The sequence below is a fragment of the Amblyomma maculatum genome, chromosome 1, assembly GCF_055883805.1.
Source record: "Amblyomma maculatum isolate TAMU_Amacu chromosome 1, ASM5588380v1, whole genome shotgun sequence".
In the NCBI taxonomy this organism is placed as follows: Eukaryota; Metazoa; Arthropoda; class Arachnida; order Ixodida; family Ixodidae; genus Amblyomma; species Amblyomma maculatum.
This window is the reverse complement of record NC_139344.1, coordinates 80,233,200-80,377,378: the sequence shown is the minus strand read 5'-3', so window position 1 is coordinate 80,377,378 and position 144,179 is coordinate 80,233,200. Positions and strand designations below refer to the sequence as shown.

The window sequence follows — 144,179 nt, the reverse complement described above, 5'->3', positions numbered from 1 at the left end:
TTCTTAAGTATGGCAAGCATATGACAGGTACTGCTGTTTTAACAGCGTTAAGGGCCCCATGTCGCAGAAAAGTCGGTGTCGGCGGCGGCAGCCGCCGCCGTCCCGCATCGTCCGGCGTTGGCCGTGAGCGAAAAATCCCAGAAGCATTAATAAATAAAAACGAGTAGGAAAAATCACCGACCTGAGGAATCGAACGTGGGCCTCTGGGGTGCAAAACGAGCACGCTAACCACTCCACCACGCCAGCTAGATGGTTTGAAATGGACATAGGCGCGTTTATTGATTGCGGTGTTGTCTCAGAAATGTCCCTTAGAGAAGTTTGCTGTGGCGTATAATAATAATTATGAGCATGTAAATTACAGAATTACAGAACACGCAGTTAAGCGAGCGGCAAATTACTTTTCCGCTGTGTTTCCTCTTCACTTGGCGTGCATATAGCGCCATCGTGCGTGTTGCGCACGGAATAAGATAGACAAGGCATAGCCTCCGAGATCTTCATCACGCCGGCTCGTTGCCGACGAACTGCGATTGCAACTTGAGGCCCGCGCGTTTCGGCAAGGTGGCCGGCAGCGCTTCTATGTTCAGGAAGGATTAATAAATAAAAATGAGTATAGCAAGTTGCTGTATGTGGGAATTCGAAACAGAGCCTCCCTTCTCAGTGCACGCCTCAGCCGCATTGTAAGCGAAGGAATGCTTAGAATCACCTTTCAGAACAAGCAATTACCAAACAGTCATGCTTTGGACAAGTTAACGAGTATTGTATCATGTGAACTACGTCTTTGTGTCACTCAAAAGCGCGACAAGCAAATGAGTAGACAGTGCGAACGGAGTGCGATAACGCTATCGCGTTCCATTCTTAAAGACGAAGCTTAAGCGTCCTCCAAATTATTAAATGTAGAAGATGGTGTGTTTACCCATTGTTTGCAAATGACTATACTGGACTGACAAGTACTATAAGTAAGCTTATTAATGCAATGTTGCCATGTGGCGTGTCTGCCAGTTTTAATGTCCCAAAGTAGTTCAGGCTATGAGAGGCGTCGTATTGGCGGTCCTGGAAATTTTGATCACCTGGTTTTTTTTAATTAATGTGCACACTGCACTGCATAGTATATGGCCGGGGTCTTGAGAGTACCGCTTTCATTGAGACATAGCCGCTGCAGCTGAGATTAATTCCGGGATAAATGAACACTCAGACTTTTCAAGCTCGCGCTCCTAGATACATATTGCCCTGTAAAAACATTTAAGACAGCTACTGTCACAAAATTTTGGTTTTCATTACATTGAGGAAAATCACAGTTTTATATTCTATAATATGCATGCTGGCAGTTGCTGTCAAAGTTGGCCTAATTTTAGCGAACACCAAAATTTTGCATTATTTTGCAAGTTGCATAGCGCAGCTCAAAAATAGCTCTTTTGAATAACATCAAGAAATAGCTATTAATAATTCAAGGAATAAAGTTCCCCTGAGATTGGCACACTTCTCTTATTTAGAACTAGAAATGGAAAATAAGGCGGCCTCTCCCGTGGTGAACCTTAGGTTTTATGTTCGATAATATCCGTTATGCCCATTTGGAGATGCTATTGAAACATCAAATGCTCTCCAGCATGGTTATGTTCTTCGCGTAAAGACTCTCGCCACAGGCAAACTGCTTTCGAAACACTGTATAATTATAGTGACAGTTGTGACGACGCCAGAAGCATCCCCAACCCTGACCCTCCTGCCACATATTGTACTTAGGTGAAATAATAGACACAGCTTTAAAGGAAAGTTCACTTTTTTTAAAGGAGAATGATTTTCTCCTTCCTTAAGTGTCCTTTAAAAAGGAGTGCGTTTTGAAGTTCTCGCTTCTACGGAGTAAATATTTGTGCCCGATGTCTTGATCAAAAGTTGTTGCATCAATCGCGAGTCTACATGCTCTTTCAGCCGAGTGATGTGCTCTGAAAGTAATGCATATGCAACTTAAAAACTGGCTAAATTTGCGGCTGTCCAATGCACTGCCAGCATATCCAATGGCTCATGTGACAACCATGCAGTCACACTTAGGGGGAGCGCCTGCACGCGGAATTTATTTCTATTTTATACTTCATAGATCGCAAATATTAGATGCTGATTATGAGGCCTTTTTGTGAACTATAAGGATTGAACTGTGATGACTTGCTGGTTGCAATTTATGAGAGTGGAGGAGGGAGCAAGCACGTGCTTTCCATACACATGAACGGTGGTAGCAGGCGTGGAGTGGTGAGGAGGTGGTGCCCCCACCGAGGTGTAGCAGAAGGTGGAAACAGACCCCATTGCAAAGGCCGAAGAAGCACTCTCCCCCTTGGGACTGGCTGTGGTTAGACCAAAAATTGTGATCACTAATTATAAGGGCAATTGATGTTTGGTGGCACTGTGGCACTGTGTTTTTTTTTTTTGGGGGGGGGGGGGGGTGAATTTAATTTGCCTCATATGTAGACGCACAGTTCGTACAATGAAATTGAACATGTTTATTTTATTTTATTAACATCACTTATTTCAACAGTTGAATACTGAAGGCTTTTCTGGACTCGTCTTTTACATACAAATTAAAAAATATTTTTATTGTGCAGGTTGGTAATTTTCCTACCTGGGACACAGTTTCCCCTTTAATCACAACATCCTTTAAAGGGACACTGCAGCACTTTTTGCAAAAATTGGGCTTTCAGCAGAAACCCACAGTTTTTCATGCTGCGAACTCGAACATCAGATTGAAATTAGGCAGAAGAAAGCAGAAATAGCCTTTTTTCAGCAGAAATACGCAGCCCGCGCAACAGGGCTCACCGTGGGTCGCGCCGTCGCCTGTGATTGGCCAAGACGTCGCATGACGACATTTTGAGGACCGGGAAGCTGCGCTGTGTGCTGATCGCAGCTCTCTGCGGCTTTGTGAGTGCCTTTATGGCATGTCATTTCCACACGAATGACTATCGGGATTTTCACCGCATGTATCCGTACCAGATGCGCCCAAAAACAATTCAGCACTTACGTTGTGGGGAGCGTAGGTTTGGCATGAAAACTTGCTTTGGTTAGAGTAAGGCATTTTGAAAGTAGTGTGTGTCATTATTAGCAGAAACTACATGGCCCTCAGCAAAACCTCGGCGCGCATATTCCTGGGAAGGAAGGGCAGCGAACAATGCCCTAGCCGACTACCTCCGTCTCGGGCCTCCCACCCCGCCCAAAAGGTCATTGTTGTGAAAAATGGACCCAAGGTTTGGTGCACCAAATCCTGCTTTGAGTGCCAGTCGTCGTACTCTAGGGGAAGGAAGAATTTTATAGAAAGGGTGAAGCAGTACACTGCTGCCACCAGACAAATGAACAATAAGCGAAGCGCGATTGCTGAGCTCTGCAATGCATGCGAGGCATTGATGGAGCCATTGTGCTGGAGACCAAGTCAAATGTGCCAGAATGCTGCTTGAGTCATAAGACATTTAGCCGACGTAGAGTACCCTTTCCCTTTTATCCTCCTTTCGCAATACACATTTGGTGAATTGACGGCTGACGTATGTTGAAAGCCAAGCTGCAGCTCCTCCGCACCCATACCTTCATGAGAAAACTATGTTCCGAAATGTGTTTTCTTACAAGAGCCTCATCGTTTTCATTTCCAACTTAATTTGCATCCCCAAACAAGACAGGATTATGTAAAATGATGAGGCAGCAACGGGTGCAAAATCGCAAGGCCACATATGAACAACTTCGGTGATCGCTTGCTTGGACGCATCGAAGCATACCTCGCTCTGTGCTCTCCTTACGTGAAAGTGCCTATACTCAGCTGAGCGGTACACTCCTTATCTTTTAATAATGCTCCCGTAAGGGTTCCACGAACATATCAGGCATGTGCCGTGCTGGAAAGGATCTCGCAAAGCCTTCACAACCTAGCTGTGACACAGCAGTGGGCTCTTTTTAATCATCTGCTAGTTTGCAAAAATCATCAGCGCATGCTGTTTGAGTTGTCCATGTTTTTCACAGAAGCTGTTGCGCGGAGCTTTTTGCGGAAAAAAGAGAGACACACGAATACAACCATGCGCCGATGCTGTCTGCCCGTCCCATCGCGAGATTGCTCTCAGTGAACGGATCGCAATCAATGCTTGACGCAACGGTTCACATAAAAATGAGACCTGAATAGTCAGAAAGTAATGGAACTACGAAGTACAAGCCTTACCTCCCTTTTCTTTCTTTAATAGCCGTGGTTCTAGGAAATGGTGACTGTCTCGACTCATTTGTGCAAGGAAATAAAAGGAACCGCATCATGGTTCAGCCATGCCTTTTTGTCAAAGCCCTATAGACATTGCATGAGGAAGAAACAGCATGTAGTTACAGTCACGAAAATGCTTCGAGTAGAATGTTTCCTTTGGTCGGCTTGAATTTATCTCTCTTCTCAGCAACGCCGCATTGAGCCGCGAGCTTCTAACACGATGGAAGATTACATTGTCGCGTCCACAGCTGTTCATGCATCCAAACACATGCAAAGTTGTGTTGTATCAGGTGCACAACACTAAGCTGATGTGTTTTGTATGTCCGCAACGCACATAAGACGAGGAACAGAGCACGCCGAAAGCCCCCTCCGTTGGCTCTGAATGCCTCTTGGCTCCTCCCAGTGACGTCACGACGGACAGAGAAGTGAGGTTTTTCTCTCTGCTTTCCTCCTCTGTAGCAGTCGCGCTGGGCACAGGAAATTTTAATTGCGTGCTTTCAGTCGGCGATTACTCAGGTGTTGTATGCATAATAAAAAAAAAAATAACTTCACAGATATGATAAAAAATAATCTACTTCAAAAATCTATAGTTTTGGCACATTTGAAAACCGCTGCAGTGCCCCTTTAAGGCAGTGTGAGACTACCTAAACTTTGCAGAATTATGTGCAGGCTAATGTGCTATAACCCTGTAAATTTTCTTCAGGGAAGCAGTTAAATTTTCCACCTTTTACCTCTGGGTCCCCTGTTAAAGGTCATAGTGGTTTTGTCTTGCTTCTTTTAATAAGTGGCTTTGTTAAGGCAAAAGCCTTTAATGCCTCATCGTTGTCGACAGAGGGTTGTCAGCAGAGGTGTCACGCTTTCAAGAGCGAGAGTTAAAAATAAATTAATAAACCTTGTCTCCATCAGGAATCGAACCTCCATCCCTTGGATCCCCAGCGCAGCAACTGCACCAAGCCCCGGATCGTGAAACACACTTCATAATTCTCCTTCTCTAGGATGATAGAATGATTGCACGAGTGACAGATACTGTGATACAGTGCCTTGCCTTTACTGTAAATGAAGTATAAACTCTGGTGAACTTTGAAGCGTTCAATGAAATTACTGCTAGCCGGTGGCCTTAATTTGCCTGACTTGCAATGGCAAGACGGAGCTTGTGAGTATGCAGCTGGTGGAAGCTTAAACTTGGAAATGAAAAGTATTGTAGATTCATTCGGATTAACGCAGTATGTGACTGAACCTACTCGTGGAACTAATATATTGGACCTATTTTTATGTAACTCGCCAAATATGGTAAAGCTTGTGAATGCCATTCCGGGAATAAGTGACCACCATGCTGTAGTCGCAAGTATTAAAACCAAAAGTAGCAAACAAACAAAACACGTGACCAGGAAAGTGTACCTATATGATAAAGGGGATTATTCCAGCATGTCAAGGAAGCTTCTTGATTATTGCCGGTCTTTGAATGCCTCGCTGATTATTGTGTCGTTCATAAATTATGGATTAATTTTAAAGAAAAACTGAAGGAACTTAGTGATGCCTACATTTCCAGTGTCGAACATACCGGACTTAAACCGCATATGAAACCATGGATGACTACGCGTGTCTTAAAAGTAGTTAGGAAATGAAGGCGCATATTTAAATTATCAGAAAACTAAAAGCATTCGTCACTTTGAAAATTTGCGTGCTGCAACCTCTGAGTGCAAACGAAATATAAAGGATGCAAAGGGATGCTACTTTGAAAAACTTGGCAGCGAAATGAAATAGAATGCTAAGGCTTCCTGAAAGTACATGAAAGTATACGGAGCAGATCCAACGGGAATCAGCGAAATAGTTTTTAATAATGAGGCGTTATTAAATGATACTGAAAAGTCTACTTGCTTGAATAACTACTTCCGGTCGGTATACTTACCAAAACACAGCTGCAGTTCTTTACATCAAATAAGTGCTGTTCAGGCTATGAAATCAGTAGCGTAGCGCTATCTGTGAATGGAATCAGAGCACTAACAAAATTAACGATAATAAGGCAAGTGGACCTGATGGCATTTCTCCTCGAATTATAAAACATTGCGCTGAACATATTTCTCTTTATCTCTATGTAACCTACAACAAGTCGCTATCTTGCGGTGCCCTTCCAGACGACTGGAAAATTGCTCACATTGTTCCCATTCATAAAGAGGGGGATAAAAAAAGAAGTCGCTAACTATAGGACTATTTCACTTACATCCATACTGTGCAAACTAATAGAACACATTTTATATAAAGAGATAACACACTTATCGGCAAACAACTTACTGGCTTCAGAACAGCATGGGTTCCGTAAGGGCTTATCTTGCACGACACAACTTATTGAATTTTATCATGACCTTGTATTTAATCTTGCCAAGGGTGGCCAAATAGATTGCATTTTCCTGGATTTTCACAAGGCGTTTGATACTGTTTCGCACCCATTGCTTTTAAGAAAACTTGCTGCACTAAATATTAATCCTACAATACTTGCCTGAATTGAAAGTTATGTATCTTCCCGCCTACAGTGCGTGGTATTAAATGAAATGAAATCTAGTTTTGTAGATATAACATCAGGTGTCCCACAGGGCTCAGTTTTAGGACCACTCTTGTTCTTAATATATATAAATGACATTTGTTCCGGAATTAATTCTAGTATACGGTTGTTTGCCGATGATTGTGTTTTATATAGACAAATTGGAAATCAAGACGACGTTGCCCGGTTACAAAGTGACTTATGTGTTCTTGAATGGTGTTCCAATTGAAAATGAAGTTAAACACTAAAAAATGTGTTCATGTTACGTTTGCATTTAAAAAATAAAGTTACCCTCAGAGTATAGCATCAACGGTATTGTAGTGGCACAAAAAGTGGCGCGTAAATATTTAGGTGTGACACTTACAGCCGACTGTTCATGGAATACACATGTGGATACCGTAGTTACAAAAGCCGCCAGCACCTTAAGCTTTATACAGCGAAATCTGAAACACGTGCCGTCTTGTTTGAAATCAATAGCCTACTAAACGTACATTCGACCACTGCTCGAATACGCTTGTGCCGTATGGGACCCTTGGCAAACAACACTGAGCAATAAAATTGAAAACATCCAAAATAGAGCAGCAAGGTTTGTCCTGTGTCGGGACTCGAGAACTGATAGCTGCACCGTCATGAAAAATGAATTAGGAGGGGAAACCCTCTCCTCTCGAAGAAGGAAATTACGTCTGAAACTTTTGTACCAAATATACCACAACAAAACAGGCATTCGAAAATAAATATACTTACATAAGTTACATTATGTCTCTGCTCGCACAGATCATTGTTTTAAAATTTTGGAATACCGTACCACAACTAACATGTATGCCAGTTCTTTTTTTGTTCGATCCATCGGGGAATGGAATCTGCTTTCAGGTCATCAAGTATGCTCCATAAATGAAGGTGTGTTTTTTTCCACTCTGTAACCCCCCTGCTGTAGCACCCTCGGGCTAAGCGGGGTAATCATTGAATAAAGAATAAAGAAAGGGGCATGCAATGTATCATTACGACAGGTCATGACGTCACCAGGCGATTCATGCATATACGAAGCTGACCCCGCCGGTCATCCGATCCAGGCTTCTGTGCGGTGCCTTTCATTTGCAGCTTCCTCGAATGCCACAAAGCAATCAGAAGCAGACCCGGATGTCTAGGAGGCATTAGTACAGCAGGCATTAGTGGTGTTTGAAATTGGTTTACAGGATAGAAAAGGCGCAGTATCTTTCAGTTCTCTGCGGACACATGTGCCACATCATAAAGGGAGGAAGGTAGGAGTGAAAGAAGAGAGGGAGATATAGAGGTGATGTAGTGGGGGACTATGACCCACCACACTATGATGGCTTTTGCCTCATCGCACTTTAGTGGTCCAAAGTGCCCTCTAGAATTTTTTGTTGGCGTCAGTGATTATTGGATCTGTTAGTAAAGTGGGTGACATATTTTTGAGCACCACTCGCTTATGTACTGCTGTAGCAGGAAAAAAACCACAATCAGACCTGAGACACGCCTCTTCGGTGCTAGTAAGGCCTGTGAAAGAGGTTGGATGGGAAGCACTAGTGCAGCACCTTTTCTAAACACTTCCTTCCGGCACTGTGTTAAAATACACGTTTTATATATTTCCCATTTCGTGGCTTCAATTAGGATGATTTGCATGTATGATGTCACATGGCCATCTATATTCGCTCTACTTTTACTGAACGAGAAAATTTTGAGCTTGCTGTTGGTCATTTCAGACAAGTAATGGACTAAATTATCATAGTAACCAGTTTAGCCAAACAGTGCTCTCATGATAGGATTTGTGTTATTGTTCATGATGTAATAGGTTAGCCTGTTGCTCCATCACCACTTGGTCGCAACTTCATTTCGGTTTCGATTTCTTGTTTTTTTTTTTTCTCTTTTTAGACACTTTTATTCAGTATATTGAAAAATCGTTTATTTGACGGGGGAGAGTGGACTCTATGAAACGTGATGAAAGTGTTTGAAAAACCCCCAGAATTGCTCTAAAGGTCGGGAATTTAGAATTTTTTTTATACTTTATTTTTATTTTTTTTTTTTTAGTAGACAGCCACAGTTGAGGCTTGTTTGCCAGAAAAATTAAGTGTCATATTAAAAAATGTGGTCAGCTGGCATGTGTTTCATATGTTTTCATTACCTTGTGTTTCAGCGAGGGAAGCAATGAGTGAGGAGGACAATACTCTCGCCGGCCTAGTGAGGCGAAGCATTCATGCGAACGGTGAAAAGACTTCCACTGATGACTCTATTACAAGCAGAGTGTGTGATGAATCGGAAGACGAGACTGACAGAGCTCAGCATATATCGTCTGACACAGTTAGTGTGGAGCCATCTCGCCATGAAAAACCTGTAAGTTTCTTCTACCCGGTGGGTTATACCTACTAGTGGAGTGCATGAGTGGAAGTGCTGCTTCATTTGCTTCGTTCTGCTTCGTTCTGCTCCAAACTGCTTGTCCTGCTCCATCCTGCTTCAAAACACAATATGATCCAAAACTGCTCCAAACCAGCTGCCTCGATGTTCTAGTCAAATTTAGCAGAACAAAGATCTTTGCCACGTAGTGGGCCATGAGTGATTTTGCCTATTTTACCAAAAATGTGGTCCAGTGCAATTCAATTGAGTGGCTGCGAGAAGCACAGCAGGGCGATGGCATACTGTGACTTGCATGTACACACTGTATGGGCTGCCATAGTCCAAACAATGACAGCACAATGGTGACAGAGTTATTCAGGGCTGGAACTGCTGCGCCAATTGGGCCAAAATGCGGCAAATCAGAAATCCTGCTACACGGTGCTACAAAATTGATTTTTTTGCCTACTTTTGCGCCACGCCTGTGCCAAAAGTTACTGAACAACTGCCGACAGCGAAACCGAACTGTCGTGAAACCAAAACTGACATCTGCTGCCAACACTGTGCAAGGCGGAAGAATATTTTTGCAGATCCTGGGCGGACAATCACATGACACAAAATTGACGTTTGTCTAGACTATGTCACTTCTGCGTCGATCTACTGGGAGGGAGTGAGAGGGGGCTGCAAGATATCTCTCAAGTCCAATGCGCGGGAAGGGTGAGAGGAGGAGCTGGCAGGCTGGTCGTTCGTTGAAGGGTCGAAGCACGTTTAAATGCGTGATGGCTTCGAGCTGCCCTGGGCACTCGCTTAGTTTGTGCGTGTGCGTGCGTGCATGCGCATGTGTGTGTATGCAAAGGATGTGCGAGCAGGCTGGCCAACGCAGACGGCACGGTTTCAAACGAGTGACGGTTTAACTGCCTTCGGCAAAGTATAGCTGGAGCAGTATGCACACTTGCTTCCTTTTTTTTTTTGTACTAGTGAGATATGGGCTGCGATGGCATGAGTAGCAGCGGAGGGAGTGCTAAGGATTTGACTGCTTCTGTGCGCGCGCACTGGACTCCATTGGCCGCTTTCGTACCTTAAGTTCAACGCCTTATGGGGAACATCTTGTATAATTTCACAGCTTAACTCATGCGCAGGTACTCAATATATTTGCTGCCCCGCATACGGTCAGTAAGTGCCCTTGAACGTTTTCATTAGCATACGCACAATCCCTGCAGTGAGCTGCGAAGAAGCAGACTCAAGACTCCGAGCCCCTACATCGCTTTGATTAACCAGCCACCCTGCCAAACCACCGGAAGAAAAAGAATGTAAGCAAAGATTGCGAATAACGCACGGAATCGGTGCTCACTCTACACCCCACGCATCCCGCCTTTTGACTGAGCAGTACCAACAGCGCACCTCTCTCGAGGAGAAAAAAAAAAAAATCTTCAACCAGGACCTGCAAAAATATTCTTCCCTCTTTCCCTCCAATTAACACGGGTCTTGAAGAAAAAAGGCGCTTCGACGTTACCCTGATGTACAGGATAAGGATACCCAGAAAAGTGGTCAGAATCAGGAAAAGGTAGAGGAAGAGATCAGGTTGGCCAGGAATATGAGCACCAATGCTGAGCTGCTTTTCTCAAAAGGCGTGAAGTCTAAAAGTTTTGCAGACGTCAAAAGTGGACGAGCCCTTCTGAAGAATGGACAGGAAAGGCTCGTAGCGGCACTGTCCAAGCTGGATTCATCAAGGCAAGAGAAGAAATAGTGCCTTAACGTTGCAGTTTTAAGAAGCATCAGTTCTGAATTTCTACAGAGTTTTTATATTAAGACAGCTAGCTACCTTCTTTCCAAGGCCCCAGTGGTTATAGTGTAGTTGCATATCTCCTTATGCCTTCCCTCTGAATGAAACCGGCTTTGTTTTTAGCAAAACCTCCTGTTTGCTTGATTTGGGGCTTTTTAAAGAAAGAACAGCACTTCAGACTGCATTTGATTTTGAAGCTTTCTTTTGGATGGCTATTGGTCGTTATAAACATCTGAGCAATTGTGTCCCAGAATTAGCCTCCTTTATTTAAACATCTTGAGATTTGAAATTTTGCTACAAAACATTCTTTTTTTTTTTTTTTTTTCTGTTACAAAAGCTCAAATATTTGCTACAAAATGCCATTTTTCCTGCTACAAAACTTGAAATTTCTGCCACATACTGCGATTTCTTCTGCTACAAAAGCTGCTATAAGAAGCCACTTGCCAGTTCCACCACTGAGTTATTATGCATCTTACTAATACACGTAAAATTTTTGTAAAGTAGAAAAGCGTTGAGCGTAATAAATGTTTGTTCACAGGTCGATTTGAAACAATCCGCAAGCAGTTGGAGGAAATTAGCTGTGAAAAATATGTTGCGAGTCCTGGACATACCACCTTCCCCCAACCGTTTGAATTACCGGTTATCAGAGAGGTGAGATCAGGGAGCTAAGCAGTCACCTTGGGTTACCTTGAGCCATTAAAAAGCTTTGTCTGGCAACAAAGAACTGACCAAGTAGTTCTATTGGTTATGCTGTGAAAACAAGGTTGCACTTCACCATTGAGCCTCCTTATTAGTAACGTGGCAAGCCTGTCTCAAAACCAATTACTAAGAATGTTATCAAGAGTGCTGGAAAGCCTACCCTGTCATTAACATGTTCAAATTAAGGAACCCCCTGCATTACTGAAGCGAAAACATGAGGCAGAAGGCCATAATGAACTTTCAGGAGGAAAAGGTACCCTTGAGTGTCTGCTATCCATCCTAAATGCACTACTGACCAGTTTCCAGTAATTTAGCAGCACAGGCATAAGACTAAAGAGAATATGCGCAAGATAGGGAAGGCAAATGTGCTGCTCATTGATGTGAACTACAAACTAATGGTGGTGCTTGAGTGCATCAAAGTTCCAAGTTTGAATCTGCCAAGTAGAATAATCAATAGCTTTTGGTTAAACTTAATGTTCAAGTACAAAGTATAGAAGCAAGCATTCTGCTTGCTGCTAGTATGCTCCAAACTGTTGTTCAGATCAACTGGGCTATTTTAAGCACCGATACATGTTATTGCTAGTTGTCTTGTCAAAGTTTAGTGTGTACTCAGCAAAGCATTGAATGTTAAATAAAAAGGAATGAAATTGGATTTGTTGGATATCAGGAAAAGAAAATTGCAGTTATTAAAAGGGTTAACCCTAGAAATATGCTCCAAAAAGTAATTTGAATGCTCCAGAGCTGCTCCGAATTGGCTTTATTACTGCTCCCTGAGCTGCTCCAAAAGGCTTGAGCACTTTACACAAAAAGAGTGGTGAAGTGATCAAAGTTAGCACATTAGCAGATAGCATGGCTGACTGCAGAGGTATCCTGCAAAGCTGTCCTCATTACTGTCCAACCTCACCCCCTCAGTGCTATACATCAGCCCTGCCTGCTTATATGTGATGGCTTACTGTTATGGAACAAAATTTTTTGTCACATGGTGTTTGATGTCACGCTTGTTACACCTGCTTGCTCTATCTTAAAACAGGTTGAAGTAGGCTGTAACATGGGATGATAGGAAGCCAAAAAAGCAGAATTTCATTGCACAAAGAGTAATGTCACCATGAGTCTTTAGTCATGTATAGCACCTGCCACATAGGCATTCATTGCTTCGTAATTGTTTTCTGTCAAGATTTCTGTGTTCTTAGGGTGGTGGTGGTCAAAACTTTATTATGAACGCTCTGTCACTGCTGTTTGTACTACGAATTGTTATTGCTTATTTTTACACAATAGCCACATATTGTATGTAAACATTGTAATGAACAAAACTAACTGCCAGATGCTACCTGTGTGGGCAATGCCAGGAGGGTTGTATCTGTGTGCCTCTGCTTCATGGGTAATGGCAGGCCCAAAGCATGATGACTAGTCCTTGTGACATCTGCACCTTTTGCAGAAAGTTTGGCATTGCTTAGTACGCCAGCACAGATACATGGTGTAAGCATGTCCCAGCAGCATATAAGCAGCTGGTAGTGATGAACACCCACAATTAAAAAGTAATGTAATTAAGGGCTGGAGCTGAATAAGTATTGCATCAACTTTGACATGATTTCTGAGTCTATGCTTAAGCTCACTGTCCTTGCCACTTTGTTCTGCTGTTAGATGCTCATTTCTTGGCTGGTCAGTACTCACATCGCATTTTGCTTGAACATTCCCAGTGTTTTAATGTGGCGGCGCCCAAAGACATCATTCTTAATGTGTAGCGCAGTCGGGCAGAGTCACATAATGGTTTGTTTTCATGCTGTGTGGTCTGTTCAAGCACTGTGTAGGGACTGCAGCAAAAAATGCACAAGAAACACAAGGAAAAATGACAATCTTACTCTTGCAATCACAGCAGAATTGAGGCTATGATTGGCAGAAATGGATTGTGGGATATGTTGAGAGCAATATGTAACCTTTGCAGTCTTTGGTTTTACTGCAGTCCGTGGTTATTATTCCTTTTCAGCTTATGAGTTTCAGAGCATGGGCGAGGTGCCAACAGTTCAAAAACAGAAAAATAAAAGACAAAAACTTTAATCACTTCCTACATTAAAGGACTAAGTGTGACCATACAGGAGGAAGGGTCTTTTCATTCTCAAGGAAAAAAAAGCCAAAAAGCACATTTAGAGCAGCTATAGCCTTCATGCTCAATAGCCAGAACTTGGTTTGATGTCTTCTCTACTAAATTTTTTAGGAACAGAAATGTGTACTTAATGCTCTTACTTAATTCATGGCAGAGTACATAACATTTGAATGGCAGTGACAGCAAAAGAGAATGACAGTTTCAAAAGGTGTGACTTCCAAAAAACTGTGGTAAGACAGAACTCTCTTGTCATTGCCCTGTATGACAGGCTTTCTGTGCCAGGGAATTATAAATGATAGTTCTCCTAAACTGACGCTCATGGTGATATGCATAATTTTTTTGACTGTCGAAGTACAGTGCTGGAACGTTTGATCAAAAACGGCAGAGCAGCTAAAAAGTTGACTAGCCAATCAGCACCCTCTAAAAGAATGTTCCAGATATAATCATTTTTGTTCATATTCTTGGGCCTGAGAGAGAGAGAGAGAGTACTCTCTGACACGCCATGGGCTAGCAGAGCAGCTAATTTTGAAAAATATTTGAGATGTGGGTGGTTTCAAGAACTTTGAAGAATGTATGAAGTCCAGTGGGAAAAAATGCCCCAACTCACTGAATTTAGGAGGATGTAAAAATGTTTAAAAAGTATTTTGAGGTTCACTGAATGTTCACCTATTTTTCATAATTTAGAATAATGCATAGTTTGTGAAAAATGGGTACTGTGTACAGCACATTGTAAGACAAACAAAATTCTAATAATGAATTAGCACATTTACCTCTGTATGTGTATGCGCTAAAAGACACATTTGGAGATTATTTAATCATGGCAGTGTAATTAATTAAAATTATGAAAAATTTAGTTTCATTCGTTAATCTGAAAGGGTTTTGTTCCCACTTGCCTCTTGGTAGTCTTGACAACATTAGCCGTCTCACAAGTTTACAATTGCACCAAATCTTCAGTGTGGAATGAGGTTATAGACCTCTTTCTTAATTTGTTAGGTTGGCTTTCCTCCATTGCCTGCTACCTTAATCATAGCATCATTAGCCACCAATAAAATGAGAATAAAGTGCTAAAATTGTACGTTACTGCATCACAAGTGTGTGTAGTGCTGTGAAGAGAGCCGTTGAACACACTGTACTGCATGAGGCGCACAAACTGCAGATATCGATTAAACTTGCTTATAACTAAATTATTTTTTACATCCATTTTCATTGTATGCATTTCCTTCTTAAAGGCTTGAAAGAACCATGCAGAATGAAAACTAAAATCAAGAATGTGGGTAGGAGAAATCGCCATGAAAATATTTACAGTAAATTGTCACTACTCGAAGTCATAAATGCAGAGAATCATTTCGTGATCGTTGAGGCAGCGACTGCCACCACCTGCACTGCGGCTCTCAAAGAGTGGGTATGTGGGAGCCAGGGTAAGTCAGATGCATTGGCCTAGAGAAGAACGTGCATCGTCATGCTGCCACCATTGCTAAATCTTTGCTGTCTGTGGAGCTGCCCCAGTTTTAGACCTTCATGCATGTTCCCGCACTTGGTCTGCCCGTCAACATTGCCTCGCTTCGCCGGAATCTCGCAAACAACTGCGTGGTGGTGATGGTCACTCACTGCTCGCCCTATGTGTGTTCTTTTAAGTTCTGTTATTATTTTCCGCTCTGTTTGAGCACATACAATGTTTAGGGCCACGTGGTGCGACATCCCAGAAGAGAAAGTACCAGAGGCTGCCGCGTTTCCTATGTAGATGTGCGGACAGCTGCATGGTGCATTCTGTTAACTGGAGTCACTCGCTGCATTCGTAGACGTTCCTCTCGTGTCACTGAGTTCATGTTTTATTGTGAAATTTATGCATCATCCTCGCAGATCAGCATAAGTTTGTTGTATCAAGGCTATTACAATGCCTTCAGTAAATAGAGTTTTCAAATACATACTTTAATGAGGGCTGCGTTGGGGAATGGACGACCTTAATAATATTGAGGAATTCGCTACATTGAAGTTTGTTAGATCCAGGTTTAACTGTACAGTGTTTGTTCTGCTGTAAGTAGGGCTTGCAGCATTGTGAAGTAAGGGGGAGGGATAAGTGGATCGGAGGCAAACTTTTCTCAATTTTGACTTAAAGCGATGCAAATTAGTACGCAGACTTGAAATAGCATCAAACAGTCAGGTGTAAAGTTTCACTGTGATATCCTTAGTAGTTTTTGTTTTATTATAGTTTACACATTCACATATGGCTTGCTCATGGAAAGCCTAGCACGACTACAAAATTGATTATGGGCCTACAGATTGTTAAAATATTTAATAAGAATCATTGTCCAAATCAAGGCATTCTTAATTTCCTTTTGAATTTCCCTGCTCTGTTTTTTAAAGGAAGCAGTATGGACCTTCTAACATTTAGGATGCATCATGTCCTAATTACTCGTTAATAAAAAAAATGTGCGCCTAGGTGGTAAATCTTAGTCTTGATACAAAGCATATGTCAGCAATGACAACAAAACAAACAGCATTCAAATCCATGAATCTATTGTGGTGCTATGCTTTCCACGAGCAAGGTGATATGCTTAAAACAACCTTTTGAGAAAACAAGCCTTAAAGTTCTAAACTAGTATACATTGCCTGTGTACATTGCGTCGTCTGTATATTTATTCGTTTCCCTGAGAATTTGCTTTTGGATGAAAAATATTTCAGTACAAGAGATCATGAGTGTTGTAGATGCCGAAAAGTTGAGCTGTTGTTTTTGCAATCCGATCCCCACGTGCCCGCTGAACGTTTATAAAAGGGGTTCTTTGAGGTGATGAAAAGAATCTATTTGCAGTAAGTTTTGCAAGAAATGCCAAACTCATTTGAGAAAGCAGATTGCATGCATAATAAAGGACAATGTTATGGGATCAAGTGCTGTGCTTAAATGAGATAAAAGCAGCTGTTTGTTCTTCATTGATGGTGTACCTTAAGAAAATTGTTGTTTCAAAACAGTTCCTTTTAAATGAACTCAAGTAGACATCAAACTCAAGGTGCAATTTTAGCTTTAGCATTTTCCCCTTGCTCCAGTTTCCCCTGTGTTTACATTGACTTGCACCTGTGAGAGTGACACCCTGTGCAAGGCTGCAGCATGCTGCCATTACCCATGTTTGCACCGCTGCCTTGAGGTGTGGAATTGGCACAAACCACATGAGACAATAAGAGCTTCATTCTTCATACAGAAGTGCTTTTTGTTTTTTAAGACCATGTTCAGAAAATGGTGGTTGCCTGAAAGTTTCCTGCAATGGCCTTGAAGGTGGCTATAAAATGTGTGCATTGTGTAGAGCAGTGGTTCTTAGCCATGGATATGTTGGGGACCCCTTATGGACCAGTGGAAGCAGTGGGGGGACCCCTTGAGATAAGTGGGGGGGGGGGGGGGTATTTCGTGCAGACTGCTGCCGCAGTTCCGAAAGCAGGTTACAGAAGCAGGATTGAATCAAGGTTATGCTGACCTCTAAAAGTATGCACTTGATAAGCCAGCGTGCTACAGCGTGCACAGGATGCAAGCAAAAGGCGACGTGTCAGCGCCAGTATGCATACTGCTAGAAAGCATTAGACTCCTCCCAACGTGCACCACTTGCTCTTCGGACACCAGAGGCACTTTGTATTGCAACCTTGTCCAACAGTGCTGCTAGAGCTGAAGTTTTACCAATGCTGGCATCAACAAATGCTGTAGAAGCTCTTTATCTCCTCTCTCTTGTGCACACTCACCATTTCCGCACTCCTGTGGCGTTTTTTTTCACTTGGGCAAACTAAAGCGAAAGATGGAAGTGTGTGATTTAAGTGTGCACCCTTTGTCCTGTTATCGTAGTAGTCGATGGACACGTGAAAGACTCATTTCATTGCCGCTCTTTCATTCCTTTTTCCCCCTATGTTCCCCTCCCCAAGTGTAGCATAGCCTACTGGGCATTGCTTAGTTGACCTCCCTTTCTTCCACTCTTCTATTTTTCTCTCTCTCTTGACAAACTAAAATCGGCTTTGAACCTCCATGCTTTTAACCCTGCAATACTGTGTCTAGCCAGATCAGAACTGTCACGCAACGTTTCTCTTTTTGTGTGCATGGATTTTATGGACCTCATTTGAGAAGTATTCATGTAGATAGATGCTATGCTCTTGTTGCTTTTAAGTCCTCAAAAGCAAGCCGGTAATTTACAATATCCCCTCCGGGCGTCGTGTCCCTGTATGAGGACGTGAACCTTGTGTGGCCTGCTGTGCCAAAGTGCAATAAAAACGCCGTTTTGAATGTTTCAAAACATGCGCCCTGAGCTACTTTCTTGGACAATTGGTACCATCCTACATGAAGTAAAAGAAATCCTGCCTGAAAAGAGCGGTAAAAATGGATGCAGCTACATTCTACGGAGCTAACAGTAATTGCTTCTTGATTTTTTTTTTTTTTTTTTTCACTTTGTACTGTTAAGAGTCTGCGCTGACCAGAATATTAACATTTATTTATCGGAAGGAGGGCCCGTGACTGTGAAATAATGCCTGTTATCCTCGTTACGAACATATTGAGCCTTGCATACTCTTTCGAATATTAGTGTCCCTGTTCGGGGACAGGGCGCCTCAAAGCCGCCTCTGCCGGCACCTTCTTTTTCTGAGTGTTAGGCATCTCTTTCTTTGTGTGGCCTACTGTGCAAAAAGGCAATAAAAGCGCTGTTTTGAAAGTTTCAAAACAGGGCAAACTCGACAAGTACACAAACTTGACTTCCTTGTGTCACTGTACCCTCTTAGTGAAGAACCAGAAAGCGGCTGGTGAGGGTAATTTCTCACTTTCTATCTTTTGCACTGTGCAACAACTGGAGAGTACCTGTGAGACACAAGTGCTGAGAAGTTTGCACAGAAAAGTATGTTGGACATGACGGCCTTCCAAACTAACGTTGCGAACAGCCTAATTGTGTGCAGCAGAACATCTCGGAAATAGTGCGGTCGGCCAAGTAAAGAGTACCCAAAGCCTGTTGTGGTGATGAAGGCTAGACCGCATTTGCTACTGACAACTACCCTTAGTATTAGGTAAGACAGCTACAACCAGTGGCCAGAGCATGTCAAAACACTGAACTCACAGCACTGCCACCTTGAAGGATGCACAGCAAAGTGCTGGATTCGCTGCCAAAAGTGCCACACCTTTTTTGTGCATGCCTGCTCAGAAATTGCTTTTACCTTTTTCACAATAAATATACACTGAAGTGATTGATTTAATTAAGCAATCAAGCAATAATCCATTAACCACATTTTGTGCCCGATATCTTGCTAAAAACACTATCGCACATTCTGGTAGTAGCATGCATTACTTTCTCTGTATTGGGGCACCCTATCCCCTAATAGGGGCATTGCAAAAGACAGTGAAAAAATAAAATTTTTATTTCAATTGCTACATGACATATTATTTGAATCTTGGAAAACCGAAAATGGCCTTCAATGTAATTTTTGTTGTTGTTGTTGTTGCAAAGATTTTTTTCACACCTGAAGGGAATATCTTTTAATTCCCATTCCCATGCCTCACAATTATGTCCAGTGTTGGTCTTGTTAGTCATGAAGCTCGTGTGCAACATCATTTTCAAGGGGCTCTCATTGGCCCCACCAATAACTGCAGTGGAGCTGGTAGACAATGGATGCAGGGTGCATGGCAGGGTGGAGACAGCGGTATGTCGCTGCCTTCTATTCTCCACTCTATTGAAAACAAAATGTGAACAACCAAGCCTGGAGCAGCATTCCTGAGCAAAGTGTAGTCCTGGCCTGTTTATATCTGTTTCTTTCTCTTTTTTCTTTTTTTTCAACTCACTCCGGTGTATGAGTTCTTAAGGAAAATGCAGAGGTTTGTTTTGAGGCGAAAGTCTTACTAGCCCCTTGTGAGAAAAGCTGGCATCGTGTACTCGCAGAGGTGCCTTCTAAACATCACAATCTTACCTCTGGCAGGTGTTAGCTAGCAGGGCGCCGATTTGTGAGCAGTTTGTGTGATAACAGGAGACCAAATGTCGTCACGCTACTCCTAGGTCACGCTGACACGTTCGTGCAGATTGGTTAAAGCAGGTCACTATGTCCCTCCTGCTAACTTGAGCAGCATACATCACAGTCAGCAGCGCGAATAGACACAAACACACAACAGGACAGGCACTGACTACCAACAGATTTACTGGAAGCGGGGAGCAGCTTATAAAAGCGAACCATAATCCTGTTGCTGTGTGTTTGTCTGTGTCTATTCGCGCTGCCGATTATGGGTATGTATTCCCACCAACAAGCCCAACTCAAGACACTAATACATCACAGTTCTCCCAGGAGTATGCCATGGGAGTGACATGGCTAGGCACTGATAGGTTGGCCGTAGCATGGCTCGGCACTTTACCAAGTAAAATGATGTAAGGTTTAGAGTTTATATAAATATTATGCATAGTCGTGACTCATGACCTGTAGCCATTACGCAACATAGCATGACTCGGCACTTTACATAGTAACATACTGCAAAGTAACACTCTCGCACATAAGCAGTCTGAAGTGTCTGTGCCCAATTTTTTAGTTACCGATATCTCTTGTGCTACATAAGCTAGATCGACGATTTTATTAGGATGATGATGGGGGATCCAGCATCTGTCAATCTCGCTTTTATTACCCTCATTGCAGACAGATTTAGGCGCCCTGTAATAGGTATGTGTCAAGATAAAACTGCTATTCTCAGTAGCTTAAATTTGCTGATTGCAATATCCCATGCCTCTTATTTTGGCACGATCTAAACATGTTGGAAGATGGATGTCATAGTAATTGAGATGTTCTTGAACAGTACATGAGGCAGTGAGAAAATTACATGGCTGCTTTAAAAAATTGCTTAGGTGCCTCTTTTACAATGATGGCCTTAACATTACCTTTTTTTTAATGCGAATTTGAGTGTACCAGGTATTTTAAGTTCTTTGTTACAGATTTCTTTAAATGCCATGAAAGGTACTTCAGTGTTGTCTGCGCATGTGAATTTGTGCAGCAGTGCAGATATTACATATGTGATAAAGAGCAAATAAAGGCATTCAGTAAGCTAAAATGAACTAATAGCAGCCTTCTGGGTTTTTTTTTATTTTATGGCAGAACATTATGTAGTGCAATTTTGATGGTCGTCAAAATTAAAGGCTAGCTCAGTTTTTAATCAGCATTGTGGATCAAGGTATCCAATGCAAAAAAAAAAGGAAAAAAAAAAAAGCTTCACAAAACTTGTTTGTCTGCCTTTCCCATTTTGCATATTGGTCAAATGGTGTCACTCTAATGCAGGAAATACACATGCAGCTTGTATGACTTGGGATTGAACTTTGAAAAGGTCAGTATTTCTGGCATGCATGTCACATCTAGCTGTTTTTTCAGTACCAGGTAAAGTAAGTAGCGAAAGAAAATTAAATTCTATCAGACAACAGTATCCTTGTAGGCTTAGGACTGTCACTTGGTTAAATAGGTTTTGCCGCTGCTATTCAAAGTGCTGACAACATTTAGAGCTGCAATGAACAATTGTCAACATGAAACCATGCATAAATGGCATGACAGTGTCGTGTTTTGGCTTGCAGAAGTTCTATCGATGCCATCGGCACACGCACTATATGAAGTGTGGACCTTTTGTTCAGCACAGAGTGCAACAAGAACATGAGAAAGTTTTTCATCCTGATTTTTCACTTACATTTCTGTCTCACAGTCAGTGATCTAACTTCGGCCTTTTTACTTTTTATTATGAGTATAGACTTCTTTCTGCAGTATAGCTCTTAATGTGCCCATTTGTGTATAATTACTTCTGCATGAACTGCTCGTTCAAAAATCGAGAAAAGGTAGGGTTTAGCTCACTTTTTACTGCATAAGGTCATTATATGTTTTGCCTTTAAAAAAAAACGTTCAGCAGCTGCTTACCGGTAAACTCCACCGTGGTTCAGTGGTAAGGGTGGTCGGGTACTGTGCTTGGGTACTAGGGTTCAAACCTCGCCACGGCAGCTTCATTTCTATAGAAGTGAAACACGAGGTGTCCATGTAGGTGGTAAAAATTATCCATAGCAGTCCACTACGGCATCTCCATAGCCTTAGTCACTTTGGGACATTGAACTCCGTCAACCAAAACTAATACCTGCCCCTGTTTATGACATAGGAAAGGTTGATGCTGTGTACGTGTCACCAGCATGAGAAGCGAAGCCATTTGATGAACCTGCAGTGGGGTAAAGCCAGCTTCAGGAGCATTCAAAGACATAGTTTTTAATGTTTGGTGCCTCAAATCACATTGCTGATTTGGGAATTTTCAAAAATGAGTTCACTTTCTTGGTTGGTACCTTTCAGCATCCCAAAATAATCTTATGGCCTAAAGAGTTAAAAAATTGAGTACATAATTTTTTTCATTATTTGTCTTTTATTTGCACTTACCATATAATCTACCTGCACAGGCTACACAAGCATATCTTTCGTATCTCTTAAAAGAAGTTCTATATGAAATAATTCCAAACATCAATTCAGTTCAGTTCAGTCGTTTCCGACTCTTCGTGACCCTATGGACCATATCACGCCACGCTTTCCGGTCTCTCACTATCTTCCTGCATTGCATTTATGAAAAATCATATGCTCCAACAGAAAATGCTATATCTTCTTCACTAACTGCAGTCATCTGCTGGACATTTTTACTAATTATCAACTTAAGGTTGTCATTATTATTCCTTAAAGGGGCCACGAAATTGTATTTACTATGGGTAAGGATTAAGGGTACACAAATGAACATTATTCCATCACTTATCACCGCCCCACAAATATTTTATAGCTAGCTTGGCTAGCACCAAAGATATTGGCGATAAAAAAATGATGATCTCCTCATCCTTCTTGTCACACTTGAATGCGAAAAAAGAAAAAAAAAAAAGAAAGGGGTCATAGCTGTGCCCCACCGTGCCCATGTCATTACCATGCAACCACTGAAAAGGCTTGCCTAGATGAAAATGTGCAGTAAGTTGCCCTAATCTATTGCGTGAAGCAACCTTTAAAAGTTATTTATAAATTATTAGGTCCATGCAGAGCATTTAAATTTGACTCGAATATTCACAAGGAGTGCATCTATGGATTAGTTGCATTATGTAGTGACCATCTAGGTCATTTCAGTGCCCTTTGAAAAAAGAGTGTGCTAAATGCTCTGAAATATGCTGGTTGTGTTGTTTTTGTCAAAGGGTAAACTGGATATTTTTACGTCTGTGACTTGCTACCTGTATGGTCGGTCTGTTCGAAGGGCTGGCTACAAAATTTTTTTTAGCTAGCATTCTTAAAGGATGATCTGGTTGTGGTTTTGTAGTTGGAGTACTGCGAGCATGCCAACTGTAAATTACTCCTGAAGAAGCGAGTGTGTTGGCCGTAGAACCCTTTGAGTTGTGGCATATTGAGTTGTGGCATATTTAGGACACACGGATGACGGTGAACAGTGGCGCGGGAACTGTCCCTCTGCATACATGGACAGGAGCAGCAAAAGGAAAGCGGAGGCTGCCTCTTGCTGCTCACCCATTTCTCAGTCACCCCTGAAAAAGGGACCAAGGCTGTCTCGAAATAGGCAAAAATACAAGTTTGGTTGGTGTTGCTAATCTAGACTTTCAATTTGTACTCAACCAGATAGACGTCCATCGAAAATGTTCTAGTTATGCTATGCTGCTAACAGGGGGTGCGTTGTGAAAATATTTAGTGGGGTGGGGCTGCTGTCAGATTGTGAGCTATTTGTTATTTGTTAAATGTTTTTGGCAAAGAATTGTTAAGGAGTTCAGCCAGTTACTATAGACCTTCCTAACAGTGGCTCTCTCTGCATTGCCACATCTCGCCTGGCTGTTCTGTGCACTTGGCGCTAGCATGGTTTGAAGCGGTAGTGGAACTGGTTTGCGACAGCCCGGAGAGTTGCTCAAATTGCCTCTTTGCCCAATAATAATGTCTTGAGATTGCAAAGAAGTAGACTTCATAAAGAAGTAAATTACATATATAAAGGAAACTTGGAAGCCGCAGAGTTTTTAATCAGCTTTATTGATGTAGAATAGTTGCCCCCCTTCATTTGTTGTCTTCCTGCTCACCTTTCATTCGTTTGTTATGCGTTTTCTTTTAGGCATGCAAGCCAACTCATATAGAAACAGCTAACCCTGAGCGAAGTCCTAACAGGAAGAGATCTGTAACAAGAAGTTCGTCGCCACACCACCGTGAGAAAGAAGTCCCACCCCAAAGCCAGCAAGCATACTATTTGTTTTCTGCTGCAGCCTTTTTGTGTGGACTCATACTGCTTCTGCAATACCTGTTTAACGAAACCTCAGCGCCAGTACCATTGCCTGACGGGCGGCTTCTCACATTGCGGGAGCACCTTCGTAAACTCAAGGAGACTTATACAGCGCAACCGGAGTATAGCTGGCAAATTATACGCAGCTCAGTTGTGGATATGCTCAATGACACTGGCTTTTATACTGGCCCAGCTGTGATCACATTTCTCGCATCAGAAAAAAATGAACGTTTTGCAACATGTCTTTCCAAAAAAGTAGCAATGGCCTTGTCCTATACATTTGATGACGGAGGAGATTATGGTACTATAGATGCTGATGAATTGCTAGTGTCTGAAGATGTAGCACGTCATATTATTGACAATCGATGTAAAGAAGTGGTAGAGAAGAGGCAGCGACATGTGATAGTAGCATCGCACCTAGAACAGTGGAACCCTGATGCAGCGATGATGTTGCATCCCTTATGTGACCATGAAAATGCTCGGTACAAAAATGTGACATATATTTTGACTGTGTTCACTAAACATGAGAATGTGTCTGGAAAAAGAGAACGGATGGAATTTGATCGTCTTGCCGAGACTGCCCTTAACAGTGCCTGGGAGTCTATGGACTCCAACCAAAGGTTTGCCATCATTAGCAGGGTAACAGGCAATGTTGTACTGGTGCAGGAAGACTCTGAATCTTGCCTTGCCTGATAAGGGTTCTTTGAGTGAGTATTTTGATTCTAAGACCATGATTTTATATTTCTTGGAGCTTTGATTCTTACATCAAGGGATGGAGAAGTACACTTGTTTAACTAGGGATGACTGAAGTGCTTTTAGAAATTATAAAATAGGCCACTGCGCATCTTTAGTGCCGTGCTCACATGAAGAATGTTTACATATTAATGCCTCTGTCTTTCTTTTCGTACCTGTTTAAATATTTCATAGTGACGTTTCCATTTTCATTAATTATTGGCTCAGTTTTTCTGCTCGGGATTGCTTTGTACATCAATTGAGGCAGAAATTGACATTGGTTTTCATTGAAACAGATGTGCTCTATTATGTTTTCAATTTCATGGTTGACCTTTTGTTTTTTTGTTCGCTTTTGTTTTACTTTCAGTATTTTGTAGACTAAGCTTCTTTTATTCAGAACAAGGTTACTGGCCATCTTAGTCATATATAGTCACAAAAAAGCATAGTGTTGTGTCATTACAAAGTGTAGTGACAGTAATCATAGTTCTCAAATTATTTGGGATGTTTTGTTGCTAGAGATGTATGGGAGCACTAGGCTTCGCAGTTCATTATTGTGAAGGGTGCTCATGCTGCGAATTTAATTTTTTGGCATTGTTCTAGTTTTTGCTATTAGTGTTAACCTGGCCAATGAGTTGCTGGCATGAATGTGCCATTTACTTGTACAACGTTTTTTGCCCAAATCATTATTGCTGAGTAAAAGATTATGTTGGTTCGAAAATCACTTTTACTTTCTTCTGTAGTGTGGTTGCACCAGCAGATACAGGTGCCACAAAAGGACTTGGAACACTGAAATCACAAAAAAAAATTTCATCGCCCCCTAGGTGCACTAACAGGCATTGAGGGATGGACTGTGCAGGTCGCAAAGAAAAGTGCAGACCACACCACTCGGGTCACAGCTTCACACTTAGATTACCCAAAATTTAATTTTATCATAATTTTTGTGCGTCAAAAGTTTTTGTGTGCACCTGTACATGAAGTTATAACCACTTTGTCCCACTGTTTCTTGTAGCTTATGTTATAATTGAACTCAGGGAAATTGTACATTTGTACAGTGTTGACATCAGTTAGCACAAACATGGGAGCGCGTGATTTCAGTGAAGAGACGTTAGGCATTGTTTCAGGCTCACTGAAAAACGGCCTCGCCATTTTTACCCAATTAAGTGCTGGTTATGACTTTGTTCCAGTTTCAATGTACTATTGTGTGCAAAAGTGAAGAGGCCACAGCTTCGGCGGCAGGAGCGGCTGCTGGGATGCACCGCGGCACTGCTATCTCGCTTGGCTCGCTCGCTGCGAGAGTGCCCGGCGGGACACACGACTTTCCCTCGCTTATTGTGACTGACAAACTTCTATCGCGGTGTTCAGCCACTCTGCTGCTGACGGTTGCGTCAAAGAAGAGGGCATATCGCAAGGTGTCCATAGAGTAACTCTTAAGTGTTCAGGAATAGCACTTTCCCACATTAGTGAAGGATGCGGACGGTAGCGATGCATCCACTCACTTTACTCTGCAGCGGCAAAAGGCATTTTACTTTTAGTTGCACCGAGATTTCGTATTTTTCTCCTCACAAAAGGAATAGCAATTTATTTTAATATGATAGCGTTAGTAAACCCAGGACGATAGTTTGAACACTCAATGCCTTAAAAAATTTAATGATCCCAAACTCTCTCTCTCTCTCCCCCCCTCCACCCCCCCCCTTTGAAGCATGGCAGCCTCGTAAAATCACGAGTGTGCCTCTGAAGAAAGACTGCATGGAAGTCCGCGCTTCTTTTACCATAAGACTATAATGATCCCATTGAGCTTGAAACCTTCACCTGAATGAAACGTCAACAGTGACAGGATATGTCATGTGGTCTACGTCACCCAAAAAACATTTCCACAATACACTAAACGATTCAGAAGCAAGCATTAATCTCGCTGTCATTTCATTACATGGACGGTTACATAATTATGTAGCATGCTGTAGAAAAATAATTCTATCGGATATGTAGTATGCTTGTCATTGATAACCTGAGAATTTTTCGTTGAAAACTCGCCTGTACGAGTTTCCCCTTTTGAAAGAGCTAATATCTTATTCCAATCGAACCGTAGCAAGATTTTTTTGCTTCACAAACCGGAGAGCATGCTACAAAGGATGATTTGGATTAAGATCCGGAGTATCTCACTGGCTACCGTGACGCCGTGATGTATTTTGTGCTGTATGGTTCGGTCACGGAGTTCATGCAGATCCCAGGTGCAAAAAAAGTGGAGTGAAGACACGAAGTGTGATTGACTTTTGTCGGCGCGACATGATAGTGCGTGCCTGAATGCACATTGTGCTCTTCGTAATGACACTGACTTCATCCACGTGTCTGCATAAGACACGCAATTTCGGATACAGAAACAGCTAGAGGTAACCCTTTGCTTTCGCTTTCCGATAGGTTGACCAGCTTCGCTGCGATAGCAGCTCATGCTAGATTTATTTAAAAAACAGATCACACGCTTTAAGTCGCAGCTCTACTAGCGTCTGACAGCAAAAACAAAAAGCGGTTTTTTGCATCTTTCGTATACACAACTCGGTGTCTCACTGAAACGCATCACTGAACAGTCTAGCAATTTTAGGAGGAGTGCTCTGTGCATTCAGGCACATGCCGTTTTATGGCGCTGACAAACAGTTCATCACACCTCTTGTGGTCTCGACACTTTCCCGGGCCTCCGCTGTGGTGGAACTTATGACAGTGGCTGGAAGATGCAGCACAAGGCGTCACCAATTCAGGAATGATCCTAATACAAATCATCATCTGAAATTCGCTTTCTGGTTCATGGAGCAAGAATGCTTGTTCCGGATCACCGATCGGACAAAGGTATTAGATCAATTAAAAGTGAAAAATATTGCATAGTCTAGTCAGCTAATCAAGATAAAAGCACACCACAATTCCTTCTGTGGGGAGAAAATACAAAACGTCGGTGCAATTAAAATAAAATGGCCCTTGCTGCTACGGAGTCAAGTGAGTCGACGCAGTGTTACCGTCCACTTCATTCACTAATGCGGGACTGTGTTATTTCTGAACGCCTTGCGATGCCTCTCCCTTTGACGTGACCGTCAAAAGCAGCGTAGTCATACGCCACACTGGAAGTTTGTTGGTCATGATAAGCGGCAGCCCGAGAGTGAGGGAGAAGTTGTGCGTCATGCTGGGCACTCTCGCAGCAAGCAGGCAGAGCAAGATAGCAGCGCCGTGGTGCATCCCCGCAGCCGCTTCGGCCGTCGAAGCCGCGGTCTCTTCACTTTTGCGCACGATAGTACACATAGCAAAATTTTGATGGGAAGCAAATTCAGACAAAAACTTCGTGCAGATAGAGTACTTTTCTAATAATTTTCGAATACTTTCAAGTTATACTATAAATGAAATCTGCCACTGTGGCCAGAAAAAAAAAATTTAATAAACGTATGCAGATAACGTTTTTTGAGCAGGAAATGAATATGAATAAATAAATTTGTTGCAAATGGAGCATTTTAAATTATTTGAAACATCGAGGCATATAGCTAAAATGAAGCATTTTAAGGCAAAAGCTCTTATAGGCTCATGAGTGTGGACAGGATTTTGTGTCTTTGGAGGCTGTCACACCGTCAGTGTCGAAAAACGAATTGATGAGTAGAAGAATGTGGAGTACGAAAAAAGAAATGTGTATCTGCGCAAAATTTCGTTTATGTGGAGTAAATTAATTGGAACCAAACAAGTGAATTAGACATTAAAATAGCCGAGGACGTTGATATAGTGTGCAGGTGTAGAAACAGCCACAGACGTCGAAATCATGCAAAATACATCAAACTTGTGCACAAAGCTTTAATGTCGGGCTTCGTCATTGCATTACAACATCGAAAACGGTCAAGGGTAAAAGAGGAAAAATAAAACAGTAAAAAAAAAGGAAAAACAGTAAAGAAAGAAGCAGAAACAGTAAAAAGAAAACGGATCAAAACAAAAAAGCAAATCAGTGCAAAGAGATCTAAGTGCTTTCGGTGGAGGCGAAAAGCAAGGCGCCCGTGTGCTGTGCGTTGTCAGTGCACGTTAAAAAACCCCAGGTGGTCGAAATTTCCGGAGTCCTCCACTAAGGCGTCTCTCATAGCCTGAGTCGCTTTGGGACGTTAAACCCCACAAACCAACCAGCCGGATCTAAGTTCCTCCAACGAATTTTTTCGACAAAGCAGGACTGTTTAAGGAAATGGAGATATTGCAGAATATTTCTTCATGTTACACTACATACCTGTATGCCTTTTAGGCATTGAATAAGAAAGCAGAAGTCACATTATTCTTTGTTTACAACTATTTGTAATTGCTGTCAATGAATCTGGTATCACAGTTGGACTTATTGCTCGCATGGACAAAGGAGTTTACTGAATGCATGTTGTCATGAAGCATATTGTAAGGTATACCTCCTTACTGGTAGAGTGTTGTCAGCGGCCGATTAATGGTGACGCAGGGCGCTGGCAAAATACAGCATTGTGGCTGGTGAAAGGGACAGAAGAGCAGCGTTGCTAGCAGGAACATTCCTTCCACTCTTCGTGGCAACGCCTGAAGAGAAAGTGTAGGTTCTGTAATGCCCCCTGAAAAGCAGTGTCCACGGCGACGTGTAGCTCGCTTAGCCCTCGCCTATTGGCTTTGCCGCCGGACTGCAAAGCCCGTGGTGGGCCTCAACCACCCAAACGCAGTCGCGAACCGGCAAGGCGCGAAAACGAGACTACACCATTATATTGCCTCAGCGCGTACTGTGATGTATGCGCAGTGAGGTTCTGCAGGCTGGCTGCTAGCCCGACGCTTCTGTCATACGCTTCTTTTTTTAAAAGGCGAAAGTTCGTATCAGATGGAAATGGAGGTAAAACGTGGATGCAAAACATGTCTGCAGGCCTTGTGTCTCATTCTATAAAGAGTTGTTTAGTTTGAACCAATGAGCCCTCATGACCTATATGAACAGCATGTCGGTCTCGCAGCATGGAAGTCCTGGGTTCGACTATGACCCTCACTCTAAGGTGACCCTGTTTTCATTTCCGCTCAATTATTTTCTTTTCGTTACTAGACTTCCTTAAAAAATTTAGCGTCAATCCGAGCATTTCAAAACCCGTTCCTGGATGTTAATGTTCTACTGGGATGTTTCGTTCACGGACGACGACGCCAGATTTTCTGGGACACGGGGCTTTTAACGACATCACATTAAAATCTTGTGCATTCGGCCGATGAAGCGATATATCTATAAGAGAGCGATGCTGGCACACACACAATGGCGCACAACGTTTCATACATTGGGTCGAGGCACGTTGCCATGAGCACATATGAAATGAGCTTGCAAAGCAAAGGCAGGTTAAACGAAAACAGTGGATATTCTGTTAAAGTAATAGATCACCCGATGCAGCATACCCATGGACAATAAAGCGGGGCTGAACATTGCTGCTGGTCATTTAGCGTCTGTCTGCAGGGGGCACCTGACGTGTGTACGCATTAGTTCGTGCCAGATGGCTGCAGCATCATCATATTTTGGCTTCTACACAAGGGGATACTTTTATTTTATGCTTCAGGCCACCGCATAGACGAAATTGGCAGGAGCTGAAAAAAAAAAAGAAATCGACGCCGCGATCGCCGGCAGTTCTCGCAGCGACGCATGAGCTGCTGCAACTCTTATCCCAGAAGGACTTTTGAAAACGACCGCTAGGCAGCTTTCAGTGGCGGGCGTGCATACTAAAACCCCTGGAAAAACTAAAGTACCGACAAGGCATCCTCCCTCTTTCTCCTCCTCCCCTGTGCACTGGGCGAACTTTTTTTTTCTTTGTGATTTCATGCGACTGCGGTGGCGACCTCTGACCCGTTCCGAAGGAACTAATGCCCCTTTTCAATCAGTTGCTCGAGGTTCCCGTGCTTGTCAAGTTCTTCGCGATGTCTCCACATTAACCGCTCGTCCCGCTGCATAAATACATCGGTGACTTGGGAGAGACGTTCACTGGATCGTCTGAAAGCAGAAATGAGCACGCGTAGATCCATTGTTTTGTCATAGCCGCCCGCGCACCGTGTCTGGATGCGCCGGGCTTATGCGGCATGTCAAGATTGATATTGAAAAGTGGAGCGCGCATTGAAGGTGGCCTTTATTCACGAGGCCGTAGAATGAAGTTGCGGTAACCTGTTTAGGTGAAGATGAGCATGGAAACAGAACGACAGTCCCCGCCGGAACGCTGGACGTGCTACAACGGACGCCACGACGCCTGCAAGTGAAGGCATTCTAGATGCCCGTAGTTAATTTCCTTGCCCATTTGATCTTCTAGTGACTTTGGTTTTGGTCTTCTGCAGTGTATCGTGGACCAGGTAAGGCGCTTGAAGCAGTGCTCTGAATACGGTATGAAGGCCATGCTACGTGTGTACTTATCTGTGCTTCCCCTAATGTTCTCTCGCGTGCATAAACTGCAACGATAGAGTCCTGCATTAAAATTTTCGTTGCAATAGTTACTTAGTAAGGAGGAAACCTACCTCGCAAATATCCTTCACCTGCCAGCAATGTGATAATAAATTTCTACGCATATATTTCATCTGCATCAGCAAAACCTACCTTGCTTTAACACACCTGTCCGAGTAATCTTCCATATTCATATAGCCTCTATTAGAGCACCGGGCCCGGCCCGAGCCCGGCAACCTTTTTCGTTAGCCACCCCTGCCTGGCCTGATAATTTCAATATAGGCCCGGACCCTGCCCAAGCCCCAAGAAACGTTTGCCTACTCGGCTCGGCCCGCGATGTAGACAGTCCTGGCTCAGATTCACAAACAGCCCGAGTACTAAATGCGCTTTTGTAAAGCCAAAGTTTTTTTTATACATCGAATCTCATTTAAAGAGAAGCTACAAAACTTTTTACAATGGAGGCCTCGTGCACTGGGGGCAACGTTTAGTTAACAAAAAAAAAAGGTTTAGCATTAATGAAAAAAGTTATCACACATTTGCTCGCATTCGCAACCTCCTCCTGACTAAAAAAGGTAGTACCATTCTATCTTTGCAATAACATTAGTACTGGAAAAGGTCAATTCTTTTTTCTTTTTTTTTTCTATAACGCGTAGTTACGCTTCGCTCTTACGTTTAGCTGGAGGCTTCCTGGGCACAGGCTGCTTTCGGTGAGCAAAGATGCTCGGTACAGCATCGCGCTTCAACTTCTTGACTCCAGATTTTAAAAGGACCAGGGGCTCAAATTGGTCGCTAGTGAAATGATTCTTAAGAAAATGAAAAGCAAGCATGCGACCATGAAAAAATTGATTGGGAGTTGTGTTGCGCATAAGTTGCTTGAACACGTCTCTGACACACACGATGACTTACGCGGGACCTATCTAGTAGTAGTAATAAGCCACGTATGGGCAGCTAGAGAAAGTGGTTTTTGCAGTTGCGGCATTCGGGGGCTTTAGTGCTAACAGTGCCAGCAATCAACAAGGCAGCGCAGCGCCGATCGACTACAGTTAGGCGTCAAGGGAAAGCGAGGATGTAGAAGTGACGTTGCGAAATATGGTGGCAGGAAACACGCTACCCATTTACCATGGGCACCATCACGCATGCCCACAGCTACTGGTCAAATTTTGAGAGTAAACGCAAACCAGCGCGCGCTAGCTGGTGTTTCCACCACCAGCAGTGCCTTGACGATGCATATCGGCATTAATTCTCTTCTTTTCTGTTAAAAAAATGTCTGTGTATATACATGACTACTACAGAATGTAACGCGTGCGCTTCACCATATTAGAGCGCATTTTGATCTGTGCTTTGTGGGTATACATTTACAGTATTGAATACTTTGCATGCTTAACACGCTTTGTAAGCATATAGTATGCGTGTATGTCTAACTGCGGCATGCGCTGAAATTTAAGGAACCACTGCGCAGCGTAGTTTGAAAAAAGGAATATCCAGCGGCTATTGAAAGCACTTCACTTACCTCGTGCATGCCGCAGTTGGACATACATGCATACTATATGTCTACAAAGCACGTTAAGCATGCAAAGCATAAAATACTTTATACCTACAAAGCGCAGATCAAAGTGCACTCTAGCTAACATGGTGAAGCGCACGCCTTACATTTTGCAGTAGTCGTGTATATATATATAGACATTTTTGGTCGAAGACGTTGCATGAAAATTAGCCCGACCAATTTTGTGCAACCAAATCCAGCCCGCGTCGTTTTTCGATGACGGGATCGCGAAGGACCACTTTCCATCGTCGTGACAGTTCTTGCACCCGAAGGCGCAGCAGCCCGTCATAGTGGGGCCCACCGTAGACAATTTCATCCTTTTTGTGGGTTTACTCTAGGATGTATAATAAGGAACAAAAAGATGATATTCTGAAACTTTTTAATATAAATTCAATGTAATCTAGCAATAAAATACGATTCTGCCATTCCTGAATATATATACATTGGTGCAATAATACCCTCTTGGTCCAGGATTTCTTTGGGGTGTAATTCTCATTTTAGTTTGTCTTTTTGTGTCCTTTCATGGGCGCTTCCAATGGCATTCATTTTTCGTGTGTTCTAAACTATTGTTAATATGCTGACACTTTCAAATGATACATTTTGCGGATTTATATGAATGCATGTTTTTATAAGCAAAGGGCTGGACTTATTCACCACGACTGCTCAAATGGTAATTATCTGTGGCCACAATTTTTGCATGACACACCATCAGCTTTCAGTGATTTTCAGAGTAACGCAGTCGAAGGATTTCCCAACTTTGGCGGTATAAAGGTGTAGAGGGGATTTATTTTTTTTATGTTCACCGGGACAGGACGGTCGACAAATTATATTGTCGAAAATGATATTGTTCGTGCGATCCAAGAAAACTCGCGACTCTCTGTTATCGACATCTGCGAAGATTTTTTCCTGGTATTAACTTTTAAAGTGGTCTTGTGAACTGAAACATTGTGCCATGTGCTGAGCCAAACGGTACCGGGGCGGCATAGGCAAATGAACAGACTGTGTGAATAGGCAGTATATGAAAAATAGCGATTTTGGAAGAATATTCGAAGTTATGCTGTGTCTGAAAACAAAAGGATTCATTGTATACTTTGCCTCACACGCACTTTATTTGAACTTCATTGATTTCCTGCATTTAACTAAGAAGGCGGGAATGTTATGGCTCGGACCTCATTCTCCTTCAATGCAGTTGGACTCCTTCACTGAATTCGATGTGTAATGAGCAAAGAAGGTTATCAGAAATTTTTTTAGGAAACCATGCTTTCATAGGGATGCAAGAATTTGGGCTTTGAATAGGAGTTAAGACAGAACGGTGACTGGAAGCGCGCTTATTTGTTTGTGAGAAATTGGTAGAACATGAAGGTTGCCATTATGAAGCCGCTAACATAATCTGCTAAATTGACCGAATTAAAGATCTTTTGCAGTGTCTTCCTCCGTCATACGAGGGACAATAAAATGAGCAAAGCCGATAATTTTGACCAGTTGCTATAAAAATAGGGAAACATAGACTCATTGAAAGCATCCTGGGGTTCGTGTCTCGGCTTTGTAAAGCAGTGACTGGCAGAAAAAAGAAAACTTGCTTTGTCTACCCACAAAGCGAAAGGGCGCTGCATGGATACCTGCGAACCTCAAGGACACTACAGGCGGCTCTAGATGACACCAAGATGTCAAGGGCATTTAAAAAAAGGGGGGGGGGGGGGGCGGGGAGGCTGTGCGTAGTTATTAACGGTTCAGTGGCGCCGTTCAAGTTTAGCCGTGTTAAACCTTTTCTTAATTTTTCTCCTGGGGCTATAATTTATCACTGTAATCAGTTACAATCCAGTTATTGTACTCGGTTATTTTCTGTAACGTGTACAGTCGGCCGCTTTCTTAAATGTATAGGGAACCAAAGCTGGAGTTTGCTCCGCGACGTCAGCGCTCGGTTTCCAGCGGAGCGGAGAGGAACTACAAAACACGCGCATCCGCGCCCGCGCTGCGCGCGGCTGTCTGCGGAGTCTGCGCAGCCCGTTCGCTCGGGAGCGCGTGCTACAGGCAGCCGCACGTGTACGCGGAGCGGGAGAAGGAGAGTGAGGACGAGGGGGGATGATCGTGCGTCTGTGCGCGCAAAGCCGGCGCTCTTTGCCTGTGGTGTTTCTTATTTTTGCTTTATTCTGTGCCCCGGCTGACATAGAAGCTGGCTGGAGGCACGCTTTTTATCGGTGCTTTCGAAAGTGAGAAATTAAGATTAATTGATCGCCGCGGACATTGTTTTCAAAGAGCGCTTGTTGGCAGGCTCAGACAAAAAAAAAAAAACGAACGCGAATTCGGTACTCGAGGGCAGAGGCAAGCGACAGGTATTTTGAAGGACTTGAGGCGGCACATCTTGATGTCTCTTCCATGTTGTTCAGAGAATGAAGGGTACAGCCTTCTCGTTGAGAATTGGTACGCGTGTACACAGCGACGAGTGCTCCGGGCGCTGGTTGGGGAGCTTCCTTTCCATTTGTGACTGCTCACTTGAAAGGGACCTATTCAACTCTTTGGGGACAGACGTTTTAGGCGATGCTGCCGGCGCCGTGGTGCCTGCTTTCGGCGCGTTTAGGACGCGTTCCCTACAAGGGCACAAAACATGCCGCCTTACCCTTTGGTTCCTGCTGACAGCGGTCAGGGGGAGTTCGCTGCTGTGGCGCTGCCATCCGAAATCAATGACTTATCTACCTTTAACGATGAGAGGTTTCTTAACGACCTGGATCACTGACGGCATGCCATTTTTTCAGCAGTTTCCTCTCTCCGCGAGACGAAGAGCGAGGAAATGCCTGACGACTTTTCATGCAGGCGGGGACATCTCTCCAAGTAAACCTTTGTCTTCTTAATTCCATAGCTACGCTGTGCAATCCCTAGTTCAGTTATCTCCTCTAGCGAATGCGCAGTTTTGAGCTCCCGAAGCAGGATCGCGTACGTGGATAGAACGATTAACGTATGTGTTTCCCTTTATAAGCGTCGAGTGATGGCATTAATGACATATATCTGTTTCTTGAGGCCGACTTGGTTCCGCGATAGCTGCTGTGGCACCGCCAGTTACAAACAGAGGTGCGAGATACGAGCGGTACGAGATACCTAAAAAAAAAAAAAAAAACCCGACAGCCATCGTTTCAACACGAAAGAGAGAAGAGAGAAAAACACTTTCACGAGTTTTGCGAAAAAGCGCGCCGCTTTTTCATTCCAGTTTTTTTTTTTTTTTTTTTCTTGCCCCCTTTGTTGGAGCGCGACGGCGGCCAGAATGCGGCCGGAGGAGGAGAGAAACAACCGAGCGGCGGCGGGGAGCAGACGACGCGGCCGCACTGCGCGGAGGTTTTGACGAAGTCTCCATAGAGGGCGCTGACGCACAGAGCGGCGCAGCGCCCCCTGGCCCAGGTTTTCTCCCCTATCGCGCGAGCGTCGACTACACGGCGCTGCTGCGCCGGAAGGTGAAGAGGAGAAAGTATGTGAGGGTTAGGGTCGGAGTGAACTCCGTCTGCTGCGCAGTTCTGATTAATGCGAGTAAACAACTGAATCCCAGGAAGCTGTTTCCAACTAGTTTTTATCGCTGCATGTATTGCAGGCGGTATAACTTCTGGGGCACGGTAAACATATAAAAAAAAAACTTCGCTGAAGACGCTCGATATCGGTGCATTAATTAAGGCGTAGCGTCGAGCTGGAAACTTTACGCGTTTGCACCAATGAAACAATTCCGAAGCATATTGAACATGAAACAAACGTTCTCACGATTTGGCCATCGGACTTTTTACGCGGGGTTGGCTAGCACGAAGCAGGACAGCCAGACAGACGACGCTGGCTTCAGCAGCGCTAATGATGAGCATGCTCATTCCCTCTTCCGATTTCCGCTCTACTTCGCCTCGGTGCCGCTGCACCTGGAAATCGACGCTCGCGCGATACCTTTAATAAAGTGGCCGAGTGTACAACCATCCGACCACAGCGCCGCCTGCTCGGACAGCATGGGTATAACATCCAGGACCACTACCTTCCAGTCCTTGTTCACAAACAGTTTCGCGTCTGCGAAAGATGGCACGGGGCCGCTTACGAGGCTAGAGACCAGTTGACCGCGGGTACTAAGCTGGACCTATACGGCGAGTTTGGAAGACGGCTCGGCGGACTAATAATCTATATAGAAGACCCGGGCTGAGGCAGGGCTAGTGCTGAAGTTTTTGGTAAACGAGATTAAAAAATATGTCCTCTGAAATGTCAAATATCCAGTGCAAATATCTCATGGACGTCCATGTAATGTTTTGTGGTTTGCTGGGATGTTTTTGATGGTAGCCTGGAAGCTTGCTAACGCAGTCAATATGCCACCGCACATGCATTGAGGAACTACGGAGCCAATTGCTCTGGAGGTATGTCGAAATGCGCTTGCTATCGTGAATCACTATCAAAAACGCACCGAACACTCTGGTCACAGGCCGTGATGCAAGCAGCTCATAGACGAGCAGTTAGATGCGTCACGGTGGATGCTACAGTGCAGATGCAACCAGACACGCGAGGAAGGCACACATGATAAGTACTACCAACAAAGGCTTTTATTTCAACGGTCGGTGTAAAAATTAGAGGGACACTGAAGCTTCGCTTAAATAGCAGACGTGATAACGGTTTTACCACCGCCTTTTCATTCCGCGATTTATTTAAAAGTTAATGTTCATTGTTGGGGATCGAAAGGAAGGCACAGTATCTGCGTCGCTTCGGGGGGGGGGGGGGGGAGGGGGGGGGGCGGGTTAACATTTACAAATAACGGCATACAGGAGGTACATATATATGTTTCGGTTCGAAACCTTTTAGTAATTAGTGCCCTCCAGCTTGACTAGCAAATTGATGCTAAATGGCAATCGAAATCGTATGACACTCTCCTAAACGCTGTACAATGAGCGGTTGCGTCACAAGGTTGATGCGCAATCGCGTGTGGCTGTAACCACCCTTGTTGCTAGTAAGCATTTATCCTATGCGCTTTCTTCGTGTGTGTCCTATTTTTGCTTCAGTATGCGTCACGAACCAACAGCACCAAAGTGCGCAACATTTCGCCCTGTTCAGTTATATTATCGCCAAGCAGAAGTCAAGTATTGTTGCCAGAGTAAAATTCTCCGGTAGTAAGATGGACAATATTGGGCTCGTTGGTATCGAGCAGCGCGAGCGGACGAAAGACAGAACAAACGTACGAGCGCTCCCTCGCAACTGAAATTTTATTCCGAAAAATCTCGAGTTATGCGCCTTATGATTGTAGCTGCGGCTTTTCGGATTATATAAGTTTAGTTACTCCCCCCCCCCCCCCCCCCCCCTTCCTCCAATCTGAGTAGGCGCTCGTCTATGCATTGCTTTCCCGGTTCCGTCTTTCGTCTGCTCGCGCAGTTCTATCCAAAAATGACGCCCTTCCTATTTCAGGTAATTCTAAAGTTCCTTCAAATTATGTTCTAAACTCGGAAGTCTTGACAGACTATTCGCGGTCCTTGAGTATCGCTTTATCGAAATGTACGAATGTCTTAATTCGTGCCTATAGTACTGGAATATTAGTGCACAATACACTAATTGTGCCCCATCACAGTTGCTTGTATGAATGCCTTGTCGTAGCCCTCCGTTTAAGCAGTTGACGTCCTGCTTTGTGAAGCCCTTGTCCAGGTTGGTGACAATCTCGGCGTTGTTGGTCCTGAATCCACACCCTGGCCAGCTGACGGGCTTCTTCGTCGAGGTGCAGGAAGGTGTGAACATCAGCGTGTTAGTTGTCGTCCCGGTGTAACGTCAAGCATCACTGTTGTTTTCTGGAGCGCCGTACTGTATGCGAATGTGGCGTACGTTAGCACTTCATCCCATTGTTTTGTGCTCCACGTCGACGTATGTACATACATACATTGAGAGCATGTCAGCGAGTGTTTTGTTCAACCGTTCGGTCAAGCCGTTCGTTTGAGAATGGTAAGGTGTCGTCTTCCAATGTTCGGTATGTCTGTGAAGCAAAATCTGCTGCAGCAGTTCAGCTGTGAATGAGGTACCCCTGTCGGTGATCAGAATATCCGGTGCACCATAACGCAGATGTGAAGGATGAAAAACTTTCCAACCTCTAAGGTTGTACCGTTGTGTAGAGCGGAAGTCCGCGTATCATGTAAGAAAATTCGTAGCAACGATGACCCACCTTTTACTGGAATGCGAAAGTGGGAATGGTCCCAGCATGCCCGTGCCAATTGCTGGAAGGGCCTCGATGTTGGGTCTGTTGGCTTCAAGAACCCAGTGGGTTTCGTGGATGTGGGAATGATACGATGCTTTCCTCGTCTCGAGGAAGCACGCGCTCGCGATCAGCGCAGAGCGAAGACGAGGAATGCACCGTGTCAATATTCATTATTTGTAAATGATAGGAAGGGCGAATTGGTGCACTTCAGCCGAAGAAATTGTTTGAATCGGACATCCAACCATTAAGAATTGGTTGGATGTAGATCTGCTCAAAGAAGATGACTCAAGGAAGTCCGCAGAAGACTAATTCACTGAACACCCATTGACCAGACCCTTCGCATTTCGTTTTTCTTTTCATTCATCCGTGCGCGTGGCACAAAGCGCCTCTTGCGCCCCCATCTTACTGCATCCCATTGCTTTCGCGTGCTACGGACAAAAAATAAAAGATGAGGAACGCCATGGCTCTCAACAGAATGTTAGCTTTGCGGCTCTTCGTGATCGTTCTGGCCGCTGGCGCCATTACGGCCAGGCCACAGGAGCAGGCCGCCGAAGGTAAGATTAACGAAAAGCTCTCTTGATCAGCTGCTGAAATATATCGCCTTGCAGACGATCAGCAGGTCCAGCCCGCGGCACAGCCCGTCATCGTGGCCGAACCGGCCGCCGTGCCGCTGCTGGACAGTCCCGCGTTGGCGCCGTCCAGTCAGCAGGAGTACGTCGCTGCGCAGCCCGCGGCCACCTACGATGCAGTGCCGCGCAGCAGGCTCCGCCGAACCGCTCTCAGGCATCGACGGCGGCGGCGCCTGGACAACCCGCGCTACTACTACCCAAACGGGGATTACTCGGCGGACACTGAGATCAGCTGGGACAACTACCACCGGCAAGCCGCGCGTGAGTCGGCCGAGGTGGCCAGGAGCCCTGACTCTTACCAGGCTTCTTACATGGCTCCACTAGAGTCGGAAGCGGAGCGCTTCAAGGCTGACGAAGGCCGCAGAGGGGTGGACTACGCTGCCCCTGGTTACGACTACCGGTCCGGCTACGAACGCCAGGGCTACCAGAAGCAGCGGCGCGCCGCCATGCCTCCGCTCCGGCAAGCGCCCAAGCAGTGGGGCCCGTGGCAACAGGATTACGGCGGCCAGGTGCAGCAGTCGTGGAACATGCGCTACCCACAGTACGAATATGGCAGCGACGCGGCCGCTGTCTACCCCAAGAAGGATCCGTCCAGGTTCTACGCCCACGAGGAGGCCGCCAGCATGGCCGGGGTAGGCAGCAACGTCGTGCCTTCCAGCTACGCCGCTGAAGTGGCTGGCCAGGACGGAGTCGTGGAACGGGCCGGAGACGTGCCGGTCGCCGCTGATGCTGCCGCCGCCAAGTAGTGCAGCAATAAACCAGAGCGAGCCGCTTGTTTCATGCGTTCGTAAATTTTTATTAGCAAGTTTCAGAGAAAATTCTTAGTCGTTAAAGATCCTCCTTTACTGTTCGCTTTTAAAGAGATCAGCCGAATGGAGCGAGACAACTCTGCCGCTTTTCGTTCCACATGGGAACACAAATGACATGGGAACCACATGTCATTCGTGTATACTGCAATTATAAATGCTTTTCACGGCGCTGTACTTGCGTGTTCACTAAACTGGGAATTGAGTGGGTGGCTAGGCATCTTCCCATTTCCCCCCATGTGCTTTCTGATGTTATAATTCCAGGGTTCAGTGCTTAACTCCGACACTGTGGCGAGGTAGCTATCTGTGATTCTCCAGCAGTATACCAGCAGCCAGCCTACAATGCGGCAAAAGGAAATGAAAGGTTTCTGGGTAAAAATATAACAGACGGAAAACAGTTTGGTGTACTGCGTTTTTGTGTAATACCAGTCGGCCAGTGTAAATAGGATTCGCCGTGACCACAAAATGTAGCGGGGAAACAACACATATAGGGTTCCTTTTTCAGATTATACTTCAAGGAACTTCTTTTAATCTGATCGATGACGGTGACATCGGAAGCATATTTTCAGTGGGATGGTTGGAGCAAAAGTTACAAAAGTACCCGCTCGCACAATGCCCTCTTTCGCATTCCTGCACCGAACGAAACCGTGCACCGAGCAAGTTGCGCTTGTGGACTGGTACTTACGCCGGTCTATTTCTGTTGTTAAAATTTCTGCTGTATGAAAATCAAAATGACGTCATGTCTAATCGATGCCTGTATCCGTGCTTTGGGTGAGTGTCATGAACGTAGAATTGTCTATTGCTAGTTCGTGATCCAATTTTATGAGAACGGGAAGGCCCACACTAAGGTCGTAGTAAAAAAACGAAAGTCAAAAGGATATATGGAGGGAGAAGGAAGCTGGAGGAACTCTTCCCTCTCCCCACTTACGGCGCTCCTTTCGGTGGTCCTTCGTGCAGAGCGGCAACCTGTATCTACGTGGAAAAGAGAGAGATGAGCGCTAAGCGAAAAAGGAGACTGGAAAGCTTCGGACACTTGCGGTTGTCTCCTTGAGAGTGTTACTTTGATCAAGTTTCCATTTCCATTTAGCGCTCGTATCGGCTATTCTTCCTCCCCTTTACAAACTGAAAGCAGAGCTTTTTTTTTTTTTTTTTTTTCATAAGACAATTTTCTGTTTCTGTACACTGGTGTTCAATTAATTCGCTTACCGGTTAGCCCTGTTTCTTTTTTTTTTTTTTCATTCTTTGTGAAATCTTGGCACGAATCTTCCGGGGATACGACCTTCTCCTCTATCCGAAAACAAAAGTGTGGGTTTGTGTGTGTGGGGAAGGGGGCGGAGAGGAGGGGGGTTATGTGCTTTTGCCTTCTATTTTTATCCTAACTGCCGGTATACATTTAACGTCCACGATTCAGCTTCTGTCATGTCAGTGGTTCTTCATCAGAACACAAAAACGTTCTCTGCCCAAGTTGGCCCATAATTCATTATTACGATTCAATAGCGATGCAGATTTAACCCTGAATAATGTCTTACCGGTATCGCTCAAGAGGAAAGTATACAACAGTTGCATCTTACCTGTGCTCACCTATGGGGCTGAAACGTGGAGGCTAACCAAGAGGGTTCTACTTAAGTTGAGGACAACCCAGAGGGCTATGGAACGAAAAATGGTAGGGCATTAAGAGATAGGAAGCGTGCAGAGTGGATCAGGGAAATTACTCAAGCCACTGACATTCTAGTGGAAATCAAGAAGAAATGGGCATGGGCAGAACATGTAGCGCGAAGAGAGGATAACCGATGGTGGCTTAAGGTAACAAATTGGATTCCAAGGGAAGGAAAGCATAGCAGGGGGCGGCAGAAAGTTAGGTGGGCGGATTAGGTTAAGAAGTTCGCAGGGGTCAAGTAGATGCAGCTAGCACAGGACCGGGTTAATTGGAGGAATATGGGAGAAGCTTTCGCCCTGCAGTGGGTATAGTCAGGCTGCTGCTGCTGATGATGATGAATGTCTTTGCAATCGGGAGTATAAATATCCATGTTATTCAGCTGTGCTGTAAAAATGAGCAGAATTAAGAAGAGAGAAAGAGTAGACTTTAATTGGTTAACGAAATAAAGAAGAAACGATCCTATACGTCCAGTTAGTGCTCGGCCATGTCAGCTACCAGCTACCGCCTGTCAGCAGCATGCTCGTGAGTTTTCGCGTACGGCCGCCGAATCCGGATTTTCGGTGAACGGAACCTTTAGAGGGCTGAAGAAAGGCATCTCTGTTGCATATGAAGGTCTCCGGCTCTGTTCCCTTAGTTGCGCTTAGCACTGCAAGAGGGTATCGAATAAGGGGAGGCTATGGAAAAGAGTAAAACCGCAGTAACCTGGCGCAAAGCGTATGCAGATGTAAATGTTTCATGAGGATAAGAGATGCAGTAATTATATAACTTTCGACGGACACCCGAGCCGCACCGGGAGAGGAGGGATGAAGGAAGAAGTAAAAGAAGGAAGAGAGAAAGAGGCTTCGGGAGTGTAGGTCTCTTGATTAATTGTTGCTTCCCATAGTGCTTTCATATCGCATGTTTGCTTTTCGCCTCTGCCGACATGTGACTTTGGAGCGCATTTCTGTCGTGCAGTCCAGCCCCCGATCTTCCGGTGTACTTCCTGCTCGGTGACGCACAGCGTTAAACCAAGGAAGAGGCTTCATGAAGCGGGAAAAGGAGCGCGCATTCCTTCAGTGGTCGCGCCCGGCATTCTCGGACAGAAGTTCGTTCTTTTTTTTTTTTTTTTAAATATTATTTCAAGTTTCAGTGAAAGAAGCCCGTAATGTTCATCTAAATATTTATTTCCTCAAGTTTCGCTGAGCAGGCTGTCTTCGGTGCTCGTAAAAACCTGCGCTCTTGTGGGCACACTGTTGTGCTACAGTGCAGCGCTGTCGTCGAATATAGTGAGTCTCCGCAATCTTGGTTGCCCTTCGGTGCTTCGCGTTGCCACCCACGCAGCGCAAAAAAATGCTCGCTCATATGCCACTTGTACTTGTCCAGGTGTGGACTTATTTGAATTAATTTCGCTCGAAATATGCGTTGTGTTCGAGCCCAAATTATCAAAAAGAAATCACCAGGAATGCTGTCACATATACAACTCTCTGAGTTAGCCAAGAAATGTGCCAGCCTATCCCGCAACAACTAATCAATCAATAAGAGTTTAATAATTAACTGTTGTCCACTTGAGATATGAAAAGTTTAGATTCCACAAAGTCAAATAAACACCAAATAATGAAATTTTTGCTCTGAATATTTATTTCACGTTTTGAACAAAACATGCAAGTGCACCTGAAGCGCCTGAGATTCCGTGCCGATATACGGGAGTGTCTGCTTCGGCGGGCCATGGGATAGGGCGCCAGCGAAGAACCTCTAATATAGAGGGCACAGAATATTTGCTGCGGGCGCTCCTATCGTACTTATTTCATTCTGTCAAGGATACTTGGCCGCCTGAGCTGTAGACCAAATGATCGAATACCTTTTGTGAATTAGGATACAACTTTATCTCGAAACCAAAGCGATGAACGATGCATGTTCCTCGCAGCGTATACGGGATCTTCCGATATCAAGGACGGCGCATTCCTGCTGTGACCACAAGTATTTCATTGCACATTGCTGTGCAGACAGGGAGTCAGTGAGGACAACAAAACATTTTTGGTAAGCTAGTTTATTGATCGTCGGTTCACTGAGTTCGATATCGGCTATCGGCGAGCTTTTTGCGAAAAATTAAACCCGAGGGGGCCCCGTCTCGCACACAGGATCCTGCGCTGGTGCACATATTACCACTGAAAGCCGTCTGCGATCGAGCTCTATAATACCCTTGTTACACGGACAAAGTTAACCGCGGTTACCGGACTGAACTGTGGTTATCTCAAATCGCCGTTCGTCGTTGTTACACAGCACTCCAGAGCTAACGCCGCCTTGGGTGGAAAAGACGAACTGACGCTACAATTTGGCGGAACGAAATTCCGTACGCAAATATGTGCGTTATTTAGAATATATTTGTTATGAAACATGATATCGATGAGAAGTATGTTTTGTGTCGCAAAATTATTGCTTGGTAAAGTTTGTAACACGGGCGCGGACGCTACCGACGCGCTGGGCGCCGCCATCTTCTCGGTTAATGACGCAAACCGAGGTCGCCAAGCTCGGCTCGCGATAACCGCGGTTAGTGGCGTAACCAGGGTTTGGTCCGCCGTGTAACATGGCCTAACCTCGGTTTCGCGTAACTGTGCCTGTGTAACAAGGGTCTATCGCGCTTCGGTACCAAGCTAGGTGATCTGCCGTTGTGTAACTCTTCCCCTCCACCTCTGCAACCTCTGCGTACAGCTTCGCAGCCGCGCTGGTTACCACGCTTCGTGTGGGTTTAACTGTCGACTGCCAGTGTGATATATGGGGATTCAAATGCTTTACTTCTCGGCAGTGTAGCTTTTCATATTCTCCTCGGGAATCCTGCAATGCGGACACCGCTTTTGGGGCAGCCATATTACTGGCTGCGATCATGCTTTGCGCAGCATTACGACTTTCTGCTCTCACTTGGCACCGAACTTGCGGCTCGACTTTTCGCTCTCGTGATTGGCGCCGATGGGGGTAGGTCTTCTGGTACGGGCATTGTACGCGAGGCCCCCGTGCCGCCGATTACATCAGGTACGTCTGGCACATCTGGGATATCGGGAACGTCGGGGATGTCAGGTACGTCGGGAATATCGCCGGTCAGGTCGACAAAGCTTGGCATAGCAGGCACGGCAGGGACGGACGGAAAACTTGGAAGGTTGGGCAGACTTGGGAAGCTGCCGAACCCGGGAAGAGTGAAGTTGAATTGAGGCATTTGGGGCATTTGGGGCATCTGAGGCATCCATGGCGTCCACGGCATCCATGGGCCCTGAGGCATCTGATATTGGAGAAAATGCAGCAATAATGGCGTCACCAAAAACATTTTTGCTGTTTCAGCGTGCACCTACTCTGTCTTTTCTTCCTTTCGCTCAGCACTTTGATTTCCCCCTTCCTGTTCCTCGCTATCCCTTTCTTTCCGGCGACCCCGTTCAGTGCTTCGGGAGGTTTGATAGATACCGGGACGGGCAAACGTCTTTTCACTTCTTTTTGATTATTTTGCAATAAATAACCTCATACTACTATTAATACTACTACTTTCATCTTGAAAGTAATCGCGAGTTGACTACAAGGCCATGATTTACGATCGACAAACCGAGACCTCGCGTAACATGCGTTCTTTTGGCGTGTACAGGTTATGGTGATGTCGTGAGCATTTTTATTTTCACCAGGAAGGCGGGGTGCGACAGCTAAAGGCGACTCCCCCCCTCTCCTCTCTTGGCTTGTAAATTCTAGCCCTAGACGTTCGCGTGGCTTGCGACCAATAATATCAGCGAACCTAAAAACATTATGTCGCGGGCCTGCATGCGGCGGATGGTATCCTTGCAGCTTTCATGGAATGCCTGCTCGTCTTATCAGCTAGCATGGACTGACATATCCGCCACTAATACTTGCAGAAAAGATACGATATAAGCCAGATACTTTAACAATGCCTGATGCGCCTTCTAGTGACGCCAGGTAACAAGGCAAGTTAATTAGGCTGGATTTATTGGCGCATGAGCATCAGTGGTTGCCATACGCCAAACACGCGCTTAAAAATGAAGTTAGTGCAGTATTGTCATAGCTTTAGCGCCGTCTAGGTTTTGTGGAAATCGCTCTGGAGCGAAAACGCACTAGTGAACCTGTTCATTCCTCAATTTGTATTTTTCGTTTCTCTGGTTGCTTTCAAAGTTTTTCCTGTGCTCGCATAGAGTAGACTGCCATAGAAAACCAAATGGAGCTTCTTTTTTTTTTTTAGGAATAATTTCTTATAATTCTCAATGAAGGCAACTGAGCAATATTGTAATATACTTTTTTGAACATATTGATGGAAACGGTCTAAGTTCCCGATGCGTAACAAAAGAGTTCGCTTCTGAAGCTCTGAAGACACTGCTTTATAGCCAACATGACCCCTGAAGACTATGGACACTTGGTGTGGAACAACCGTATGTGAAAGAACTGGGACCTATACTAACACGTATAATGTGTAAAATGCAGAGAGAAAATTAGGTACTATAATTATGTGGCACGGAAACGTTAAAAACAGTATTTTAAGGTGAACGCCTTTCTAAGCTCATGATGAAAATCTCGCGTCGGCGAGATTTGTCCGCGAGATGTGTCGGCGATATTCCGCGAGTGACAATATACTGCGCGCCCGCACTTATGGAAACGGAACTACCACCGAGGTTATTCGAAGCTAGTAAGAAGTGCAGCTACGAGAAAATTTTCGCGCGGTATGACAGGATTTGCTTTCTGATAGAATATCGCAGCACGCCCGTTTCCGAGACGTCATTATGCAACGACACTAAGAACCCACCTGAAATCCTGGAAACGTCCAGTTGACGACCGCGACCTGGAAGTTCGGCACCTGGAAGGCTGGTACCACCACAGTGATTCCAGGAAAGTTGAACCATCCCGGTGGCGGCTGCGGCGCTGGCGATGGCTGGGGCGTCGGTTCGGCCTGCCGCTCGAGCAGTGGGTTGCCTCCGAGCTGTTGAGGGGCCGCCGAAGCCAGCGCCGCGCAGGCAGAGGCGCATAGCAGACACCAGCCGAGCCGCATCATGCCCGCTGCGGTCTCGGAGCTCGGCCGACGCGGTTGCACGCAAGAGAACTACAGAAAACGCACGCGCATGTCAGCCGCGCACATTTCATTTTGTGGCAGACGCGTATTATTTGGGCTTTTTGTTCTATTCGATAGCCGAATCGGCTAGCTATAGTTCTCAAAGTTTGGAATAGTTTATGTAAGAACTACATAAAACTCGAATGATATATGCGTGCGCCGGCGCAAATGCTCGATTATACATGCGAGCTCGTCTTATTCATCGTGCTTGAAAACGCGTTTTACGCGGCAGAAACAAGGGGTCTGAACCTGTTGCGATAACTCTATATATTTATCTCTTCATTCAGTCCTTGTGGCGTTAATAGCTTTTTGCGGATATGCTCCGACTTGCACGTCATAAAGCTTTACTTAATACAACCGCCACGAATACCGTACAATGCCGAGTTTCTCGATGTCGAACATCAAAAATACACATTTGAAACCAGATCTGGCTGGCTTTTCAGCATTGTATATGTATAAAATATTGTTTTCGCCCCTTGATGTGCATCAAATATAGGCGTCATTTGTATATTTGACGATTTATGATAATTTAGTTTGCCTTTGGAGATGATGGTAGGTACGTAAGCGACTGCATTTTAGAAATGTGCGATGCGCGAAAACCAACTCAACGAGCTTTCATGTGCGTATTTTTGACATTCGACATTTCGAACCACATTCCTGATTAAGAGAATTTATTAACTCGACTGATAATCAATGTTTACGGCCTTCAGTTTTCGTTATGTACTTTAAAACAAAAATTGAAATGTATACTAGTCTTTGTTAACCAATTGAGATCGACAATGTTGAGATCTAACACATACATAATGTCTGCCTCGCCAAACAATCCACCTAAACGGACTGCATCGACGTTTCTCTCGCATATCTTCAAATGAAAATTTGTAAACGTGAAACACAAACAAAAATAACAAGCTGGTACGAAGCCGTGGCGTAGTGACAAAGAAAGGCTAGTGCTTTCACTAGGTCACTACAAGAACGTCTTGCCATCTCCATGGCCTGAATTCCGAAAGAAAGGCGCGCGAACAGCCGACACGGGACATGCCATATGAGCAAGCACATAGGCCACGCTAAACGCGATTCCGAAAGCAAACTCTACAGGAAGCACTGCCAATCACGTCCTAACTCAAGTCAGCGAGAGCGCCTGAAGCGATTTCGTAATGCGTCGTCACCGACAGCTGCGGTCTCGAGAAGCTCTTTCTTGCCCATTGTTCGGGGTTTTATCACACGAAATAGTCCACTCAGAGAAGTTCGTCAGTTACGGTCAGCGTAAACACGCAGGCAGAATGCTTAATTGTGTGAGCTACGTTGACCCTCTAGCAGAGTTTAGTGGTGTTTTTAAAGCTGCGCTAGAAGATTCAACGTGCGCGTGTACGCACAAACACGCACTATATCCATCAACGCCACCACGTGCTCACAACATAAGACACACTTGCGCACATTGTCTAATAATGTGAATAACATGACCATCTGTTCTCACCTACGCAGAATATATTACTTGTACGTATGCAGCACACAGTTTCGTTCAGCGAGCTTGTTCCTGTCAGTACCACGTCGGATTACTTTTAGTGCCAGGATAGGAGGATATGTAGAGTCCTCCCACCCTGATGCACCAAAACCGAACAGTTTGGAAGTCTTGTCGATGGCGGTGAAAAATCTACACCTACCTTTTACGGCCGCGTGTACTTGCGGAAGAAGTGCCTGCGACGTAACCGCAAGCTCGAGTGACTCAGCCACCCAGTGCCATTTCAGCTTTTATCGCTCGCTGCGCGGGAGCCTTCGAACGCGGCACGCAACGCTGGCCACCGCGGCACAGAGGCGCGTTTAGGTAATTCGACATTGAGCAGCGCGGCCCCGTCCCATGTGCAGCTGGAGGAAGAAACGCGCGAGCCCTCATCGTGCGCGCGGGGCTACTCGATGGTCCGCAAGGCTTGCTGTTTTCTGTACACTCCACTGCTCACGGCTCATCGCTATGCGTCGTTACGGGGGCAATCGTTCATTTTACCGGAATGTGCACGCCCCCAATATTGTGAAGGAGGAGCCCTTCCTTTCTTTGCCGTCTTGGGGGACGCGTGTAGCGGTGCATACCGCCTGCTTCTAATTGCTTTTATTTGGTTTTCTTCTGGGCCGAAATTACCGCTTCAAAACCGCCGCCGTGCGGTTGGAAGGAGTTAATGGCACGAGCTGTTGGAACGTCGTCGTCAGACATAGCAGTAATTGAATTGCACTAATGAAATTACTGTAATTTAATTACTTTTCTCGGTAATTTGTAATGTAATGAATTACTTTTTGATAGTTATTTCGCAGCAAAAGTAATTAATTCCTTTCGAAATTACTTTTACCAAAGTGCGCCACTACTTCAGTAGACGACAAAGAAGTGCCGCGAAAGCACGAACGACGTGCGGCCAGCCGAAGCCAGCGTAACGGGTCGGCAAAAGGAGACAGAATTGAGCAGAACAGTTAGGGTAGATACTTGGGCTTGTTGGTACATGATCGAAGGGAACAAAATGTAGCGCACCAAGACAAGGACAGAGAAAGAATACACACACAGCGCTGTGTGTGTATTCTTTCTCTGTCCTTGTCTTGGTGCGCTACATTTTGTTCCCTCAGAACAGTTAGCCTGAGACCTCGTCTGAACCATTCTCCAAGCAACAGGATACACGTTACCTTTGTTTTTATCTTAATTAAATAAAGTTTATTCACTCAAGTCGTCAAGGGAATGCTGAAGGGAGAGACGGTGCAAGAAGGCCGGAGTTGAAAACTAGTTGGGAGCGCGGCGCAGTGGCACTCCCTGTTGCGTCGGCTAGGGCACAGTGGTGCTAGGTTACACTCGTCACCATGGGGCGAGGGAGGGTTGGGGTAGGTGGAGATAGGTGCAAAGGTCCATGGCGTGAGCCACCGTGGCTTGATCATTACTGAGCAGTGAGCACAAGGGGCCGACGTTGATTCTTGGGAATGCGGAAACAATAGATAACCTATAGCTTCTTCGCGCCCTTCAAATGGCGGAGACAGCTCCAGGCCAGTAAGACGCTGGGTTCGCCGGTCATTTCACGATCGTTCGACCATGGTTCTGCTTTTGTGGTTGTTGCTTTTTTTTCTGTTGTCTTGATTTTGTAATGGAAAGAGGGAAGAAATAGCTCTCTGGGACGAAATTTGGCGGGAAGACGAAAGAATATGTGTGCTTCGCATCTGGAGTTGTAACAAGTTATTTTGTTTACTAGCTTTACTTAGTTTTTGCATGAATAAAAACTAAAAAGTAATTTAAAAGTAATTGAATTACCAAGTAAAAGTAATTTAATGTAATTTCATTACTTTTTGGGAGCAGTAACGAGTAATGTAATTTAATTACTTTTGCGATATTCAGCAAATTAATTAGTAATGCAATTTAATTCCTTTTCAAAAGTAATTTTGCCATGTATGATCGTCGTACCACGTGACAATGAGCTGTCCATCGGAGCTAGGCGGGCTTATAAGCGCAGCGAGGAAAGACTCCGTTTAGCAGCAAACATCAACGCCCTGAAACTTGCTGTTAATACTGAAGCTTTACCGGTTTTTCCGTCCACTCGACAAACAAAACACACAAAAAATGGCGACTTTGGCGGAAGGCATGGCAACGCGTAATTGCTTGGAATGGTATAGCATTTATTCCTTAGCTGCATAGGCAATAAAATCGTAGCCTGGTTCTGTACTTCACAGCAAGCGATTACGAGTCAGCAAAAATACAAATTTATTGCTTATTTTGTAATAACGATTTTTCCTGTTTGTAAAGATTGCTTCACTTATCGTTAACGAAAAACTGGGGAGTCGTTCTGTCAATAACATGAATGTGAAAAGCTTTTCGGGAAATAAACCGCTGGGAGCGCCGCGTTGCTAAAAATTGGTTTATTGGAAAGGAAATGAGCAGTGCACTCCTCGGCGGGCACCTGACACGCGCTGTAAGGGGAGCAAGCTGAAAGCGAAAAGAAAGAAAAGTGCCGTAGTGAAGGGCTACTGAATAATTTCGACCACATGGAAGTAGTGCACTGACATCGCGCAGCACACGGACACCTTGCGTTTCGCCTCCATCGAAACGCGGCTGCAGAGGTCGGGTTTGAACGCAGGAACTCCGGGGCAGCAGATTTACAGAGGAAGTGAATATTCGAATCCGATACATTTTTGTAATTCAGACCAGCCGCTGCGAAAATTGCGGGGCAGATCTAAAGATGAAAAATTGTCGTCGTTGGTGCCGTTGCCGGTGTAACCGAGCGAAAGAGAGTCACTAACCGAAGACAATTTCTCACACAAAGAGAAAGAAGGGCCATATGAGCTCTACGCCGCTCCCCTGTGACTCCTTTTCTCTCTTCTGAGATTTGGCTCGTGAGAAAACAAGCACTTTGTAACTGCACATACATACATACATACATACATACATACATACATACATACATACATACATACATACATACATACATACATACATACATACATACATACATACATACATACATACATACATACATACATACATACATACATACATACATACATACATACATACATACATACATACATACATACATACATACATACATACATACATACATACATACATACATACATACATACATACATACATACATACATACATACATACATACATACATACATACATACATACATACATACATACATACATACATACATACATACATACAAGCATCTCATATTCTTTGCCTCAATATGTAAAAAAAAAAGCTTAAATAGCTCCGTTCAAATTCCGCATTAATGAATGCCATAATCGTCCTTGGGATATTTTTTTAGGAAATAATAGCCTCAATGTGTGTCTAAATTATCGGTAAACACCTGAACTTCGCCGTAAGGGAAGGGAGGTAGGTGTGAATGAAGGAGCAGAGAAAGAGAGGTCGTAGATGAGAGCTGCGGAATAATATCGACCACCTGAGGATCTTTAACGTGCAAATGACATCGCACAGCACACGGACGCCATTTAGTTTCGCCTCCATCGAAACGAAGTCGCCGCGGTCGGGTTCGAACACAGGAACACCAATTCACTAGCCGAGCGTCATAACCTCTGAGACGCGGTAAATTCATATTTGCAAAGAAAATGATATTCGAATCCAATCACTTTCGAAATGCAGACCGCCCCTGCGAAGACTGCAGAAGAGCACGAAAATAAAAAGTTCTGTTTTTTAGGAAAAGGAAACTGCTGTAATAATTGGTCCACAGGAAAGGAAAGGCGCAGTACCTGTCACACTTGCTCTATGGACACCTGAACCGCGCCGTGAGGGAAGGGAGGAATGTGGGAGTGAAAGTAGGAACCGAGAAAGGGGAGCCGTAGTGGAGGGTTACGGAGTAATTTCGACCACCTGGGGATCTTTAACGTGCTCTGACATCGCACAGCACACGGCCGTCACTTCGTTTCGCCTCCATCGAAACGAAGCCGCCGGGGTCGGGATCGAACCCGGGAACTCCGGCACAGTAGTCGGGCGTCTTACCACTGCGCCACCACGACGGGGCGGAAACCGCGCTGTATCAGTTTCACTTTTCGTTCAAACTTGAACCGTGTCGTAGGGGAAGAAAGGAAGGAAGGCGGGAGTGAAAGGAAGTGGTACTGTAGTAGAGGCCTATGAAATAATTTCGGCCACCTGGGGAGCACACTGACATCGCACAGCGGACGGACATGTTTGCGTTGCGCCTCCATCGAGACGCGGCCGCCGTGGTCGGGTTCGAACCCAGACACTCCGGATCAGCAGCCGAGCGTATTGACCACTGAGCCGCGATTAATTCAGATTTACAGAGGAAATTAATATTTGAATCAAATACATATTCAAATGAGGCCGGCTGCTACGAAGACTGCAGAGCAGGTCGAAAAAAAAAAGAATAATAATTGGTTTACAGGAAAGGAAATGCGCCGTGTTTGTCACATTTTTTCTCTGGACACTTAAACCGCGCCATAAGGAAAGGGAGGAAGGTGGGAATTAAAGCGGAAAGAAATAAAGAAGTGTCGTAGTGGAGATCTACGCAGTAATATCAATCACCTGGGGATCTTTAACGTGCACTTACATCGCACAGCACATGGATGCCTCTTCGTTTTGCGTCCATCGAAACGCCAGCCGTCGGCGGTCGGGAATTTTAAAATTGTTTTTTTTTTTTTTCGGAAACAAAAAAAAACGCACTATCTGTCTCACTTCTCCGTGGAAATCTGAACCAACGTTTATGATCTATAAACGACGATCTGAACAGCGTCTTAAGGGGAGGAATGAAGGTGGGAGTGAACCAAAAACAGAGAAGGTGGGACCGTAGTGGATGGCTCAGGAATAATATCGACTACCTGGGGATCTTCAAATGCACTGATATGGTACCACATATGGACGCCTTTTGCATTCTGCCTCCATCAAAACGTCGCCGCCGCGAAGGGGTTCGAATTTGGACAGATCATATTCTGGCCTTTTGTGATCGCAGCTTCCCTTTCTCACACGCCTGTTATTCGCTCGTACACTAGTCGGGGAGCGTCGTTCAGTTTTCGTTGAACTTTAGTGATAGCGGTCTTGTCGCGGGGTTGCGCTGTCGCTGTGCTATTCTATCGCCATTCAGGATTCAGGAATCTTCAGGGCTTTTTTTTTTTTATTTCGTGCTAAGTTTCATTGGCTAGGGTCAGAAATATTTGGTATCAGCATGTTGGCTCCCCTGCCCAACACAGCATCAAAGCTTGAAAATGGCTGGATCAAGTTTTCACGCGGATAGGACGGCATGGGCCCATTGCTTGGCCGGCACGATCACCTCCGTTAGATTCTTTTTCTTTGGTGTTACGCTGGACACCAGCCACAACGTCAGAGAACCCAACGAAAAAGAAAAAAAGAAAGGAGGCTGCAACTCCATCCCTGCCACATGATCAAGAACTCCACGGAAAATGTGCCAATATGATGCCAAAGTTGCAGTGCAGCAGCAGACAGTGACCTTTTCGAACACGTATTATAATTAAGGGGCGCTCTTTTTACAGTAAAGATCCTAGAAAATCTCGTCGCTGCTGATGTGTCACCTCCGCCGAATCCCGTTCCCACGCCTGGCACGCATGGACGTTTGCCTGCCCCGCCTTAGGATGGGCTACTTTTAAACGGAGGAGCGCGCGTTCTTCCACAGGCTGGCCTTGCTACCTGAACTCTTTGCGACGGACCCACCGAGACCTTAGAGCGTCTTATCCTGGAGTGCCCGCAACTGTCTGCCTATTATTCTGCATTGGCTTATAGCGAATCCGATTCCTGCAAATGCACATTCAGATTGGTTAATAAAGGTATTATTATTATTATTATTATTATTATTATTATTATTATTATTATTATTATTATTATTATTATTATTATTATTATTATTATTATTATTATTATTATTATTATTATTATTATTATTATTATTAGATCGGGCGGTGAATTCGCCCCGTTTCGCGTATGCACGTGGTGACTATGTCGGTCTCCAATTTCTTCTCTTCTGTCGACTGATTATTTTTAAATGACATTAGTGATGCCGACGGACAAGCCTCAGTCGCTTCACTGAAATAGTTCTTGATGGTATGCATCAGTACATACCTCTGCATACTCCTACTCGTAGGAAGTACCCTTCCTAGTTTTCAAAGGAACTAATAACGGCGTTAAAACTCAAGGAACGGGCCCATCGTAAAGCGAAACGCCCCGGACTTCACAATTGGGCAGATGAGTTTCGCCGCTCTTTGCAAACGCTTATACAAGCGGGACCACGACTCTTATCTTGAGTCTTTAGAGAGGAGTGCCACTAATTGTCTTAGTCAGTTCTGGCGGTACGTTCGCAAGCGTTCCATTAAATCGGATTCCAGTATCAACTTAGTTACTCTCAGGGGTCGGAAATTCGGGATGTTGCCAACAGTTTTCCCAACATTTTTCCTCCGTATACAAACCTCCACACAGTGATTCCGTATGCTTCCCATCTGGTGCACCATATAATTCCTTTTTCTTTGACGAGATGTTAATAACTGCGAGTCTTAAGCGTCTGAGACCATCCTGGACCTGATGGCATTCCAGCCGCCATAATAAAAACCTTCAGTTGTATCTTTGTACCAGTACTGACTGCTATATTTAATAACTGTTGAAAAATGCTGCCTTTCCTCGCGTGTGGAAAATAGCACGCGTGTTTCCTGTCTTCAAGTCAGGAAACAAATCTCATGTTTCTAATTATCGTCCTATTTCTCTTCTATGTGCAACCTCTAAGCTTTTCGAATTAGCTTTGCATAATGTACTTTCCCTCCATCTCAAACATATCATAGTACCGAATCAACATGGCTTCATGTCGGGTCGGTCTACTTCAACCAACCTAGTCACGTTTACGACATATGTCTCTGCAGCAGTCCTTCAGAGAGGTCAGGTTGACATTGTGTGATGTGATTTGAGCAAAGCTTTCGATGTTGTTACTCACTCACTACTTCTTGAAAACCTTCTACTCTCTGGCGTCGAAGTCTCACTCGTAGCCCTCCTACGCAACTATCTCCTTGATCGCTCCTGCTTTGTCTGTGTCAATGGACAGACCTCCTTCGTTTATCCTGCAACCAGTGAAGTTCCTCAAGGTTCTGTATTAGGCCCGCTTCTCTTTTCCGTTTTTATTACTGATGTTTCCTCGGCGATCAAGAACTGCACGTTTCTTCTTTATGCTGATGATATAAAAACATTCAAGGTAATACATTCTTTTCAAGATTGCTTGTTGTTGCAATCGGACATATCTGCTATTTCTGATTGGTGCGCGAAGAATCGACTTACCCTCAATTCTTCCAAAACTAGGGTTGTCTCATTTACTCGTAAAACACACAGCTTTCTCTACCATTATTCTGTGAATTCTGTGCTGTTGGACAGGGTTGATGAAATTAATGACCTCGGTGTACTTTTTGACCGCACCCTCAGCTTCTCCTCTGATACTAAACGCATTTCTCAGCGGGCTATGCGCACATTCGGATTCGTCTGCTGACATTCGAGAGAGTTCCGTACTCCGCTTCAGTTCTTAAAGCTGTACCTGTCCATATGGTACAGCTTTAAGAACGCTCTCGATCCACCCCCACTGAATTTTCCTTCTCTTAACTGCCGGCGCGACAGAGTAGATATAATTTTGCTGTACAAACTCCTTCATGGCTACATTATGTGCCCTCAGCTCTTAGAGTACATCTTACTGCGCGTTCCGCGAAAGAGCATGAAAGAATTCAGACCGTTTCAAGTTTCTCCGTTTCTTCATTCCCATTCCCCTCTGGACAGAATGCAAAGGTTGTTTAACTGTTTTTGTCTTCACCTTGACATTTTCCGAAGTTCACTCGCTTCGTATATATTGAATGTTCGTATCGTTGTATTTTTAACAGTACTTTTTGCTTTTTCTCCAGTTCAATGCTGCCGGTATCTTGAATTGCATTTTATCCGTTTCTTATTTATATTTTAACTTTTAAACTTTATATTCGAATCTTACTGTCCGGCGTTCAATTGTGATTCTTTATTGTATTTCCCTGTAATTATCCTGTGTTTTAAGTACCACACACTTGTTGCGCCTGGAATGGTTGTTTATTTTATGTGCATTTCTATATTACTATTGTCAATGATAGTTATTTGTTCTTTTTCTCTATCGTTTTTTTTTTTTGTGATGTGCTCTACAATTCTCACCGTGTATATAAGACATGCTACTCGGTGACATTCTTTCTCTCCGTGACTCTTTTCGTCTCAACTTCATTTCATATGTTATTTGTTTCTTTTTTGTGTGTGTTCTGTGTGTGTAAAGCTTGTGTGTGCATTTTTTTTTAATTTGTGCTGCAGCAATTTAGACCATGTGGTTGTTCCTGCGCACATTAAATAAAGATTTATTGACTGATTATTATTATTTTACTTTTTGCTTTTTCTAAATTCCCGGTATAGTTAGTCCCGGTCCATTCGCGTCACGTGAAGACCGGCGCGTTAGTCGAACCTTTACCATGCCACCTGCCGTCGTTTTCTTCCCTTCCGCCGGAGGAATTTTTGAAGGGGTTTGTTACGGGGCCTTGACCTCTGCTTCGATTCCTGCCGACCTTTCTCGTCCTGCCCAAGTTCTCACTCACAAGGTGCGAGCTGGTGGAGCATACTCACCGCACGTGCTGAGCCGATGGCGCCGAACTAGGATCGGCTGCCCTAACTGCACTGCTTACTCCGTTGACCTGCAGCACTTGATCTGTACCTGCCCTGGCACGGCGAGCCTTCGCACCCGCTACACATCTGCTCACCACATCCAGACATACGAAGACTGGAACCGATGCCAAGCGCAAGTTTAGTGCCCTGCTAGACTTCATGTTAGAGTCTGGCGCCCTCAACCTGACCTAACCCACCCGCTTCCCCTCTAGAGGTCAGGTCATCCTTATGAATAAAGATTTATGAATGAACGGATGGCTTTTCTGAGAGAAAATGAAGCCTCAGCCAGGCTCAGTAAAAGAATGGCTAGTTATGCTACTGGACCAAGCAAAGCTCAAATTTTGGGACTGCCCTGCAAGGTAATGATGCCAACACATGGTATACGGCACACGAGGCATGCCCGAAGTATGGTTAGGACCAGACGTGGGCAACCTCATGAGGTTTCGATCTCATGAGGTCAACCTCAACCTCAAAATGACCTCAACCTCTCGGAGTGAGGTGAGGCTGAAGTGAGGTCGGCAATACCTTAAATATTTTTGAGTGAGGTCAGCAAATGAGACCTTAACCTCATGCGTGAGTTTGAGGTTGAGTGAGGTCGTAACTTAGTGAGGTCGGCTTGTGAGGTCGAAATTATTGTTTCCCACAGCGATAAAATAGCCGGCAAAACACCTTTCATAATGCCTGTCGTGTACACTCTTTTGGCTACCAACGCGCACGTAACTAACAGTTTGCGCCTGTGCGTTTGCGTTCGACACGAAAAAAAAGGGAGGGGGGGGGGGGGGCGTAAAGTGCAGCGCGGCAAACGAGTGGGGTCGGACGACGGCTGCAGACTCGAAAGAAGGTGAAACAAGATCTCGCCACTATTTCGAGCGAGTTTGGGAAGTAAAGAAAGTCTGCGCAAACTCGAAGGGTTTCCAGACTTACGTGGGTGTGTCGGCTTCTCGGAAAAAAAAAAAGAGAAAAAGCTAGAATAGTAGAAAAGAGGGAAGCGCAAGATCCAGCAACCAAGGAATTGCTTGGTAAGGATGGCACGAGAGAGGAGGTTTCAGAGAGGCATATGGAAAGAACAAGGATGCAGAAGAGACGAGAGATAAATGGCTTGACGAGAAGTCACCCACGAAGACTATTTTAGTAAATAAAATCTGCTTTTGCTATTGTATATGGTACGAGTTAAAACAAAAGAAAGCAATAGGACGGTAGATCGTAGTTGTATCAGTGCAATCCACTCTTTTATGATTATTATTAGTCACTAGACATTAAATTAACCCTTACATAAAAAGAAAGATAAATTTAATGCGCCCTTCTCGAAGAATCATTGAAGAACAGACAGGTGACTGACGACTGCTTGCAGTCATTCCTTTCTCATACCCTACATGAGCTCGCGCCTTTTTCATTTACATGTTTGTTTATCGAGGGCCTCCCCTCCGTTTTACAGCTTGCAGCCAAAGTGGCGGGCGCGCCTTATGTTTGTAAGATGGCTTCTGCTCTTTCGGCTCCGCAGCCGGTGTCCGATCTCAACTAGCGGGCAAAGCGCGGACCCAGGAACCCCTCGGCATTTCTTGGAAAGTAAGCCACTGCACATACGCGCGCCTCTGGGAGTTTGTGAGTTTTAGGTATTTTTAAGTGCGTTTCTGTCAACGGGGCCGAGAGTTACAAGAGCCCTGTATACATGGACTCGATAGAGTCGGGTCGAGTAAGCCTGTCGAGTAAAAACCAGTTGTCGGGTTCATGTATACGCAGTCGGGTCGAGTAAAATAGCCGCGGAGCGGGTCGCGTTAACTCGCTTGCATAAGGTAGGTTAACTCGCTTGACCCGCTTGTCTAAAAGCATGTAGACGCTGTCGAGTCAGGGAGTCGAGTTATGGCGAACTCTGGGATTAAAAAGCAACCGGAACGGCGAGGAGCGTCAGCGAAGTTGAAGGCTTTTTAGCCCTCATCAACGATAATAACTAATAATCGAAGCTCTCGATACTAAAAGGCAACGGAATCAATTACTAGTAAGAAACTTGCACAATAACTTCAAATCTTGACGCTACGCGCCGCTACGATACTTACTCGCTAGAAAGCGAGTTCATGTAGACACCAATCGGGTCGAGTAATGGTGACCTCGCTTACTCGACGCTTACCCGACCCAGTGCTGTCGAGTCCATGTATACAGGGCTAAGGACAGTGGCAGTGTGGTTGAGAGAGCGAGATGTGTGTGCGGTGCTCGAGCGTGTGAATGCGCGAGTGAAGATCTGCGTCTCCTCTTCTCTTTAGTTTTTCAGTACACTTGCACCACCCCTATTTTTCCTCACTTCTTATTTTCGTTTTGTGTGGTCACTTACCAGTGCCCCCTCTCGCGTTTGTGCACCCGCGTTTACTCACAACCGGCCGCTTTTCTGCGGTACGGCCAATCGTCACCCTTCCCCCTTCACCCCCCCTCCCTTCCGCCTAAGAAAAAGAAAAGAAAAAAAAATCAGAAGAGACAATTCTCAGATTTTTCCTCTCGCAACATTCTTTATTATTTTTTTTTTTTGCTTCTTTAGCCTTTGGCTGTGCGCTATACCTCCGACTGGCGTATTCCTGTTGGTCTAAAGAAATATAAAAGACAGGCCCTTCTCGCTTCTCGGAACACCGCGGCGGCTGCGCGGACTTCTGTCGCTTGTCGACCATGCAGCCATCTCATCGTTTCGCAGGAGGGACACGCTAGTCAGTGTTCAAACTCTGTTCTTCCTCCGTGTAGACGCGTTGCCACCCTACTCAACATCCGCTAGTCTTCCTCTCTTGACGGATGTTGAGCAGTCGAAGAAAAACGAAACAACTCCCGTAGCATGGGTTAAGTGTTCGCGCTTCATTCTCCCAGTGGGCGTGGTTTTCTCGTCGTGACTAGAAGCTGGTGTCTCAGCCCCACGTTCTCGTCGACACCAATCGTTCCTGGAACATCTGCTTGGAAGTCGCCCCCAAACGGCGTCGGTGAGCCGCCCGAAATCGTCAAAAAAAAAAAAAAGGCAGCATCTAAACAACGTGCTGTGTTCTTCGCCATTTACCGTGGCCGTCTTTTTCAAGCGAAGACACGCAGCCATGCCGTGGTCGGCGACTTGCTGTAATTTATGACGGAAGTTTCCGCCCTTTCCAGCTGAGGTCTGCCCTTCTTCTTCAAGGTCTATGGCATTGTTGCGTTCGGCGTCGAGGGTGCAGACATGGTTGCGGTTATGGCAGGCGTGGTTATGGCAGATATAGCGAAAACATCTAAATATACCGACGATGATGTGCGCGCGCGCAGTTGTCGAATTTAAAAAGACATCTAAGGCCATTTCCGTTACAATAGCCGCGCAAAAGAAACGAAAAGCACTGTAAACTTGGAATGCATTCACTGCGACAAGAAACTGTGTGGACAAGGAAACCAGCTTTTGAGCTTCTCTCGGCATCTCAAGGTAATGTGCGAATTATCCCTAATCCAACGTATTATTTCTTTAACTTACATCAATGATAAAAGGAATGTTTTGGGGCTGCAAATTCACCGTTAGTTATAAGTAGAAGGGAGGGTAATCTTTCCAATTTGTCACGGCGTTTGTTCTATACAGCACAACCCACTCGTCAGGATTATCGAAAGTAGCGCAATGTCAAAAGGCAAGCACGCTTTACCTTTTCGTAACTAAGCGTCTCTGCATAGGGCAACATTTTGTTCTATCCGCCTCTTGTGATAAGTCCCACGTCAGAAGTCTATTTGATAAAAGAATGTTATGGTACTACAACTTCCATACGTAAGTGGTCGATCTACTTTTTTTTTTTTTTTTGTAACAGAGACGTAACACTGAAGAAACATTAGATTGCTTGTGATTTTGTCATCCGATTCGATTTCAAATCGCAGGACAATGTTTTCACCAAGAAATTATGACTTGCTTGTCATGAGGAAACACTATTTGACGGTCACAGATATGTGCGACGTTTTACTGCAGACCTTCGGGGGTTCTCATCCAGCAGCGCCAAGGACACACAAGCATTACAGCGGGAATTAGGTCAAAAGTCACCATATCAAAACAAATAAAAATAAATTTTGAAGAGTTCAAACTGACCAATTATACTGCCGTTATTAGGTCAGCCTGCTATGAATCAGTAGCCCCGCTGGCAAATGTTCATTTTAATTTTTTTACTTTACAAGTAAGCCTTATCATATTCAATGTTGTTTAAAATTTATGTCGTCATTCTGGCGTGTCACCGCACAGGACTTGTGCCATGACGTTTTATAGTTAGTGTTCTCAAGTGAAAAACCTTTTTTTTTTTCTTTTTTTGAGGTCGAGCGACCGACCTCAAACTCACAGTTTGAGTTTGAGGTGAGGTTGAGTGAGGTCGGTGGTGGCATCAGAAAAATTGAGGTGAGGTCACCTGGTCAAACCTCAACCTCAAAGCGTGAGGTTGAGGTTGAGTGAGGTTGCACTTTTTGATGTCAAATGCCCACCTCTGGTTAGGACCACTCGAATTTTGACCTCAGAATGATCCTGGCCGATTTTTTGAGCGGAGATACGTCTAGTGGGGCTCGGGTGAGAATTGGCTTGGTCCATGAACAAAATTGGGTTGGGGTGCCTTCTCGACACTGTACTGGCCCACTCCATAAATGGAGCGAGCCAATACAACCCCCCCCCCCCTCTAAAAAAAGGCCTAGTCTGCCCTAGAATTGAGTTGACCCGCGTTCAAAACCTCCATGGCCCATCCACGAAATAGACATGGCCCACCCCCAAAATTGGGTTCACCCACGTACAAAACCGACGTGCTGGCCTGCCTTCCAAACTAGACGGCCCATCCCCCAAATTTGATTGCCCCCCCCCCATCCCCCCAGTTAGATTGGAATGCCCTTACAAGTCCTAGTAAGTTTTACAAGCCCTTACAAAGACAGTCGAGACTTAAACGCTTTCGCATGGTGCTACGTTAGTCGACGGAATAATTTGTTTTCCTTCTTCCATCCGGCTGTTTAAATGTCCAGAAATGGATATGCGGACGCAGCACCATGCGCCAGCGATCGTGGTAACACTTTTTTTCCCCCCTTCAGTTTTGTCTACTGAAACAATACTAACGTCACTAATACGCACCACTCAACATTTGTAGCACTATAGGTAAAGGGCAATCTCCACTAAACTTGGGACATAAATTTGGAGCAATCGCATTCTCAACTGCAGTGCGGCGCACATAACCTCTGGATTTCGCAACTGTCACACTGTTCTGGCGCCGTTCTGAGATGCATGTGCCTGTAAAAGAAAGATGACGCTATGATCTTGCAATTCCTTGCGAAATTTCAATAGACTCTATCCGCTCTGTCTATTGGCCGGCTGTCCAGGAACTGTGTCAAGAAATGTTCGTACATGAAGTTTTGGGTGTATGCGCTCCGCGCTCCGTTCTTTACGCAGCAGCATACCGTAGATGGTGTTATTGCAACGACGAGACAGTTCTTTGGGGATCACTTTATTGTCTTCAGTGACCCGAAGTATGACATAATGGACAGGCGAGGAACGTTGTATATGATGCGGACGGCGTTCCGGTTGCGAGCGGCAATACAGACTCTTATCGGCGTCCCGCGTGCGCGTACGTCTGACGTTCAGCACCCGTAGCATGGTATTTGAGGTGCTTCCCGAGAATGCGGACAACACATGCTTTGCGCACTACACGTACACTCGACGCACACAGAGTTATCACTATTCTTTGGAATGAGGTGCAAAAATGTGAGCTATTTCCGTACACCTGCGCGTGAAAGAGGCACAAACTGCACGGCTTCTATTTGCGCAGTTACACAGCAATAAATAATAAATAAAGCATGCGTGACCGATACGTGGCGTATTGCACATCCCATATATAATGTATAGCACGGTGCTCTGTTCTTGTTGGCACACCCGTCCACGGAAACGAATAAACGAAAACAAGCAAAGCAGAAAAATAAATGAGTAGAGCTGTAGTTAGCTAGAAACTTCCTACAGTGGCAGTGCAACGCTAAAGAAAAGGATCAACTGTGCAGACACCTTTGGCAGTAGGAGGCGGTCTTACTGAGCTGCCAGAGAGAAACTTTGCCGTATATTGGCCGTGTCCGCAAAGTTTCCCACCAGAAAATTTCGGAAAAAAGCATCTAAACCTGGCCCCTGATACGGTGAGAGGAGGTCTGCGACATTATTTATTCCTCCATGTTATTTTTCTTCTCTCGACTTCTCTCGAGGGAGGATATCGTCTTCCAGAACGGCTACACTCATTCACGGATCCTGCTCATCCTTGTACCAAGAAAGCGGGGGCATTTGATCTAACTGCGTTGGGCGCATGGATTCTTAGTTTTATATTTCAGAAATTTTTGAAAAGGTTAATCAATTTCCTTTCTGTCTTTTTATTTTGCAAATAATGGAGCAAAACGTGAAGTATTAAATTTTGAGCACCCATTCTGTTTTCGTGGGCGCTCGAGCAATCTTTGAATACTGAAATGAACGTTTAAAATAACCTTATATATAAAAGAGAACACAAGTATTGGGGGAGAGGGGCGGTTGGAGGCGAAAAAGACCATTTCGCTTTGTCACCGCTAAAAATATTCCCCCCACCTAGCTCGCCCGCTGCATCGTCGATGGGCGCACTGTCTTATCAAGCCCCTGAAATGTCCTGGAGAAATTTAGCTGTTAAGGGACGGGGAAAATGCCCGTGAAAGTTGCATTATCTTCAGCACCGTGTCGCGCACGGTGGCTGCAAAGAGCAGCTTAGTGTTCCATATCGTGCCTCGGCGCAGGTGTGATGTAAGCCGCTGTCAAGCCGCGCCTAAGTGACCTTCGGCTTCCACAGTCTTCCCCTAAATATTGCCTTGTTAGGATGCCAATGGGCGATTTGATACGACAAGTCTAGAAGAGAACAGGGAACAGGGTTCTTGCGATACCCGTCAGCTGAGAAGACGTGCAATCGGAGACAAAAGTCTGCAGGACGCGCGAAAAGCGAGTTCGTCGGTGCGATGCCTGCCACTCGGCAACCTCACGTCGCTTCCGCACGTTGGCGCACGTAAATCCAATTTCCCTCTCCCCATTCGCGGTCTCTATCCACTGGCGAATAACAGAGCTGTGTTCTTCGGTTTTCGCTCACGCGTCCTGGACTCTCTTCTTTCCATAGCACAAGGAAGCGCAGGCGTCATTTCACTGCACTTTGTATACTCGCTCGTGAGTACTCCTCCACATGGCCAACATTCTGGCGCGAAAAGTAAAGAGGAAACAAATAACAGGCCACTCCGCGAGGCTTGGGTGTGGAATGTGGGTTGCCGAGCTGGCGGCACCGCGGAAGAAGAGGCAGGAACCGGGTGATGGGGGCCGCGAGCAGCACTCTGGCTGCGCCGCGGTGGAGATCGTAGCAGTATAGTGTCGGCGGCCGGCGACTATCACTTCATGGATAGCCATATCTCGTTGCGGCGTTCCAGAACCCAGAATATGAGGTCGTACCGGGCCACGTAGAAGTGGTCCAGGTTTACACGCCGGTCCTTGCGCATGGCCTGGATGAACTCCTCCGCCTTGCTCAGCCACTGCTGCTCGTTGGGCTGCCCGCCGAACACCCTGGAGAAAGGAAAAGCCGACCCACGTTGTTAGCAGCAGATGAGAAAGAAGAGCGTTACGACGGAAAAGAAAGGCGCCGAGTTTGGCGTTCGATGAAAATGAGAGGAGGACAAGAGAAGCGAGGACAGAATTGGGCATCATTCTTAAAATAGATAAAAAAAAAGTGCAATTACGAAAGTGCCCCACTACCTGCTGCCGCTTTCAGCGTGGAGTTTGGTTTACGATACCTCTTGCCATTGAAGACCAACAAAATTTAATCCAAAGTACGTCAATAAGCTGGAATTCTGGAGCTCATTCGTTGAGTGGCAACCAAGCGAGTATGCAGCGCGTGCTTATCAAGCCATCCGCGTGGGCGCCTTACTTGACGGCGTATCTGCGAGCCGGCTCGACGGTGATGACGATGTCCTTGTCATTGGCCTGAGGCGGGTTCATGTAGAGGTTGGCCGGCAGCGGGAAGGCCATGGTGTAGTTAGCCAGGCGCCGCCCACTTGCCCCGCGACTCACCAGGGTCCGATGCGGAGTGGTCAGGTCTACGGTCACGTCTGCGGACCACCCAGACGCCATTGCTCGCACCAAAGTTCCCACACTTTCCATTTACCCTGTCTTTCTCGGTATCCGCGATCTACGGCATCATTTACACCTCCAAGCGATTTTCTTTTTTTTTAATACCTTTCGCGTGGGTTGGTTCCCGTCGCCTAAGGCTCGTTTCATACCAGCTGCCTACTTTACTGTTTTCTAGCATCATTTAATATTATTTCTTCTTGATGCTGGAATATTCAGGGAGCTTAATGACAAATAGCCGCCTCTGTCATAGCTTTACAGATCATAAACACGGCGCAGCGTCTTGCATCGCTAATACATCCTGCCTACCGCTAAGAGGCGGTCGAATGAACGAGCTTGGTACTGACCTAGCAAGCCTTAACCAATGATCAAACGTTTAGCGACCACTTCATATTGCAGAGAAAGAAAAGAACGGGTCGGCTCATGAAACCGCTTCCAATATTTATTTTTTTTTAGTGCACCAGCACTAGAGCGACCATTCACTGATTTCTTTTCTTCTTTTGCAAGCGCCACGTTTAGTGACTCATATAAAAGTTCAGGTTAAATACATTAGCAAAACCCGACAGTGCCATCAAATCGCTACAAAACTGCAAGTTCTCTTAGTAATAAATGATGCCAAATATCCAGCCCGAGCCATCGGCAGATTTATGGACTCACTCTTGTCGTTGAAACCCTGGATGTAGTAAATGAGCTTGCGAAAACTCCTCCGCTTAGCTTCGAAGAGTGCCCTTGCTTGCGTAGTCACGCTGATCCACATTGTTTCCGGGTACTGACGCTCTTCGTACTCCTGTGCATGCATGTGAATATAATTAACCGAGAATAGTCAAATGAAACAAAATAAATGCAAGCGTTTTCTTGGCAGGAGCAACAATGAAGTTTCATGGCCGCGTATATTAAGCAGCACTTACAGCTTCGTTCGATATCACTTCGTAGTCTATGCATTCCACACCTCTCCAAGTACAGGAGTACGCAGCAGAGACCTGAGAAGGCCGGAAATGAAAATCAGAAAGATAATTAGTGTTGTTAGGAAAGCAACTATAAAATTTCTGAAACAAGGCAGCTTCTTGTAAGGAATGTATTTGAACGCTTGGAATCGGTCCATATTTAAATATTCTTTCGAGATAGGTGCCAGCGACCAGCTTCCATTTACAAAATAGAAAAAGATGTAACCGAAAACAAGACTCTCTCTCAATGCCCTTAAACTGCTAACAGAGTTTAAAAATGACTTTTATGCCGGCGTTGCCTGAATTGCTGAAGATGTGCAATAGGAACATTGGCTGGGTAATATTACTTCACTTTAATTCGGTCCTATTCTGATTCTTTTCCTGTTTTGTCAAAGGCTCAAGCGCCGCAGAACCTTTTCCAAAGTCGGAATTGATCATCAAACGCTATAGTGTTAAGAGCGAAGCAGCGCTGGAGAAAAGGAATCGTTGAGTCGCGCTGGCCCTGCTTTACAAATCGCCATATCAAGTTTCGTATCTTTCTCTTTTTGTTTTTAACGAAGCCGTTGGAGGAGATGCGTGACTCTACCTGGATGATGACAGCTGCGATTGCTACATTTAAGGTTCGCATCTTGGTGCGCGTTTTTCCAGGCGTCCTGCGCAAGAAAAAGAAAAAAGAAAAATTTCATCATGTGGAGCGCTTCACGAATCAAAAACTGATTGAGAACTGGATAAATAAATTCTAAGGATTTGCTCTTCTACATCCATCTTCGGCTGTATCTTCTTTTTTCGTGTTATCAGAAGGGAGAAGTAGTCACTGCAAAATGGGTTCAATCAAAAGCATGTGAGGTGATTCAAAGGATGATCTCTAAAGAACAAGAGCAACACATAATTGTATTGTATTATTGACATGACATATGTACCTTGTACCGGTACAAAAGGAGACAAATATGCTGTTGAAAAAAAAAAAAAAAAAAAAGGGAAGAGAGCGCATAGCATCTCTCGAAGTGTACGTTTGAGCCAGTGACCCTGACCAAGTTAGCTCCGGAAACGAGAGCACAACTTGTTTCTTCGAAACTTCCGCTCTTGGGCGTATGGGGAGAATTTGACAAATACAAACTTTGCTTTTCTAAAACTTTGACCTTGCATTATAATTGCTCCTCCACCCCACTTATTCCTTATGCAAGTTGTCTGGCTTCTTTATCCTGATGAAGATAATCCAGCTCAGTACGTGTGCTTTGATTTTCGCGCATACTTATTTTACCGCTAAGGAAGTGCTTAGACTAACAGGTAAAGTACACCAACCTCTTGCATTTTCTTGCACCTGAGGTATCTCTCTGCAAAATAATCGCTCGCACTAAGCATCAAAGCAGAGGCGAAGTATACAAACGAAAAATTTTGGAGCGCAACCTCATTCGAGGCGGTCTACGGCTTTCATAAAGGGCACAAATATATTCTCCAAAGAAACCGTCATATATATATATATATATATATATATATACATATATATATATATATATATATATATATATATATATATATATATATATATATATATATATATATATATATATATATATATATAAAATAAAGGTTGTTTACTCTCTTTTTCTATTGTAATTGCTGAGGACTAGCATGCTTGATTTGATGAGTCACATTTTTTTACATTGAATCCTTAAATCGACATTCGCCCCGCAGTTCCTGTCCCGAAAGAAACCCACCGCTGCCAGCGAATATCAGTACACTCTACACTAGTACACCGTTTGAATTATGTGCATCTTCGAGCGCACAAAAGAAAAGGAGCAATAAGGTATCGCGTCAAGCGGAAGCAATCCCTCCGACTAGAGTGCGGCGGCTCCGGGACCCGCGGCCAGGGGACAGCCTCACTGCTGTTCCCTGGCGTTGCGTCACCGGGACTTGCACCGATGCTCACCGTGGCCGGAAGAACAGGGGCGGTGGGGCGTGCGTGGCCGTCGCTGGGCGGGCAGTCGCTCTTTATAGGCACCCGCGCCCTTCCCCACGCGCGTCGGATGCGGAAGGGGGTCCCCGTGACCGGCCACCCCGTGATCCCGCGCAGAAACCGGCTGACCCCCAACTGGTCCTGCGCCTCCCGGAGAAGGCCGTTTTCTCTCTCGGCGCTGGGGTCGATGCACCGCACGCTGACGGAGGCACTGGAGCAGCGTTCGCCTTGAACTTGTCGCCGGGCGGCAAGGGTTCGGATTGGGCGAGGGGGCCTCGCGGTTGGACCCCCCGCGGAACGGTCCCGCGTGACCGCTGCTCGGCCGCAGGGCACTCCTCCCCCTTGCCGCCACAGATAGGCTGCTCGAAGGGGCAAAGTGTAGCGGAGAGAAAACCGCGCTTGTGAGACGCCAGTTTTGTCCTCGGCGTTGTCTCTCCGTCGCTGTCAGTTGGTCGGGGCGGATCGCCCTCCACAGGGCTGTCGCAAGGACGGGAGAGGGGAAAACGATGCTGCAGTATGGTTGCTTATCGAGCCTCCGCTTCCCTCCCCGGAAGAAGGGCGGAAGCATACACCGATGTTCGTCAAGCCAGTCGAGGTTCCCCTCTTGCCCCGTTTTTATTTTTTTTTCTCTGTTCTGTTCTCGAGGTCACCATGACCGTTGCGCAGTTTAGCTTGTCTCTGGTGGTCCCGTTATGTAAGTGCATTTACATATTTTTTCGGCTTGCCGCGATCATAGTGTCAGGACATCCGTCTCGCGTGGAGGTTTGTGGTTCGAATCCCGGTACCGCGAAATTCTCGACCAGGTTAAAAAAAATTGTGTCGGTGAAATTGAATATCCAACCTTGTGGTGAGGCCTTACCCCTGTTCTGTCGTGGCCGAATGAAGACACGAACGTAAGCAGCCAGAACGGAAGTGGAACTTTATTAACGGACTCCTCGGCTTATATATAGCCCTTGCCTTGTCTTGTCTTGTCAGATATCACATTCTTCCCGTCTTGGTGAAAACAAATGCCATTTAATTTTTACACTGCTTCTTCCTGTAATCTTCTGTAGTATATCTGTCGGGGGGTTTTCGCACACTAGTGCTTCGTCGGAGTAATAGTGCTGGTGACTGGTTGCCTGTAGAATTACGCTCCTGTACTTCGAGGTTGGACCCGGTCGTGTTGAGCTCCGGATTGCCTCCTCCAGCAACTGTTGGTAGGTCGGGTGGCGATCTCGGTGACGGCTCATCGTCAGACTGGCTCGGCTCTGGTGCGGTTTCCCGAGTTTGATCCCTTGGAGAAGGCTGGGTTTGCACCTCGCTTCCACACCTTGGTAATCTGGAAAATACCTCTTGCGAAGAGAATTCTTGACAAAGACCTTTTTGAACTTCTGAGCCCCCAAACCGATATCTTCATTCCCTGGACATGGTAACTGCGTCGCATTATTGGTGACTTCATTCCACACTGTAGGTTGTCTTGGCCATAGGTGGTCAACGTGAGTGAACTGTAGTCGACCTTAAACTCTTAATGCATGTGACTGGACTGACAATTTGTTCGACCGTACCTTCGTGCCATGACACAGGCTCACCTAGTGTGGTCTTCACGTATACTTCATCACATACGGAGAAGGCTTTTGCAGGTACTCTTCGGTCGTTGCGTTGCTCACTATCTCTTCTGAGACGCTCAGCCATGTCGCCTTCAAAACTTGGTTTTAGAAGGGATAATGTAATTCTGGGCAAACGCTTCAGGAAAACTTCAGCAGGTGTACGCGAAGTCATTGAGCGCGGAGTGTTTCTATAGAAAAACGGGAACTTATTCAAACGTTCTTGTACTGTACTCTTCACTCCAGCATTTGCATCGCTCAGAACCTGTTTTAAGAAAGCTTCCTTAGTTGTTCTCACCAGTCGCTCTGCGGCACCATTCGAAGCGGCATGGTATACGGAGGGGTCCTTGTGTGTTTGATACCTCGTTTGCTCATGAAGTCTCCAAAGTGTTCCGAAGTGAATTATGGGCCATTGTCGGTAACAATTTCTTCGGGGAAGCCGTAGGCTGCGAACAATGTGTCCAGCTTTTCCACTGTCTTGGTCGTTGTCGTTGATCTCATGGCGAACACTTCAATCAACTCACAGTACGCGTCTACCAAGACTAGTAGATTTGCGCCGTCTTTTACAGCATAGTCAACGTGAATCCTATCCCAAACTTTTGTTGGATACCTCCAGGGTTGCAGAGGCCCTGCCGACTTTGCTGGACGGGTACCTTGACAAAGTTGGCAATTTCGAACAGTTTCTTCTATGTTTTTGTCGAGGGGAGGCCACCAGTCGTATGCCCTCGCCAGCATCTTCATGCGAGTCATCCCTGGATGGAGCTTCAAGTAGCAACCAGAGCCCATGCGCCTGCAAGGTTTCTGGCACGATCACCCGATTGCTCCAAGTCAAGCATCCCTGCTCTGCAGACAGTTCATCTCTGCGCAAGAAAAACGGTCGCAGTTCTTCAGAGAAATTCTCTGGCCATCCCGAAAGAACGTAGCTTAAGACGCGTGTTAGTAGGTAGTCTCGCTTCGTTTCCCGAGCTACTTATTTAGTTGTTAGCTGGGTTGCATCAAAAACAGCCACTTTCTCCGGCTTGTCGTTGCTTAAAGCGGTCGACAACGGTAGTCGTGATAGTGCGTCAGCGACTTCCATGTCCCTGCCGTTCCAAAACTTGAGATCATACTATACGCTGTTAACGACAGCGCCCACCTCTGCATCCGTGCAGCTGCTAAAGATGGCAGCGGCTTGTCACGCCCAAGAAGTCCGATAAGAGGCTGATGGTCTGTATAAAGAGTTAACTTGCGCCCATACAAATAACGATGAAACCGCCGCAACCCAAATATGAGCGCGAGCGCTTCTTTTTCACCTTGAGCATAGTTTCGTTCCCTACTTGTTAAAGTGCGTGAAGCGAATGCGATAGGCCGCTCAGTTTCGCTTGCGTTTCATGGAAAATGACAGCTCCCAGGCCGTAAGCGGACGAATTGCAGCTAAGTCCGATTGGCTTTACGACGTCGTAGAAGGCTAGTACTTTGCTGTTCATAATCATTTCCTTAGTTGCTTCGAATGCCTTCTTGCACTGTTCCGTCCATTTCCACTTACGGTCTTTTTGAAGAAGCTCATAAAGAGGTGCGACCACAGTTGCCAAATTCCGCAAAAAACTTGTCATAGAAGTTTAGAAGACCCAAGTAGGCCCTCAGTTCTGAGATGTATAGGTTCTGGGGCATCCCGTATTGCTTTTATATTTTCAGCGGTAGGATAAATCGCTAAAGAACTTGCCCTTTTCCTCTTTTAGCGTGATGTTGGGATTGCTTAACTGCTTCAGGACTTTAATGGTAGTGTTGTAGCCTGTGATAATGACTTCGTCTATGTATAGCATCCGATGTTAGGAATTCCTTTGCCCATCATGGCCTGAAACAAGGCTGGTGCACCGGTAATTCCGAATGGTAGCCTTTGGAATTCGTACAACCCTTTATGCGTATCTATCGTGAGCAGTGGCTTAGATTCTTCAGCGAGAGGAACTTGCTGGTACGCAGAGGACAAATCCAGCACACAAAATACTTCACCACCAGCTAGCATCGAGTACAGATCCTCAGGGAGCGGTAGCGGGTAATAATCCGTCTTGAGTACTTGACTGACTGTTACTTTGTAGTCTCCGTAAATTCTTATTCCACCACAGCGCTTCGGGACCGGTACAATGGGAGTAGCCCACTTGGTCGTTGCTACTTTCTTTAGAATGCCTTGACTTTCCAGCTTTCGAAGTTCCTCGGCGACTGCGTCTTTCGTAGCGAAAGGCATAGATCTAGCTTTGCAGAAAATAGGCGTGCAGTTGGGATCTATGGCTATTTCGGCTTCAAACTCGCGGACCATTCCTGGTGTAGCACGAAAAACTTCCGGAAATTTCTCCTGTAGGGACTTGACATCAGCGTTTTCTGCGACGCTGCTGTTTTCCTGTCAATCTGCAACCTGTCAAGCCAATCCTGGCCTAGAAGGGCAGGCATCTCTCTGCCTTGATCCTCTACTATATGTAGTGGAAGCTCAGTTGTGTATCCGTTATGCTCCACGTTTACCATTGCCTTTCCTCTCAGCTTTACAGGCTGTCCTGTATAAGTTTTCAAAGCTGTTTTTGTTGGTTTGCATTTAATCTGCGAAAAGCATTGCTTAAAAAGACTTTCCGGCATCGATGTGACAGCTGCCCCCGTATCCAAAAGCATGGAGATGGGCGTTCCTTCAATCTGCACGGAAACTTTGTAGCCGCGCGCGTTCCGCCCCCCGTGGATAGCACGACGTGATAGGTATGCGAATCATCAGATTCTTCGTCGGTCGCTTCCGCGTAGTTCACCGGACGGGTTTTCTTTCCTTGGCACATCGATGGTAAATGACCAGTCTTCGCACATGCACGGCATTTCGCATTGCGATACGAACACTTGTCTGAATCATGGCCTTTTCCGCAGCGATAGCAAGCATTTTCCCGCGCCTTTCCTTTCTTGCTCTCTGACGGCCTGGCTTTTGTAGCCAGCATTTCTCGAACCACATTTACGTCAGGCAAGCGTTCTGCTTGGAAATGTAGCTCGTTAGTTTGTTTTGCAGCAAGTACTTTCTCGAACGCTATCTTGCACGCTTTTTCAAAGGTTAAGTCTTCCGTTACGAACAATATCCTTTGAGTCTCCTGGTCGCGCAATCCTGCCACAAGCCGATCCCTCAAGGCACCATTCAGGAACGCTTTATACTCGCCAGATGTTTAAGTTCCGTCACGAAGTTAACACTTTCACCTTCTTGCTGCGTTCGCTTGTTTAACTTGCAACGCTCGGCGATTATGGAATACTCGGAACTGTAGTGCTGTTCTAGTACCTTCTCTTATTTCTTCGAAGGTCTTGCCAGTAGGACTGTCAGGAACTAAAATTTTCTTGAGCTCCTCATAAACGGCACTGCCTACTATGTTCAAGAACAACCTCAACTTTTTTGTCTCTGGTATGTCGTTAAGCTCCACAAAATTATCAAACCTCTCAAAGTACGACTTGATATTGTCGCTTCTTGGGTTTAACTCTGGCATGCTTCCGAAACGTTGCGAAGCCCCTAGCATTGACATAATGAAATGCTTGCCTTCTGTTCGAGGTCCGGTTGTGCGCTCCGCTTCGGCCGCGGTGCCAGTGGTTACTTCGGAATCGTCCAATCCCATCCTCGTCGCCTGTTCTGTCGTGGCCGAAGAAAGACACAAACGCAAGCAGCCAGGAACTGAAGTTAAACTTTATTAACGAACGCCTCGGCTTATATATAGCTCTTGTCTTGTCTTGTCTTGTCAGATATCACAATCCCGACGGCCACATCCGACAACGAACTTTCACCAGAACATTTCCGATTCGGCCACCATGGTGTAATTGACCACCACCTCCTTTATGAACACTCAACCCTGCCTTCAGTTCCCAGTTGCTGTGAAGCGACTGACCAAATTGACGAGCAGACATGTGACACAACACGGAGTGCTAAGAATTTCCAGCTGCATGCAGGCCGCCGTTGGAAACTGGACTTACACCAGCGTTTAACGCTGGAGCCTTAACCAATGAGGCTAGCCTAACTGGGCTGTTCGAGGAACTTGCGGGCATTAAATGGGGTGTTATAGGGCGTAGGTATTTATCTTAAGAGGATATGTAAAGTAAAAGCTAGTATGTTAAACGCACGCTATGGTTAGCTGACCGGCGAAGTGGGAGATTTCTTAACGGTAAGGATATAAGTGGAAACATAGATGAATTCTGCAGCTCGAATTGGTAGCAGTTATCGTAATAAAGCTTAATAAGTGCTACGAATTGATGGTTGTACAGGCCTATGCACATAAAACGAGCCTTGATGACGAGATTGTCGAAACGTTCTATGAAGACGTGGAGCCAGCAATTAGTGGAGTAAAAACACGATATAACTGTACTGATCGATGATTTAAATTCCAAGGTGGGAAATATACTGGAAGAGAGCTGGATGGGTCAAAGAAAGAACGCGAGTCAATGATATCGTAGTCGGAATCAAGAAGCTGCATGGGCGGGCCATTGACGCTTCCGCTCTCGACGCTTTCGCGTTCGAAGCTTCGATCTATATATGAGGACTCGGATATTACCTGCACCTCTCGTAGAACAAAAAAGTGTTATATGTAATGGAAGCCTTATATCCAGAAACGTTTGTCCTTCAATGCAGCATTTGGGACTCGCTACGCTGATTGTACACAATAACAATAAATAAAATGAAAGAAGCAAGTTAATTCGCACGCGTTCAGACAAAAATAGCCGAGCGCAAGTATAGTATAGGTTCCTTGCTTTATGCAAACCCATCTCTCTAATTTCAATTTAAATACGGCATACTTAAAATGTGGTTGGGCAAGCACAACTCAGTAACGTGCTGAGCGAAATGGGATAGTATCAGGCAGCTGTCTTCGTATTTTTGAAAATGATATCTCTCAACTCTCGGTTTCCAGACCATTTGACAATCATAGAAATCCATTGGGCGCTACAGACGCATCTTTGCCATGCATGGCACTAAGAAAACATTAGTACTAAATATTAAGAGAGGAGGGGTGGGAGATGGTACAGAAGTCCTATTTGCTCTCAGTATTGCATAGCCTCTGTTTTTTTATTTTTTTTATTTATTTTTTTTTCATGAAAGGGAATGGGGCTCTGCCGCCAAAAATTTCTCATTTTAAATTTCTGCCTGCTTCGCCGTTGGAAGTAACTCGGCTTTCCACACGGTCACGCTCCTTTTCGCTTCACCCAGGGATTTATTTGAAAGAAAAAAAAAAAAAAAACTAAAAGCCGAGTTCATCTTATTTGTATTCTCATTTCGCTGATATGGGCCACTAAGGCATCAGGCAGGCTTTCCGGAGAGCTGAAAACGAGAAAAGAAATAGAATTGAGACGGAGACCGTCTTGATAAGTTAACAAATATAAAGGAATATGATCGTTACCTTCGCTGGTCGCGTCTTCATAAAGTTCGAAGAGTTACGATCATTGCCAATTTAATTCCGGATAGTTTTCAGGCTCACGCCGAGAATTCCAGTCCGCCGGTTCTTGTACTCTCCCAACGGAAACCACTGCGCAGTTTTCACTTCGGATGGGGGAAAAGCCCAACCCACAAGCAGGGGTGATAAACTGCTTGCTGCACTGCAACAAACCGCTCATTCGAACCTCTACTATGACCTCTAATCATCGTAGCCCTGCATACTTTTGGAATACACTGGACGAATTGTATGCCTATCGTACTTGCACCTCGTTCAAGGAAAATGCGGGATATAAGTCGTTGAACCATGTGACACAACTTCACGCACAGTGGACCTTTTTCTTTTTTTTTTTTTTTTCGCAGAACGTCAAACCTCAGCGGCATCTTAGAAATAAGAAGCGCTGAACGCAACTGGAGAAGAGGACGCGGCTACCCAGCCGTGACCGAGCAGTATTTTACGGAAAGCTACACTGCATGTTTTCAACGAGCACAGTTCGCGAAATGATTTTATATGCACGGAGCTGCATCCTCCTGCTGGCCGCTCCGAGAGGTGCCCATAAATCCGTCTGAGCATGGTGTGCGCAGTGAGCGCATGGCAACTGCATGGATGGGGCATTTGAGCCGAGTCGGTATACACTGTGCGCGCTAGTTCACGCGCTGCTTCTTTTTCTTCCGCTTTGCTCTGCAACAGCTCTGTGCATACACTTGAACTGCAAGGTCTTCGGGCAAGGCGTATGATGACGGATATGTAAGCACCTGCGAAGGTCCTATTGGCGCATGGTTCGAGATTACTTCTGTTCGAAGAGCCGTCTTAATCACAGTCCGTCCATTTGTTACTAGCTCTCCCGTGCCGGTGAAATTTGGTGAAAAAAGAAAGCGAAGAAAATAAAGGAACAACTTTGCACTTTTTGAGCACGCACTTTTCGTAACTCTGTGTTTGCTTCCAACCCACAGCGGGGGATTTATGATCGACTACGGCGCTAGACTGCGGGACATTTAACTCATCTTTCATGGACACTAAAGGCAGCACTGAAGCGCGCAATGTAATGTCCGCGGGCCTTCTCTGCCAAACTCTCCGTGGCACTCGCGCACAATTTACACTCTCTCTCCAACTTTATTTATGTTTAATCTCCACTACTGAACGTTAAGTAACCTGCAGAGAGGTCGTTTTTAATTAACTTTCATGTATCTCGCCTTTTTTTTTCTCGTCGGGCTTTACTTCGCCACACAGAACGTTAAGAGAAGAAGAAAGCGGAAGTCAAGGCAGTTTGTTACTGCACCAAACAGGTTGCACGAGCTATGAGAGACAGTATCGATTGGGCGAAAGCCGCCAGTTTTAAGAAAAAAAAAACAACAACAACAAACAAACAAACAAACAAACAAAAAACGATACACGCCCATCAGTTTGTGCCGTATCCCTTCTGGTTGAGTCGTTATGCAGTTGCAAATCATGTGAATTGGAGAGTCTACCGCATAGGCGCCTGCACGCAGTCGCAGCTTGATGTTTAGACGGGCCTGACTACGTGCCTATAGACCTTAGCGTGAATTTTTCGTTGCTTTGCTGGTCGCCCTCATATTTTTTGGCACTCTTCTATGGTGATGCAGTGGTAAGTAAAGTGGAAGCGAGGTGCGAGTCTCCCGACACCTCGGCATGCAAAACATGCGCGCCAGGGCCCGCATTGCACCCGAAATATATATGCACCCAGACAGACACAAAGTCTGAGGACAACTCGGTTTGGGATATAGAAGCACTAATTCAGAACAGACAAGCCTTGCGCATGCGTCCCAGTTGCCATGACACAGGGGTGGAATCACTGCGGGTCGCAGAGACCGGCTGCTCTCCGGTGCTCGATCCTATAGATGACCCAACGGAACTAGCTGTCTCGCAATTACTAATCTCGGGGACAGAGTACTATAAGCGCCGTGAAGATCCGTTTCTCTGTAGTTTGTGCCTTTAGCATGGGAGGATTAAGCTTTTTTTTTTTTTTTTTTTTTTTTTTTTTCATGCAACGCAGGCATTTCTAAGCAGCCTATTACCAACTCAACATAGAAAGCTTGTTTTTTTACGATGACAGGAAGTCGCACTGTCGTCATTCCAAAGCTGTCGTGGTCACGTGACCATCGCCAGCGCCACAATTAACGTCATCGGATGCAGAGAACACTCGTTATTTCTGTCACTGCCGACACGCGAGGTGACTCGACCCGCTCATTGCTTTTTCGCGAGCGATCGACTGCCATGGTTGAGAGTCGCTCGGAGAGTTGCAGGGGCGCCTAAAAGTATAGCTCTGCTCACACCGCAGCGACAGCTTCCGATCACTGGCAGCATGAAGAAATTGTCCGTAACTGCTGAGACATATCATGTTTGTCAGTCGGCTGTATTCATGAACTCTTTTCTGATGTCGCGATTTCTCCTTCTGCAAAAGGAGAACGAGAAGCTAGTGCAGAGGAGAATACACGGACGAAAGAGACAGCTCTGCTGGTGCGTATGTTTTGCGACCTTCGTGCATATGTGAACTGCGGTACAGGGCGCTTTATCTGAGCAGAGCCAGTATTACAGAACTCACTTGAGTGTTATTGAGCGTGACGTAGAAAAACAGTGAGGCGTTAACGCGTGACGATGAAACGCGCAATCACTCAATGCCGCCCCTGAAGGATTTGTTCATTCCGTTTGTACTACAAACGGCACTAAGTCCTGGCCGATTTTTACAGAGGACAAATATGCGGTAATAACGCAGCCAAGAACCACTTAAAGAAGGAAGGTATGCTTCTAATTGCTTCGAAAGCCAATGGTTCGTTTGTACTACGCAGAAGTGATCTGGCCTAACCCGCAAAGAACGGATGGATCGCCATGGTGCAGAAGATTTTTTCTTTAGAATCGTTGCAATACCTTTTTGATATTAGGTTTATCAGAATAATTTTCTCCCACACCATCAATACTCCTCCAAGCGATACTAATCCATTTAAAACGCCGAGTTCCGCCTGTCTCCAACCCATCCCGAAATCAGACCAAGGTCCACCCAAGCACACTCGCAAGGCTAACAACGTATATGAAAAAGCAATTGGTTGACTGAAAGCAAAAGCGCAGTGGACACGCCGCGGGCACCTATAAACCTCGACGTGAGGGAAGCGAGCAAGGCGGGACTGAAAGGATGAAAGCAAGGGGCCATATTTCAGAACTCCGGAATATTATCGACCGCCCGGGGATGTCTAACAAGCGCTGCCGTGGCACAGCACACGGACGCTATTGCGTTACTCCTCCATGGAAACGCGGCGCAGTATCTGTTACATTTCTCGGTGGGCACCCAAACCGCCGGATGGGAATCAAGGAAGGGGGGCACATGTAGCGGCATTTTTCACTTAATAACTGTTACTAAATAAGTTTGGTAACGGTATGTCTACCTGATTAACTTCATAATTTTGACCAATGCTGTAACTATGTGATAATAAACCGGTGTTTCAAATAAGATGACGTTGTTATGAACATTTTCTTTTTTTTTGTTTTTCACACTTTGACAAAACAGCGATTAATTCCAGAGGAACACAAGATCGTAGCCACTCGAATGCAGAAGGTTTTATTATTCGACTGTGCCAACTGTTGGGCGCCGAATGGCATCACCCATCAAAAGGAAGGTCCGTTAGTCATAGCATGGGACTTACCAGTGTCCCTTTAGCAAAAATGTATACTTCAGGACGGGAAGAAAGAAAGCTTCTAAGGCTTTCTTAACCTCGTGCTTCGTTACCGGTGGAACGTCTGATTGCTCTTCACTACAGCTAATTTCATTTTTGCCCTGTCTGCTTTGGCTACTGTAGAAGTCAATTTAGAACTTCTCAGCTACGTTGATTATCTTGACCATGTTAGTAATGACATTGCCCGCCTTGTCCCTCAGTGCATACATCTGATTTATACCTATGCCTAATTTCCTCATTACCGCTTTTAGGCTATGGCCGAGTGATGACTCGAGTTCATAAATTGGTCCTGGGTCCACATTGGGCGTGAGGAGATGGAGGCATAGCATAGACTCGGGATACAGTTTTTAACGTATTTAATTAAAACAAAGGCTAAGTTTCACTTACGGCTCGCAGTCACTGGGCTGCGTCGCTGCGTCGGCGTGGTGCTGCACAGGCTTCGAAGAAGGGCTGGGTGTTTGTCACGGCCAGGTGGCGGAATGCTGAGGGCCGCCGCTGTTTCTTTCGTTTCCAGCTGGCGATGGGATGGGCTGCGAGGCGTGGAGGCAGGATGACAGCGGCCGAACTTGAACGGCGGCTATACCCCGGGCTCGCAGGTCGTGGCGCAGGCCCAGTTTTCTGCCCTGCTCGTCTTCTGTCTGATCGTCTCGTCCGCTGCCTGCGATCGCTCTCCCCGCTCTCCCGTTCGCTTCCTCTTTTTATGCCCTTTCGCTCTACTGTTGCGTCTCCTTTTCACGGGTTGACCAGTTTCCGCGGCCGCCGGCTGCCTTTGCTAGCTCCCCCGCGGCTTTCACTATTTCGGCTGCCCATATATGGATAGATTTCGTTCCGGATACCAAATATGGGCATGCTTAGAGTTAGGCCATTCGACGCCGGCATCGCATAGTAAACATTAGGAGTTAACCGTACACACACACGCACACACACTCACACATGCGCGCGCACGCGCGCGCTCGATCACAACATTTTGGGTATGCATTTCACGAAAGTCACGGTTTTCTTAGTCACGAGCACTGAACCAGAGCATAATTTCAAAAACATTCTTCAATAAAATACTCATCGAGTGCACAATGAGATAACAAGGAACACTATGTACATAAAATCTGAAAACGAACAAACAAAAATGCAACTAAAATCAATGCGAGTGTTGTACAAAACAAAATAATTTTTTTTTTTTTTTTAGAGAGAGTTTAGCTGTTTCATCCTTCCTAGCTGTTAGCTAGGGACTTCCGCGCCAACCACTTGGTTACGGAGGTGGTACCTAGCGGCTGGAAGGAGAGACGAGCGGGAATCGGGTCAGCTGGCATTGCTTGTTGCAATGTTATCTGCGTTATAGAATTTCGGCCGATTGCAATGCCTCTTCCTCAAGGAGGGCGGCACCGAGCGGCGACTGCAGAAAATTTTCCAGTTCATCACAAGGACTAAAGTTTTGGCTGGCAGTTGGTTACTAGCGCGAACCTGCGGTCGAGATAGCACCAAAAGTTCCGCACGGCTCAAACTCTCGCAAGACACTCGCGCTCAGTGGCACTGTAACGCTGCTCGACTGGGCTGAATTGCCGGCTTGCGAACGCGACTGGGTGCTCCCTGGCGGTCAAAGTTCTAAAATAGCACCACGCCTGCAGCAAACTTGGAGACGTATAGGTCGCCACAATAAAGGGCTTGCTAAAGTCTGGGTATCTCAGCAAAGGGGCTGTTACTGGTTTTTCTTTTAGCTCCTCGAACGCCGTCTGTGTCTTATCCGACCTCAGGAACTCGGTGTTTTTTTGCAGTTAATGCAGGCAATGGCTTCGCGATTCGGGCAAAATCTCGATTATGCCTTCTGTATAATATCCGACTAAGCCAAGAAACTTGCGCCCATCTCGAACTCCGGTTGCACTAGGGAAGTCACGGCCGCTACTTAGTTTACCTGGTTCGGGTTTTACTCTGTCCGCAGAAACGGTATGTCCAAGGTATCTGACCTGCTGCTAGAGAAGTTGGCACTTCGAAGGTTTCAATTTTAAGCCAGCGGCTCGAACTCTGGTCAGCACCTCCTCGATTGTCTCCAAGTGCTCAGCAAAGGTATTGCTATAAATGATGATATCGTCCATGTAGACGAAGCACCTCTTTCCCAACAGACGAGCCAAAATTACGTATGTGGTTCCTTGCCAGACGGCTGTTAACAAGTCCCATCGGCATACTTCTCCACTGGAAATGGCCAGATGGAGTGTTAAATGCGGTTTTTTTGACATCCTGCGGATCCATTTCGATCTGCCAGAACCCTGATGCAAGGTCGACAACCGTAAAATATTTGGCTGACCCTAGCTGCGCGAGGATTTCTTGTACTTGTGGCAGGGGGTAGGGGTTTATCTTCGATCATAACGGAATTCAACCGCTGATAATCTGTTACCAATCGAAATGAACCGTCGGGCTTCTCTACTAGAAGCGCCGGCGCTCCCCACTGAGATTTGGAGTGCTCAACCTTTCTATATCAACTCCTAGACCTGCCTATCTATTTCCTCTCTTTGAGAGGAAGGAATTCTATAGGCCCGTTGGTAAACTGGCAGTGAGTCGCCGGTGAAAATACGTGGCTTAATCACTCCGCACCTTCCCAAGTCCAGCTTTGATGCACTGAATACATCGGAGTAACGATGTAGGAGACTCTCAACTCTATCTCGCTCTTGGCTCTTGATATGAGAGAAGTCGAAATGGGGGATCGCTTTTTTATCGTTCCCTTCACTGACGAGACTTGTGGAGCAAACTGCGGCACCCATCTCATCCTTCTCAGCCGTAGTAAAATGTAGCTGCGTTTTTGTTTTTCGTCAATATCGGAGCTCTTCTTGCGAGTAGTTACACAAGCGGACAGGAACCCTTTTCTTTGACCCTACAGTGACAACACAGCCCGCCACACTCAGTCCTATTGCGAGCCCTTCGTTAAAGCTCTCCTATGTGCCCCTCATTAATGTGAGCCGAAACCGTGTCCACACATATTATCTCTGAACGAAGTAGCACTACTGTTTCTCTAGTTGTCCGAACACTAACTCCCGCGTGTTTTGGCGAGTCTTCCGCGCGTTGCTCCGCATATAGTCCACCCGTGCAACATACTCAGCCTCTCGGTTTTCCAATGGTATCAGATTCCCGCCACAGGAAAGGTATGAGGTCGATGCCATGTTGCCGTCCTGACCCACGAGACCCGCTATCTCATCCGGTAGCGACACAGCGTCGGAGCAAATGCAGCTGCAGGATAGTCAAAGCTCTCATTTCCGATCGAAAATCGGAAAATGTAATGGCTCCCAGTTCCGAGATCCGCTCCTGTGATCCCCACAAACCTTGCATTAGGATATTGTCGGGCATCATGCACCTGCCTATCTCGCTTCCTCGTCAGCGCATCAAAAGCTTTTGCTTTATGAGCCACAGGAGCCACAGTCGACCAACAGATTGCAAGTGACCCCATTCGCCACTAATTTGGCAATTGGGCAGGACTTTCCAAACACGCTTACAATAGCACAGCTATTCGTGCTCTTCCCCACAACCGGCTGGGCTGCGGAGGACCCTACGCGTTTTTTGGGACAGTAGTTTTTGTTCTGCCTCCGTCAGCGTAAGCTGCTGCTCATTTGCCATTTCAAACTCGCGTCTTATCCTGGGACAGTTTCTACCGATGTGCCCGCGACTTCGACAAGCATAACAGCGAATCTGCCTTTCACGATTCCCGAAATCGCTTCTCTTGTTTGATTTTAGTCCTTCCGCAAGAAGCGCCTCCAGTAGGTCTAGCCTATCGGCTAGTAGGGATACGCTTGCGTCTACGCTTATGCCTTTTGGCTTTGTTTCCAACAGCACGTTTTCCAATTTGATTGATCCCTTTTTACTGGCGCTGACTGTGCATCATATGGTAGCCAGAAATATGTAAAGAAGAGCTAGATTACAGTGTATACACAGATAATAAGCAGATCGTTCTTCCCGCTTATTCACATTATAGAAAAGGACAAGGTGCGCCATACACGTATATTCAGGAGCACACGCAAGATGACAAAAATATGCTCATTTTACACAGTCAACGACAGCAAAACTTGTTAAGGACCTTTACGGGTTGTTAATGCAAAAGCAGTGAAACCCCACTGCATACAATCAAAGCTCCCTTGGGTAGTTTACTGGTTGGTTGTACTTGTAAGAGTAGTTATTGCTTCTTTGCACAAAACACCACTGCCGGGTACTCACCAAGAAGATATCAAGTCACAAGTTCATTTCAATAGGAAAAAACTGTATTGTGGCAATAAAGAACTGGAAGGAATGCAGCGCAATAGTAACGGATATATACTTTTCTGCATTTCTTGAGCTATACTCTTCAGGGGCTGTAATTGACAACTATAATCAGGTACGTTTTAGACGGAGTAATTGTCATAAGTTACTTATTTTCTGTAACGTGTACAAAACCACTCCAACGGAACCCATTACCTTTCAGTTGAGTGCATTATGTGGTATCGCTGTATTCTTATTCGGTTTATGATAGGTTAGCTCCTTTGCATCGCTGTGTTTTAAGCATATCGATGAAGGTGCTAGATGTCGTGCTTAAAGGGCCGTTAAAACGGTTTTCGCCGAGGATATAAAAAAAATTGCAAGACCGATAAATGCGTAATCGTTCATTAATTTCCCGCAAAAAAAAAAAAAAAAGAATGCATCTATATTGCACATATAGCAGCAGTGATATTGGAGATTCAAGATGCCCCCTTTTCTCTTCTCTCTGAACTACTGCACCAGAGCGAGCCAGACACCGAGGTTACGCTCCGACAGGAGACAAGGCACCCGGAAGCTTCGTTTCCCCGCCAGGAAGACGGGCTGAAGGAGGGCCATGCGCGCCTCCTCTTCGTCTGCGTTTCCCGCATGATTATTTTGCCTGCTTCGTTTGCAAATGTCGTTGGAATTTTGCTCAAGATTATGTGGCGTAACGCTTCATGGTGCGCCAATGACGGCCTCTCACCACAGAAGTCACGAGCACTCGGCGATATCTCAAGAAACCGACAGCACATGTCGTTGCGAGCAGCCATGTGTGAAGATTGTTACAATATATTAGTTGTAAATTTTCGGCTGCAGTTTGAAAACTAATATCTTTTACACTGCATAATACGAGCAATTAACCACTTTCAAACTATCGATAACGCGTGTACACGTGCTCCTTTTTGTCTGGTATCCCACGGGAGGGATTTAGGGTTTCAGCGCCCGTAAAACGAGAGGCGTGGAGCGAGGACTGTTAATGAGCCGAAAAAAAAAAAAAAAAGAAACTGAAAATATCGTTGAGTAACTGTGATGCGGCAAAACTATTGCGACCAATCGCGTGCAGAAGCACTCGGCTATTTTAAACGGGGGATTTGTGACAGCGTATCAGTCTGCGCTTTCTCCACAGTTCGCGCTTCTTTTGTGAGTGGTTGTACGGTTAAGTTGTTTTGCGTGCAGAACGGAAACGCTGTAAAATAAAGTAATTCAGACATTTTCGTAGCGCTGCACAGAACGAGTTGTTTTTTTGTTTTTTTTTTTTTTTTTTCGGCGAAAATTTGACGTAAAGTGCGAAGCGAACGGGCGCCACGTATACATATAGCTAAGCACGCCTGTTCATGCTGATGTCGCGGCCAACGCACCACCGTCCACGCAAAATCGGGAAGTCGCCTTGGCTTCTTGAAAATGCCTTGCCAATCGCTCTCGTTCTATCTAAGTGGATGCGCTATGCGAGTGGCGTGCTCGTAAGCTACGTTCGCCGGCGCAGTTGTGCCAGCAAACTAGAAAGCCGTCCTCGAATTCGTGTTGTTATGCAACGAACAACCGACTCGGAGCAACTCGGAGCGCCGCAAAACTACGCCCCTCGTTAGCAAGCGTGAGCAAGAGGAACTGCAGGACAATGCACAATTAATGTAGAGTCTTGTGCACTTTACGTGCTGCCCTTTACTTTTACTTGAAAGACCTTGAGGCCAGCTGCTAGAGCGTATCTCTGGCGTTGTTTTCTTCTGAGCATTATTGCCGGGGGCGTATTGCCGTTCCTCAAAAACTGCAGCAACGGAAGTGCCGGGTGCGTCACCCAAAAATAAAATACAACCTTACATTTTTGTTTTCGAGCATGAATCGCAGTGCGGAAACTAAACTGCGATGCTAATAAAATAATTTTATGGAGTACAATTATTTACTGTAAAGAGCGTAATACATCGATGGTGTCCGTCGCATCATCTTTGCAATATTGAATAATTTAACTTGAAAAATCGCCGCGGCGTAAATTTGTTGAAAAGAGTTGAAATCATGTCAAAAGGCGGTTGTCGCTGAGAGCTGTCTCTGAACGCAACCTAAAGGTAACATACACTCACTGAAGACAGGAATTGATTACGATGAAGGTAATAGTGTAACCGTTGTCATATACCATCACATCCTGGCGGCGTTCGCGGCTGGTTTTGGTGCTGTTCAGAATAAAAGCATGGTATTATACGACCAAAAGGGGAACATATACCCCAGAAAATATGGGCGTAATTTATTTGAATGTTTTGAATAAAAAAATAAAAACTTGTACCTACAGGATTCGAATGCATGTCTCACAATGAGGTACGTGATGTTAATCCATTGCGCTACAGAAACTTTTTTTTCTTTATTGCCTAGTTTATTATCAAATTTTACACATAAAGAACATTACTCCACACACACACACACACACACACACACACACACACACACACACACACACACACACACACACACACACACACACACACACACACACACACACACACACACACACACACACACACACACACACACACACACACACACACACACACACACACACACACACACACACACACACACACACACACACACACACACACACACACACACACACACACACACACACACACACACACACACACACACACACACACACACACACACACACACACACACACACACACACACACACACACACACACACACACACACACACACACACACACACACACACACACACACACACACACACACACACACACACACACACACACACACACACACACACACACACACACACACACACACACACACACACACACACACACACACACACACACACACACACACACACACACACACACACACACACACACACACACACACACACACACACACACACACACACACACACACACACACACACACACACACACACACACACACACACACACACACACACACACACACACACACACACACACACACACACACACACACACACACACACACACACACACACACACACACACACACACACACACACACACACACACACACACACACACACACACACACACACACACACACACACACACACACACACACACACACACACACACACACGCACGCACGCACGCACACACACACACACACACACAGAGAATATTACGCGACAAATACACAACATGGGTTAAAACCACGCGATTTGGGCTGCGTGATTCATATTGCGCTACAGAAGCGACGGGAAATGCGGTCTTTTGAAATGCGCTCTTATTCGTTTTCATTCAACGTACTAGAGATGACGCGACGGACGCAAGTGGCATGATCAGAGTGTTACTGTAAGCAATTTCAATCCAGCAAACTATTTTAATGTGTATGCATTTTGGTTTATGCACTGCAATGTATACTAAAACAAGAAAAAAACCATATAGCTTTATTGACTTTCGTTTTGTGGTGCTTTATATTTTAGTGACGCCACTCGTACGTTGCTGCAGTTTTCAGGGAATGGCATGGAGGAACCATGGGGAATGGCAATGCGCTTATCAGCCTATGCTGATAATGATGGCAATGACGACGATGGCAACGACTATGGTATTTCGCTCATGTTCTTGCGAACGCAAACGGACTTGATTAGGTCACAAAATAAAAGATAGGGAACAAGCAGATCAATGATTCTGATTTTGCAGTTTCGTTTAAATCTGACGCTGCTTAAGAATGCTGGCCCTGCTTACATGCGGTGAATGCGAAAGCATGTATGGCATATATATTTGCATCGTACGTACTGTATCGCTCATCAGAGATTGGCTACTATAGTGTCGTTTCAACACATCGTTCTGGCCAATGGGAAGAAGCATGATCATATAACGTCAATATACAACCTGATATCATTAACTATACCACTATGCTGACTTCACCGCGCATTCACTAGGTCTACCTTTCTTCAGCTTGGACCGACAATCCTTCATGTCCTGTTGGTATCGTTCCCGTCTCGCAATAGAGGTGACCAGTTCATCGATCAAGACCAATAACTATAGTACATAGAAGATGCAGGGGAAGTTGTAATCGCCCTTGCAGTTAAACACGCCAGCAGCCAAGGTAGAAAACACATAATACTGAGCGATTCCCAAAAGGCCTGTCGTGCCTTCCTCCTTGGGCACGTATGCAAACAGGCACACCGAATAATGGAGCAGGAAAAAAAGACCGGCAACATGAAGCACACAGTCCTGTGGATACCGGCACACGAGGGAATCGACGGCAACGAGGCTGCCGACAGGATAGCCCGAGGGAATACTTTCCGGGCACCTGCGCCAGCTTCCCCAGCGCCTTCAACCCCTCTCACATACGGGTAACTAATGCAATACGTCAAATTAGAAAGAAAATGATACGCAGAACCGCACAAAGACCTCAGCAGACGGGAGGCAGTAACCCTGAGGAACATACAGGCTAGAACATTGCCAAACCTAGCAAAAAGTTCAAAAATAACACATACACTGCATGCGGCGAAGTCTCGGACATCCTCCACATGATTTATGGAACTGCAAAAAGCAATAAGAAAAATATAAATCTCGAACGCTCAGCCAAGTGAAGTGGGAGGCAGAGCTGGCCCACGCGGGTCTCTCTGAGCAGCGCAGCCTGCTCACCAGGGCCAGCCCAGGCCAATGGTATCCTGGACTGAGGAAACCACCCATGCTATTCCGTTAAACAAATAAAGTTTACTCTCTCTCTCGCAATCCGAAACTATTGGCTTCGATTCCCACCCTAACCAAGTTGTGTGAATTTTCTTTCCAGCTCAATTTTTCTCCTTTGGTCACAGAAACCCTCCTGAAAAAAAAATGGTATTAATCCGAGCATATTTGACCTGCTCCTGATTTCTCGTGTCCGCCCTTCCAGACGGCTGACCACGCCGAGCGTCCTTGCTAATGGGGCACATAATGCCTTGTAGGGCTCGTGGCGCGCCGCGCATTCGAAGGCCGCGCCACTTCCCAATGCTCCCTGCGCGCGTGCCTGTTTCCCTCTCCCCGCTCGCGCGGGGATAACCGGTCCCGCGCGAGGGGCTATAAAAGAAGGCACGCGCCGCCGTCTCGCTCTCTCTTGGTCTCTGGCTCCTTGGTCCCTGGCTCTTCGTTCCGGCGCGCTCAACGACCCGCAGCCACCCGGACGACGACACCGACTTCGACGATCCCCGATCCCTGTGAGATTAAAGATGTTTATCATACGGCCCACTGTGTGTTTGTCGTGCGCATCCCTCGGGCAGAAAAATCGCCCACAACTGGCACCCAACCGGGGCTGAATTAGCACCCATGTGGACGATTTTTCTGCCAACGTGGCAGCGCACGGCAACACGACGGGCCGGTCCTTTGTATGTTAGGCTCGACGCCATTTTGAGTTTAGGGCTATCGTGTGTGCAGATGACACGGAGTGTAGTATAGTAGTGTTTGTACAGTGTTTTATTTTGTTTTGGGTTATGTGCGTGTTTGTTAGTGTCGGGCGGTTTGTGTTTTAATTTTTTTTGTGCATATGTTAGTTTTATGAAGTGTTTAGCCTTTGTGACTAGCCTCTTGATGCGGGCTAGGTGGTAGTCGTGCGCGTTTAGGCTCCCGACCGGCCTTAGTTGTTGAGTGCAATGCCTCCGAGAAAAGACGTGCCAGATAGGGCCGCCGCTTCGGACGCCAGTGCGTCCGGAAGTGAGGTAAAGGACGCGGTAGAGTCTGTGCAGGTTACCGATGCGGCCGCCTTGATGAGGCAGATGAACGAGGTGTTGTCGGTGTTCACCCTTCAGCTCGGTTCGGTGGCTAGCGCCAACCAAGCCACAGCTGCGGCGGCAGTCTCGCGTCCGCGGATAAATGTAGAGGTTCCCTCCTTTTCCGGTTACACGGACGTAAAGTCAGTCCACGAGTTCCTGCAAGAACTCGAGGATTATCAGACGGCACTGGGTTCCCCAGACGACGTGGTGCTAGCGCAGGTAATCCCCGTGGCACTTGTTGAGAGCGCGGCGCGATGGAGACGCTGCCAGCCGGCCTTCCAGTCGATGGCAGACTTCACAGATCGCTTCCGCGCCGAGTTCTTGCCGTCCGATTACGAACGCCGGATGCTTGAGGAGCTAGCGTTGCGCACACAGCACCCAGAGGAGAGCCTCCTCGAGTATGTACGCGCAATGCAGGAGCTCTACAAGAGGGCAGATCCCACGGCAACCGATCTTGAACAGGTCGCGCGCGTGATGAGGCAATGCCATCCGCGCTTCAAGCCGTATTTGCGGGGACGTGGTTTTTCAAACCTCGAGGCCCTAGCACAGGAAGCGAAGGTAGTACAGGCGGATTTACTCGCTGAATTGCGCTACCAGCCACCCCCCAGGCCAACCGAATCGCTAGAGCCGCGATGCGCCTGGGCCGGAGGCCAGGACTCCGCGCCGCGCGCCAGGGGCGCAGACGTAATGACGGTTGGGCAGGAAAGGCCAGCGGAGGGCTCCGATATTCCTCGCGCTCTTGACCGGTACGCGTTCGAGCAGCGGCGTCGAGCTGGGCTCGCCAGCGACGTCCGCATAGGCGCGGAGAGAGGGGAAATACGTCCCCAACCGCTTCGTGGAACGCGGCATCCCCCGACCGCGCGGCAGGTGAACGATCGGCTTTGCTGGAATTGCAACCAGCCGGGCCACGTGGCACGAGAGTGTCAAGCAAGGCGTACGCAGGGAAACGCGGACCGCCGGCGGCCATAATTGGTAACACCAGCTTGTCGCCGTCGGCGGGAGAATTTCGTGGTAGCCACGGCGGAAAATGGGAAATGTACTCCCACGCCGCGTCATCGGGCGACCGCCCCGGGGGCGCAGAGGCTTTTGTCCCCCTCGCCTGTAGAGCGCAAGGAATGTTGTCGCGCTCGAGCCCTTTTATGCTAGTGCGGTTAGTTGGTCAAAGCTACTCGGCACTCGTTGACACGGGCTCAACTCTGTCACTGGTCGGTGATGATGTTTTCGAGGCCTGCCGTAGATGTAACATCCGTGTCAGGCCAGCAGAAACCCCTTTGAGCTTAGCAGCAGGGACGACAAAAGCAGAAGGAGCGGTGCGTCTGGTCCTGCGTTTTGACGGCAGGAAGCGGAGGCATCGCTTCGTCTATCTGCCCGGCTTAGCCATACCAGTTATACTGGGAAGAGATTTTCTTTCGAGTGAAGGCATTGTGCTTGACATGGGGGAGAACGGCTATCACTACAGCCCCTTCACCCCCCTCATTCCCTTTGTTAGCACACCCAAACAGGAATGCGTCGCTGAGCGAGCGAGCGTTCACGCTTTTGTGGCAGAGGGCTCCCCCGCGACACTGAATGGTAGCCCATTAGAAGCAATTATCGCGTCCTTCTCGGGAACCGGTAGTCAGCGCCGAAGGCTCGTAGAAACTTTACTCCCGTTTTCGGATTGTTTCACAGAGAAACCAGGCAGGACCGACTTGCTTCAGCACGAGATCGAAACGGGTGATGCGCGCCCTTTCAGATGTAACCCGCGGCCATTAAGCGCACATAAGAGACAGCTTCTCGACAGCGCCCTTGACGAGATGATTGATACCGGCGCGGTGAGACCCTCACAAAGTCCCTGGGCGTCCCCAGTGGTTCTAGCGCCAAAGAAAGATGGTTCGGTCAGGCTGTGTGTTGATTATCGAAAGCTCAACTCACTGACGCCTACGGTTGCGTACCGTTTCCAGTCGATCGAGGCTGTAATGTACGCGTTAGGGAACGCAAGGTACTTCACAGTCCTGGATGCAAGCAGAGGGTACCTGCAGATTGAGGTGGCGGAAGGTGACATTCAGAAAACCGCATTCACCTGTCACCGCGGGCTCTTCGAATTTACTCGACTCCCGTTTGGTTTGTCTAATGCACCGAGCACGTTCATGCGATTGATGGACATCGTGCTGGGCGATGCAAGGTTCAACTACGCGATGGCGTACCTCGACGACGTCGTGATATTCTCACAGTCGTTCGAAGAGCATCTCATTCACTTGAATTCCGTTCTTGAAAGAATGAGACGTGCGGGTATAACGATCAACCCAAAGAAAGTGCAGTTGGCATCAAAGAGAGTGAACCTCTTGGGATTTGTGGTTGATGATGGCACTTTGAGACCGAACGATGACAAACTGCAGGCAATTCTGAACTACCCCTGCCCGACGGACGTGAAAAGCTTGCAGAGGTTTTTGGGAATGGTTGCCTTCTACAGACAATTCATCCCTAGTTGTTCAGAGCTCGCTAGGCCGTTGAACCAGCTGTTGCGAAAAGGCTCGAAGTGGGTCTGGGGCAAGGAACAGAACGACGCTTTTGTTGCCTTGGCTCGCGCGATAGCGAGCACCGCTAGTTTGCGCCTCCCCGACCTGAACAAGCCGTTTGTCTTGCAGACAGATGCTAGTGATGCCGGTGTAGGAGCTGTTTTGTTGCAGGAACACGAGGGCAAGCTGCGCCCTGTCGCGTTCGCTAGCCGCACGCTCACATTGGCGGAGCGGAATTACTCCGTGACCGAAAAGGAATGCTTGGCGATAATGTTCGCATTGTCAAAGTTCGACATGTACCTAGACGGAGCGGTTTTCACCGTGCAGACAGATCACCAGGCACTTTCGTGGTTAAAGAGGCTGAAAAACCCCGTAGGCAGACTCGCGAGATGGGCGCTGACGTTGCAACGGTACGCGTACGCCATTGAGTACCGCCGGGGCAGCATGAATAAGGTGGCCGATGCGTTATCGCGCGCACCGTTGAAGGCTGGCAGAAGCGCAGAAGAGGCGCAGACCAGCTTTGCTGAAAGCGGCGTCGCCGCTAGTGGAGAGGAGGAGAGGGCGGACGCGAGTGTCGCGCCCTGCGTAGTTAAAGAGAGAAAGGAGGCGGACAGAGTTGCCGCGCGGTGCTGCGAGAGAGAGAGAAGGCGCAGCAGCTGGTGGCGGCGACTACTCGCCTGCCAAGAAGCGAGGCAGAGAGAAATCTGTCATGGGGAGTAGCGGTCAGTAGGGAAGAGCTAATTGAGGCCCAGAAAGCAGACGGTCTATGCCAGCGGGTGCTGACAGAGCTTGCGAGTAGTGCAGCTTGCACCGGGAACGCTGAGGGCAAGTACGACGCGTATCTGCTGGGCGATGACGGCTTACTGCTCCGCTACATCCCCCAACTTGATGAGGAAGAGGCGATTGCATCCCCCTTCCGAGTCGTGGTCCCGAGGAAGTTGCGGAAACGATTCCTCCAGTACTTCTATGACTCAGCGCTGGCAGGCCATGGCAGCGGCAGTAAGACTTATGACAAGTTATGCCGTGTCGCGACCTGGCCAGGTATGAGAAAGGATGTGCTGGGTTACGCCCGCACATGTCCTGTTTGCCAGGTAGCCAAGCCTCGGGCGGGGAAACCCGCTGGCATGATGAAGCCGGTAGTTAGCAACTATCCGTGGCAAGTGGTCGCGTGCGATATCATGGGACCCCTCCCTCGCTCCGCGCGCGGACACCAATATATCCTAACGGACCACTATTCCAAGTGGGTTGAGGTTTTCCCCCTTAGAAAGCTTGTGTCAGAACGGATTTGGGAGAAACTGTTGGAGACATTCACTCGTTTCGGTTTCCCTTCCGACCTCATTACAGACAATGCTTCGTATTTCACAAGCAAAGTCTTTGTTGATTCCTGTCGGGCGCTTCAAATCCGCCACAGGAAACCGAGTCCCTACCACGCTCAGAGCAACATAACCGAGAGAATGAATCGGAATGTTAAGAGTATGCTGGTTGCGACGACCGAGCAGCACAGAGATTGGGACGCACGGCTGTCCGAACTGGTTTTCGCCACTAGAACAACCGTGAACAGGTCGGTGGGTATGACACCTGCTTACTTGAATTTTGGGAAAGAGATCGCTTTTCCGCTAGAGAACGCCCTACTTGACGCGGCGGGGCCCGCGCCCCCTCCGCTTACGCAGTACGCGGCAAAGCTCCGCGAGCGCCTTGAGGCAGCGCAGCGCGCGGCTCGTGAAAACCTCGATGTCGCGCGCATGGAGCAAGCGGATCAGTACAACAAAGGTCGTCGTCACGTCGATTTTCAACACGGGCGACTTGGTACTGAAAAGAACGCACCCGCTTAGTAACGCAGCGCGTGGTTTCGCCGCGTCGCTAGCGCACAAGTGGGTTGGACCGTTCGAAGTTACGGCACGGACTACGCCACTCACCTACCAGCTGCGGTTGTTGGAGAGCGGTGAAACCGCTGGTCCGGTGCACGTCGCAGACCTGAAAGCTTACCACCTTCGCAAGGACGATAACTGCGAAGCGGGGGAAGCTCAAAGCGATGCAGCGATCTCCCCCAAAGTAAGGCGTACAGGTAGCAACCCGGTTCGCAACCGACGCTATAACCTAAGGCCAAGGTAGTGCACTACTTTGTATAACGTCTTTGCTTCTTTCAGAATGCATTCTGATAAGATTTTGCAGCAGCCAGATGAACCACCGTCGCTGGGGCGGGAAACCGCACCCAGCGCATGGTTCAAGGAGGGGCCACTTAAACAGGGGGTACCCCCCTAGTTTGTAGTGGTTTGTGGCCCATCATTGTGACCAGCGCGGCCATGCTGGCCGTCTTCAACGAATCTGGGTTGGAGCCCGCTGCCCAGGCCTGGAGTACGGGCCTCAGGAAGCCAGGTGTGCCCGGGGCGGAAACGCCTGCTGCAATGTGCATCCAGCACGGCGCCACGTGGAAAGGGGTCAACGATGTAGAGCAGCAGCTCAGGGCCGCTGCCAGTCGTATCCGTGGCCGAGCCCAGCTGCGCTGTGACCCCGAGGATGTGGCCGCTGCCGGAGAGGGACCAGCCGCAACAGTCCCGCCATGTCTGCTGCTCCTCCCGTCCCACGGACCAGCTGAGATGGCATCCCGCCAGAGCCAGGCGACAAGCCTTCATATTTTACGCCGACCCGGGCTCGGACATGGACATGGCCCGGCTGTTGGCGGAGCCCGGGTCGGACGCTGAGGGGAGGGAAGATGTAGGGCTCGTGGCGCGCCGCGCATTCGAAGGCCGCGCCACTTCCCAATGCTCCCTGCGCGCGTGCCTGTTTCCCTCTCCCCGCTCGCTCGGGGATAACCGGTCCCGCGCGAGGGGGCTATAAAAGAAGGCACGCGCCGCCGTCTCGCCCTCTCTTGGTCTCTGGCTCCTTGGTCCCTGGCTCTTCGTTCCGGCGCGCTCAACGACCCGCAGCCACCCGGACGACGACACCGACTTCGACGATCCCCGATCCCTGTGAGATTAAAGATGTTTATCATACGGCCCACTGTGTGTTTGTCGTGCGCATCCCTCGGGCAGAAAAATCGCCCACAGCCTTTACATTAAAACTGCTACTTGGAATTACCATGCAAGTATACAACTAAAAAGCTCCCACAGTTTTCGGTCTCTCTCGCGATGATGAAGAGGCAACGGCAGCTTCTATGAGGGTAACCCGCCTCACCCATCGCCCTCCTTCTTATGAGTGCGCCCATTTCTGAACCATGTCCATAGCTGCCACATGACCACATGTCCCTTATATCTCAATCGGATCCTTCATGAATAGGACTCATGTCGGCCTGCAAGTGAATTATGAAATATTTGGTTGGGATGCACGACACCGGTACGGCCTAACTCAGAGAAAGACCCTTATCTGGATATAGCTGCGATGAAATAACGACCCTCCACTGAAACCTTACCTCATCCCACTTTCTTCTATGAGTGCCACCTCCCTCCCAGTCCTTATGGCGCGGACGCGGTTGGCGCGGTTGAAGTGTCCACCGCGACTTGTTATAGAAACATGCACCCTTCCTCTTCGCTGAACTAATTTAGCAATTTATCGCCGCTGCCCCAAGAAGTTACACCACTGTTACGATTGTGACGACGATAAGCATCCCTCACACATGACAAAGTTTTGACTTGACTAGCAGTTTTATGTGCATTAACCCAACCAACCGTTTAACACGGGCCCAAACCTCGCGTGACCACAGATTAGACCACAATTTTGGACTAAATGGTTCCTCCCCCACTTTGAATTTGGAGCCGCCGAAAAACTGAGAAGAACGCCAAACGCGAGAAGAGCTTACAATTGGCGCGTCACTTAGGCTCCGCAGGTGAAGTTATGACGCGTTAAGAAGCGCCCACGAACGATGTATTATCGATTTTATTTTTATTTTTATTTGTTTTACACTTTTTGTAGCGGGAGCTATACACTACGCTAGTCTGCCGAGAATTTCGCCACGTGGAAGACAGGCCACTAGCGCGCACGCGCGGAAACCGGAGAGGAGCAACAGGTCCGCTGCGCATGACACCAGAGCTAGCGGATGGTCGCGGCCGTGTGCCGACTCCACTGCCAACGCAGCTGAGACGCCCGAACAAAGAGACGAACGTCTTGCCAAGGGGAGACGTCAAGATGCAGAGACGCAGTATTAATAATAATAATAATAATAATAATAATAATAATAATAATAATAATAATAATAATAATAATAATAATAATAATAATAATAATAATAATAATATAATAATTGGTTCCCAGGGAAGGAATGGAGCTGTATAGGTCACACTGCTCTGTGGACACCTGAGCGCATTGTAAAGGAAGGGAGAAAGGTGGAGAGAAAGTGGAAAGAGAAAGAGTAGCCATAATGGAGGGCTACGGAGTAATTTCGACTGACTGGAGACCTTTAACGCGCACTGACATCGCTCAGCATCTGGACGCCTCTCCGTTTCTATTCCATCAAAACGCAGCCGCCGGCAGAGCGGGAAAAGCTGCTCAACGCCGCAGCAAAGAGAGAACGAGCGTAAGAAGGTAAGAGAGCAGCGGAGATGCTCGAACAGAGAGGAACGGATTGCCAAACGGTGATTTCAGACTGTCGAGCGGAATGGGAGCAACTGGAGACGGAGCTATATTGCATGTTTTGTATGCATCATGAGTAGAGACCGGATTTTAGGCAAATGCCTATTTTTTTTTTTAATGATTCGTAGGCGCGCCATTTTTACATATGAGCACGAATTAGGTGTTGACAATATGTTTAATACTGTTTTTATAGTGCCTATAAATGCCTATTTCCGATGTCGGTGCCTAAAAATGCCCTATTTTACAAAAAAGGGGCCTGAAATACGCTGTGGTTTTGCTTTCAAATTCTGTTTGCTTTCGAATACATTTCGGTTTTGAGTAGAACACACACGTGGCAAAATTAGATGACCTTGTCAGATGGCTGTGGTGAATACCGCACCTACGCACCTGGGTAACATGCCTCATTTTCGTTCCTTGTGCCCCAGCCGCATGCCATCTTCATCAAATGGCATTTGGCGGTAATCTTGTTAGAGCAGGCAACACTAGACAGCTGCTACTGCTCCCGTAGCTTTAACAGTGATTTCTAGATGGATGATGTTTATTTTACCATGGATCCTCGTGGATGTAAGGCCCGTGCAGAACTATGATTCTTTTCGGCATATTCCGCATCAAACAACACTGTGTGTAACATTTTCTAACATCTCGTATTTATGGTTCCCAGACCCTTCTAATGGCAAGCACCATTTCATAGTCGCATGGCTCCAGACACGTGAAGCCACAAACTATAAAACACTGTTTACACAAATGACGACATATTTATTAGTGTTGAAGCATCGTGTATGGCTGTCATAAATGAGTTCAATTCCTGTGTGAGCGAAGACTGAACTCATTTGTAAGATGCTTTGAATTGGCAATGTTTCTATCAATTTCTAAATACATGTCCTCCTGCTAAGGTGTTCGTTGTTTCTACTTTTGTACACGACAAACGAATTGTTTGTTTCCAGGTATACCAAAGTGTTTTAAAAGGGTTGGTAACCATCCCTTTTGCTCTGCTGAAGCATGTGTGTTGTACGGAAAGTTGCCCGACAGCCTTGAAAAAACTGCTTCTAATGTTGGCACCTTGCTTAAGGTCCCAAATCATTCCTGCTGTGTTTTTGTTTTATTTTATGGCAGATATTGCGCGCTGAAGTTCGGAACGGTGTGCACTTCTGATAAAATTTATAGTGCTTATTTTTCTCCCTTATGTGCCTAAAATGCAATTTTAGCCGCCCATTTATAGCGCCTAAAACGGGTTTTTTAATGCCTAAAACTCCGGCCTCTAATCATGAAATATCATAAAAACTTCCTTCCGGAAACTCCACTCGGCAACTTGAAACCGGAGCTGAAGCTGTGTGGTAGAAGAAATCGAATATACATTAGGCAGATTTGCCGCAGTGATGCTTGTTTAGTAATGTTTTATGCACAGTTCTGAACCAGGAATGCAGAAAGAAAATTTTGATGTTGACACTGCTTTAACCGAAGGGCACGTGGCACGCGGACGTAAAGAACCCCACGTGGTGGAAACTACCAGAGCCCTCCGCTACGGCGTTTCCCACAGCTTGAACTGTTTTGAGAGGTTAAACTCTGTAGACGAAAGCATGCCTTTATTTGGCTCGTTTTAGGGGAAAAAAGCCCACTATCAGCCTCAGTCTTCGGTGGACACCTACGCAAAGAGGGCGTATTTAAAAACCCTAGACGAGTTCGCTAGGCGCTGAAGCTCCGCGGCTTCGAGGTTTCGCATTAAAAAAGCTCTCGGGTGATGTACGGGTCGACCTCTTGGCAATACATGGGCATGACTCGTTCCCACTACGTAGGTCTAAACGCACGCTTTCTAAGATTCTTTGATTTTGCTTACTCTGTATTAATACTTGCTTTAGCCCGGAAGAGCGAATAACAGGATATGTGGCCCGCGGCCTGCACGCGCACACTGCCGCAGACAGAAAACTAAGAAGCTGTTTGGTTGTTCACCAGGAAGTGATGTCTTTACTTTCTTCAAAACAATTTTTTTTTTATTATTGCTGTTCTCTTGGAGCGACTGCTAACACGCCTTTTCTTCAGCAGAAAAACTAGTCCGCTCGGCCAGATCTGTGATAATGTGAAGAAAATATTTGCAAGAAAGCTACTATCGGAGAAGGTATTGTAACAAATATAATAAAAGATGTTTGCAGTGTGGTGATTTATACGTAGGTTGATTACATGATTAACGTTTTACTATTTCTGAAACAACCAACTTGACACAAGTTTCAAGAGTTTCAACACACCTTAGCCGGTTAAGCGAGGTGACTTCTGCCGCAGAACAGATGAAACTTTGGCTTTTAAAGCAGCGACACACTTCTCCTCAGCTTCGAGTGTGTAGTTGCGAGAACAATGTGGCGGCTCGCATATAGAATTTTTAACGTCCGTATGAACCCCAGCGTCATGTGCCGGCGCAACCCTTTCGAACATCTGTTCACTGTGGTTCTATTTGTGTTATGGCGTCGCATGTGCCTCGCTGAGGCGCGCCGCTGCGCCTCGTCGTCTGGAAGTATCTGTCTGGCCAGTTAGAAACGGACGGCGAGGCGCGGTTTCTGCGGCGCTGGCACACGCACTTCTATGTTGTACGGGGGAACAGACTTGAGATGCCTGTGTACTCTATTAACCACCCCCCCCCCCCCTTTTTTTTTCTATTGTTTTCGCCTCTCTGGTGAATCGTGTATTTGAGTTTATTATGTATAAGTACCTATATATAGTGCTTGTATGGTGCTTTTGTCTGTGAGTAATGTGCGTTTTGGATGTTTTTATGTACACAATAAATTCTATTTGTAGTAGTATGACAATGTGTCGGTTCTCAAAGTACGTCTATGCAGAAAGTAGGTGCTAGTTGGCGCGTTATGCGAGCGCTTCTCAGGCGCTGAAGGTTGAAGCTTAGCGGGCGTCCCTGCGCGTTTCACGTTAGGGGCGTCCCATGATTTCGTCACCATGGCACCCTCCATGACGTGGAGTCCTTCGAAGGCTTGTCTTCGACATAGTCACCCCTGCGGGGACCAGTCTCAAGACCGTCGTCGACGTGGCGGCCTCAAGAGTAGGTTTACCCGAAGTTTACTGCGTCCAGCATGTGGGCGCCCAGTCTATTCAAGTAACAATGAAGAGCACGGCTTCCACCTCCGTAATCGTAGATGCCGGCTACCTCGTCATCGGCAGCGAGCGTATCCCCATTGTCCCTGTTGGGCCTCAAGTGACCACCGTGGCCTGCCTTTTTCTCCCGTCTTACACACTCTAAGAAAAAAGGGTGTGCGAAAGGGGTAAAAAGGGCATAGCATGGTCCTTTACCCCCTTTAGAAGGCCTTGGGGGTAACTTTGCACCTGCTGGAAGCAGGTCCCTATTCACTTACCCCCTCTTAGAAAACTTGCACCCTACTGCAACCCTACTTACCCTCTCTACCAGCGTTTGTGTGTTTGTGTGTGTGTGTGTTCGTGCCCCTAGACAGCGGTGTGAATAATTTGGGCACATGTCACGATGGGGCGCTCGTGCAGCATTCTGTCCCATAATGTCTCGTTCCTGCACCGTCGCTTTCAGAGAGGGGACACCTTTTGTGCCACCTTCGCCACCGTTTTTCTCTCGCGGCGTTTGGGTCCCTCTCCATGTTTACTCTCCCCAGTCAGGAACTGCAAGCTGCAGGTGTGTCCTGGTTTCTATGGGGTGACGTAATGACTGCAAAACTGCTTCTAAATTGTAATGAAACAGCAGATACTTTTGTTTTGCTTGTGGGAGTGATGCTCTGACAGTGCACAGCTTGTTTCAGGCTTATAGTGGAGTCACTCCGACTGCATAGCGAACTGTCACGGGCCGTTCTGCAAACGTATTTCCTAAGCTGCTTAAAGGAAAGAAAAGGCACAGTATCTGTCACACTTCTTGGTGGAATCCTGAACCACACCGTAAGGGGAAGCTTGAGAAGCTTCGAAGGAAGGTGGATTAAAAGAAAAGAGAGAAAGAGGTGCTGGTTGTGTTCAGCAACAAAATTATGCACATATTTGATTTTACCTGAAGCGCATACAGCTCGTTCGGCCGAAAAGGCATCGCCATTGCCATGGTCGTCGCCGAAACTCGCAACTCGTGGAAAAATATATGCTCTGTTTTATATTAAAATCTTGATAAAATCGATTCCTTATACAGCTTTCAGGGTGGTGTCATACCCTTTTCGCGTCACATTTAGAATTCATCTGCTAGTCATGTTGAAGGTTAGTTTGCGACAGAGATTGGAACCAACGACCTATGTACTGCTGCCGAAATCTTAACTGACGTTTGTGACGGCAGTACTTTTTGTAATTCTGAGTGTTACAGAGCAGCTAACCTGCGAAAAGTCAAGTATAAGAAATAGCTCACCAAGCTTTTGCGTAATCTTGATCATCTGGCAAGTATCGTCCTTATTAATGCGCAGGAGCATAGAAAAGGAGGTCGTCATGCGCACGCCAGTTAAAGATTTGGGCGGCTCTACCTCCGTTTTTATGCCTTTCATTTTAAAGTTCGCCGTTCACCGAGAAGTGAGGCAGATAGAGCACCTTCCGTTCCTCCAAACAAAGCAAACTAAAGGCGTTAATCACATTGCCAAACAAACTCTGCGTCTCTTAACGGCAAGAATTCGCGGAATGAAAACGCCGTGTTAAAGGCGCTATAGCGTCTACAGCTTTGGTGTCATGCTGGCTTGAAATTATTTAATTTTATAACGTTAACTAGAGGCAGGCTGGTGGGCAGCTGAAAGCTGTGACACTCGAGGACAAATTTCATCAAAAGTTGATTCTTTCTACTAGTTTTTTGTTGAATGCGACCAGCTACACTGAAAATAAGGATTTCTTCACCCTCATTCACTGTACCGCGGAAAGTATGTCAGTCGGACATTCTTAGTTTACAAATGGACACACACACACGTATGTATAATATATAATATATATATATATATATATATATATATATATATATATATATATATATATATATATATATATATATATATATATATGCTTAAACTGAACATTAAAAAGACAAAGAACATGGCGTCTGCCCTTATCAAGTCCTGGAGCATCAAGGGACAAGAAGTGGAAGCTGTGAGAGATTTTCTCTTCTTGGGCTCCAAGATTACCCCGGAAAGAGACTGCAGCCATGAAATTGGGAGACGCCTGCTTCTGGGCAAGAGAGCCATGGCTAGCCTTGACCGCCTAGTAAAGAGCAGAGACATTACACTGCCAACCAAGATCCGTATAACTCGTGCTATGGTCTTTCCAGTTGTGATGTATGGATGCGAGAGTTGGACTGTGAAGAAGGCTGACCGCCGAAGAACTGACGCGTTTGAATTGTCGTGCTGGCGGAGACTCTTGAGAGTTCCTTGGACGGCCAGAAGATCAAATCAGTCGATATTGTCGACCATAAACCCTGACTGCTCATTGGAGGGTCAAATTCTAAAGTTAAAGCTCAGCTTCTTTGGTCATTTGATGAGAAGAGAGGAGTCGCTGGAGAAAGATTTGATGTTGGGAAAGTTTGAGGGTCACCGGAGAAGGGGTAGGCAGCGAACGCGATGGTTGGATGGCATCCTCGAGGCGCTGCAGATGAAGTTATGTGATGTTAGGAAGATAGTGGGAGACCGGAAAGCGTGGCGTAATATGGTCCATTATATATATATATATATATATATATATATATATATATATATATATATATATATATATATATATATATATATATATATATATATATATATATATATATATATATATATATAGCTCAAAATTTCGGGCAGAAATGGCATTTTGTCGATGGTATGGTTCTTGCCTGATTCGATCAGAAGTCGGATGTTCCCATTGTATCCGGCGGCAATGCCGGTGCTATCGCTGAGGCAGTGGCTTGTCTTGCATCGCAGCCGCCGCATATTTTATGGGAACATTCGACTTCTGATCGAATCAGGCAAGTACGCCAAACAACTTTATTATTAAAAATACCAACGACAAAATTCCATTTCTGTGCGAAATTTTAGCTGCGAGGATTTTGCGGTTTAGTTTGGAGGAGCATTCTACAGCGCGCTGGTAATTGTGCAACGCCCTGTATATTCCTGGGTCTCCTCTTTTAGAGAGTTTTTATGTTTCTGCAAACGACCTACCTGCCTGTCTGTCCTATAAATGCACTTTTCCACGGGCCGTCGGAATGCGGTAAATAGCTCGTCTTGCCTCGACCAAGGTTTTCATTTGCTTGATCTTACTGTTCTACATACATGCCCTCTTCTTCATTCCTTTTTTTTTTAATTTTCAAAAATAGGCTAATCAGTTTGGAAAGTGAAGAAAACAGAATGCGTACACCGTGTCGTATTGCTCTGTATTAATATTGCAGGAGACGTTATTTTTGCATGTCATCATTCATAATTTTTTCATTCGTTCCGATTTCAGCAGGTTCTTTTAATTTTAAGGTGTACAAACTGCCCCAAGAGCTAGCTCTATTGTTCTTAGTTTACCAGGGCTCCTTTTTTTCGCAGTGCTTCGGCGTGTTTCGTATTTGCTGCAGCAGGCTGTCGGGTGGTTCCAATCGCCACTTCTCCGGCGCTTTTGTGATGAAACACGACGCATGCATGTTTTCCGCCACGCCGCACACAAGGCACTTCGCGTTTTTCAGTGCAGCACACACGTGTTTGCAGCAGCATTGTGCGACACGATGCCTTCGAGCATAAGTTGAGTGGAAAACTTACAAAAGACCAGCTTGCTGGCTGCGGAGCCACGTACAACCTGTGATACTTGCACGTGGTCACTTATCCTTTCTAGTTCCGAGAATTCAGGAAACTGGGCATTGATTCCTTCGCTCGCCGTATGACACAGCGCAAAGGTGACGCACGCTCTTTTGTCCTGATAAGCTTGCCCCTTCAGTGAACATCAGAATTTTGGACACTGAATCTCAAGCGCCAATGATGTAGGTGGGGTAAGGAACAATCAGAAGAACCTGCTGCTCCCCGGAACTCTTTTCTTCACAGCATGAAGTCATTTTTCGCCGGACTTTCGGAAACCAGTTTGGCTGTAGCTTCCACAGTGCCTAGGCGGGGTACACAATACTTCATTGTGAACAATATGACAGGTCCCAGGGAGCCCAAAATGCGTGCCTCTTTTCGACGGCGAGCACATGGTGGCTCTGAACACATACTCCTCTCAAGGCTCCGTGGGGTCACGAGTCATTCCAGCAGAAGCGATGTCCTGTTCGGACGCGGAAGCATCGAGTGGTCTCAGTCTTATGCCTATGGGCTGCACTGCCCTTGAGTTGTAAATATTTGTATCATACTCAACATACAAATAGATATGTGCGAGCAAAGTCATTCGTTGTCACTGCAGGGAACTACCCCCTGTAAAGACGTAATCTTAAATTAACTGACGCGGCAGAATTCTGTTAAGGGCACAGCTCACGACGACTCTGCAATCAGCGACGACGTGGAGCTTGGATAAAGCAAGAGGTACGCATCTTCTAGTGCTGCAACAGTCTTGGGCTGCCCAAAAGCAGCAGCGGAGGAGAGATCACGTTAGCAGATTCGCTGGGCCAGCGTTGAGAACAACTATGGACTTGAAAGGTTGCTGCTGCTGCGGTGGCGCCATGTACCAGCTTCGGACTCCATTACGCATGTCAATGATGGGCGACAGCAGCAGGTGCGGCGGCAGTGGTCAACGTAAACCGGCGCATGGTGCTTGTAAGTTCCATTTTTCAAACTTTTTGCTGCCCTTATTGTGGGTTTAAGCCGGTACTCGTTTAACCAGCATGCGTCGCAATAGTGAGCACAGTGTTAAGTCCGAGGTTCGAGTGGTCCCAATCTCTATGATCAGCAGGCGTGACTGCATTTGAGTGACCACCCATACGTATAGCATGTGTTTCAGCGAAGGTGAACCAGAAGTTTTAAAACTGCTTTTTGTGATATTGAGGTGGTTTCAAATTGCAGTTGTTTACATCAGGATACATTTTAATCAAGCTAATTTGGTGGTTAACTAAACTCGTAACAATTGACTTCTTATGGCACTTACGTAATCAATATTCGTGGTTACCCAAGTTTGCAAGTGCGAGATGCCGGGCTAGTGGATACTGCATTCTTAAAGAACAGCGCAAGGAACAACACGGAAACACACAGAATGGATGGACACTGCCGCTGACTATACTTCGTCTCACAAGATGCTTGCAGCACTGCGAAAGGCAGAGGCACCCCAGTGTAATCAGGATCACGCGCACTGCAATAGGCAATTGTGCTCCTACGCGGCTCTTGCCACCAAATTGGCGGGGGCAACAGTATAAAAGCACAATTCTCTATTATAGTGTGCAGGGGCGAGAGGCACTTCGGAGCACAATTGCAAGGACTCCTCTGCCTTTTGCAGTGCTGCAGATAACTTGTGAGACGAACAACAACAACTGAAATTTTATTACCGAGCAAAACATATATAAACATGCATAAAGAGCGATTACTATAGACTGTTTTCGGTGATCGCACAGCATCACCTTGGCTTCACACCTTTGTGCATGTTTATATGTGTTGTGCTCCGAAATAAAATTTCAGTTGTTATTGAGCGCCTGTGTCCGTCCATTCTTCTGTGTGTTTCCTTGTTATTCCTTGCACTCTTATTTAGGCATACCTAAGTTTGGTCTAGTTTTGGGACATGTCCTTCAGAGTTATCTGGCGTTGAGAGCTTGCGTTGTTGATTACTGTGTCATATCCTTTCTCCTACAGTAAAGCCGCTTAACAGAATCATGCACACAGCTTTGAACTTCAGGCCAGTTCGCGCAGCTTAATTTCATGTCTCATAATGGACATTTTTGCAGTAGCTTCATGCAATTGCACAAAGCCCCCTCATCTACCATTTTTGATGACCATGCTTGCGAAAATGGAGGAGTTTTCTGAGCGTGATTTTTCACGAACGTCCCCTCAGTTATCGACGCCCTGGCCTGCTGCACAATAATGGACCTTTTCTCAGCTGCGCACCCCTCTTGTGACCGCCAGGCGAAGTACCCTTGACGGAACAGCTAGCTTATTGAGGTTCCCTCGCATATTTCCAGCAAACATTTTTTCACAATAGTTGAGTGGGCTTATTTTCTGAGCAGTAGTTGAATGCAGGGCTGTCATGTAGGAAGCAGGTCAAGTGCAGGGGGAAGGTATATCAGGGCGTGTCCACAGATGCCTAAAGCATATCACTACACATGCTAGCTGAAAGTAGCCCAGCACTTATATATACTGCTTGGAAAACAGGCCGGCACCACTACTGCGAAAGAATTTGTGCAGAAAAAATAGGAGCGATCCTCGGTAATTCGCCCCGTCAGATGTTCCTCGCTTGGCGGCCACAAGAAGGGTGCGGTGCTGGAAAAATGTTCTCCATGCAAGAGAAAGCGCTTGCTGTATCTGCAGCCGCGATGCGGTTCCAACACGCTTCCATTTTTTTTTTTTTTTTGCCGCGCCGCCGCAGTTTAGTCGCCGAGGTGTTTCCATCGCTTGCATGTGTATACATTGTGAATGTGTCTATTCCCTCCACATCTCATTTTTCTCTCGTTTTTCTCTCACACAGGTTCCCTCGGAGTATGGATTCAACCACGACGATGACAAAAGACTGCTCGGTTATCCTGCCATTTCAAACGCAATAAAAAGTAAACCCTGCCATCCGTTCTCATGTACTAATATCGGTGTGCAAACTGCACCCTGAATGGCTACATGGCCCGTCACAAATATGTCGCTCTAGCACGAAGAAACCAACATAGCGGAAGCGATGGCGTTTGTGACCGGCTGACGAAGACATACATATTTTCACCAAACGTTTTTCTTCTGTATAGGGCGTATGTTAAGGCTGTCTAATGTTGCAGCGGAGGCAGCATTACCACACATATGCCAAACGGAGTCGCTTGCGTTGCAAATAAAGAAAATGTATGTCTCATATCACTTCGATAGCGGCGATGTCTTGTGACTGAGTGTACAAAGTGTGTTTTTTTTTTTTTTTCAAATTACTAGCGTACTAGTGTGCGCCTAGACTATATTTAGAAGGGCGCAAACATACCCTTCGAAGGAAAAGAACATTATCTTAAATGGGTGTAAAAAACACTATAATATGAATTTATTTTATTCCTCTGGGTGGTAATATTACCCTTCCAAACAAAGCATAAATATGAACGTAAAAGTGCAAAGTTACGCCCATTCATAGGGTGCAAACATGCACTTACGGGGTGCTGTAGTAAGCCCATTACGCTGGCATAAATGCAGACCCTGTGAGGGTAAGTTTACGCCTTATGATTAAGCATAAGCTTATTCCAGCTGGGAGCAAACATGCACCCGATTTTAGAGGATATTTTTGCACTTTCATGACCTAACCTTTAGTCCTTCTGAGAAAGGGTAACGTTACTCCCCAGAAGCATATACTTGCACTTCACCATATGGCATAACGTTAGCCTCGTTGTAGCGTAAACTTTACACCACACACACTTAAGCCCCCGTCGAGGGTGTAACTTTGCACCCAAAGGGGCTCCCCAGTGCGTCAGTGGAGTTACCCCCCTAAAGGGGTAAGATCACACCTTTTTTTCTTAGAGTGCATTACCAATGAAACGCTCGTCCATGTCCTCAGCCAACATGGTAAAGTTCTATCCGTCACTGCGGGCCAGATGGGCTCCCGTAAAGGTGTTCTGACTGGGAAGCGGTACCTGTGGATGGAGATGTCTGCCACGTCACCAGCCCCCAACTACCGATGCGTCACGGGTCATCGCGTAAGCTTCGATTGCCGAAGTTTGCAAAGTGTTTGCCGGCGATGTGGCTCCTCGGACTACTTTCAGGCGCAGTGCTCAGCGCCTTTTTGTGAACGCTGTTGTGTCCATGGTCCCCAAGGCGATGGTTGTGCCCTGCCCTGTCGATGCTGCAGTGATGATCATCTTAATTTAAACTAATTGATGAATTACACATTTTAAACTTTCTTATTCAGAATTATCAAGCTCGGAGTTTTCATTCTGAGCATTTGGACGATTTCGATTTTCCTTTCTCTAATTTTTATATCTATAATAATTTCAAATAATTGGTAATTTACTCCATCTAAATATTCTTATCAGCATCATCACGCATTGGCTTTTCATTCGAATCATTTGACGCCTTTAACTCCCTTTTTATAGTTTTCTAACTACTTAAATTCATTAATTTATGAACACTACATTTTCTTCATTATCATCCGCAAACATTCGCTTTTTATTCTGATCAATGTGACACTTTGAAAGCCCCTTTTTTCTACTTTTCTTTTAATCAAAATTTCAATTATATAATTTATCTAATACACTTTCTAATTTTCTTAAATGATATCATCAAGCATTGAATTTTCATTCTGAGCATTTTTAAACATTTGCACCCCCTTTTTCCAATTTTCTCGTTCTTTATTTCATCAGTTAATTACGATGATTTCATTAACTACTATCGCCTATCCTACACAAATCAATAAGCAAGCCTGCTTGTTACGATGCCATAACCCCGCCGCGGGCGTTAAGGGTTTGAGATACCCGGCTACTGAACCGAAGTACCCGGGTCCGAACCCGACCGCTGCGTTTCGATAGAGGTGAAACGAAGACAAGTCTGTGTGCTATGTGATGTCAGGGCACGTAAAAACCCCGGGTGGTTGAAATTACTCAGTAGACAGCGCAGTCCAGGTGTCCAGAGAGCAAGTGTGACAGATACTGCGCCTTTCCTTTCATGTGCACCAATTTATTATTATTATTATTATTATTATTATTATTATTATTATTATTATTATTATTATTATTATTATTATTATTATTATTATTGTTGTTGCTGTTGTTGTTGTTGTTGTTGTTGTTGTTGTTGTTGTTGTTGTTGCGCTCTGTATCTTGGCGTCTCCGCTTGGCCAGACGTTCTTCTCTTTGTTCGAGTGTTCCTGCTGCGTCGGCAGTGGAGTTTGTCATGCGCAGCGCAGCTGTTGCTCCTCCCCGGTTTCCGCGCATGCGCGCTAGTGGCCTGTCTTACACACGGCGAATTGCTCGGCTGACTAGCGTAGTACCTCTCGCTACAAAATGCAAGGCGCCCATCTGCTGTGCGGAGTTAGTGCGCGGAAAGAACGCCAGGTGGTGGAAATTTCCGGAGCCCTCCACTATAACGGCGTCTCTCATAGCCTGAGTCGCTTTGAGACATTAAACCCATTACCAACTAATATTCGTATTTTCCAAAAATCATGATTTAGACCATAGCGTCCACACAACCTCATTTTTTGTTATGCACCCTTTCAGAAGCGATAAGATGGTAAAACCAATATGGTAAGCAGCGCTTTGAAAACATCATGCTCCGCATATAATTCCGCGCAGCGTGACTTCTTGGCCCATATTCCGAGCTTGCGTTCTTATCAGAAGTGTCGCTTTCGCTTTCATCCGATAGGTGAAAACATCGGAACATTCTACAAATCTTTGGGCATGTTTAATATCGCATGCTCTTCGCCTTCCGCAGGGCATAACCCTACGAGTTTGCGTGGAGGGATGCCATGCCTGTTTGCCACTTTTTTTTATGTTGTGGGCGACCTTGTGCATATACGGGACGACCGTAGTCTTTCTTCGGGGCAATCGCTCCGTACTGTTGGCGCTGTTCTCTTTTTTCACCTTCTTAAGAAGGCTCTCAGCCACAGCTGAGATGACCTCACAGGGGAAGCCGGTCGAAATCAGCCTGTTTATCTGGTTATCAAACTGGTCTTCATTGCATGCGAGCATGACTTTGTGAGAGAAGATTCTAGGCACGAGCTGGCTATGGCTCTGTTAACTATCTTAGAATGAGCAGAATCGTAAGGAAGGAGCCCTTTCTGCGCTTTTGGAGCGTAGTGCCAGCAGACGTGATAAAAACTAAACTCCAGGCTAAGATCTAAAAACTGCAGCGCACCTTTCGTCGGAAGTTCATGCGTAAACTTTAGACCCTTCCCATAACGTTTAAAAAGAGTTAAAATGCTATTCACTATATCAGTGCGAATCAAGGTTTTTTGTTCAGATAAAACAATTAAAAAATCGTCAACGTATCACACCCTAAGTACCCCCTGGTTTGTAAGCCCCTGATTCAGGGATTGGTCAATAGCGGCTAAAAATATATTGTAAAGGGTCGGTGCAACGCAGGATCCAATGCAAATGCTTTGTCGTTGAATATAAAAGTCATCGTTAAAAGAAATAAAGGTGGCTTGCAAATAAAATTCTAGCAAGGAAATGAAGCTGTCTGCTGACACACCGGTTGAGTTTTGAAATCCAGCTGACTTCGCCATTCACTTCAATGCATCCTCTAACTGCAATAAACAAATCTTCATGAGGCAGTGAATAAAACAAATCCTCAACATCAACAGAGAATGCGTAGCCAATAGGAGCGTTGGAATTCAAGAAACGTATAACATCACTGGAGTTTTTTGTAGCGAATGGGTCCTCTACCTGCAACTGACTCAGATGCTTCTGCAAATACTGGCTTATTAAGAACTGCCAGGAACCATTCTCGCTAGCAATTGTTCTGAACGGCACTGAGTCCTTGTGGGTCTTTGCGGTGAAGAAAACCGAGAGCGCTGTTGTGCCTGGCCAAAGCCGCCCAGAAATTCAGCCGGACGCCAAACTTCTTCGGCGAACGCCTGCTTCACAAACTCTGGATACTTCTCTGCAAAGCACCAGTGCACTGGGGGCGAGCCGTACCAAAGAGAGAGAAGCGACGTGTTTCAACATGAGCTGAACGTCCAGACAGCACGGCGCGCCGTGGCCCTGACGGTGAACCCCTTCTCGCCCCGCGGCATATTTGAAGCGAGAGCGCAGCAAGCTCTCCCATTGGCCCTGCGAAAGTGCTGCCGTCGGATTGGACCATTTTGAGCGTCAACGGTTCTCGGCGACGGAGTCTAAAGTGCTTCCGTTCGAGACTCCGAGTGTGAGTTCGTCACTAGCGTCCATCGGGAGCAGTTCGCCCCTGACAGTGCGGACGCGGCGGAATCTCCCCGGCCATCGCTGCGCGAGAACAGTCGCGTATGGCTATGTTAGCTTTCGGCCACAGAGCCGATCTTGTTGTGTAAATGCATGTAAATAGTGTATAAAGCCTTTTCTTCATCTCACCAACGCCGACTCGGATTCATCGCTACCGCCCAGGGAGCTGACAGCCCTCGTTCACGAAACGGGTGACGAGCGCTGCGTTACCAACTCCTTGGCACAACCCTGTTGACGGTGGGCTACCGTGTGATAACCCCACCGGCACAACATTGGTGGCAGTTGCGGGATCCATTGGCACAACCCTGTTGACGGTGGGCTACTGTGTGATAACCCCACCGGCACAACATTGGATGGCAGCTGCGGGATCGACCGGCGTCAGACACCTCGGCGCGGCGAGTACCTGAAGTTTCCCTCAAACGCCAGACTTCTCTAACACACAGGGTAGCTTAGAGAAAGGCTGAGCGTAGCATTGTGTTAACCTTGCGTGTCTCAAGCCTACAGGAAGTGTTTTGAAAACCAGGGGTGCTGAGAGGGGAATCAGTGTGAGAAAGGCTTGCGCATCTCTTGCTAGGAGCGAGATAGCGAACGTATAGTACACTATTCTAAAAAGGCAAACAACAAGAGGCCGGTAAAAGATGGAGAGTTACAAGGTCAAAGAACTTCTCCAAATTTGTGATGAGTTGGGCATCGATTTGGGCTCAGCGAAAAGAAAAAAGGATATTCTTGAGATCATGCAGGCAGAAGAAGTGACGGTTGAGGAAGCCGCAGAGGCCTGGGATGATATTCAAGAAAGAAAAGGGGAGGAGGAAGCCAAAAGGCTAGAACGCGAAAAGCGGTTTTCCCGCTTAAAGAAGCTTATGCAGCTCGAGCTTTCGGCACACCGACAAAGTGTTGAAAGGCATAAAGCTTCAATTGCCATTCAAGGTAACAGTTCGAAGTCGCGGGAGGGTCTGCAACCGTTCCTCATCGCCGAGGATATGGCAGAGTACTTGGAAGATTTCGAGCGTGTCTGCAAAAGTAAGCGCTTCGAGCGAGATACTTGGGCACAAAAATTGGTAGCTATTCTCTCCGCTGAGGCGTCGGAAGAAATCAAGCGCGTGATAGACGTTGACTTGAAAAGCTACGATTACCTGAAAGAGTCTTTACTGAAAAGACATCGGCTGTCACCAATGGAACTTAGGGACAGGTATCAGCGGGAGAAAAACTGTACCAAAACGTACTTCGATTTGGCGTATCAATTGAAAGCCGATGTGACCGAATGGCTAGACAGTCAGGAAGTCTCGGAACAAATTGTACTTGCACCAGAGAATGAGACACAACTTGGGGAAGCGGCCGAGCAAAGCGACCGCGGCAGCGAGCTGATCGAGTCTCGAACAGAAGTGTATAGGGTTACCTTGGTCGAGCCACTGGCAGCTGAGACGGTTGGAGCCGACTCCATCGGCGAGAAATCCGCAGTGACACCGTCCTGCACGCATTCCCACGTAGCTGTAAGCATTCCACCAATCGAGAGTGGGGAACTGGCTGTAAATCAACCGCCTGACAACTCAGAAGCAGAAGTTGTCAAGCGTGACGGAGATGTAGTCAGGCTAGGAGACGACAAATTGGCAATGTCCGAGATCAGCGTTGTCGTAGAACATCACTCGCTGAAAAACGAAGTGGCGCTCATGGAAACTGCGCAGCCCACGAGTGGTGAACAGCGAAGGCAAACCCATGACGCGGACGCTGTCGAGAACCACACCTGTGAAGTCGACAGCGAGCGACTAGATAGGAGCCATGAATATTCCTGTCCTGACGCGCTCAATTGTGTTGGCGAAAACAATAACCGTAGTGCGAACATGGACCTCACGCGATCCGAAACGCCCCAGCTATCAGATGACCTTGATCGTGCGCCGGTTAGCGCTGAGCGATGCTGCACACCGGCGGATCAGTGTAACTTGAGTGGCGAGCCTGCAGAGGATATACCTAGCTCGGGGGCTGATGTGAGCGAGCCTTGTCCTTGTTCGGACGCGACTGGCAGTGAGTCATGCGGTGCTGGCCGCGATGCAGGCGCGGCGCCGAACTCCGACGATGTCGGCGCCATACTAGCTCCGGTTACCGGCAGCTTGAAAGAGTTGGCACAAAAAGAAAGTAAGCAAAAACTCAAGTGCCGCCGCCGAAAAGAGCGGAAAGGCAGGTGCATGAAAGAATGCTGTCATCGAAAGGTGAGAAAACGCAAACGATCGCGAAAGGAAAAGAAGCGGCGATCTCAGTGGCACAAATGCACCCGTGCTGAGAAAATGCGCGATTGGTGCGCAAAGCGTAAGGAACGAGACAGATCGTTCAACAAAGCGAGTAACTTGTGCTCGTCTGTTCTTTCACACACAAAGTGGAAAGAAAGGTCTCGTAGAGAAATGGACCGACGAGCGTTTCGTCGCCAACGGTAATGCTGTAGGCAGATCGGGACAAAATTAAATGACCTCCTTGCTTCCTCAGTTGTGGTCTACGGTCTAAGTGATTTCAAGGAGACTTTTCTATTATTGAATATTAGTTTTCCCTGCTATTTAATGCATCATTAATGCGCAGAATTGTTGTTTGAACCTTGTGTACTGCATCCTATACACTTGTCTCTTGTTGTAGTGGGAGCAAAAAGGGGACAACAATTTAGCTAATTGAATTTGAAATTTTGCCTTGTCTGGTGTTTGACGGGTGACCGAGGGTACTTGCTTGTGTTGGGTGTTGCCTGTTGTCGGTCGGTTTTGCAAGCCGCAGAAAAGTCTACCGTTACCAGTGGCGAGTGGCAAGGGCATCGGAGCGACCCGAGCGAAGTTGATCGGCGTGCCCCGGCAACAAGGCTGTCGGCAGAGATCCTGACCTGGCGAGTGGAACCCAAGGCACGTGAGGCTACCTGGCGCCCGGACACTGTACGTGAGCTTGGAGGAACCTGGCGAACGAGCGCGCCCGGCATCCGAGCCACATGCGAGCAGCTCGTCTTCCCGGCGCATTGTCTGATGGCGGGGGTGCTGTTGTGCCTGGCCAAAGCCGCCCAGAAATTCAGCCGGACGCCAAACTTCTTCGGCGAACGCCTGCTTCACAAACTCTGGATACTTCTCTGCAAAGCACCAGTGCACTGGAGGCGAGCCGTACCAAAGGGAGAGAAGCGACGTGTTTCAACATGAGCTGAACGTCCAGACAGCACGGCGCGCCGTGGCCCTGACGGTGAACCCCTTCTCGCCCCGCGGCATATTTGAAGCGAGAGCGCAGCAAGCTCTCCCATTGGCCCTGCGAAAGTGCTGCCGTCGGATTGGACCATTTTGAGCGTCAACGGTTCTCGGCGACGGAGTCTCAAGTGCTTCCGTTCGAGACTCCGAGTGTGAGTTCGTCACTAGCGTCCATCGGGAGCAGTTCGCCCCTGACAGTGCGGACGCGGCGGAATCTCCCCGGCCGTCGCTGCGCGAGAACAGTCGCGTATGGCTATGTTAGCTTTCGGCCACAGAGCCGATCTTGTTGTGTAAATGCATGTAAATAGTGTATAAAGCCTTTTCTTCATCTCACCAACGCCGACTCGGATTCATCGCTACCGCCCAGGGAGCTGACAGCCCTCGTTCACGAAACGGGTGACGAGCGCTGCGTTACCAACTCCTTGGCACAACCCTGTTGACGGTGGGCTACTGTGTGATAACCCCACCGGCACAACATTGGTGGCAGTTGCGGGATCCATTGGCACAACCCTGTTGACGGTGGGCTACTGTGTGATAGCCCACCGGCACAACATTGCTGGCAGTTGCGGGATCCACTGGCGCAACCCTGTTGACGGTGGGCTACTGTGTGATAACCCCACCGGCACAACAGCGCTCTCTTTCTGCAATCAGTTATCGATCTTTCAAGCTTGGTCAATTCAAGGTTTCTGCAGAGTGCTGCGGCTCGGCTCTTGATTCTTGTGGCACTGGGTTTCACGCGTATAAAGGTGTTTGAGATCGCTTGGCCTGCCTTTTCGTTGTAACCTTCTTCTCTTAAGACGACGAACCCTCCAGTTTTATCGGCTTGTAGCAACCGCAGATTGTTTTTCCTGAAGAACGTGACTACATTTCTGGTCGGGTCTTTGGTGCGCTTGGTTGACTTAGCGGTCACCGTTCTTGTTAGAGCTTCTACTCCTTCCAGGAGACACCTTTCACGATGCTCTTCGTCAGCCTTGCTTGATACGCGTCGGTTAAGCGCTAGCAGGTCGTGAGCTAGGACCGTGGGCTCGTAACTGAACTTTGGGCCCTTGCTCAGTATACACGAAACATCTTCAGGTATCGCGACATCTCCGAAGAGCATCGTGAAAGGTGTCTCCTGGAAGGAGTAGAAGCTCTAACAAGAACGGTGACCGCTAAAAAACAAGAGAAAAACAAACGATAAGCATGCAGCTACAGAGGTACTATTCAATAACGCGGAGGCTTTACAACACAGATCAAACACGAGAGAGTCACAAAAACAAACACCAAATTGTTCACCGGGCACTGTTGCAGTCCGACGCCTCGAGAGTCACGATGTGGCCGCCATACGAGACGAGCTCTGCTCCCATGGGCTTGCCAGCACCGGGTGAACCCCGGGAGTACAGTTTTGGCACTTACGAACACGCCGCAACCACTGACTGACTGACCGACCGACCGACCGACCGACTGGCTGACTGACTGACTGACTGACTGACCTCACAAGCGGCGCGGCCTCCATAAATAGGGCGCGCCGCGTCTGTCTGGGGGCACGCTAAGGCTAGCGCGCATAAACACTTAGCTTCGCTGGTTAGAGCGCTCCCTTTTCCTCCCGTCGAGCCGCGCGTCGTCATTGGCTAGGTCCCGTAGAATTTTCCTGGAGACCTCTAGCATATTCCTGACTGATGCATCAGTGTCATCGCCGGGGGATGAAAAAGAGGGTGACGGCGACGCGTACAAAGCTACGCGCTCTCTCGGGCGGGTAGGGAGGCTTTTTCTAGAACCTTGTGTAAATTTCGATGCGGCGCCGCACGGGCTTCGCGCCGCGCCGGCTCAATAAAAATGTGCGCCGATTTCGTGACACCAGCTAGCCTAGGAAAACGCCCCATCCGGGGTGGGCATCTCCTAATTCCGGCAATTATACCTCCGCTTCGTGTGGCAGAAACCACAGTTGCAACGGATGCCTGTGCTAATACAGATTCGTCAGTGTATACGTGAATATAATTTTGATATTCTGACCAGATGTGCCCTAAAGTAAGTTGTTTGAGCCCACTAAGTGGCACTGTGAATTTCTTCAGTATTTCGGGAACACGTAGGCGCACCGAATGTTTATCCATCACCCATAGTGGTTGGGCGGTACTATATGGGAGGGCATAGCCTGCTGGTACCTGCGACTGAGGGCAGTGTAAAACTGCAGTCCGGCCGTTCATCCAGTCTTCCTCAGTGAGTGATAACGGTGTCGTGTAAGTGCTCGTAAATACACACGAAACGGTTCGTGTGACAAGTATATCGATATTGGGTGAGCATGTGCCTCTTTGCCTTTGTTGCAAGTGCATCTGGGCAATCCAGCGCCTGCGCTTGCACTCTCAAGCAGGAAATGCTCACATTAGAGGGCACTGGGAGACTGTTTGGTTTGGTTTGGTTTGTGGGGTTTAACGTCCCAAAGCGACTCAGGCTATGAGAGACGCCGTAGTGGAGGACTCCGGAAATTTCGACCACCTGGGGTTCTTTAACGTGCACTGACATCGCACAGCACACGGGCACCTTGCTTTTCGCCTCCATCGAAAAGCGGCCGCCGAGGCCGGGATTCGATCCCGCGTCCTTGGGAACAGTAGTCGAGTGCCGTAACCACTGCGCCACCCCGGCGGGGCGGGAGACTGTACCGGATGTAGCTGTGGCCACACACTGCGCATATTTCCGCGCAGCTTCCGCTTTGTTATCGTCCGTCCCAGCGTAACATGGCCACACGCTGGACTGCCTTATCGATAAAACACAGCGCCACCGCTGCGTCACCCGAGACATGCATCACCGATGGAGGCTACAAAAACAGGCTGCCCGGCTGGAAATAACGGCTTTTTCATTCCGCTTCGGAGACGAGTGTGGTATTAGTATGCTCGTCCGCTACCACTGTTAATCGAATAAGCAGTCGTTACGTTTTTATGTTGGGATTCGTCCTTCGGCAGAAACGTCATCCCACATCTGGTGACCTGGACAACGAACAATACGCATCGCCATGGACGAGCAAGAGCAACAGCTTAACGAACGGCACAGCCAACTCAATGCTTCCGTGCAGCAGCATCCTGCTGGCTCCGCCGAGGACGTTAGAACCCCTGCAGACGGCATCCGCCACGCTCCCCACATGACGTCTGCCGTGTCGTTGTCAAGCTTCCGCCGTTTTCGCCCGACTCGCCCGAGGTGTGGTTCGCCCAAGCCGAGGCCCAGTTCTCCCTTGCACACATTACGCAAGACCGAACCCGCTACGATTATGTCGTCTCCTACATCGATGCCCGCTACTCTAACGTGGTCCGGGATATCCTTGTCAACCCACCAGCGGCCAACCCTTACGAACACCTCAAGACAACCCACCCGCCACCTGTCACTCTCCGATGACCAGAAGGTGCGACAACTACAGTCCGCAGAATTTGCCGAGCGCCAGCCTTCGCAGCTCCATCACATGCGTGCTCTCACGGCAAACATGGCAGTCCAGGATTTCTTACGGCGAGCACTTTGTTTCAACAACTTCCACCGCACGTCCAGGCAATTCTGCAGGCTCAGCTTACGCTACCTTTTGACCAACTTGCCGGGATGTCATCGAGGACTCTGCCGCAGTTGTTGCCCACCGTCCAGGCTGCCGCCGCACCGCTGCACACCACAGAGCTTGCGCGCAGTATCGACGATATCAGTCGACAGCTAAGCTCCATTCAAGGCCACCTGGAGCAACACTTGCCGACGCATCACCCGTAAAGCCGTGACCGTAACACCATCCCGTCGCAGCAGCCTGGTAACGACGACCGGTACTACTACCATCGACGCTTCGGGGACAGAGCACGACAATGTCGACCATCCTGCCCCGCTGGACATAAGGGAAATGCCAACGGCTGCTCGTAGACACAGCTGCGAACTGCCAACCTGGAGGCCATCACATCTTCGTCACCGACCAAATTACAAAGCAGTGGTTCCTTGTCGACGGCGGTTCCGACATCTGCTGCTACCCACGAGCCCACCTTCAAGGTACCCGTCCTGCTGCGTCGTTCGAGCTGAGCGCGGCAAACCGGTCCACAATCAAGACTTACAGCTCGCTCCGCCTGCACGTCCAGTTCAAAAACCTACACTGTGGCCTTCATTGGAATTTTGTCATCGCTGACGTCATCGAGCCAATCATCGGTTCAGACTTTTGGCGCACTGCAGCCTCCTTCCGTACTGCCACCACGACCGTCTTATCGACGCGACAACGAAACATTCTTCGCCAAGACAGCGAACGACTACCCACCAGCCTAGCATCAATGTACTCGGTGTTGAAAATCATTCACCGTACCACGCCGTCCTCGCCGAATTTCCCGGTTTGACGAGTCCTAGCGGGTTGCCACATGATGTGCAGCATACCACTGTGCACCACATCCGGACCACCCCAGGCGCCCCAGTTTTCTGCCGCGCCCGTCGCCTTGCCCCAGACCGCATGCGCATAGCCAAAGCACCGTTCGAAGCCATGCTCCGTGAGGGAATCGCCAACCGCTCCGACGGTCCATGGGCCTCGCCACTTCACCTTGTCCTGAGAAGACTGAATGCTGGCGGCGCTGTGGGGACTACCGTGCCCTCAAAATCCGCACCACTCCGGACAGGTACCCCGTTCACTACATACAGGACTTCGCCCATCGCATTTATGGCTGCCACGTTTTCTCCATGCTAGACTTGGTGAAGGCCTACACGCAGATACCGGTCAATCCCGACGACGTCCCGAAAACTGAAACCAGTGCCCCTTTCGGCTTGTTCGAGTTTACCTTCATGAGCTTTGGCCTGAGGAACGCTAGACAAACCTTTCAACGTTTCATCGACGAAGTCTTCCGCGTACTCGACTTCTGCTTCGTCTACCTTGACGACATATTGGTCTTTTTCCTCAATACCGACAAACACCACACGCACCTTCGTCTGCTTTTCCAACGCATCGATGACCACGGCCTACTCGCCAACGTCCCAAAGAGCACACTCGGCGCTTCAGTCGTCAAATTTCTCGGCCATGAAGTTTCATCTGAGGGAACTCGACCTTTGCCTCAACGCATCTCGGACCTGCAAAATTACCCTCCACCGCTAAAGATGTTTGCCGTTTCCTCAGCATGTTGAACTTTTACAGACGTTTCTTGAAACACTCAGCCGACGACCAGGCTCTCCTCTATGATGCCTTGTCTGGTCTGCAAGGAAACCAAACCGTCACGTGGACATCGGCTTTAACGTAACTTTTCGAAGAATGCAAAGCTGCTCTCTGCGCCCCCACAGTTCTCTCCCATCCTGTGCCAGACGCTCGCTTAGGGCTCTTCACGGACGCTTCTAATTTCGCCGTGGGCGCCGCTCTTATGCAACGCACAGACAACACCAGGCATTCCTTGGCGTTCTTCTCGAAGAAATTCTAAGCTCGGAAAACGACCCCTTCTGCGGCCAGTCCTACGAACGAAACCACGACCCCCGCCCTGTCGAGTCCGCCAGCTTACTACAGAGACCTTCTGGCGATATACAAAACAGTTAAATACTTTCGCCACATTCTTGAAGCACATCACAGCACTGCACTATCTACCTCAACCATAAACCTATGCCTTCTCTCAACGCCGCGACAAACTCCTGCCGGTCCAGCAGAACCTCCTGCCGGCAGCAGAACCTGCTGCCGGTCCAGCAGAACCTAGAACCGTTCATTGCCTAGTTTACCACCGACATCCAGCATGTCAGCGGGAAAGACAACGTGGTCGCCGACGCATTCTGTGAACGTTCTCGCCGAGGATCAAACTACGGACATCGAACTGCAAGAACTTCTTAACGGCGGGTCCTCACTACAGCTGCAACAAGTCCCCATGCCTGGATCGACAACGACTATCTACAGCGACATGTCATCAGTACGTAGCATGCCTTACGTGCCCCTTTCCCATCGCCGTGGCCTCTTCAACCAGCTGCATAATCTCAGCCATCCCGTCATACGCGCCTCTACACGCCTCGTGGCCGACCGCTATGTGTAGCCCTCCATTCAGCGGAATTGCCGCACCTGGGGGCTCTCCTGCTTTCAGTGCCAGCGCGCTAAAGTAACCAGGCATGTCACTTCAACACTCGGAGCGTTCCCCCATCACAGCTCCGGTCAGCTGCTGCACTGTACAGAGCGGTATGGTGCGTTTTCCCGTGATGCCGACAATCTCTCGCTGAAACTCCGTACCACCGGGGGGCAGGGCGAGCAGAGGCCGTAGGGGGGGGGGGGGGGGGCTGCACTCGTGAGCTGCTCGTACTCGAGCAGCGCCGCTCCTATGCGCGAGTGGCGATGTCGCAACGGCTGTAACAGCGGACCGCCGTCCGCTGCGCGTTGGAGGCGATCGATGTGTCGGAACGCCCACCGCGTGGCCTGAAGTTAATGGCCACGCGCCAGCATCGGCCAAAGTAGCTGCGCATTGAAAGTTCTGAGGAAGGTCGAGGCAAATGCGGAGCACCTTGCGATGCTCAACGTCCAGCTTCTTCCAGCATTGTTTGCGCAGCATTGTACAGCCGCAGTGCGGCTTGCTGGTAGATGCCCTGGCCTCGAGCAGTGAGCCTGTGCGTGAAGGCAGTGGTTCTCTTCACCTGCAGACAGGCCTTAGTCGCCGCGGATCGGAAGAAAAGGCGCTGGTCTATCTCCAGCCCCAGAGAGAGAGGCCACGTACCGAACACCGCCACTGCAGGAGGGTCTCGTCCAATGTGAGCGGCGGTGGTCGCTTGTGCGAACACGGAACACAGGTCATTGCGATGGACTTGTCCGCGCTGAGCGAGAGGCCTAGGCCACACAAACAGTCGCTCATCGCCGTCAGAGCTCTCTGCAGGCACGCGCCACGCGCGCGGTCTCACCGGGCGGTCCCAGGCACCAGAGAGCAATGTCATCTGCTTATATGGAGATGTACAGCTGATGCCGGATGCCTGCGGGCAGCCGGCCCGGCAGCTTATTAGCAAACCATATCCCGTAGGAGCACTCGAGCAGACGACGCTCTGGCGCGTGGTTCCTTTGAGCAGCGTCACCTGGCGACAAATAGTGGATATATTGTCTAACCGAATAAGAACCCATTTAACGGCCACCATTTTGCGCTGTTTTGGTAGCGCAATGGATTAACACCACCCATCTCTGCACTGATGCCACTTAAACATCCGTTCGACTCCTGTGTTGAAAATTTTTTTCTGAATATTTTGTTTTTAATTGCCTTCACCGTAATTATATCCTGCCTTCAGTGAGTGTATGTTACCTTTAGGTTGCGTTCACAGACACCTTTAAGTAACAATCGGGATGAAAACAGTTACACTAAGATATTACCTTCCTCATAATCATTTCCTGCGTCAGTGAGTGTATGTCACCTTTAGTTTGCGTTCAGAGACATCTTTCAGCAACAATCACAGTTTACAGTGAGTGTATGTTACCTTTAGGTTGCGTTCAGAGAAAACTTTCAGCAACAATCGCCGTTTAACGCGCTGAAAGCGTCGTCCGCTCTAGTGCGCCTACGGGATATGGTTTGGCAATACGCGGCCCGGCACCACCAATATCGCCACATTGAACAGAAAAGGTGACAGGACAGAGCCCTGCGGCACGCTTAGCTCTACCAGGCGAGGCGCCGAGAGAGCACCCCCCCACGCGAACGGGCATGGACGCGCCTGCAAAAAGCTCCGAACGTGTTGCAGAAAGCGCCCGCCCACGCCAGCCTTCGCAAACATTGCGAGAATGGAAGTGCGGCAAACGTTATCAAACGCACCCGACACGTCCAGCAGTAGAAGCAGCGCAACCTGCCTCACTGAATTCGCGTGCTCGAGCGTGCTGACAACATCGGAGATGGAATGCGAAGTGCACCGCATTCCATGGAAGCTCGTCTGCCACTCATCAAACAAATCACAGGCCGAAGCCCGTCCGTTAAGGCGCTGTAAAGCCATGTGTTCCATGAGCTTACCGACCGCAGATGCGGCGCCACTGGACGGTAACCCGCGAGTTGGGTTGGTAGGCGTCCTGGCTTGAGGATGGGGCAGACGGCCGCCATGCACCAGTCCTCCAGGAGGGTCCTGCATTCTGACACCAGGTTGATCTGCTGCAGGATAACCAGGTGTTGATCCGCGTCCAGATTTCGCAGCATCTGGTAGGTCACCCCACTCAGCCCTGGCGTCGAGCGATGGTGGCCGCGCTGAAGTGCGTTGCTGAGCTCGGTCGCTGTGTAGGGGACGCCGTCTACGGGGGGCTGTCTCCGGGGGGCTGTCTCCGGGGCTCGCAGGTGCAGCTTGGCTGCCTGCGTTCGCAGGGCTTTGTGGCGCAAAGCAGTCCGCAAACTGCTCAGCTAGCTCCTCGTAGCTAAGGCCGCTCGAGTTAGCTAGAGCAGCCAGCGGCTGCGGGTTCACTTGTGGCGTGGTGATGCGTTGCACGGTGGTAAAGAGCCACCGTGAACTGCAATCCTCCTCCATCTTTCTGCAGAGCGATGCCCACTGCCGGCGCTATAGTTTGTCGGAGTGCCGCCTCACTGTCGCGTCCAGCCGGTTGTTACCGTCTAGTCAAATGGTCGGTCGTCCGCCGCGCTTTGTCGTTCAGATTGTCGCGTTTTTCTCTCAAGTCAAGCAGCATGTTGTCGAGCGTCAGTTGCCCTGCCCGAACTTCTACGCGGCGAGTGGCTGCGAGTGCGCTACGGACGAGCCTTGAAAAATATCCGCGCCGTGGCGTAGCTGCGGACTTTACTTCACTACGGAAGCGGCTCCAGTTGGTGAGGGAGTAGGTGCGCGTGGCGCGCGCTTCCTTGGCAATGGGCTCGATGAGGATGGAGAACTGGTCGTAACCCCAGAGCGATGGTGACCGATGCCAAGTTAAAGTAACCTCGATGCAGAAGCCGGGGGCGCCGGGGGTGCCGTGTCTTCGGAAGGTGGGCCCACCAGGGAGGAAAGTTAATTCCAGCTGCGTTGCCATGGCGTGTAGCTCATCTCGCGCGATGTTCCTGCTACTGCCCCACGCACAATGGTGAGCACTGAAATCACCAAATATGATTCGGCGAGGGGCGCCACACAAGAAGGCAGCCACAAAGCGCTGGGCGTTCCACTGCACAGCTGGGCTCACATAAATACAGGCCACCGACGTGTAAACATCACCAACACAGATTGTAACCACCACACACTTCAGCACGTCACTCGTTGCCGCCTCCTTGCGAAGAGATCGTGTTCATCGTCGCGCCGCACGAACACGCACACCGCGATCTACCTGGCTTGTACTGTGGCGCACAAATGGCACTTCTGCGCAGGACACCTCACTGGATGTTGGACAGGGGTATCGAACATAACCAGGTAGCTGAATTTGGGGCTCCCTCCTTCTTGCTAGAAATTGCGTCTCCTGCAACGCGACAACCTCAGGTGAATCGGTTGAGACTCGGGTGCGAAGCTCCGAGTATCGTGCCGCAAGAGAGCGTACATTCCACTGCAGGATTAAAGGAATTGGGGGTGGGCCCGGTGACTAACCATGGTGTTGGACCACTACAGTAGAGGCTCCTGCTGCTTCTAAGCAGAGTTGCCTGGCAGGAGATTCCTCGGGGATAAGGTGCGGGACTGCTCGAATGGCGTTGAGCAACTTCAAGATCAGCTGGTCCCGATGGGGGTGTCGGCGTGATCCGCTGTGACGCGAGCACCACTCCGGGAGGGCGCATGTTGCCGCCGCTGCTTCGCGCGTGGACCCTGCTGGCTGGGGTGCTGGTCCTGCTGCCGCGGTTTCCGCTACTTCTGCCGGGGCTCGAGCTGCTGCCACTGCTCCTTAGGCTGCCGCTGTTTGTCGCCAAAGGACGCTACCTAAGCATAACTGTGGAAGGGTGGATGTCCGCCAGTTAGCTCGGTCTCCTCGCGAACCTCAGCTTGCGCCACCCGCCGGGAGAGGGTTTCCGCTGAGGTGGCTAGAATGGTGGCAGTATAGCGTTCCCTCTGCCACTCTGGAGAGGCAGGGTCCGTGGCTGTGTGACGGCCGCCGCAGTTTGAGCACTGGGGCTTTGCGCTCTCGCAGACAGCACTCGGATGTGGCCCTCCGCAACGCGCGCAGCTCCCGGGCGCACCGCACGTCTCCGTGGCATGCGCCAGGCTGCAACACCGGGCGCACTGCAGCGGACGCGGGCGGCACGGATGGATCACCAGCCCCTGGCCATGCAGCCTGGTGGGTGACGGCGCGACAGGTGCAGCAACACGCAGCCTTACAGTGCTGCCAGTCAAGATAACCGCCCGCCTTCACCTCTACCGCGGAGCCGACAGCAGCGAGGCGCTGCTCGGCCATGCGGCGGGTGTCCATGCCAAAGACGAGCCCACCGCTCTCATTGAGCTGGGCCGTCTCCTTCACCCGCATGGCCCAGGCACGGATTCTAGTTCTAGCCAAAAGGGCGTTTATCGTGCCCTGGTTGCCCACGTCCTCAGTGACTACGTTGCGGCGCGTGTTCGCGCGCACCGCTAGGACCCCAGGACGCGGGCTCAGCTCCTCCGCCAGCTCCCATCCCTGTTCCCTGGTTAGGCCAGAACCGTGGTCGGACGGAGGGAACAAGATGGTCTTGTGTGGGGTTGCGGTGGGGGAGAAGGCCCAATCGCCTCTCAATCGCCTCTCAGAGTTGCTGAGTCAACTCTGCGAGAGAGGGGTTGCTCCGGGCTCGGCGATCGCCACTTTTTCCGAAGCACGGAGGTATCCATGTCAGCGGCGGCTTCCTCGGCGCCACCTGCCGCCATGTTGGCTCCCTCCGTAGGCTCCACGATGGATGGAGGTGCCTGTGGGTCTGCGGAACCGCCGCGCGAGGCCGCGTTGGTAGTGTCGCACAGATCCACTTGTAACTGTCTTTTGGCTGGCTCCATCAGAACCGGCGGCACAGCCATGGAACGCAGTGCCCCTAGCACCATCTGCTGAGTTTCTCGCCAGCATCCGCCGCTGTGCCTCGAATACCAAGCGTTGCTCGGACGCCGGGAGGCATGCGCTGAGTGCTTGCCTAGTCGCCGCTTTCGTCGTCCTGGCCCTGTCACGTGCCGCTAGCGGGGGGTCCATGGCTGAAAATTCTCGCGGGCTCGCTGCTCCTTGGCCTACGTCCGGGCGTCGGAAAAACATCCCGGCGTTCGAACGCGTGCTTCTTCACCGATGGAGAAGGAAAACGTGGTCCCCTCTTTACTGCAATCAGAGGAGAACTCCGCATGCTCTATAAGTGTGTTTTTTCAGTCAAGTATGAGCAGCGTTTGTACAAAGAAATCAGTTGTCAGTTTGCGCTCGTCTCGTACCCTGTCTTGTGGGTGTCTTTTTCGAACAACTATCTATCTGAAATATTGCACCAACTTGCTCGACAACACCTACTAAACCAGAAGCTCAGATGCAGATGTCGTCAGCATAAGCCCTAATGTGGATCCTAGTTGGCAGTTCACTCACCAGGCAAATTAGCGCAATATTATATAAAGTTGGGCTGAGGACTCCATCAAGAATAGCATCATGGAAGACATAGTCGTAAACAACCTTTATATCTAAAAAGACAGCAGCTACTAGTCGACGGTGATGCTTTTTATTTTCTACTGTCACGACAAGGTCGAAAATGCTGTCGATGGAAGAGCGTCTCCGGGGAAATTCAGTCCTCATATTCGGATAAAAATTATTAGTTTCTAGAAACCACTCAAGCACCAGCACCATTCTTTCCATAACTTTTTCATCCCAGCTTGCTAGGGCAACTGGCTGGTATAAGGAAAGCTCAAAAGGAGGCTTACCAGGCTTCAAAAGAGCAACCAGGCAGATAACCTCCTAGTGTTCAGGAACAGTACTAGAAGCCCATATGTCATTGAAGTAATTAAGTAGCGCAGTTCGACCATCCTTGCCTAGGTTTGGTAAAGCTGAATAAAAAATCCTGTCAGGACCAGATGCAAATAAATGCCAACAAGAGGCAAGAGCGGCGTCTATGGGCAAGTCGTATTGGTCATTCGGCGAAGGTGGCGCCAAAACCTCTGAAATTGGTGACTGTGCCTGGGATGTGCTCACAACCATTTCATACAAATCTTCTGCTGTGTCAACTTCATTGTATCATTGACAAACGGCCGGGGCACAGAAAGGATGTCTTTTTTTGCGGAGGTGAGCACAAGCTTCTCGCAACATGTCAGATACGCGCCAGTGGCTTACGGAGATCCAGTGTGATGAGCAGAACTGTCTCCAACATTGTCGTCCTAACCTCTCAAGGTGGTTCAAAACTTCTCGTTGAGCTCGACGAGAAAGGGTGAGATCGTACGCGGATTTCGTTGTTATGTACTTCCTTTCATCTCGCCGACGTACTACATGTAGCCTCTCAAATTCCACGTCGATGCTAGATTCTGACGTAGGCGCACAAACATAGCAAGTGTTCTTACTGAGAGAGGACGTAATTAGGCCCTTTATTTAAGATGGTTACATGGAGATCCACGCAGGAATTCTCCACACATGCCCTAAAGGCGGGCCAATCTGTGTATCGCACACGAGACGAATTGATAGGTGCGAGCCACTTGCTGCATAATAAGTATGATAGTATTTGATCATTCCCATGTGCTTCCACATCACTGCACCAATAAACAGAGGGATGGAGGCTTCTGGAAATAAACGCCACATCCAAGCAGCCGCTGGAGGTAGTTCAAGGTAGAAATGTCGGTGAGCCGGCTATTATATTGACGAGATCTTGCGTATGTATAAAGTCTTCCAGGTCTCTTCCTCGATTCCTCATTATGACACTACCCACTGAGGAAGGTGAGCAGTCACCTACAATAATATGAGGAGCTGCACAACACTAGATCGTTGAAAATAGATTTGACTGGTCTAAGCCATCTCTCGGTGGAATATAAGTGCAATTACAGAAAACACTCGTCTTTGTAGGGTTAATGTCAGACAAATGTAGTGATTCGTGTTCTGGGGCTGTTCAGCATGACGGACGTGCGCAATGTCTCGGCGTACACACACCAACACTTTGCTTGTTTCGTCTGCTTCTCGAGACCATAGCAGAACGTATCCAGAAAGGCGGAAGGCAGACGGCATGTTCGGCTCTCAGATCACAAAGAAAGTGATACTTGTGTACCCGCTGTCGGAAGTCACTCAGACGACCACGCAAACCTCGGGCGTTCCACTGCATCACTACACTGCGGCGCATGTGCATCGACTCAGAGGTGGTGTTAGTTTGTTTGGTCATTGTGAATTATCGCAGTGCTGTCAAGAGCGGCTCAAATGCATTCAAAAACTGAACAGCAATCCTTGCTGTTTGCTTGTTGATGTTAGAAAACAGCACCCGCATTGAATGTACAACCTTTTTTAGCATTTTGTTTCACCTACTGGCTGTCGGGGTTGTCGGTACTTCCAACACGTGCACCAAGCAAACTGGGACGAGGCATGACCATGGCCTTTGAGGGTACAAGACCACTCAACATCAGAGGAGGCACCTAAAACAAGTTTCTGACTGATCATTTCCCTTAGCATGTGACATATTGCAGCCAGCGTCTTATTATCGAAATAAGGCTCAAGCTTTTGTGGCTCCTGAGCTGACGGTAACTGTAAGGTTGACATATCTAGAGTAGGCTTGCTTTCTTATTCTTTGAGGCTGCGTCGGGAACGGCGCTTGCAGCGACGAATAAAGACGCATCCGCTTCTTGATGACTCAAAATGTCTCTCGCCATCTTCTTTAGTATAATTCTTTCTTTCCGCATTTTCGGGCAGTCCCTAGCCGTCACTTCGTGGACACATGAGCAGTTAGCACACTTGACAGTCTCCGTCTGGCATGTGTCAAGCTGGTGTGCACCGCCGCATCGACGGCAGGATACCTCGTTCCGACAAAAGCTATTCACATGTACGATGTTATTGCATTTGTGGCACTGACCAGGCCTTGAAATGTGCATCCTAACTTGATGTCCGCTTTGGTAACCCAGCATAAGACGACCAATAAAACGGCGCAAGAACACGATCACAGGAAAATAAGAGGGATAAAAAGGCGCTCTTTCTATCCCTCTTCTTTTCTTGTGATTGTATCCTTGCGCCATTCCTTAGGTCAGTGTGAACCAACTAGCCCTACAGCAAGTACTTCTACAAGCTTAAGATGGTCAACACGTGTAGCATCCTAGCTGTATGTTTCCATTGCAAGGCAGATGCTATTTGAGTTACTAAATAGCACACATGGATGAGTTGCAAATGGCTATGATACTCCCTGACAAAGGATCAGCACATAGGTGTGTGCAGAGTTCTGGATTACGCGAAGCGACGTTTCACCGCAGCGCCCCCCCATTCCTCTCACCAAACTACATACGGCCAAAATGCAGCGTAAATGTGAGGTTTTGTTATCAAACATTTATTCTGACCAGATGTAATTGGAGATTAAACAAACAACAGTGAGTGCCTAAAATTAAAACAAGTTTCACCATATGCACAGAATTGCAAAGTACGCGTCGACTTGCTCTCACAATGGTTCCTTAAGTCATCGGCTTTAAGAGGGTAAATGTGGCAAGCACGGTGGCAAGTGCACAGTTCAATATGTAACGCGAAGTCACGGGTCATCAGCCGCCAGTGTTGCAAAAAAGAAAAAAAAAACCTGCACGGCCATAAACTGACGTTTACAACTGACAACGCAGGCCGGCAGAGTAAAGGTATGGGGCCGACTTAACGCTCCCCTGAGAAGATTGGGGAGAGGTGAGCAGCACCCCCTGCCCCCCTCTGCGCATGCCTATGCTCCACCTGTTGGCCAAAACACCAAATGTGTTCTTTACGATACACCTTCATCTTGGCGATATTAGAGTGTTTTAGGAGCCGTACGGCAACTACGGTAGCGCATTGCCGTAGCTACCGTCGCCGTACTTGCCGTATGCCTTGCCGTAACGGCAGAATACGCTTCAGCATGCGTTTTAGCTTCACGTATTGCCGTATCCGTATGTGAGTTTTGATGATGATAGTGGGCATTAAGAAAACGCGAATGTGTAAGTGGTTGCCTTGTTTAAGTGTTCTTTTAAAACTGTCCTATAAATAAAAAAATATCAAACCATATTTTGCAATTTTTCTTGACATTATTTGTTTTGTTTTTTTTTGCGCTGGCTGTGAAGCTATGTCAAGCTAGGCCAATCCACCTCCTTTGCCTGTTAAGCCATAGCCATAGAGAATGGATTGTTAAGCCTGTTTTGTTCTATTTCTTAACGTGTGAGGTTCGTTCGCTCGCGGGTGGCAATTTTTTTTCTTTTTTTTTTTTTTTTTACGTGTGTGAGTCTACGATTGCTCACAGCACCTGCCACTTGGCTGCTGCCATGGCCGCATACAGTGTGCTTGGTGACGAGCTTTTACTCGGCGTGTACCAAAGTCGCAACCTGCTCCCACCTCGCAGAGCCAAAGAAAGGCTGGGCGCTCATCACAGCATTTAGTAAGCGTAAGTCGTCGCTCGGCGAATACTTGATCCGGATGTTGAAGCTAAAGTCCCTTGATAATTTGAAAGTAGCGACACTCTCCTCCGCGCCGCGCTTTCCTCCTCGATTCTCCTCGCGCGGCGGCGGCGAGCGCTGCGCACGACACGCTTTTTCCCCTTGACGCCCGCCGGCCGGCCGCAGCAGTGAGTGAAGCGCGAGCTTTTGGGCCAGGTCTGCGCTCCAGGAGTGCACAAAATTTTTGAAAAATTGCGAGAAAAGCATTGAGAATGCCGAAAGTAAAGTTCATGAATTGATTGGTTTCTTCTTAGAACTGTTTGAATGGGGAATACTGATAAACAAAGCTTTCAGGCGAGTTCTGTGCTACAGACACTTTTTAAGTCTCATGATAAGGTTTTACTTTGTGCACTTAATCTAGTACTGCCTCTGACTTTGTGTTTGTTTTTTTTTAGAGCGTGAAATCTGTCACCGCGGTAAAACTTCAGACAACGATCCAGGCTGGTGCTTTGAACTTCAAGATTAGAGAAGGTTAAAGCCGAACTTAGTCTATTTCGCTACTGTCAAGCTATCTCTCTAAGCATAGTATATGTCACGTGATCAACCATGAGATTGGATTATTGGCTAATTGTACATGTATTTCGATCAATTACTGGGCGAAATTAATTGATATTTAGTAAATTGCAATTAAAATCTAAATTTTAGCTGTAACATCGAACCGTATACCGTTGGAAAGCTTAGGCCAAGTGTAATGGCACTGTGCTAGTTAGCGATCCGCGATAATCTGCGTTCATTAGGTAATTTTGTATAAAACCAAATTTTGAGCTGTTCCTTGCTGCTTCGAGGCAAGCAACAGGTTTGCCACGGCAGTCTTGATATGATGCTGATGGAGGAATTAAATAATTTTATGAGTACGCGGCCCCTCACTGACTTCGCGTGTGGTTAAAAGACAGCAGGGTACACAGGGAGAAGTGGTGGGCCCTATTGCCGATACACTGAAGTTCTGGGGCAAGCATGCTGTGGTCTCATGCGCTGTGTAAAAGAGCTTGATTTCATTGAACGCAACAATCAAATAAAAAAATTACAAGGTGCACATAGGTCTTCAACGTGCGGAAATGAGAAAGCATGTAACTGCCAACTCATTAACTATCGCTATCCTATCTATCACTATATCTACTAATGCCAGAGACCTATCGTAACTGTCACTATCCGCAACGAACACTATCACCTCACTATCCGGGCCTATTACCGTAATTTACTATTATTATCCGTAACAGTCACCATCATTACCTATCACTATTCATAACCATCACTATTTAATCTGATGCCGTCCCACGACCCATTGATATACTTCAATTTTCATTGACTTACGTTGTCAGTCATATCTCTATTATCTCATATCTGACGAGACAACTATACATTGACTTTTAATTCTTATACTTTCTTGTTTTCTCATAAATGGAGGTGGGAAAAGAGCAAGCCACAGAAATAACTGACTACTATCAGCGCGAGGTTCATGTCTCTGTCGAGGAGGCTTCCTTTACTTCAGGACAGGTCGGTGAGAGAAAATTGATGGAACTGCGTTTGGCCTGTTTTTTTTTTTCGAGTTCGTGTAATATTGGCGGCTCAAACTGGTCTTCAGTGAAATGTAGCTAGAACATAGAGCGATGAGATAATTACTCAGGCTAGGTGAAAAAAAAAATCTTCTTGCATACAATTGAAATGAGTAACATGTTACAGTGTTAAGAATTGTTGCTCGCAAAATGTTCCCCTATTTTTACATAATAACTATAATCATTATTAATTGTTTAAGTTTCGTAAATACAGAAAATTGATGCAATTATTCGGGCTGATTTGACATCGATGGGATAACTTTTCTCGCAATAAATGAATACGCGGAATCGCGCTTTTAGAGCTCCAGCTTTCAAAGCGAAGGTAACCTGCCAACGCCTAGTAGTCATGGTCAAAGTGAAGCGTGTGTGATCCAATGAACACCTCCTGCACATTGGCCGTATCCCTGATAAAACGAACGCATATTTTTTAACCCACGCGTGCGTCGAAGCATGGCAAGACACATTCAAGAATTAAAAAAAAATGCCGTACGACCTAACTAGTGCAAATTACCCGCAATACCTCGGGTTTACTTGCCAAAGAGTTTTTCAGGGCCAGCATTCATTGCTGCCGAGTAACCGACGCACACTAGAAGTACAAGCTGGAAAGGCTAGCTCCTCTACAAGCCCGAATTTTGATTTTTAGTGAAGGAGGCCAGGGATGGATCCTAGCATAATCGCGACAAATGCAATCGAGAGACTGTAATTTTCCAGTTATTTCTGACAGCAAAACGCAGATTATAGCGCCCTGTTTCTGAATGTACAGAAGTCGAAGCGTGTTAAATGATGGAGCCTTGGAGCCTCGCAGAATATTCAGCATGCTGCAGAGGACAACCTTATTTTTATACAATGAACATGCTGCCGCCGCAAAAATATTGAGGAGCAAGCAGGAATAAAAAACGCGGTGTCAGGTGACGCGTTATTACGGGGAGTGAGAAAGGCACCCGACGTCGCAAACAACTCTGTTGTTTCTAGGAATAAACGTCTTTCGACTAATCTTGTGAATCCATTGACTCGTGCTCAAGCCGTCACGCTTGCCTTGAGATATCATGAATACCGCATAACCATCTTCAGGCCGCTTGCGGAAGTTGTACGCGCAACAGCACGGCATAGAGCTTGCACGCTGCAATAAAAGCACAGCGCGCAATATTCGCTCGCCGAGACTATAGAGAAAAATGGCGCGAAGGAAAAAGAAAACACAAGGAAAACGCCGGACGCGCGTCGGTTTCCAATGGCAACGGCAGGGAGACCAATCGTCGCTGAGGAAATCGGGCGGAGAGCCGGCCTTCAGCGAAGGGGCGCGCAAGGGGCGAGGAGGAGGCGAGGAGGTAGCGCGGCGGCGGCAAAGTTCAATCGTTGGCGTAACTTTCAAAGTATCAAGGGGTTTTAGTTGAAGCACGGGCATGACTAGCACGGGACTTCGACGCCATTTTAGCTGACAACAACACGACCAAGGTATTCGCCGCGAGATCAACCTAGAGGTGGCGCCACTGTCACTCCGGTAGTGTGGATCGGCAGCCGGCGGCGCTCGCAGAAACGCACGCTGCGTAGGTCTGCTTCCGAGTTTACGGCGGGTTTGTTGGCGATGAAAACGTGTCTTCTGCAGTATTTCTGCAATATTGCAGAAAAATATCCAAGGATTTCGCCAATGCAGCAGAAGAGCGGATTTTAGGAAAACAAAGCACGCAACCACCAGTCTTCTAGATTTTTTTTTTGTACGCAAACTTGCCATAAGGCATATTATATAAACTCATGTAAATGGTTTTCCGTGAGGAACCGGAGCAGGCTCCCGCTCTTAGCGTTGTCGGTGAGCCATTTAGAAAAGTCCTCTTCCCTTGTTGTGGTTAGTCCCACTTCGCGCAGAATCTGTGTCCTTGATGCCCTTGTCCCTGCACAAGTCCATAGCAGGTGGCGAACATGTGTCCTTGATGCCCTTGTCCCTGCACAAGTCCATAGCAGGTGGCGAACATCCACTTCTGCAGCTGGTGTGGAACACTTTGGGCATGTGGTTGGTCCGATGTCAGCTTGCGATTCCCATCGGCATTTTACCGACGGGGTAAGGGCCGCCCCAGCTCTTATCCTTCTAAGGGAAACCTCCTCCAATCTCGTTAAGTTACGAGGGAGTGGGAATGTACACGGGGGAATGAGGGCACGGGTACTTTTCCTTAAAGAGGATGCTAAAATGGAAACAGCGGAGCGGGCATCGAAAGGGAGCCCGGTGGGGGGCGCATTAGTGTGTGGAACTTCGTGTGTGAGGTGGTCAACTTTTCTCTGCTCAGCGTTCTCAGCATTGTCTTGTGTCCAATGTATCTGGATGCTTATCTTTGTTGTTTTTTTTTTATTGAGTGCGTGGATTTCCTGGGTAACACATAGCGTCTTCGTCACTTTCTTCAGTTGTTTTATGGCGGCTAAGGAGTCTGTATAGATGTGGGCTTCTGTTATCGAATCAATTTTATTTATGGCCTCCATAGCATCGCGGATTGCATAGAGTTCCATCACAAGCGGGTCCGGGTGTTCTAAAAGATATTCTTTATGTACCTTTAGTTCGCTGTGTGTTGGACTAGTAGCTGCTGTTCTACCGCCATTTTCTATAACTGATGCGTCCGTATATGCAATTAAGGTACCTGGAAGTGCATCAACCAGAGGTCGAGATGCCAGCTTTTCTTTGCGACGAAGCCGAGTGGTCTTGTTTGTCGTGATAGTAGTGAATTCCCACGGAGGGGGGTCAGCCATTGGTGGTGTTCGAACTGCCACTTCGTTGTACAAGGATGCTATGGGCATAACGTACTTTCGCTTCATATCCCTTGTTGCCTCTCGTTGTTCAATTAATTCTGTCAACGTATTTATCTGTGCAAACTCTTGGAGAATAGGGATAGGGGTAAGTTTTGGTAAGGCCGTGATAGTGCGCATTGCGTTTCTATTTATTGTTTCCAATTTCGCCCATTGCCGCCTCGTGAGTCTTTGGAATTGGGCCTGGTATAGTATCCTCGGCTGTAACACTGATTGTACAAGACGTCTTGCCATGTCCGCTCGAGCTCCTCCTCCCCTAGACGAAATGCGTTTTATCAAGTTTAAGGAAGTGGCAGCTACTTTTTTCACCTTATGAAGCCATTGTGTTCCTTTGCCGGATTTGTGAATTTCTAGGCCAAGAACTCTCAACTCGTCCACCTCTTCCAATGCCTGATTTCCAATCTTTAGGGAGACTCTTTGCGTTGCCAATTGTTTTCTTCCATTGTTGTTGGCAACATGAATGTAACTGGACTTTTGAGGTGATAATTCCAGGCCTGCCCTTTGCACGTACTCATCTATGGTATTTAAAGCCTCTTGCAGATACCGATTCTGTCTCTCAATTTGTTTATGAACAGACCAAATCGTGACATCATCTGCGTATATCATGAACCCCACTTCTGGTATTTTAGCTAATTTCCACGCCAATGGGATCAGTGCGATATTAAATAATAAAGGTGCTAACACTGACCCTTGTGGCACGCCTCTGTTGCCAATTTGTTTTCCGTTTATCCGGATAGCAAACGTCCTGTCCTTAAGCAGATTATGTACTGCTTTTATGACCTGCAAGGGAATGCCCATACATTCCATGTTGCTAAGAATCTTGGCATGTAACACGTTGTCATATGCCTTCGCCATGTCGGTAGCCACTACAGTGCGCACTAGGTGGCTATAAGGCGACACGTGTATGACCTCTTCAGCGAGCACAGCCAGTCCATTTTCTGTCCCAAGGTTTGTTCGGAACCCAATTTGTCGAGCATGGTATTTTTTATTACTTTCCAACCACCATGACAGGCGGGTGGCTATCATCTTTTCATAGATTTTGCAAATTGTGGGTGTTAGCGAGATAGGCCGCAAAGATTCTAGACTTGTGGGAGGTTTCCCAGCCTTTGGTATTGTTACCACCACCGAGTGTTTCCAGCCGAGTGGAATAGCTCCTCCTTGCCATACCTCATTTACCACATCCAACAAGCCGTCAACTGCGGCTCCTTCTAAATTCTTGAATACTTCATAAGGAATATCGTCATGTCCAGGCGCAGTTTTACCATTCGCTTCTTCTATAGCAGCCAATAACTCAAATTTGGTAAATGGTAATGTTATTCCTGTTTTATCAACCGCATCCGCTGTCGGTGAAGGCGCCGGATAATGTGCGCGGTTCGGGAAGAAAAGGGCAGCAGCCTGATCTGCAAACTCCTCTAGTGTAAGCTGTAATGCCAGTCTAATACTTTCTACATGATCTTTAACCTGCCGCCTCTTTTCCATGCCATGGAAAGTCCTCCAGAGGGCCTTGTTAGTCGTTCCTGAGCCCAAACGACTGCACCACTCATCCCATCTCCTATGAGCCAGCTGTTTTTCATATCGGCGTGCCTAAGCCGTCACTCTGTTTACCTCAATTTTTCTTTGCACGTCTTCAGGATGGCGACCAGCCTGTATCTCGGCCCGCTTTCGGCGTGCCCAAAGTTTCAGTAGGTGCAGGTCGGGAGTTGGCTGATCTTCGTTCACTGTAGTTGTAATGGTGTGATCCTTGAGTACCGTTTGAAGGGTGGTAACGAGAGTATTCGGGCTAACTGAATGCGTTCGAGTATCCTGCCGTACACCATCCCAATGTGTAACAGACGCTTTCTTTCGAATTTTCTTCATATGTCCCAAATTAAGACCAATACTAATGGGGACATGGTCACTACCCCACGCATCTAATTCCGCCTGCCATTGTGGTGCACCAGGGCCCTTCCACCACGTCAAGTCTGGTGAGCGTGTTTGTGTTGCAGGTAGTGTTGCGATTCCTGGATGATTTAGCAGTGTAAATTCCATTTCTGTGAAGGCAGTATGAACTTGATCACCCCTTTTAGAATCATAATCATATCCCCATACGGTGTGCGGAGCGTTAAAATCTCCACCGATTAGTATCGCAATTCCAGGGTATGAATGGCGAATATGCTTAACCCATCCAAGATTAAGTACTGTGTTTCTTGGCCGAGCGTACACGGACACTAATATAAGGGGCGTTTTGTTCGGACGCGTGGGTACAGCAACTACTTCCTGCTGAGTGTTGCACCACTTGCTCAAGTCAAGTGGCGTTTGGGGAATGTTGGCCCTAATATATACGGCAGCTTTTCCTGGTGTTTTGGCCTCTGCTCTTGCTCGTTTATCAGGGATAGAAGGACACTGGTACCCTGTATATCCTGTTATTGAATATAACCTATTGTGCTCCTGTATCAAGAACGCCCATGAATGTAGCTTGTCGTACAACAATTTTGTATTTATTTCCCCAACTTTATTACAGAGCCCTCTGCAGTTCCGTTGTGTAATCTGTTGCCACTTGTTTCGGCTACTTCTATCCATGATGTAAGCTGCTCTGAATGAGGTGTGTCAGTTGCGTAAGCGTGTCCAGTACCGCCTTCCAAATAGGTATGTTATCGGCAGGTTTACAATTCGGAGCATCCACTAACCTTGCTGTCGTACTGCCTGCAAGCGTTTCTTTCTGTTTTTCTGAGCTCTCCTTTCTTCGTTGGGCTATATGTGCTTTCTTTTGTCGCAGCTGTGCATTTTGTGCTGAAAGCATCGCAATTTCTTTTTCTATTGCATCCTGCTGGCTTGTGCAGTCTTTAAGGTGCGGAAAATCATCAGCAGTGAATGCCACTGTGCTCCCGTTTTGTGCGTCGTCCATGTTTTAGCGTAGAAGCAAAAGATGCACTGTTCTGTGCAACCACCTCAACAGGCTCTTCTTCTTCTAGCGGGTCATCAAACAGCTCTTCGGCCAGAGTTGCAAATCTGTTTTTAACCATTAACGGTGCATATTGTTTATGTCGTCCAGCCCGTTTCTTGCGCTGTATCGCGCTCACGCGCCTAATGCTTGGGCCTGCCTAATGACAGCTTTTGTTTTTCTTATCGACTTTTAAACAGTTTGCACGTGTCTCATGCGAGTGAGACCGGCGAATTTAGTGTCAAGCCCACGCAAATACAAGGTTCGTGCTCTGACCTGCAGTAATTTAGATTGAATCGAGGCAGCCTGGTTCACTATATCGTACTTGACTTGAGGATTAAGCAGGTTAAATGTATCATTGGCAGCGCACTGCATGACGAGTTGATTTAGACTGAGTGCACATCAACTCTGACCCAGACAACCACGCACAAGTATTCTCCAAAAATGAGATCACGCCGACACTATACAGGAAACCTCGCCGCACAGGAAAGCTGATTGTTCACGTGTACAGCGCTGAGTGGATTGTATTTGCCGAAATGCTTTTTGCGGCCGCTGTCATAGAATGTGATAGTGTGTTAATGCATGCGCCACTAACTGTAAATGATTTCCTGAAACCCAGGAAAGTATAAGGGATTTCTGATGTGTGTGATGTTAATATATAACGGTAAATTAGTAGTGTAATTATTTTGTTTTGCAATGCGGATAAATTTCACCCTGTGAAAGAACTTTTACACACTTGACAGAATTTACAATAATCAGCGATTAATTTTCAGTAACGTTAAAGTGCAAGCTACGAATTACTCGCTGCGAAGACATCGTTATAAACTGCGCATGGGCACTGTCATGTTCTGGGAAGCAATTTTACAGGCTGAAAATTTCTTTATCACTAATTATTTAGCAGTGACTAAATCTTATGCGAAGTAAAATATTAGGGTTGCTTCCAAAACAGATGCCGGATATAAAACTATTCCGAAAGAAATGGAGGTCATCTTATCATGCGACTATAAAAATGTATTTATTTTCGAACTAAACACTGATATTTAAGCCCACATGAAGCTATTTTACTCCCCTTCTCAGAAATGACGAGTTTTGTCGGAGGTCAGCACTTCGACGAAAAGGGATTATAATGATTATAATAGGCTGCCAGTAAAGTACATTGATCTAGGTGTATTTGTAATAGTTAGGGCAACAATTAGGTGCAGGGAATATGTTTCCCAAACATTCGAGCATTTCTCTAAAGCAAAACGTGCTCACTAAAACTTTTACGGATGCACAGAAGCCTTCAACAACAAAAGAAAAGAGATGCATATTGGCCCGGGTTTAACGCATGAAAGCGGCATCGGCTATGACGGATGATTGCAGAGGCTGGTTTTGGTATCGTTTTTTTTTTTATTATTATTAACACCACATTTACCACGTGGGATAGTTTATTGTGCAGTCAAATCCTACAGCAGAAAAACGCCTTTCGAAACGGTTGTAATTGAATCCCCCGTTCTCGAAATCAGCAGTCCAGCGCTCTTACCATCATTGAGACACCTCGACAGAGGTTTAAAAGAAGAAAAAAACGTACTCACACAACTATATCGTGAATACAGACGGCATAGCAGGCATAGAGTTGTCTGTTCAAACTGCATTCTGCTATATGAAGCAGTCTGCGGTGGCATATGTTAAAGTAGCTGCGGTATTCCAAACAGAAATGGGAATATGCGATTTCTGAGCGTTTGCATTAACTTTTATTGACGGCAACGACCTGTTTTGCTTTGACACGGCGGTACCGACAGTACCACTTCGTTTGAGACATTGCATGTCAAAGGATCTCAAGCACCGAAGACCGCGATGGATGATGTCCTTATCCAAGCATGACATGCTCGATACGGACAAGTATATATATTTTTTTAATGAAGCGAGGGTTATAGACTGTTCATATTTATTTTGCAAGAGGCATATAGGTAAGCAAAAGCACACAGGAACTGCGAAACAAACAAAAACGCTCCTGTACACGCCACATACGCGTGCGTAAATCACTGCGGGCTGGCACGCGACGCGAAAACGCATCCACACTGAGTAGGTTTCGCCGCTGAGCCGCAAGGTGGCGGCTCTGCTCGGTCTAGAGTGCCCAGGTGCTTATCGCCGGAGATTCTAACATGAAGAGGTGCAAGCGAGATATCTTGCAACGTGTAAAGGGTGATAAGAGAGTGTTGGTAGGAGCCTTCCCAGGGAGAACAATGAGGGCAGTGCTGAAAGAGAGTAAAAATAGGCTGTTGAAGAATTCCGCGGAGCGCAGTATGGTAATAGTAGCCGCGGGGCTAAACGATGTCCTAAATGGTGACGCTGCAGGAGTGGTGGAAAGTTTAACTAAGGGAGTTGACGAGATCAGGGAGATAGCACAGCAAACGCAGATAGTTGTATGCACAGTACCAGAGGTGCTAGGATTGAACGGAAAGCTGGAAAAGGACGTGGTGACAGTTAATCAGGACATAAGAAAGTTAAGCCTGGAGAAGCGTTTCGAAGTGGTTGAGGTAAACAGGGAGGTACACAAAGCAGGTTTTGGTAGGGCTTTTCAGCGAGATGGCATTCATTTTAACAGAAGGGTGGGAGCAGAGATCGGCTGGCGCCTGGCAGGCAGGGCTGTAGCTTTTTAGGGGGTCCGCGAGGACTCCGTGCACAGAGGTAGTTAGAAGTGAAGCAGAAGAAAGTGTAATAATGGAGGCTGAGCCCCCCAAAATGGCAAAGAGTAGGTCGAGAAAGAAAAGTACAAAAAAGAAATTTAGCACTAGGATCAGCTACATAAACATGCAAGGAGGTAGAAAAAGAGCGAAATGGCTAGAGATAGAACAGCAGTTGAAGGATGGCAAAATAGGTGTGTACGCTCTTTGCTTCATAGGTGCAAAATAGGTGTGTACGCGCTTTCAGGGATCTAGAAGATCCGCCGTTTATAGACGGCTACGTATGGGAAGGGTGCAACAGAACGAGAAAGGAAAAAAAGGGTGGAGGGGTAGGTATGTTGATACACCAGGGAACAAATTGGCAAAGAATTAAATCATCTTGTAAAGAACATATCTGGGTTTCAGGAACAATTGTCGGCATAAGGACATGGCTAGGGGTAGTTTATTTAGGAACAGGACATCAATGCAGGTAAGAAAACAAGAATCTTGTTGAATGTCTCAGTGACGATATAAGCCAGTTTGGAAACGGGGCCAATATTATTCTACTGGGGGACATGAACGGCCACATCGACGATCTGGATGGATACACGGATTGTAATGGGAAGCTAATGCTAGATTTCTGTGAGCGACACGATCTAGTTAGAGTAAATAGAGAAACAAAATGCGAAGGCCAAATCACGTGGGAATTCCGCAAAAGGCAGACGACCATTGACTATTGTCTAATGCCGCAGGAAATTTATAGCAAGGTCACAAATATGTAAATAGACGAAGAAGGGGAGTGTAGTCTGAGAAGTGATCATAAACGTATTAGTCTGCAGATGGGGCCCTTGATGAAAAGAGAAATGGAACTTAGACAAAACGTAAACGCAAAATTAAATGACGATCAAATAGCGCAGATAGCAGCAGACATAGAGGAAGCAATAGAGAAAAGCCCCATGGAAGCCTGGGATTATGAACAGGTAGAACTATACTCATAAGGAGCAAAGTTAAGGAGGTTAAAGTTGCAAACCGCTGGAATGAAAAGAGGAAGCCACGGAGCTGGTTGAATAAGGAAATCATGGAAGCTATTGAACAACGACGGGCAGCTTCAAGGGAACACCGAGTGGCAAAGAAAGCACAGGTATCTCAGGAGGAAATCGACCAAAAATGGGAATCATATCGACAAAAGAAACTTGAGGTACAAGCCCTCGTCCAAAGTAAAATAAAGCAGTCCACCGATCGCTGAATGGCTGACATACACGATGCCTCTAGAGGCGGAGCAAGAAAATTCTGGAACCATATAAGCTGGCTAGGGAAGAAGAATCAAAGAAAGCAGGATCGGATTCAAGATAACGAGGGAAATTGTTTAAAGGGAGACAACGCAGTGAACTACATTACATCAGTTATAGCCGAGTCATTTAAGAGCGACGATAGGGCAATCTCCGCAAATCAGGAAGCAACACAAGGTAGCAGAATACAAAGCAGCTTAGAACTGACCAATCTAAACTGGAAAAAGGCAGAAAAAAATATTCCTAAAAACACATCTACAGGAATAGATAGAATTCCGATCAAGCTGATTAATGAGCTCGGTCCAAAAAGTAAGGAAACGTTGTGAAAACCTCTGGAAACAGTCATAAGGAATAAGCAAATTCCGGACAGCTGGCGGCAGAGTAAAATGAATATGATTTATAAAGGGAAAGGAGACTGGATGCACATAAAATCCTACAGGCCGATTACCATAACATCTGTTATGTACAGGTTAGCTATGCAGGCGGTGAAATTAAAGGTGCAAGCATGGGTAGAAAGTAACAGGATACTCGGAGAACTTCAGAACGGCTTTAGAAATGGTAGGCGCTTAGATGATAGCCTGTTCGAGCTTACCCAATACATCAAAATATCTAGAGTGGAAAATAGACCTTTGTATTTGGCCTTCCTGGACATAAACTGGGCGTACGACAACGTAAGCAAGGAACTCCTGTGGAACATATTAAAAGAAGAAAGTATCGGTTATGAGCTAATAAAGTTCCTACCAAACCAGCATTGCTGAAAGCGGCGTCGCCGCTAGTGGAGAGGAGGAGAGGGCGGACACGAGTGTCGCGCCCTGCGTAGTTAAAGAGAGAAAGGAGGCGGACAGAGTTGCCGCGCTGTGCTGCGAGAGAGAGAAGGCGCAGCAGCTGGTGGCGGCGACTACTCGCCTGCCAAGAAGCGAGGCAGAGAGAAATCTGTCTTGGGGAGTAGCGGCCAGTAGGGAAGAGCTAATTGAGGCCCAGAAAGCAGACGGTCTATGCCAGCGGGTGCTGACAGAGCTTGCGAGTAGTGCAGCTTGCACCGGGAACGCTGAGGGCAAGTACGACGCGTATCTGCTGGGCGATGATGGCTTACTGCTCCGCTACATCCCCCAACTTGACGAGGAAGAGGCGATTGCATTCCCCTTCCGAGTCGTGGTCCCGAGGAAGTTGCGGAAACGATTCCTCCAGTACTTCCATGACTCAGCGCTGGCAGGCCGTGGCAGCGGCAGTAAGACTTACCACAAGTTATGCCGTGTCGCGACCTGGCCAGGTATGAGAAAGGATGTGCTGGGTTACGCCCGTACATGTCCTGTTTGCCAGGTAGCCAAGCCTCGGGCGGGGAAACCCGCTGGCATGATGAAGCCGGTAGTTAGCGACTATCCGTTGCAAGTGGTCGCGTGCGATATCATGGGACCCCTCCCTCGCTCCGCGCGCGGACACCAATATATCCTGGTAATAACGGACCACTATTCCAAATGGGTTGAGGTTTTCCCCCTTAGGAAGCTTGTGTCAGAACGGATTTGGGAGAAACTGTTGGAGACATTCACTCGTTTCGGTTTCCCTTCCGACCTCATTACAGACAATGCTTCGTATTTCACAAGCAAAGTCTTTGTTGATTCCTGTCGGGCGCTTCAAATCCGCCACAGGAAAACGAGTCCCTACCACGCTCAGAGCAACATAACCGAGAGAGTGAATCGGAATGTTAAGAGTATGCTGGTTGCGACGACCGAGCAGCACAGAGATTGGGACGCACGGTTGTCCGAACTGGCTTTCGCCACTAGAACAACCGTGAACAGGTCGGTGGGTATGACACCTGCTTACTTGAATTTTGGGAAAGAGATCGCTTTTCCGCTAGAGAACGCCCTACTTGACGCGGCGGGGCCCGCGCCCCCTCCGCTTACACAGTACGCGGCAAAGCTCCGCGAGCGCCTTGAGGCAGCGCAGCGCGCGGCTCATGAAAACCTCGATGTCGCGCGCATGGAGCAAGCGGATCAGTACAACAAAGGTCGTCGTCACGTCGTTTTCAACACGGGCGACTTGGTACTGAAAAGAACGCACCCGCTTAGTAACGCAGCGCGTGGTTTCGCCGCGTCGCTAGCGCACAAGTGGGTTGGACCGTTCGAAGTTACGGCACGGACTACGCCACTCACCTACCAGCTGCGGTTGTTGGCGAGCGGTGAAACCGCTGGTCCGGTGCACGTCGCAGACTTGAAAGCTTACCACCTTCGCAAGGACGATAACTGCGAAGCGGGGGAAGCTCAAAGCGATGCAGCGATCTCCCCAAAAGTAAGGCGTACAGGTAGCAACCCGGTTCGCAACCGACGCTATAATCTGAGGCCAAGGTAGTGCACTACTTTGTCTAACGTCTTTGCTTCTTTCAGAATGCATACTGATAAGATTTTGCAGCAGCCAGATGAACCACCGTCGCTGGGGCGGGAAACCGCCCCCAGCGCTTGGTTCAAGGAGGGGCCACTTAAACAGGGGGTACCCCCCTAGTTTGTAGTGGTTTGTGGCCCATTATTGTGACCAGCGCGGCCATGCTGGCCGTCTTCAACGCGTCTGGAGTGGAGCCCGCTGCCCAGGCCTGGAGTACGGGCCTCAGGAAGCCAGGTGTGCCCGGGGCGAAAACACCTGCTGCAATGTACATCCAGCACGGCGCCACGTGGAAAGGGGTCAACGATGTAGAGCAGCAGCTCAGGGCCGCTGCCAGGCGTATCCGGGGCCAAGCCCAGCTGCGCTGTGACCCCGAGGATGTGGCCGCTGCCGGAGAGGGACCAGCCGGAACAGTCCCGCCATGCCTGCTGCTTCTCCCGTCCCACGGACCAGCTGAGATGGCATCCCGCCAGAGCCAGGCGACAAGCCTTCATATTTTACGCTGACCCGGGCTCGGACATGGACATGGCCCGGCTGTTGGCGGAGCCCGGGTCGGACGCTGAGGGGGGGGGGGGAAGATGTAGGGCTCGTGGCGCGCCGCGCATTCGAAGGCCGCGCCACTTCCCAATGCTCCCTGCGCGCGTGCCTGTTTCCCTCTCCCCGCTCGCGCGGGGATAACCGGTCCCGCGCGAGGGGGCTATAAAAGAAGGCACGCGCCGCCGTCTCGCTCTCTCTTGGTCTACCGACCAACCCTGCCTCCTCGTTCCCTCTTGGTCTCTGGCTCCTTGGTCCCTGGCTCTTCGTTCCGGCGCGCTCAACGACCCGCAGCTACCCGGACGACGACACCGACTTCGACGATCCCCGATCCCTGTGAGATTAAAGATGTTTATCATACGGCCCACTGTGTGTTTGTCGTGCGCATCTCTCGGGCAGAGGAATCGCCCACATCCTATAGCACCTTGCGCAATCCTTTCCCCACGCGAAGGATACACGTGAGTCCTTCGAGGTTGGTCACGCCACGCTGAGGCGAGCTATATCGCACATGTGCATCGCTGAGCATGCGAACGGCCCTAAGACTTTTCTTCAAGTTGTGTCATTTCGCTGCCTGGTGATGTGCACGGTGACTTTATCGAATGGGTAGAACTTGCTCTATAAGCTCGCAACAACGCCACGGTTGCTGCGTTGGGCACACGCCGATGCGCGACAGAGCTGCAAGCAAAGATGGCGGAGCTAGACTTTACACAAAGCGCACCGCAATTCGAGCCCCGCTGCGTGGCCCGAGGAGTACGCACTCCCCCACAAACAGGCAGCTGCAGCGAGAGGCAAGGCTTGGGATTTCGAGCATCGCGCCTGCGCCCACGGCAGACGTAACTCTGACCAACGCGCAGGGAGTAATTAGAGAGTTTTAGAATAGGGGGCCCCAAGCTTTGGGGCCCCCAAGGAGCTTGGGGCGTCGAAATGCGCATGCGCAGAACGTAAGGTGCGCTTGGGGTCTTGGGTTAACGCTAGGGGCGGCCCCTATTTTTCGGAAATAGCGTTCGCCCCAAGCCGCCGTTGGGTCGCTTGGGTTACGGCAACATGGCGGCGACCGGCCAAGCGGCGGCCGCTCGCCTCGGCACACATTCGTCGTCACCGCTCCATGGTGTCACGCGTTCATGGCAAACGAAAGGCCAACGAAGCTTATGCTATGTCTCATGATGCCCGCACCACCAAATTTTAGCAATAAAACGCCCTAAATTTTCTGATTGCTTCCGGATTTACCGAGCTGCTAGGCCTAGCGAGTTCGCCTCGTTCGGTTGCCATGGGGACCAGACGGCGGAAAGCGCGGAAGGTTCAAATGAGTTTTCCCGGCCTCGGCCTGGACTGACAATTGGCCGATTTCGTCTTGTATGACAAAAACAGTTTATATAACTGGTAGTTTTAATATAGTTTTGTGCAATAGTAGCACTCTTTGATGAACAAAATAGCGTTGTTGGCTTTTATATATTGAAATGCGTTTTCTTGGTTTACCGTCGTGGCGCTGCAATCGACGAACGCAAACCCGGCTCCGCTGCGTCGGGAAAACCCCTATTCTAAAACTCGCCGCTCGGCTAGCACATTGCGCCGCCGCACGCTATTTCCTTGGGGGCCCCAAGCCTTGGGTCCCCCTATTCTAAAACTCCCTATTTCTTGTGCTGAATACAGATAGGACGCTCTGTCGGTATTCAGCGCATTTTACTTCCAGAGCAAGCACGCGCTTTCTCTTGGAAAAGATGGAGCGGGGGTAGATTTGAAAAAGAAAAAAAAAGTAACTAGCGAAAAGACAGCATTGCAGC

At 47.3% G+C, this 144,179-nt stretch overlaps 3 protein-coding genes and 2 pseudogenes across 6 annotated transcripts in view; 3 read left to right on the top strand and 2 right to left on the bottom strand.

Annotated features, from left to right (window-relative positions):
- The window catches only part of LOC146202886 (torsin-1A-interacting protein 2-like), a 32,449-nt gene extending 7,081 nt beyond the window's left edge, over nt 1-25,368 (top strand). Inside the window, exons 2-6 of one of the 4 annotated variants that reach the window (XM_084588436.1) lie at nt 4,547-4,632; nt 8,899-9,095; nt 11,414-11,526; nt 20,936-20,981; nt 23,754-25,368. In XM_084588436.1, the coding sequence (XP_084444562.1) occupies nt 8,910-9,095; nt 11,414-11,526; nt 20,936-20,981; nt 23,754-24,611 (1,203 nt within the window). In that variant the 5' untranslated portion in view covers nt 4,547-4,632; nt 8,899-8,909 and the 3' untranslated portion in view covers nt 24,612-25,368. Of the gene's footprint in view, nt 1-4,546; nt 4,633-8,898; nt 9,096-11,413; nt 11,527-20,935; nt 20,982-23,753 lie in introns of those variants that run through there. The other 3 variants (XM_084588435.1, XM_084588438.1, XM_084588437.1) reach the window with 3 other exon arrangements.
- A 12,809-nt stretch (nt 25,369-38,177) lies between these two features.
- On the top strand, nt 38,178-40,155 carry LOC146202885 (uncharacterized; annotated as a pseudogene).
- A 4,123-nt stretch (nt 40,156-44,278) lies between these two features.
- On the bottom strand, nt 44,279-46,883 carry LOC146202884 (uncharacterized). The gene is made up of 2 exons (XM_084602298.1): nt 46,638-46,883; nt 44,279-45,122 (listed from the first exon to the last, which is right to left on the bottom strand). The coding sequence occupies exons 1-2, from the start codon at nt 46,881-46,883 to the stop codon at nt 44,748-44,750; spliced, it is 621 nt and encodes a 206-aa protein (XP_084458424.1). The 3' UTR covers nt 44,279-44,747.
- A 15,674-nt stretch (nt 46,884-62,557) lies between these two features.
- Nucleotides 62,558-111,476, bottom strand: LOC146202883 (heme-binding protein 2-like). Its single transcript, XM_084588434.1, has 7 exons — nt 111,110-111,476; nt 79,146-79,288; nt 66,717-66,783; nt 66,095-66,166; nt 65,844-65,973; nt 64,987-65,167; nt 62,558-64,625 (listed from the first exon to the last, which is right to left on the bottom strand). Exons 3-7 carry the CDS (start codon nt 66,756-66,758, stop codon nt 64,454-64,456), a joined length of 597 nt encoding a protein of 198 aa, XP_084444560.1. The 5' UTR covers nt 66,759-66,783; nt 79,146-79,288; nt 111,110-111,476; the 3' UTR covers nt 62,558-64,453.
- A 4,349-nt stretch (nt 111,477-115,825) lies between these two features.
- LOC146202882 (uncharacterized) lies at nt 115,826-116,580 on the top strand (annotated as a pseudogene).
- Nucleotides 116,581-144,179: the final 27,599 nt, after the last annotated feature.

Bases quoted from the DNA above. Each gene is read 5' to 3' on its own strand.
- LOC146202883 (XM_084588434.1), bottom strand. From the start codon at position 66,758: ATGCGAACCTTAAATGTAGCAATCGCAGCTGTCATCATCCAG. The intron at 66,167-66,716 runs GTAGAGTCACGC...CGGCCTTCTCAG, and splicing joins TCGCAGCTGTCATCATCCAG to GTCTCTGCTGCGTACTCCTG. The intron at 65,974-66,094 runs GTAAGTGCTGCT...ATGCATGCACAG, and splicing joins AAGTGATATCGAACGAAGCT to GAGTACGAAGAGCGTCAGTA.
- LOC146202884 (XM_084602298.1), bottom strand. From the start codon at position 46,883: ATGATGCGGCTCGGCTGGTGTCTGCTATGCGCCTCTGCCTGCGCGGCG. The intron at 45,123-46,637 runs GTGGGTTCTTAG...CTCCAATATCAG, and splicing joins GGACGTTTCCAGGATTTCAG to ATGCCTCAGGGCCCATGGAT.